This window comes from Sphaeramia orbicularis, chromosome 16 (assembly GCF_902148855.1).
Source record: "Sphaeramia orbicularis chromosome 16, fSphaOr1.1, whole genome shotgun sequence".
Lineage (NCBI taxonomy): Eukaryota > Metazoa > Chordata > Actinopteri > Kurtiformes > Apogonidae > Sphaeramia > Sphaeramia orbicularis.
The window spans coordinates 25964225-26108403 of NC_043972.1; the positions used below are offsets into that span (position 1 = coordinate 25964225).

General features: G+C 38.0%; 2 protein-coding genes across 3 annotated transcripts; both read right to left on the reverse strand.

The window, feature by feature from the left end:
• Nucleotides 1-4310: 4310 nt before the first annotated feature.
• Nucleotides 4311-89450, reverse strand: adamts16 (ADAM metallopeptidase with thrombospondin type 1 motif, 16). Its single transcript, XM_030156990.1, has 24 exons — nt 89127-89450; nt 88877-88967; nt 84877-85232; nt 60906-61263; nt 56963-57165; nt 53969-54052; nt 52925-53084; nt 46943-47048; nt 45909-46046; nt 41733-41886; nt 37534-37629; nt 33285-33433; nt 29920-30092; nt 29637-29767; nt 29199-29322; nt 27868-28112; nt 26960-27095; nt 24464-24590; nt 9487-9691; nt 7858-8052; nt 7673-7729; nt 6474-6689; nt 5799-5946; nt 4311-5596 (listed from the first exon to the last, which is right to left on the reverse strand). The coding sequence occupies exons 1-24, from the start codon at nt 89211-89213 to the stop codon at nt 5481-5483; spliced, it is 3855 nt and encodes a 1284-aa protein (XP_030012850.1). The 5' UTR covers nt 89214-89450; the 3' UTR covers nt 4311-5480.
• On the reverse strand, nt 48045-49662 carry LOC115434867 (piggyBac transposable element-derived protein 3-like). Of its 2 annotated transcripts, none has more exons than XM_030156989.1 (2): nt 49478-49662; nt 48045-49135 (listed from the first exon to the last, which is right to left on the reverse strand). In XM_030156989.1, exons 1-2 carry the CDS (start codon nt 49649-49651, stop codon nt 48458-48460), a joined length of 852 nt encoding a protein of 283 aa, XP_030012849.1. In that variant the 5' UTR covers nt 49652-49662; the 3' UTR covers nt 48045-48457. The 2 variants fall into 2 exon arrangements, with proteins under 2 accessions (XP_030012849.1, XP_030012848.1); XM_030156988.1 differs by having other exon boundaries at nt 48045-49185; nt 49360-49662.
• Nucleotides 89451-144179: the final 54729 nt, after the last annotated feature.

The following is a 144179-nucleotide window of genomic DNA, read 5'->3' on the forward strand; positions in this document are numbered from 1 at the left end:
CTCTAGAACGGGAGTCTGCAACCTGTGGCTCCTGGGCCAAATGTGGCTCTCTCTATGGCTCACCTTGTCAAAAAACAAAAGGAGCATTTTGAAATGAACTGAACAAACCATTACTTTTTAACACTGTTATAGGCTTAAATCAATTCTAACATTGTCCATCTGAAAAAATGTGCAGGCTATACACAGAATAAAATAATTTTTTTTCACAGCAAATAAACCAAAATCTATGTCATACTACATTATTTTCTTGCCAAATATAATACAAGATACTAAATTCACATTTGTTAGTAGTTTGGCTGTTTAAAAGTCAGCCCAGGTACATGAAAGTTGAGCTTTTTATCCATTACACAATGTCATTTTGCTTTGGAAATAGTGTGCATCATTTAAAAAATTGTACAAATCTTGAATGTTTTCTTTATTGTAGTTGTATAATTTCATAAATGCACCAAACATTGCATTATTGTAGTGGAAATACAAAGTTAAATAAACTAATCACAAATAGGCCACAGAAGAACAGCCACCTCATGGTAAAAAATTTTTGATGGCTCTGGTCACATTTTTTTTTCTTTTTTGAGTCAAAAATGGCTCTTTAGATTGTAAAGCTTGCAGATCCATGCTCTAGAACAGGGGTGTCAAACTCATTTTAGTTCAGGGGCCACATTCAGCTAAATTTGATCTGAAGTGGGCCGAACCAGTAAAAAAATAACATAATAATATATAAATAATGACAACTCCAAATTTTTGTCTTTGTTTTAGTGCAAAAAAACCCCATTAAATTATGAAAATACTTACTTTTATAAACTATCCCAAAAAAAAACCCTGAAAAAACCCTGAAAAAACTGAAATTTAAATTAAAAAACGTAAGAAAATTTAGTGCAATTTTAACAATATTAGGCCTCAACTTCTCATTTCTACATGTGCATTATGGATCAGATCTACAAAGACACTAAACACTGAGGAACAGGCAGAAATATTGCTAAAATTGTGCTTAATATTCTTTAGACATTTCAGGTTGTTCATATTTGTTCAAGTTATTCACATTTTAGTGTTACAGGATAGTTTGTAAATGTAAATATTTTCATAATTTAATGTAATTTTTTGCATTAAAACAAAGAAAAAAATTAAGTTGTTAATTCTAGATTTTTTTTTTGCTTAATTCAAGATTTTTTTTTACTTAATTGAAGATTTTTTTGGCTTAATTAAAGATATATTTTTTTTTTAAACTTAATTGAAATTTTTTTTTGGCTTAATTCAAGATTTTTTGCTAAATTTGAGATTTTTTTTTCTTAATTCAAGATTTTTTTGGGTTTAATTGAAGATTTTTTTTTAACTTAATTGAAGATTTTTTTTTTTTTTAGCTTAATTCAAGATTTTTTTCCTTAATTCAAGCTAATTTTTTATTTATTTTTTTTGCTTAATTCAATTCAAGACTGTGGAATTTTTGACTTTGCAAAACATCCCAAGGACCCTTTGGTGGGCCACATTTGGCCCCCGGGCCGCATGTTTGACACCCCTGCTCTAGAAGATTAAGTTTTAAAGTGACTGGGGTGCAAAGTGGCTGATGACAGTACATTCCAGAAACTGGGGGGGACTGAAGTAATCTGACTCTGTGTGTGCATGTGTGCATGTGTGCATGTGTGGTGGTGTTGCTTTTGTCAGCAGACTGGCAATAATTATTCAAAGAGTTTTGTCTCTGAAAAAGCTTACAGGCATTTACTTGCGAACAAAACATGCTTATCCTGACCTACATTTTTATTCAATAAAATACTGTGTCTACACATACCAGGGTACACACAAGCACACTCAGACTCAGACTAACGCAGTGCCACAGCTGACCACTTATAAATCAACTTCAGAGAGGTGCTTGACAGGGAGGAAAACCCCTTTTTTTCTCTCCGTGCCCACCTCTCCCTCTGGCTCACTCTGTCTCTTTCTCACAGCATTTTTCTATGACAGCACCCAATCCATAGATGACCTCCCTCCTCCTTTTTCATTCTAGTCTCTTTCTATCCAACTTCTCACACTCTACCTCCCTCTTCCCCCGCTTTCTCCATAGCCAGTGGGCCTGTGCCGGAGGGATTATGACAATGGTGATTTTGTTTTGGGCATCTGTGTCTCCTTGACTTGTTGAGAAATGACTTAAGAGTAAAGCCCAGACACAATATGTCATAGGTGTTGAAATGGCTAATACCTCATTGGCATTACTTTTAGCCAGGGTGCTGGCTTATGTTGTGCACTTCACACAGCAGACTAAAGATCAGGAATAAGAACTGGCCTACAGGCTGGGTTCTTGCATGCCTTGTCATATTTCTTAGTACTTTCGCAATGTTATGATATGACATTTAATGCTGATTTGTAGTGCGGACAGATTAACATTACATGCGTAGCACTGGACTGCTGACGATACATCAGATTTACAAACTAAATGTCATAGCAGTCAGTAGAAATGCATGTGCTATTTTAGCAAAGAAGTTTAGTGATGTAGTGTAACTACACATTACACAAAGTGTTTTGATGCTGAGTTTCAGGGGATAGTGCAGGTGGTTTGGTGTATGTTAGGAAAAAGATGACCTTATCAGCAGGAGGTGTGCTCTGTCCACTAATCTTAAAAGCTGCACTAATCAGTGTTAACAAAGGGGAAATGATGTGTAATGTGAAAGGGGTCAGTCCAAGTGATCAACCCACTGAGTTATACCCTGAATATACTGCACCCCTTCTGCTGTGTTGTCTGTTTCCATTACTATCAACAAATGCTGTACTAGGCTGAAACCTTTTCTGGTGAATTCTTGCAAAGTATGCATAAGGAGTTTTAGGGTAAACTAGTTCTGCACAGCTATAATAAACAGTACACACCAGTGGCAGCTGCTCGTCTTTCAGACAGGGGAAGCTCATTGTCAGCTTACATTAAAAAAAAGTCAAGTTATTTAAACATAAATTCAGCATCTGTTCCTTTTTTAAGAAAATGGTCAGTGACCTTATCGTACCAAGTAAACAAGAAAACATTGAAATTATGTTAAATTGAAACAAGGAAGTACAATGAGTGTGTTTTATTTACAGTGCAAGAAATGAACAAGTAATTTCATAGTGGTTTCTCTCTCGATTTCACAGCAGAATGTGCGACGGTATTAAACTGAACTGTGTCAGTGAAGGAGTAGATCTCAAAATAGCTGTCAATCAAACAGGATTCAGCCTTTGGACTGATCCTCCAATCAGCACATGGAAGGCCAGCATCCAGCCCGGCCGAGCTCCGCCCACAGCTCCATTTACCCCCAGAGACGCCGAGTGTCCAGGGGCGGGACAACATCGTGGCATTTATCCAATTACCGTCCAGTTTTGAGGCAATGAAAAAAACTGTTCCACTCAGTCCCATTGAAGTGCATGGACGCTGAGCGTCTACGGGCAAATGCACTGAGCAGAGATCGAATGAGAAAACAGCGCAACGGGAATGTATGAAAAGTGAACAACATCGAGTCTGTTGATTTGTGATGAAGCTGATTCTGAACGAACTCGTCTTTGAGATGAACATGTTCTAACACATTTGGAATCAATGAAATGTCAACACAACTGTACATATTTAACCATTTAATTTTTGTAATTTTAGGGGAAGCCGAGCTTCCCTTGCAGTCTATGAGAAATCACCAGTGGTAAACACCATGCCAGATTTTATGAAATGTACCACAGAGGCAATGACAATATAGGAGGCAATACCTGACTTAAAATGTACAGAATTTTAATCGACTATAGAAAATGAAAAGACTAGTCAGGGACCTTTGTGTGTGGAGTTTACATGTTCTCTCTGTGTTTGTGTGGCTTCCTCCCACCATCCACAGACATGCATTGATAGGTTAATTGGTCAACCTAAAATTGCCCATAGGTGTGAATGTGAGAGTAACTGATTGTTCATCTGCCCTGCGATGAACTGGCAACTTGTCCATAGTGTACCCCGCCTTCGCCCATAGGTAGCTGGGATAGGCTCCAGCACCCCCTGTGACCCTAGTGAGGATAAAGCAGGTTCAGCAGATAAATGAATGAAGGAAAAGACTGTCATGTAAATGTACTCTTTCTGATTCATATTATAGTAAAGACACTAATGATAATGGGTCTGTATGTCCTTTGTCTGGGCATGATGACAACGCTGAAGCCAAGCAAAGACTTAAAAACAAAGGGATGAAGTTACTGCTTAAGCCTTTCCTGCTTTTGCAAGAGGTGCTACACTTCACACTTTTAAAGTTACACAATCCCCAAGTAAGATCAAATTCTCTCAAACCAACAGCTAAAAAGAACAGTCGGGACTCATGCTACAGCTGAGCTGCTGACGGACACACATTTGTTTATTGTTATTTCAGTAACATTGTCAAAATCGCCTTGAAATGGCGTTCACTGTAAGCTTGCTTACCATTGCTTTTACCCATAACCCATACATTATGCGTTTTTATGCCATATAAATGCATGCAATATATGACTGCCTCAGGTATTATTGCAGGATTTGAAGTAGCATTTGGATGACAAAAAGAAAGCTATGATTTATTTTGTATGTTTTATATAAAAAGGTGTAAGTTGTCAGCATGAATTACTATGAAACAATACAAAATATAAGGGTAGAGTAATAAAAGGACACATTTATACTGCTTATTATTACAGTCTTGCAGCAATGCTGTATTGTAAAGCCAATAAATAAAACAAAAATACTGTACATAGGTCACACAATTCATTTGTTACTGCATTTCCTGAAACTTAAGGATTTCACATTGATTTGGTGACAACATTATAGCACCACTGAGGATGAAGAACAGTTAACAAAACATTGGCTTCATCTCATATATTTTTTTCATGTGTTGTTGGATTTTCTTTGTGATGTCAAAACAGTGCATCCTGCTAATGTCCAACTATTGAGGAAGTCCAATCTGTTTCCTATCAAGCTTTATAGTAAAATTCCTTTACTATGTTACTTGCTTCTTTGTAAAATCCCTTTTCATTATCAGACGCCACATTTGCATCTGATCTGCAGTGCAGATGAGGGTATATCACATGTTTCTGCATGGCACTTTACACAGTCGGCCTGCCTGCCGTCATTGGCCTTCAGTTGTCTGGGAGATGCTGGGTGTCCTGGGTACAGATCTGTTCAGTTACATATAGTATAGAAACAAAGCTGGGGTTTTTCAGGTTTTCAGTTTCTCTTGGACATGTCAGTTTTATTCTCTTTAATCAAGATTCCCATTTTGCTGGTTCCTCCTCATCATTCTTTCCTTTATTTGTACTGTCCTGATCTCATTCCTGTGTAGTGCTGTCAGTAGACAAGTTCTTGTATCCAGATGTCCGGCATCGCAGGGAGAAGAAAGGGCACTTCCATTGAACTGTCCTTTTCAGTGCTGGCCACACGCTTAAAGCAAAAACATTGTCTTTTTAAGCATGGACTTCAAATAGAATCTTTTGACTATCTACCTTTCTGTCGCTGTCTCCGACAGAGTCATTTGGACCGTTTATAGGTTTGAATTGGAGCAGGACTGGCAGCACTGCTTGCCATAGAACTTGTGATTGCAGACTCCATGTTGAGGCACCAGGTAACACCAGCTGAAGTAATCCCTGCAAACCAGGTCTGTGGAAACAAAGAACAGAAGATATAAGGTATGTATGTGAGTTTACATTTTGTCAGTATTAAACCCATGATTCAAAAATACTGTGAAACTGGTCTGGAATTGTGTTCAAAATGGTCGAAGAAAGGTCTTAAAAGTCTTGAACTTGTTGAAACCTGCAGAAAACCTATCCCTTACAGTTTACATCAGTCAAAGCTTCGTTACCTTTCTTCTCAGGTTGCGGGCAGAAGTTCGTATTGCAGGCCTGGGACATCAAAGGTTTCAGATGAAGGAGACAACCAGGAGAGGGCTTCCCCTGGACCAGACACTGAACCGTCCTGAGCTGCACTCCTCCTCCACATGTCACTGTGCACTGCAGAGGAAAAACATATATACATGACTTATATATGTACCGTCACGGAAAGAATTCTTAGACCATCAAAAATGATCAAAAACAGTAGTTATGCAATCAATACTAACTCCTGTGTTTGTATGTGACTAAAACAGACAGAAAAGAAAACATGGAATGCCTAAAAGCACTGTTTTTGTCAGTACAGTGCCATAGATACTGATGTAAGAACTGAAGGGATTTTGGTTATTATCAAGAAAACATGGAAAATGGATAGATATCAGCTCTGAAATTAAACTACTATAAGCTATTTTTTGTTATCATTATTTTTGTCCAAACTAGTTGTACCAGGCATTAAAATGAACAAGAAATTGGAGAAAACAAGGGTGGTCTAATCATTTTTTTCCACAACTGTATATCAGTATATCAAATGAAATCCCCCACACTCATGTCAATCATGAAGACTTGACGGAATAAACAAACAGATGTTACCAAAGCAGGAATCACTCTTTGTGTTGCTGAGTTTTGTGACTTAAGCTGATGTTACTTACCTGAGACCAAGGGGATGAGTACCATTCTGGTCTAGGGGGTTGATGCAGTACAGGTGGAGGCGGTATGGTGCGCTGGTGTGTGCTCCATCGGTGCACTGATGGAGTTGTACGGACAGGACATTCAGTCAGGACACAGGGTCTCTGGAGGTCTACTGTTGGTTTGGGGACATGATGGCACTTCTTGGCAGCAAGTTCTCTGTATTTTCCTGCCGTGTCCTATTTTATGGTTAAAAATAAAAAAAACGAGCACTTAATATAGAGACATGTTACCCTCAAGAAACTTCCCAGAGTGGGATGGATGCAAAACGAAACTTAGAAATCAGCTTTCTCAGCAAACATTTAAACAATGCTTAAGTTCAATTCTATCTGTTTCATCAGATTCAATTCGACTGAGTTTTCTTCACGGTCACCATAATCTGAAACACAGGTGTCAAACAGGTGGCCCGTGTGCCAAAGTAGGCCCTCCAAAGGTTCCAATTTGGCCTGTGGCATGAATTTGCAAAGTGCAAAAATTATACTGATATTAAAAATCACAGATGTTGAACTCCTTTTAGTTCAGGTTCCACATACAGACCAATATGAAAGTAAAATAATAACCCTTTAACAATAAAATGAGGACAAAATGAAAATTAAGTGTAATATTAACAATATTCTTCCTGTTACTAAATATTTTCTGCATTTGTAGATCCACTCTGATCTGTAAGTTTTGTTAATAATGAGCTGACATATAATATTCTAGAAACTGATCATAGTTTAGTTCCGAATTCCAAACTTAAATGTTAATATTATGCCTGTTACCAAATGTTTGTGTAACATTATGTGTAATATGTGTACATGTATAAATGATAAGCTGAGGAAAAAGACAGTTAAAATTGCACAAATTGTAGTTTTTTTCCCAGGTTATTTACATCTTTTTTGTTTGGAAAGTTTGTAAATGTAAATACTTTCATAATTTAATGTTTTTTTATTGCAATAAAACAGAGAAAAACTTGGAGTTGTCATTATTTCTAGGTTATTATGCTGTTATTCTAATGGTTTGGCCCATTGGAGTTCAAATTGGGTTGAAAGGAGTTTGACACCCCTAATCTAAAACATAAATCACATCACTGCACAATGAATTTAATGAATTTTTAGTTAATAGTAAGTAATATGGGGAATTTAAAGAGCTGGTAATATTTAACTACATATACAATACATACCTTTTCTGCACACTTAATGAAACGTGACTGATATCCACGACCACATGTTACTGAACACTGGAAAAAAGAAAAAAGACAACATTAGAAAAAGAAAACTATTCACCACCACCATCCTATGAAATGCGTTCATTTGAACGTCACATTTTTACGCTCTAAGTGTAATCTTCTCTCCCTTCTAGAATTACCTCTTGCCACGTGGAGACAAACCACTGGACTTTGCGTTGTTTCTGGCAGCGTTTGATGAAGCAGGTTTCTTGGCTGGCAGGTTTAGTCAGACCTGCACACAGACTGTCTGGTAGTGTACGAGTTTGGGATCCTGGGTTGGTGTTTGTGCACAGAACCGTCCTCTTCCTTAAGCCATTTCCACATTTACGAGAACACTGTCAAACAGGAATATGAGGATGAGTTTATGCCATTTAATACTTCAAGTTATCTGCATCTATAAATTGTAGATCATTAACATATTATTTTGCTTCCAAGAAAGGTATACATCAGTGTTTTTCAACCTTGGGGTTGCCTGGAATTCAAATGGAGTTGCCTGAAATTTCTAGTAATTGATAAAAAAATAAATAAAAAAAAACAAAAAACTTACTAATAAAAAATATATGGTGAGTTGACAGAGACAATCCCAATCCATAAAAGACATGACAAACTGTGAAGCTGAAACTGAAGCACTGTGGTTCTGTTTATCTGTCAAATGTTCATTGTGGTCGGTTTCAGATGCTGCAGCTCTTTCATAATTCATAGTTTGAGTTATTGTTTATTCAGTAATTGTCAGCCTTGTAAATCCAGGCTAAATGACTGTACATATCCTGAGCAAGGAAAATAAAATTCTCACTTTGTGCAGTAATCTACACCTGGCTTTTCTGCCTCCGTCCATAATAATATACATTATATAGACTAAATGTCCTCTAAAATTAACAGCTATTTGCAACATAGTATAGCAAACTATTACATGATCAAAACCAAATTAATTTTAGCAAAAAAACAGTCTCCATTTTGAATGTCTGGGGTCGCCAGATATTTGTGATGTTAAAATGGGGTCATGAGCCAAAAAAGTTTGGGAACCACTGGTATACATCCTTGTATATAAATTGAATCAATAATTTACTTTACTAAGTGTTATAATCATCTAGGATTATGACATTGAAAGAAATGTTAAACAAAAAGGAAAATTATTTCATGCAAATGCAATTCAGTATAATGACTATATATCCACATTCTCCACACAGTAACTTATTGTTTCTTAATAATTCCATGGACATAGCACAACAAGTCCCTCAACATGAATTCAGACCTTGTGCATACAGTCTATGGCACAGCCTAAATCAAAATCTTCAAAGTAGTTTACAGCATCCAAGAAAGTGCAGGCTGTAGGGTGAAGGAAATAGCAGAGTGACGTATTGCACTGTACCACAGAGAACCTGAGAGGAAGTAAAGTGGACACCAATTGTGGCAGGCTGTTAAGGATATTTGGGGTAAAATGGGAGGTAAAAAAAAGAAACAGTTTAACAGTGGTACGAGTCACCACACACAATGTAAAGGAGCTGGATGGAGACCAAGATAATGTCTCAGTGGGCACATTCACGGTTTAAAGCCACTGAGATCACTGTCATAAAATGTGGTGAGGCCATCAAGACCAAGAACTGAGGGTCCACTTTACAATACAATATGTAAAGCTCCAAAGGCTCATGTGCAGCTTTGAAGTGTTACTTCCTGCTGTGGATCCAATTTGGCACGACTACTGCAGAAGTATAAGCAGAGTGACATGTCTGATACATGTAGCAGATCTCTCTAATGCTTCAGAGGCTCACCTGTGACCAGGGCCCTGGGGTCCACATAGGCGGACAGCTGTGTGTGTTGCAGATCTGCCTCCTGCTCGGGGTGGGCTGAGAACAGTGAGAGTCAGCCAGGGTGTCCACGTTGGTTTGGCTGGTTCTCTGCAGACACTGGACCTGACGAGTCTGCTCCCCTCCTCCACAGCTCCGACTGCACACCCCCCACTCTCCGACAGACCAGCTGGAACAACACAACACAGGCCTGCTGAGTCAACAAGACCATCTCCTCAATCACTTACAGACACGAGGCCTGCGGGAGATCGCAAATGACGCCATGATAAATGTACAATGGTAGTAACAGTAGAGCACTTCCTGTGGCGCATGTACACTTCTCTTGTCTGTTGGTAGTCGAGTAAGTTACTGAACAATAGCTTTTCATACATGCGGGTACATTTTTTATCAAGAGTAAATGAGAAACATCACTTCCTGAAAGAGAAAATAGTGACGACTTAAATGCCAACATGATTTAGAGAACTTAACCCCATAACACCAAACGTATCATATTTAATACATGAGTTTTGAAGCCCTCTATATGATCAGTGTGATATTTTTTTTCTTGAAAAACCTGATGTATACAATTAGATACATGCAATACACAGATAATCCACCCGGGGGGAGGAATTCATTCACCAGAGGCCTTTCCAGTGACACTACAAGAGGAGCATTGAGACCTGATGTGTCAAATATGATACAAAATTGAGACTCATACATGGAAATTGATATTAGAAAATTCCAGTTCTTTGAAATAAATAAAACTAAGTTTACGGTGTTCACAAATAGAAAAAAGGAAGAACATGTTTCATTGTCTATTAATGGTATTATGATTGAGAAGGTTTCAGAAATTAGTTTTTTGGTGTAATAGTGGACAATAAATTAACATGGAAGCCACATATTGCTTATGTGAAAAAAAGGTGTCTAAAAATACTTCTGTATTGAGTAAAGCAAAATATGTGTTGGATTATAAACCAATCAGAATTTTACATTATTCACTTATTCTGCCATATTTGAGTTATTGTATTGAAGTATGGGCCAACACATATATGAGTAACACAAAGCTATTGTTTTTATTACAGAAAAGAGCAATAAGAATCATGTACAATGTTAATTTCAGGGAACATACAAATGAGTTGTTTATTAAATCAGGATTGTTTAAATTTACAGAGTTAGCTGAATTAAGGACATTGTTGATTGTGTTTACAGCGAGAAACAGACTTTTGCAAATTTGCAAAGATTATTTGTTTTAGCATCACAGGATGAAGAACATAGAAGGAGGTTTAATTTTAAACAGCAAAGGGTTCGAACTAATGTAAAGCAAATGTGTGTTTCTGTTGTGGGTGTCAGAATGTGGAATTCTTCTATGGAAGAGAAGAGCTGTACAAATATTTTTCAGTTGAAGAGGTTGTACAAGGAAAGAATAGAGAAGCTTTATAAAAGCATGAAATGAAATAATTTCACTTATGGATTTTGAATTTGTTGTATTTACATTTACAATCATGTAAACTGTTTACTGTAATAGCTGTAATGGCACCTTATCTGATGTAAGCAGATGTTTGAAGAAAGGGGCAGGTATTATAAGTTGTCTTCATCCTGCTCCTTTCCAATAATTTAGATTGGAATGAATAAATAAATGAAATGAATAAAAAAAAAAACTGGAGCCTTTACTGGTTCTTCTGATCGACCCCTAAATTTTTTTTTCAGTCAATGATTTAATGGTTCAGACTTTACAGGGTTAATGTTTCACTGACAGCAGAAACAAAGTGCTTCTTGCCAACACTATAGGGTGTCGGACATTTGTTCATGGCTGAGTGTGTTTCATCAAACTTAACCCATAAAGACCCAAAGAGCCACCAGTGACCTAAAGCATCCATTGATACAAAATATTTAATACCTGTTGATCGACTACATCTATCGATACATGTAAATAATTGGTGTAAAATACAGTTTGTCATCTTTTCATGGTCATCAGACATGACCCATTTGGACGTTCAGAGGCTGTTTAGTTACCGTGGAAACACCGTTATCTTCTACAACATTGATTCACAAGTAAAACCCATGGAGTTGGATCAGTGTCACTTGTGATGTCCAAATCACTTTTTTTCAGTTTTCTGTGTTTCCGATTCAATAACCTTGGGATTTACTCTGAGCTTTTATGAACATCTGCATGATCAGTAAATTAAATGTCAGAAAATAAATGATTTACACTGAAAAAATGCAAAATACAGGGGATAATATTATAATAAATGGTGATAAATCGCTTGAGAAAGGTTAACTCATTTTAACTCAGTCACAAACATAGCACTGGGTCTTTATGGGTTAAACTGTAACTTAACCTTCCCTCCACAAAATTAAACCCTTTGCTTACTTCACCTCACCCCACCTTAGGAGTAAAACCACATTAACATTTTTCCCTCATCAAGTTACTCTGTATGGCAATGCAAACATCGCTTTTTCAGGAAATATACAAAGCATGTTAACCCATATGAGTCCGTAACTGTGGAGAGTAGAGTTTATGTTACTTTACTGAACACTGCGTGCTGGCAGTTTGTATTCCTAAAATGCCTAATCCCTGAGCCCCCTATTCCCTCTTTCCTCCATGAAATTTTGTTACATCTTTTCCAAGCGACCCCAAACTCAATCCCTCATCATACACTCTGTCATCCTCTCCCAAACTTCTCCTCAGCACTTATTCCACCTCTTAAGATCTACCGCAAACAACTAAAAATGTTGCTGTCAGCTTGCAGAATTGTATACATTAATAGTATAAACTTTATTAGCGGTAATTTGTGTATCACTTGCTTGGAATGTTGTATAAGGTGGAAGAGAGGTATAGTTCTAAAGGGCATTATACATGCACTAGTGAATCCAAATAAATATAGACAGAGGAATTCCATCTGGTCTTATATATGTTATGGCTTGTCAGGACGAAGATACGCACTCTTGTATCATAAAAGGGTTATTTGAGGGAGGCTGAACATTTCTATTGAGCTGTTTATTTTACACATCCAACATAGCGGTCAACACATACAGGTCACATAATTAATCTAGTAACATATTTATTGGCGCATGGTGCTGAAGTAGGAGCCAAACCTCTGTGGTCCATAAATAAATGTAAGCAAAGAACACTTTTAACAGAACTGAACACCAGCTAATGTCAAAGCAATTTTTACAGCGACATCATGTCTTTCATGAGTCAGGGCATTGTATTTTTATACTGCTTGCTTACGTCTTGAATGTGTTGTTTTCCATGCAATTTTCAGAACATAAACTTTACAGGAATTATATGATGCATGGCATAAATTTGGAATGGTTAGTGATATTTTGGAACAGTTAGAAAACCAGATTACAGTATGACATCATACTGGCACACTACTTATTATGTCGACCTATCATTATTATTATTATTGACTCCGACTATTCTTTTTTTTTTTTTTGGTTTAGTTTATGTCGAATATGCAACAAAACAAAAGTAACCTTACTTAGTCCTTAGAAATAAAACAGATAGTAAGAAATCATGGAGAAAAAAGTTATACATATACATGAAAACAAAGTATGACTTCATTTGCACATTCGAAAAGGAGTGGGAGGAAGTATAATTTATTTAATTTCACCCCTTCTCCACACGACAGTCTGGATTATACTACTGACTATCATGGCTATTTTTGACATGACTTTTATATCGTTAATTAGAAGATGAAAAACTCATGCATACAGATATATGAATGAAAACTTATACATTATGACAAATATGTGTATGTGTATGTATATGTATGCACAGGTGTGTATGTGTATATGTATGTATGTATGTATGTATGTATATGCATATATCTGTATATGAATATGTATTTACATATAAGTGTTACTGTATTATGTGTTTATGTAAATCATATCATATTTGTTCATAGTAAAATAAAGCCAGAAACCAAATTATTTAATAATAAGTATCAGTCATATTACAGTATATAGTATAGATATGCTTAGATTAGGAAGATTATTACAGTTATTAATTATTTAAGGTGACGGGATGGGAGTTTATAAGTTATGCTTCTTCTCACTCCTTTTCAAATATGTATTACATGTCTTATGTTTAAGTGTTTTGTTTATTTATTTTCTTCTGTTTTGACATTCATATTCAAAATAAATACATCAATCAATCAATCAATCAATCAATCAATCAATCAATCAATCAATCAATCAATCAGTCAATCAAATCAGCTGGATTTTGATGTGAAATGTGGCTTAAATTACTATAAAAGTATATTTACTTATGCTTTGGCACTGTGTTACACATCTGTCAACTTAGTCACCCAACTGACACGGACAATGAACTAATACATACCATGATTAATAGTGTATCAAATTATAGAGCGGCTTATGATTACAGCCTCGACTGTTATCTGCGAGTGTGGTTAGAGGATGAGTAAGCATCGCACTCTGAACACAAGTACCACAGATCTGATATCCTGTGGCGAGAGTGTCTGATAGCCTCTGTGGTCTGAATGACCCTGTCTAGATGCTCACCAGACGCATTAAATAACCCCTGACCAGTGTTTATGTGAGGGCCACTGTGTGTAAATCAGTGTGTGTGTATTTCTAAATTCACGTCTCTATGTCAGTGTGTGGGTGTTCCTCTGCTTATATCAGTGTATGTGCACACTTTAGAGACAGAATGATATCATGCTCTAAATGTGTGTGGGCATCAGAAACCTTTTTCCATGATGTAATGCCAGTTCAGTCCAACTCACTGGCTGCAGACACAGCAAAATGAAATAACTGCAGGGCCTCAGAATAGTATGACCTGCAGAGATGGACTGATAAACACAGTCAGTCAGTCTAGTCTTGCATGCATGTTCAAGTCTGTCCAACACATATTATAGCCCAGCGCATAGTTTGCACATGAGGAGGGTCTGCAAACTGCAAGATATACACACTATGATGCACGGAAAAAAGAAACATACAGTATGAATGTTTACAGTGGCAGTATATTTCAGTTTGGTTCAGCAAAAACACTCTATATCATGTATTTGAGCACGGTGTAGTTGTCACAGTTCTGATTGATTAAACCATGAACGTGAACACTGATACAGCAGGATACATAATATATGTCATTATCAGCCACACAAGCAATCCAATACTGTAACTTCATTATATGCGTGTTATAAACATGAAATCTGAGATGTGTCTGAACCGCACAACAATAGTGTAAATTGCTATAATGAGAAAGTAAATGCATAGAAACTCACCCTAAAGGCTTAAAGCATAACCAATATGAACTAAAAGGGCAGATTGGAAACCTCTGCTATTTCACCACTGTCCTGTAATTTAATCAAATTTCCTAAAGCGTAATGCTAGAGAAAAATTCCCCTTTTCGTGGATCTGTTCCAAAATTGGACAGCCCCATCCTTATCCCATGCCCTAACGAAATATGGTTCAATAAACAAAGAAGTCATTTCCTATTTGTGTATCACATGGGTTTCTCTGCACCCCTTTAGGAGACTAACAGCAGATCTGGTCACATTGATTCCTAAAGAAGAAATGGAACATGATCAAAGGTTATGATGAATCCCTTCACTCCATAGTCACCCAAATCAATACTGGACATATCTTTCACAAGCCACACATCTTCAGAAAATTTAATTAAAATAGCATTTGTAAGACAGAGATTAGAAGAAAATGGAATCAAACCTGTCTGAGAAAAACACTCTGAAATCCAGTAACATGAGCCTCTTCTAAAGGAGGAAAAAATGAACGGTAATTATGATGAAACAAAATAATTACAGACATCAGTAAAAAAAAACCAAAAAAAAAAAAAACCAACATATTTGATTATTGTTTAATTCATTTAATCATTTTCAGAATTGCTTAATCCTCATGGGGAATCTGGAGCCTAGCCCAGCTACCAACGGGTGGGGTACAAAAAATATACAAATAAACAAACATTCGCTCTCACATTCGCACCTATTTGTGATTAATTAACCCATAAAGACCCAGTGTGACTTTTGTGGGAGTTCGCAAATGAATTTTCCTTTATTTTTGCCCTTTCTTAAGTGATTTATCAGTTTATTGTAATATTATCCTCTTTATTTTGCATTTCTTCAGTAAAAATCAGGTATTTTTCTATATTTAATTTACTAATCATGTAGATGGTCATAAAATCTCAGAGTAAATTCAAAGGTTATTATGTCAGAAACAGAGAAAACTTTTACTTTTTCCAGCAAAATATGTTATTACCTGAACATAAACCAAGTGTTTTCATCCATTGTCATTTATCAAACTCCGTGGGTTTTACTGGTAAATCAATGTTTCCATGGTAACTACGGAGCCTCTGAGCGTCCAAATGGGTCATATCTGATGACCATGAAAAGATGACAATCTGCTTTTTAAACCTATTATTTACACGTATTGATGGGATTAATGGATTAACAGGTATTAAACATTTTAGATCAGTACATACTGTAGTTCTGGACAATTATGGATGTTTGGGTCTTTATGGGTTAAAATTAACCAATTCATTTAACTCTTATTCAACTACTTCCATCCATCCACACAGCAACGGCACCCCTTCTGACCACAAGACAGGAAATGTACCATTTTATACCTCTGGTGCATCTTACGGTGCACCGTATTTGTTGTGAATCTTTGCCCTTCCCTTCCTCCTGCTGACAGCAAAACAAACCATCACACACAGGAGCATCCATTATCTCCTTAGTAGAGGTAAAAACACTAATTCACAATTCTACTAGGGTAAATGTTTTCTACTGTCACATACGTATTGAGCTCACCTTGAATGCCAGGGACATTAATCCCTTCCCTTCTTCTATTGTTTATTTGAATGTTGTTTGTTTTCATATCCAACAAATTCTGTAAAGCCCTATGTGTCTTTTTTTTTTAATGTTTTTAATGTTTTTATGTTATACACCTATTGTGAAGCACATTGAGTCTGCCTTGTGCTTGAAATGTGCTCTATAAATAAGCTTAATTGAATTGAATGTATTAAATCTAAGTAGGTGTCATAATTTGATAGGTAATTTGTCTAACTATCTAAACTTTTAATTTTTTAAATTTGAATTTTATCTTGTTTGGTTCTTAATTTATATTCTCATACATGATGTTGTTTTATTTCATTCCTTCATTTTTGCATTGATTTGACAGCATCATGTTATGTTATCCCTGCCCTCTTTACTCCGATTCACTTAATTTACTCAAAGTGTCATGTTATTGTGTTTGCTGTACATATCTCTTTTATTGTGTTGCTTCTGTTTTAGTGTCTTCACTTTCATCTTGTGTCCTGTTGTGCCCTTCTGCTTTGTCTGTCAAAGCACTTTGTAAACTTCATTTTTAAAGGTGCTATATAAGTAAAGCTATTATTATTATTACTATTACATTGTTCCCGTGGTGCCCTTGTACAATAGCATGAGAGGCTAAAATCACCCAGCATACCTCACAACATTTGAATACAGACATAAAATCGTGTGTAGTAGATAGTCAGGTAATGTTTCAATTCATTTGGCGAGTTTGGTGGCGATCGGGCCTGTGAAGGCTGAGGAAAATCTGTACAAACACCCTCCTGTGCTGCAACATCGATTGGACAGACACAGATAGACAGATTAATAGATTAATCCCGAGGGAAATTCAAGTATTCAGCAGCTTTACATACAGCACAAGAAGACAAAAAACAGACAGACCAAAAAGACAACACAACAGTGGGTGAGTAGCCAGGTTGACATTAAGGTTAGTATATATACTCTAAAAGACACTTGCTAAATAACTAAAGAACTACCTCTAAAAGAGCTTCCTGTACAATACTATAAATAAAGAATGTGCATTATATAGTAGGATTAATGATCAATTTCAGTAAACTGTGTTGGCTGTTGTATGATATTCTAACCTTATTCTTAACTTTGTATAAAAGCACAATGCAATGCAAAATCCAGAAGTGTAAATGGGACACACAAACACACACACACACACATAAATGGGACACACACACACACACACACACACACATTTTTAAATTTTTTGCCTCAAGATACACTCACACACTGCCAGCTGTTGATACTGAGGTAAAGAGGCCAAAGAGATAAGTGTAAACAGCTTTGAGATTATTTTACAGCTATTATTATCACTGCTTCTACAACTCAGTGTAAACACATAAATCCATTAGTGAGTAAATACTGAGAGGGCAGTGTGTGTGTGTGTGTGTGTGTGTGTGTGTGTGTGTGTGTGTGTGTGTGTGTGTGTGACTTTGTAAGAGTTGCAGTGTGTATACTTGTGTCTGGTTCTAGGTGTGAAAGAAGGTAAGAGAGAGAGAGAAAGAGACTGAAAAAACAAACACAAAAAGAGAGAAGCATAAACAGTGCCTCAAGGGAGCATGGGAGTTGAGGGGAGTAGATGTGTTGGTGTATAGAGAAATTTGACCATATTTATAAATGGCTGTTAGTTAGACAGACAGACGGATGGACAGACAGACAGACAGACAGACAGACAGACAGAGCAGATAGAGTGCACATCATTGTCATAAAACTACAGACCCACAAATCCTAGTTGAGTGATTGGAGTGCCACAATGTGAGTTCATCTATAAGAATGACAGCTATCCCTGATTGGCTGTCTGGTGGTCTGGAGTGTGTCTGGGTGTGTATGTGTGGGTTTGGACGAGGACAGATAGATCACAGAGAAAAAGACATCACATGATTAGTGTCTAAGCCATTAGGGTTCTGTTTACAGCCCAGCCTGAAGCCATCCAGGTAATGGACACCGGAGTGGACGTCTTAACATCCAAGCCTGCTGGCTGTTGTTGTTGTTTACAGCGAGAGGTGAAACAGGAACGTCCCACAGCTGACCCCGAAGGCTTTAGCTACGCCTTTGTGTTTGTTTTTGTGTGTGTATGTGAGAGAGACAGAGGAAGAGGCAGAGAGAAGACACACTCTTAGCAAAAATGCATGCCAGTGTTGCAGACAAGAAGTGTGTGTTGTGTTTGGTGGGAAGAGATGTATCTGTTATATCTATCCTTAAAGATGAGTAAGCAGATAACTACTGACTGGGTTCTACAGAAAAATACTGTACAGTCACTGTCTGTGGATACCAGATAATGACAATGTAATCACACCATGTAAAAGTCTACATAAAAGATGAACTGTTTGACTTGTTGGTATAAACCCACTTATACTGTGAGTAAGAGTTTCCTCCTCTGGAAGTGTCGTCCTTTGTCTCCTCTCCTCTCCTCTCCTCTCCTCTCCTCTCCTCTCCTCTCCTCTCCTCTCCTCTCCTCTCCTCTCCTCTCCTCTCCTCTCCTCTCCTTCTCCTCTCCTTCTCCTCCCCTCCCCCCTCTCCTCTCCTCCCCTCCTCCCCTCTCTTCCTCTCCTCCCCTGTCCTCTCCTCCCCTCCCCCTCTCCTCTCCCCCCCCCCTCCCCTCCTCCTCTCCTTCTCCTCCCCTCCTCCTCTCCTTCTCCTCCCCTCTTCCTCTCCTCCCCTGTCCTCCTCTCCTCTCTCCACTATAATCCATTACCTATTCAAAGTGTGATTAAATTTTCCACCGTGAGCAAGACACAGAAACATAATACAGTATAGAAATGTGGTTCATGTTAAAGATACGTAGGATTATTGTATGATAATCAACCACAGCCTATAGTGATTTTTTTCAATATCTGTTAGGACTATGATAAATAAAATTTAAAAAAAACAAAAACTGTTTTAGCTAGATTTAAGCACCTTCTTGCACATTCAACTGTGTAAACTAGAAGCACTCGGAGAGCACAGACCTCCACCAAGGCAGATCAGTGCTCCCCCCCAATGTTTGTCTGTTTGTTTGTTTGTCTGTCTGTCTATCCGTGTGCAAGATAACTCAAAAAGTTACGGACGGATTTGGATGAAAATTTCAGGAAATGTTGACACTGGCACAAGGAACAAATGATTAAATTTTGGTGGTCATTGGGGGTGGGGGGTGGGGGCCCACTGATCTCCTTGGGTGCATTTCTCCGAGAAAAAAAGCACTGAATGGTTTAGGCCCAAAATACATCAAAGACCTTCTAGTCCAGTATGAACCATCCAGACCACTCAGGTTGTCTGGTGCAGGTCTGCTCTGTGTTCCAAAAGTCAGAACTAAACATGGAGAATCAGTGTTCAGTTTCTACGCTCCGTATATCTGGAACAAACTACCGGAAAATATCAGGTCTGCTGAGAGTCTGAGTTCTTTTAGGTCAAGGTTAAAGACTCACCTGTTCACTGCTGCATTTGACTAAAAGGCTTTTGACTTTTTAAATTTTATATTCTCTTTCGAAACTCTGCACTGCAACTCTTACTTTATTACGTGTATGTTTTTATATCTTTGGATTTTATGTGTTGTTTTAAACACCTTTTACATGTTTCTTTTATGTTTTAAATGTGTTTCTTTTTCCCTGTCGTTGTATTTCAATGTCCTGTGTGAAGCATCCTTGAATTGCCTTGTTGCTGAAATGTGCTATACAAATAAACTTGCCTTGCCTTACAACATAATTGTCAGCAGCAGTGGTTGTAGTCCATACTGAAAATATGTCCAAACTTCCAGTCGATTACCTAAAATGTTCAGTTGTGGGTTTTTTGTATTAACGAACACAAGTGGCTGAACGGGACAGTGCGCAGAGTCAACAACCTGGAAGGGGGTGGGGTCATGTGCATTTAAAGGGCCAGTGCTCAAAAGGACCTTTCTGGTGTCATTACTCAGAAATAGGGTTGAAGATGGACCTGTGGAGTTGAATTAATGAAGAATTCAGACCTAAGCATAGCATTTACAGTTTATGTAGACCACAGGGAAATATTTTGAAATGCATAATTCCATTTAAAAAAGCAAAATATCACTCCTTTAAGATAACTAAATAATGTCAAGAACAATTCTCTTATCATTACGTTACAAAAATCTGCTTGATATTTAAGTAAATGTTGCTGATCTATTTCAGTCGTATTATGATTAGGGTTCTTGTTCTGTCATAGTTGGACTACCACAGGTGGATGATGACAACTACATGTGACTCCACGTTTTACTGTAAAGTTCCAATTGTGTCATCTTATGAAGTTAATTTGGTGGTTTGGAAAAGTTCAAGATGTATTTTCTTCACCAAGCTTTAACTTAATTTAACAAAACTGCTAATAATGTTGTGTTGTGTGAATATCACTTAGCAGCAGTCACTTGCCCAATATATAATTCTACAGTTAATAATGTAGACTGTAGGTGGAGTTCAATGGTAGCCATCCTAACACAACATTTGGTAGATTTTCATCCAAAAGGCTCAAAACTCTATGAGACATTTTTAGCCTGGGTGGGAATCATCTGTAATGCTGGCAATAGTGAAATGTGCTCTCAGTACCACTTTTTCTTGAATACAACAGTGAAAACAAAGCAGGAATAACTACATATAGCATCACTGCACATAATGACACAATGAACCACAAACATGTCAGAATTACTTAAATAGGTCGACCTAACAGAGAATTGAACATGTGCCTTCCTCTTTTACTTCATTCCGTGTATGTTTTTTTTGTTATTTAATAGCAGTACCACTTTAGGCCAGTGAATATGAGACAGCTCTGTGGTCATCATGCAGGATTTTCCTAGGATGCCTGTTCCAGAGCGAAGACATACACAAACTGAGCGAGAAGGAAAAATTCAGGAAAAATCCCCTTTAGAACAGCTGCTAGTTCCTATAAAACATGAGATAAATGGTAATATAAGCAGGATTCCATGATTTCAGTTCTGATTACATAACATTAATGCCCCATATAATACCATAATCCAGAGAAAACCTTTCTGAAACAGCACATTGTACTTTTTATGTACCTGTGCCCAGTGTATTATTCTCTTGCTTTTTTTCATATATGGAAAATTAATCCTGCATGACTTAATAATATATTTCTAAGGCCAAAGTGACTCATAACATTAGAAGAACCAGTGTCCAGGATTGAAGATGCAACGAGTCCTTCCTGTGCCAGTGTCTAATAAGCAATTTAAATCACTTGAAATTGCTAGTCTATTGCATGACATTCAGAATCAAAGTCACATTTGGACATTAAACAACATATTTTTTTCTGGATAATAACACAGATGACCAAGATGAGGTCAGTGTTGCAGCTTAAACCTCTCTGCTCATAAATCAAGGCAGTTGTCAGCAGCGTCCACTTCATTTGCAAGAATTTGGCTGATACTTCAGACCATGTACGAAGCATGTATATGTGAATACTCGAAGGAACTGACACCTCAGTGGCAGCTGCCTAACGCCTCCACATAAAAGCTCTATGCCTTGAAAAACATAATCTACTATGCTATATGCTCTGCATGACCAATGTGATGGTGACCCCGGTACAGCTGGTAGGTAGAGGTAATGAACTGGACATACTGAGTAAGAAGGGTTTTCAATCAAAGCTAGCACATTTTGAATTGTAGTCCATAATCTCTATGACTATAAAAGTCACAAGTAATATTTCTCTTCATTTCTTCATTCATTTTCCAAACAGCTTAATCCTCCAGAGGGTTGTGGGGATGTTGGAACCTATCCTGGCTACCATCGGGCAAAGGCGGGGTACACCCTGGATGCGTCGCCAGTTCATCACAGGGCCGACATATACAGACAAACAACCATTCATTCTCACATTTACAACTACTGGTGATTTAGATTCACTAACTAACCTATTAAGCTGTATGTTCAGATTCAGATTCAGAAAAATTTATTTATCCCATACGGGCAATTAATTTGCAGCTTACCACAGACATCAGCCCACATCCAAAGTGCAATGTGACAAACGTAAATAAATAAGTCAGTGCACAAATACAAGATCATTGAAAGCAACTACGAATAATGCTTTTAAATAATCAACAATAAATAATCAATAAATACCAATGCAGACTAGAAGATCCTATTGGTTCTACAAACAAACAAACAAAAAATCTCATCTAAAATGACTAAAATGGCTGCTGTCAGAGTTTAAAAGTGTGATAGCTGAAGGAATAATGTATGTCTTTGAAACAGTGGGAGGGAACTTGAGTATCCAAAGGGAAAATCCACACACACACATACCAGGAGAACATGCAAACTCACAGAAAAACCCATGCAAACTCAGAACGATTTTGCTGTGAGACGATAGTGCTGACCTGCACCACCAAACAACATTGAGCCAGCTTCTATTCCCGTCAAACACTGCATCTCTGCATCTTTCTGGCAGCCATGCAGATTTATCTGGTACTAAAATCACTCAGTGACCACTGAGTGGAGAAAGGGAGTTCATATATTTTATAAAACTGGCTGAAACTTACTGCATATACTGTTTTTGTTTCTATGAAAAGAAGATCACCATTTCAAGTTCTCATGTCATTAAAAACGCTTCCCAAGAAGGTCACTCACTTTCGTTTTGGCCTTAACATTACCCTTAAAGACAGTGTCCAGAGCAGCACAGAGAAGGGAGGGACATTTCCCTTGTGTGTCTATTTTGTGTGTGTTTATACGTGTTCTGACTGTCAACGAGTGCACCACTCCCTATGATGTCTGCAGCATCAGACCACGTTGACTGATCTTTGATCCTCTGCCTTGGCTTAAAGTGTCAGGGATATAGACAGTGACCGAACCAACTGAGGTAAGCCAAGCTCCGACAGAACCACACCCAGAAACCACAGAACTATTGGTGGGTCTCACTTCCACTCTCCCTTTCTGTCTGGTATGGTCATACATCATGCAGTAATATTAGTGTCATTCCAAGTGAGTGCAGTGACATTATGAGTTGTCCACTGCAACAGTGATGAGAACCTCAGTAAAACACAGTAATCTGTAATTTTCGGTGTCCAATTGCAAATTGATTAGGGACTTTTTGCCGCTGCAGCCTTGTGGGAAAATTGTGGTGATCATCAGAACTAGGAAACAAACCAACAAGGCACGCATCACATTCATGCGGCGCTGTTTCTTAAAGTGAAGTACACACTTAAAACTGATATGTCCGGTGGGTTGTGATTTTGGCCAGAGGAGTAGTGTTTATTAGGAGCCTGTGTTCTACAACGATGCTACATGTGAAAAGGTTTACAAGTCCTTGGCCTGCTATATTAAACAAACACAGAAGCTAACAAGTCCTGACAGTCAGTGAAGTATCGAGCTGAACTGGATGAAGACACAAACAGAATATCCACTGGAACTTCCCCTTTTTTCTCTTGTGTCTCACACACATGATTTGGCCAAAGTGTAAGTTATTTTTCATTACTTGAGAGGAAAATGCTGTCATCGTAGAACAGGTGCTCGACTGGGCTTTGGGAAGGGTGGAGAATACTGTCAGTCCTGCTTGACACCCTTCATTCGCTTTATTACGAGGAGATAGTGTGGGAAGTTTGGAAGAGTTGACTCAACCAATAAACAGTCATTTTTTTAGTGCTGCATGTCAAAAAATTACAGCACAGATGTGTAGGTGTTGTCGACCAATAACACATGGCAGTCAGAAGGTGTTAGAGAGGGGGAAGGTGAAAAGGACAGCATGAAGCAGGGCAAAACCTAAAGCTGGTATTGGTAAAGACAGTGGGATTAGAAACACATAATGCAGGAAAAAATGGAAGTGAAAGAGACAGGTAGCGAGTTGCAAAGGCTATGACAAACATACAGAAACCATTCCTGGAACAAATAACACTCATCATTTAAATCATTTTTGGAGAAAGTCAACATTTTAGTCGTTTCCATCCTAAGGCATGTCTCGGGGAAAAAAATGAGGAAATGATTGCATGGCTGAAATACCATTGATCTAATGACCTCCAGATTGAGAGAGTAAAAAAAGAGCATGCATCACATCCATGAGGTCATTTCAGTATTATTAACCTTACTTAGCTTTGGGTTGTGTGAAGTGAGACATTTAATCACATAAAGTATTCCTGACAAACAGAATCCAAAAATCCCTCATTTAGCAGCGAATCAACAGTATCAGTAATGCAAACACACAGAAATAATAAATAAACTGACCTGGCAGGACATGGTTGGGTGTTGCAGGGCATCAGTCCAGTAGCAGGTCTGGATCTGGGATTGCAGTAGGACATGTTCACCTGCACTCTCAAGTCTTTGTAACATGCTGACTTGGTGTTCATCTGGCCTGGATGGGCATATATATATATATAGTATTAAGGTCAAAATTCCTTCCCTTCAGCCTTGAGCTAAACAGAGAAATGAGCTAATCTTTGTGGTTTCATGCACTGCAATGCTAACTAGATGCTAACTTATTCAGTTTGCCAACTGGTGCCTGGCAGCTGGCAAATAGCTGGTTTATTATAGTTTTTTTATTCTTTTCACGGAAAACAAATTTCCTGCTGCATCTGGAAATTAAGTACAGTGTGATGAGTGTAAATGTGTAAAGCAGTGAATTTGCAGCTTGTAAAACCAAACCAATGAGCGTAGAAATGCTAAAAGCCTCTAGAGAGATAAGGGCATAAAACTTTTGGAGAGTTCAGTGTTTTAAAGGAGTGAGGGACATTGCAGACTCTAAGCTCATATGTATAAAACACCAACGCCACCATTAATGTGTATAACTGTTTAATTCACGATTTGGACTTAATAAGCAGAGTTAAAGTAGTCACTTTTCCATTGACCCTCAAATTGCGCAAATATAGCTTGTGCATAAAAATTTACCTAATGGAAAAACAACAATTTCACCAAAAGTCTCATTTTTCTATAAAAAGTTTTTGCGCTGGCAAGAGGTGGTTTTTCGGAAGTAGCGCAAATGGTATATCATGCAAAACTGCAATGGAAAGACCTTTTTTTCGCAACTAGAATCAGGTGAATTAAAAAAAACGGATGCTGACTTAAGTTACAAGTGAAGAAGTAGAAGAAACATGTGTCGGTATGTGTGGACACACCAGGAAACCCAATCATTTTTTAATTTAGTACGAGATAAAGTGGTAATATATAATAATAATGAATATATCTGTAAATCAACACCATATTTACATTCGTCGTCATGTTTATGGGATGACGTCTCGTGTCATCTCGCGATAATAAATAAACAAATCATCGTATTTGTGATTTAATGGACAAACTGACATTACGCACTTCTGTTTTTTCAACATTTAGTAAATATCTGTAAAGTTTTGTGCAGATGTCCAATGGAAAAGCGACTAGTGATTACAATATAATGATACATGGTTTGCACTGACACTGGCTGATGATTTCTAATGCAAATTTGTGTCTGAAAAGAATTAAAGGGAATTTGTTTATGTGAAACATGAATCCGAGGTTCCCAGATTCCTAGTTGGTATTTGGCCTGAGGCAAGGTCAATCTGCACATCTTAACTCAGTAACACTCTTTAATAAAGTAAATGACCCACCGACCCATCATGCCCTACAATCACAACGAGAAGAGGAGGAGGTGGAGGTGGTTAGGGTGGACAGGGACAGACCAGAGTGGGGAACTTTAACCTTCATGGTCAATCAATAGGAACTCTACACTGGGGGCTTTGTTCACACTCATGAAAGCAACCAAGTGCACACACATGCACACACAAACCGAAGCCATGCACATTCAGTCGCTCTATCAGAGAAACATGTGTGACAACTCCCACATGGACACATACACCTTTGTCTCTTTGTCCACTGACCTCCGGCCTCAAATCACCACGCAAGGTACTGCCCAGGTCATTACAGCAGTTTGTGTGTGTGCATGTGAGTGTGTGCTACTTTAATGTTAGCCCTCTGGCGGGACAAAGGCCACTAGTTGCGGCCGTGCATGTGTGTGCTTGCCCACTCAAACAAATCTGTGAGTCTGTGTGTGTGGAGTGTGACCATGTATGTGTGTGTGTGTGTGTGTGTGTGTAATAGTAGACCAGCTGTATAAAGAGAGGTCCCTCTACTCCTCAACTAAACCTGATGTCCTCTCAGTAATGATGGGAAGGCTCACCTCACCATTTAACCTGCGGCTAAAAGCCTTATTATAGATCAGAGAGACTGGACTGGGCTTTAGATGGTCTTCCATTGATCTACACACTGTCTTCTTAATCTGAGGGCTAGAATACAAAAGGCAGTTTGTAGGTTAACTTGGCTCTGATTGAAAAATTGAGCTAATCTGTCTAATTCTTTGTCATAAATGCAACAGACTAAATTTTCTTTAATAACCACAAAATAATCTTACAATATGTGCTTTAAAAACAAGTAAATAATTCAGCCGTGATTGTCCTGCATTATTAGATCATAATAGTCACGTTTTTGTTAGAAGTGCATAAGGAAATTATTATTAATGATTTTGTGCTCTATGAAATATGAATGAATATAGGAAATGCTACAGGTGTTCCGTAAACTCATATGTTTTATATTTTAGTGCTGTACATGCGAAACAAAAAAAACACCAAACTGCACTTTGAACGTTGATCGCTGATAGCAGTTTGGGAAAACACATCTTGGGTTAATTTTCATAGCTGTAGTAACATGATAATGCAACATAAAAATATTTTGTCATTCACGTTTTTTACTCACCCCCGGCACAAGTTGCAGAGCACTGGGAACGTATGATGGCCCATGTATAATTGTGCTTGATGTGAACCTTTTTTTCATCGGCTTTCTTCAGTGTGTATTCCCAGCGTACACCTGGGTTCCAGCCCTGTAACAATATCTAACAGGAAAACAATATGATGAGGGGGAAGAAATGAAAGGCAGGGGAACAATATATTTAGGCAGGCAATTGTGGAAGCAAAGAAGAAATTAATAATGTTTTTTTTTAGTAATGTAAGAAGCATATTACTCACTTTTCAGTCATCTTACCTCTAGGGGTGTTAGGAAATATTGGTTCTGCAATATATCACAATATTTCATTTCACAATACTGTATCAATACTAAAAAGTACTGTATCGATATTTTTAGGTATTTATTCAAATGCAGATATGGCGAAGGTTCATTTTTGTTTTTTGGTTTTCTTTATTGTTTATATCTTATTTATTATTATTACTATTATTTAACACTGTTTTTGTAAATAATGGTTATTTGAAGCATCCTAAAAGCACTTTTTACTGAGAGGCAGATGTTAGTTCCTTTGTTGGGATTGCACAAAAATAATGTTATGATGTTAGTTATGAACTAATAGAATATGAACATTTGAGCAGGATCTTAATCCGTAATGTCTGTGAAACATAATTTAAGTTTTAACACAGGAACATTTTGTGATATAGCATTAAATCCTGTTGTGATCAAATAAAATGTGTTTAGTATTTGTGCATATTTCTAGTGTAATTCAATTCTTCCAGGAAATAATCATTTTAAAAAAAGAAACAAACAAAAAATTGCCTTTTTAACAGTATCATGATATATCATGATATATCGTATCGTGATCCTAGACTTGTGATTTGCATCGTATCGCCAGATTCTTGCCAATACACGCCCCTACTTACCTCTATAATTAGTGTCTCATTGGTGGGTCCAGTTGATATGAGGCTTTCTGGTCTGTTATAGGGTCTCTTGTACTCAAAAATGGCTCCTGCGATGGGGTGTCTGCCAGGCCAGTCCACCGTCCAGTGTCCATTCAGGTGGTAGTGTCTCTGGGTGTCCCTCACAGCCAGATAAGAGCTAGACGTATTCAGTTCCATCACACGGATACTCCGAGCCCCTGCTGGGATGGTTACCACCCCATAATACTCTGTACAAAGGATGCACAAATTTGATCCAAGTGGGAAACAAACTGGAAAATGCTGGTAACTCTTTGCATGCACTGGTTAATAGTTTAAAGCAGGAGTGTCAAACATACGGCCCCTGGGCCAAACCCGTGTCAAATGCCGATAAATTTGCAATACTAATACAAAAAATATTATATTTTTCCGTTCCAGATGCCTGTCACTAAATACTGTGTGCCTTTGCAGATCCACTACAATCCCTAAACTGTAATACTCGTGTAAATAATAAGTGAGGCATAACATTTTTTAAATTTTGTTAATTTTCAATAAAATTTCAGGTTTTTCATGGATGTTCAGGTTATTTACATTTTTTTGGACAAGAATAGTTTGTAAATGCTAATTAATTAATTAATTAGTAGTTAATTAATTAATTAATTAGTTACACACATCTGAGCCTTTGTGCTTTTTTTTGTTTTTTTGTGTGTGTTCTACATAACTGAAAACTGCTAAATAAAATATTCAATTTGTTGTACAACAACAAAGGGAAATATTTGGAGTATTCATTATTTTTGAAGTTACACTGCAAAAATCAAAATCTTACCAAGTGTATTTTTCTCATTTCTAGTCAAAATATCTCATCACACTTAAAATAAGACATAATCACCTAAAGAGTAACTTTTCAGAGAGATATAAGAACTGATTTATAGACAACAGATCTTGAAAATCTTATTTCAAGAAATCTTACCAAGATAATTTTCACTTGTTCCATTGGCAGATTTTTTTTTCTTGAATTAAGCAAAAAAATCTTGAAAGAAGCAAAAAAATCTGCGAATAAGAAAAAAGATTTTTAAGATCTATTGTCTAAAAATAAGTTTGTATATCTCACTGGAAAGTTACTCTTTAGGGGATTATGTCTTATTTTAAGTGTGATGAGATAGTTTGACTACAAATGAGAAAAATACACTTTGTAAGATTTTGATTTTTGCTGTGTATTATGCTAGCATTTCACTGGTCCAGCCAGTTTGAGCTCCAACTGGGCTGTATGTCGCCCCACAACTAAAATGAGTTTGACACCCCTGGTTTAAAAAATAATATTTTAGATGAAAACCCACGGTTTGTATAATGCTGTTTGGTATATTGTCCTTTGTATATCTTGCAGGTGGAGTTGTCGCCTTTACACACCCCACAGGCATCTGGCACAGCTGTGGAGCCCAACACACGATCACAGCCCACTTTCTGTTTGAGGAAAACACAGCTTTTGAAGGAAGGAGACTCCACTCTGTATGTACAATTCAACATTACATCATGTTATGTATTTGATTACAACAGCTGAGGAGTAAAGGAGAAAAAAAATGTGGTGAAATATCACAATAAGGGTGTCTACCGATGTACTCTACTGCTAAATCCATTCTGAGAATTTATAGCTCATCTTCAAAGACCTCACAGATGATATCATCTTTCAAAACTTTAGTTCTGAATCCAAACACTTGGAAATCCTTCTTAAATCACTCCGTGTTACTGTGTCAGTGTTTGACTTTTAGAAGTATTACCTCACAAAGTCCATCAATACAGACATTGGAGCTGTCCTGTGAGCAAAGTGTACCATCCTTAACTTTGCTGGCCAGCGCAAAAAAGAAATCATAGCCTTCAGCAAAGCAGTAGAGCTTGCATACATCTTGATCTGTCAAAGAATAAGCAGTTTTCAGAAAATGGAAAAAAGACAGAGAGGAAAGTGTTCGCTGAAACAGATAGCTGGTTTCAAAAGCATTCCTAGCATCACACTTGATTTATCATTTTTCCGGATTAATTAATGGAAATGTACTGCAGCCTCACCGTCCACTCTTGTGTATGGCCTCCAGGTGTAGAACCATCCTCTAAACTGTTTGCTGTTGAACTCGGCACACTGCTGTGCTCTGTAGTCAATGGTGTTGGCGGGACACTCCTCAGTGTTACAAAGTTTATACGACCTGGAGGACCCCTCACAGTACTTCCCTCCATATGCGGGCCTGCAAGGTTGGGAACGTTTACCATAAAAATTAATTTGTTTCATCAGACTTAACCCATAAAGACCCAAATATCCACCAGTGACCAAAAGCATCTGCTGATGTAAAAGGTTTAATAATAATAATAATAATAATAATCTTTATTTATATAGCACTTTTCATACATAGAGACTGTAGCACAAAGTGCTTTACATATCAGTTTAAAAATCAGTACCACCCCCCACCCACGCACCCACCCACACACACATATGCAAACCCACAAGCTCACACATACTTAAAAAGACTGACTGTTTAATAACCTTAGATCCACTAATCTTATTAATGCATGTAAATAATGGGTGTAAAATACAGTTTGTCATCTTTTCATGGTCATCAAATATGACCCGTTTGGATGTTCAGAGGCTCCATGGTGAACGTGGAAACACCATCATCTTCTTCAACACTGATTCACCAGTAAAACCCATCTAGTTTGATCAATGACAATGGATGGACGCACTTTGTTTACGTTCAGTTAATGATAGATTTTACTGAAAAAGTCAGTTTTTCTCAAGTTTTCTCTGTTTTTGATATGATTACCCTCAAATGTAATCTCAGCATGAGGATGAAAGTACATAATCATTAAAATAAATACTGGAAAATACCTGATTTTCACAGAAAAAATGCAAAATATAGTGGATAACATTATGATAAATTGTGATAATCACTTAAGAGAGGTTAAATAGAGAGAAAAATAATTTGGGAACTACCACAAAAGTAGCACTGGGTCTTTATGGGTTAATGTTCAGGTTAATATTCATATGTGATAGCTAATCTGTTTTCTGTCGGTTCTTTACATTATTAGGACTCTAAACAGATGTAACTATATCATTAAGGAAGCAGAAGTAACGTGTTATGTTGTATAAATGTGAAATGGGGTGGGAAAGTTTTCTTCTTCCCATTCCTTTTTGAGCAGTACATATTGAATTTATTTTGTTATTACTAGTGGACATGGCAATTCCTATTTTGTCTTGATCATCTTTATTTATTAATGCATTTGCTCTGATATTAGTTCCTTGTACACAAAAAATGTTAAAATTTTTTCGTCTGCTCAAAACAAATAAATGAATGAAAATGAATGAATGAATATTTCCACGTGTCAGGACAGTCTCTTGCCCATGTGTCCTGCCAGACCAGCCCCTTTGCCTTGTTCCACATATCGAAAAATTATCTGTACATGTATGTATGTCGTTCTGTGTGCACAAGTATGTGTGTGATGGGGGTTTTTTTCAATCACAGGTGTATATCCCCAGGCTGTGTTCCTAAAAATCCCCTCCCCATTACTATTGCACTGTCTTTAACCTCCCCCCCAATCACACTGTCGCTTATCTCTCTCATGGTCTCAGATTCTCTACCACATTCTTTGCCTTTATGTTGCTGCATTTCATCTTTCCCCTTCTTAATCCCTTCTCTGTTATCTCTCATAGCCCCTTCCCCTCCCCCCTTTTTCTTTTTTGTATCTCTCACCTTTTGCTTTCCTTTGTCTTTCTTTGCCTCTGACAAAAATCTTCCCTTCTTTCTTTCTTTCTCTCTCTCTTTTCTTCCTCATCACTCTCTGTCTAATTTAACCAACAACTTGTCAGGATCTTGGCATGACATGATAAACAGGAGGGCCGGCATTCGGTACAGGGCCCCCTGACTGGCAGTGCAAATAATCCTGAGTGACTGATGAGTAAAGGACTAAGTGAACAGATAAGGGATGAAGCGTCGGACACATGTGAATGATCTTCACTATTTTAATCACGTCTTAATATCCTCTCAGCCGTGTTCAAAGCAGCAACAAAAAGGTCTGTACTTAAAGGGGCTATATGTACTATCTCTACTTGTCATGTAGATGTTCATAAAAGCTCAGACTGAATTCATAGGTTATGATATCAAAACAGAAAACTAAAGAAAAGTGACTTTTTTTCTGGCAAAATATATAATTGACTGAACATAAAAACAAGCTTCTGCAACCACTGTTTGTCAAAATACATGTATTTTATTGGTGAATCAGTGTTGCAGAAGATGATAGTGTTTTCAGGTTCACTATGGAGCCTCTGAACGTCCAAAAAAAGACACATCAGAAGCTACTGAAAGGCTGAGAAACTGCAGTTATTTCATAGTATTGATAGGATTAGAGATTCAGAAATTATTAAACCTTTTCAGTAGGTGCTTTTAACTTTATAGAGTTAAAGCACACAGGAGAGTCCTGAGACCCAGGAAAGTAAAAGTTTTCTTTTTTTTGCATTAAATTACTGCCTTCATTGGAAATAGCATGATGCAACACGTTTATGAAGCGTCCTTTGCAGTGGATAGCACGCATTGTTGTATCTTTAGGTAAAGCTGTGAAACTATTGTTCCCTACAGAAGACAAAAATGCATTGCTGGGTCTCAGGACTATATAATAATAATGAATAGTGTTTCTTGTAGCTGCTAATATTCAAAAGTCTGTGCTTTAATTAACCCATAAAGACCCAAACAACCACTGGCAACCAAAATCATCTACCAATATAACATGTTTAATAACTTTGGAACCATTAATCCTATCAATTCATCTAAATAATTGGTGTAAAATACAGTTTGTCATCTTTTCATGGCCATCAGATATGATCCATTTGGACGTTCAGAGGCTCCGTAGTTACTGTGGAAGCACTGTCATCTTCTACAACATTGACTCACCAGTAAAACCCATGGAGTTGGATCAATGACAGTGGATGGAGACACGTCTTTTACGTTCAGTTAATGATAAATTTTGTTGAAAATGTCACATTTTCCTCATTCTTCTCTATTTCAGATATTATGACAATTAATTTTAATCTGAGCTTATTATGAACATCTAAGTGGTCACTAAATTAAACATGGGAAAATACCTGATTTTTATTGAAGAAATGCAAAATACAGAGGATAATATTATAATAAATGGTGATAAAAAATTTAAGAAAGGTTAAATAGAGAGAAAAATTTATTTGGGAACTGCCACAAAAGTAGCCCTGGGTCTTTTTGGGTTAAGCAGAACAATCTACCACTGTTTTACCATTTATCCTCAAATTCAGAATGCAGCCTTTATTAACCTCAATAACAGAAAGTAACAGGTCTTTATTAATCATTCTGTCTATTAATATAAGCGTAATGTACTTCAGTAAAACCTTTAATTTTGAAATCTTTTTGTGTCTTCACCTCGGGCTGTTGCACTGCCTCTCTCGATAGGTGACACCGCTCTCGCAGCTTCGCGAACAGGAAGACCATGATGACCATTCTGACCACTGTCCATGCTGAGGCCGTGGACCCTCATCACCCTGTTTCACGCACTGACCCCTACGACACCACTGCAGAGAGACAAAGAAGAAGAGCGAGTGTGAAAAAGAGGAAGGAAAAAAGGGGAGACAAAGTGCAACACACAGGCGTAGGAGAAAGTGTCGTAAAAGTGTCAGAAATACACCGACTTTCCAAGTGACCCGCCCCTTTATCTTCTTTATGATGTCTGCCTGCTAAACTGTAGAAGAGATCTGTATGACTTTAAAGTTTAACTGCTGTCAAAGAGGTTAGGGTCCAGTCCTGGTTAGATACTCACAATCTTTCAGTGAATCTCCAGTTGTGCTGCTTTTGGGACAGTCTCTACCTTGAGCTGTCATCAGCTAGAATTAATAGAGCACAGCCAAATACAATGGAAAAGTGGAAAAACTGATTCATACTTGACAAGGATATGCTCTTAAAATAAGACTTCCCATTGTTTTGCAGTGTCATATTTAAATTTTATGCGGCACAACGTTATATTCTAGAGTTTGTTTCTGAAAAATATCAAACAGATTTTCATGTTGTTGCCAATAATGCACAAACTTGACCTCACAATGCTTCTTTGCTGCAAAAAAGCATCTATTAAGCTATTATAGGGCTGAGACATAAAACAATGAGTAACTGTCTGCCAAACACAGAGCTGTTTATCTTTTTTTATCATGCATTTTCTAATAGTTTCCTCATGTTGTCCCAGTACAAACATGGCCAGATGCCCGTGCACTCTGATCCCTGATGCCTGCCACTTATTGTCACTCTGCATTAGAAGCTTCTCTTCAGTTCACAATCACCTCCTCAGCTCCTCGCCTAAACCAAACTGCTTTCTGTCACTTATGTTTCATAAGGCAACCATCCAAAGCAAGAAAGGAATATTACACTCCCTGACTGTTATTTAAATACAGTCTGTAGAATACTCTGCATGAGATGATGGAGGTTACACACAGGATACACATATTTCATACTCCCAAAGTATATTTACAGTCGCCACTTCAAAAAGGCTGAGTCATTAACTGAGCACAAATCACGTGTTCAAAAATGAACAGCGCTCCGCTAAAAATCCCTAAATGTAATGTGAGATGGGTTTACCAAATCTGGAGTCACCTAAAGCAACATTATGTCACAAGCTGTTTCCTGGCACAGTCTTTGAATTGGATTTGTCCAGATTACATCAGTCACAATATACCCCACAGCTCATTTTGCACTGATCTGAAAACACACACGGTGCAACCACAACCCACCCATGCATCAGCAGTGATGGGGGGCATATGTTCAGCTGTTCCTGTTAACTCTGTCTTGTCATGCACACAAGCCCTCAGACACACACACACACACACACACACACACACTTCCCTCTAACTAATCTCATGGTCCTTGACTAAGAACTAGAACAGCTGATTTCCCCTCAGTTTTCCCCCTGCGGCCGAGTGCCACAGATTCCTAAGTGAGCCTGTCATTGTTTGTGTTCAGTTAATTGTCCCATGGAGGGAGAGGGCGGGATTAAACCATCAAGTTCAATATATTGAGAGGCAAACGTCGATGAGTAGCTGTCAGGGGAGAGAGGGTAACAGAGTGAGCAAGCCTTGGGGGAGAATCATCCTGAAAAAGGGAAGGAAAAGAAACAAAGAACAAATAAAGAGCACAGATTGCTTTTTGGCTTGAACCCCAACGGCATATTTTTTGCCACGTCAGCAACAAACCAATTACAGCTGCTCCCAGAGGTAAAATAAAGCAGGGAGAGCATGGTACCTCTATCAAAGTGGGGAAGTTTATTGATACTGTACTCAAATGAACTCAAATCTATTATGTTTTCAGGCTTAAATGAACCTCTTACAGCTTACAAGTGAATTTATTAGTCTGACTGTGGTGTGAAATAAAACACTGTCAAACAGAAATATTTTCCAGTCTCGACATGTGATGCATAAGAATAGAAAAAGCAATATATAACACTAATTAACACAATAAAATAGTGCTTGTAGTGCATCGATTTAGCTGGTTCGTCTTCTAAAATCCTTCCAAGTAACATCAGACAAAGAAGGTCAACAAGGAAACTCAGACGTCTGTGTATCCCTTTATGTGGGTGATGTTTAGTGACAACTAGCAGTAAAGTTGTCAACTGCAACCAAATGAATTGCTCCTATGCCCTCTGAAAACAACACACATGTCCCTTATTACAGCAGTTTTTGCTCCATTTGTTCTATTTCTCTGTTCCACTCTCAGATGTACATAGGTGATGGTAGTGGGGAAGTGGTCCCTGGCGAAGTAGGTATTCTCTGAATTTTTGCCTTTTTTTTTTTTTTGAGTGGTCTAGAAAAACGCAATTTTAGAAGCATTGACATGTCAGACTACTCTATTTAGTTTATGCAAAAATCCATCAGTAGTATTTGCTCACTATTAAAAAATTATCATGACCTAATCAGGAGCAGTTTGTAGGTTTTACTGGTCACACAAGCAGCTGCATGAAAGGAAATGTATTCAACATGAGGCAAACATAGGATAATGTGAGCCTTTCATAACATTAGCCTTTCATAACATGAGCCATTTATAACATTAGCCTTTCATAATAATAGCCTTTCATAACATGAGCTATTTATAACATTAGCCTTTCATAACAACAGCCTTTCATACCATTAGCCATTTCTAGCATTAGCCTTTCATAACAATAGCCTTTCATAACATTAGCCATTTATAACATTAGCCTTTCATAACAATAGCCTTTCATAACATTAGCCATTTATAACATTAGCTTTTCATAACATTAGCCATTTATAACATTAGTTTTTCATAACGTTAGCCTACTCGCAGAGTTGAACTATTGGTGACACCATCTCTTCTCCTCTAAATGTGCAGTCATATGTCCAGTAGTTTAAAACAGTGACTCATTCTGAAACCACCTTAAAATTTACCTCAGAATTATGTATTCCAGGAAAGCAGGTTCTCTTCATATGTGTCACTTACCTGAAAGACGTTTATTCTGCCTGTCTCATTAATGTGTCCAATAATCTTTCACGTGCAGTGACCTGACAATCAACTGGGGTGGAACTGGCACCTGAGGTGTCCAATCAGGTTCCAGAGGTGGCCGGCGCTAGTTAGCAACATTTTCCTTAGCATGACCAACCCTACTCTGCCTCTGATTGGCTCATCAGTCCTAATGCCTAAAGTTAACCAATCGAAACAGTGAAGGCAATGGGTACTAGCCAATTAGGGGCAGAGTAGGACGGGTCATGGCTTCACCATCCTAGGGGAAAAACTGGGCAATTTGGCTGCAGATACTACTGAATGTTGGACATTTGGGGGATTTAGAAGTGGGTATACCCACTGATGACTGAAAAATAAGTGGGTATACTCCATATACCCCGTACACCCTGGACTACACCACTGGGTGATGGTAATAAACCTTAATCCTGGAAATAAAATAAGTAAATTCCAAGCTACTGTTGACACATGGTGGCTCAACATGGCCGACTCAGTGAACAGCAACCTGTTCCCCCTCCCTCGACATAAATGAGTCATTCTAAGGTAAATGAAAACACAATGATTCTCATCTCCATGTGATTTACGACTCTAAAAAGTTTAAAAGTTTTATTATGAATTGTGTTGTTTTGAATGATGGCATATGTTTACCAAAAACTGCAGAATAATATTTGAGAACTGTTCTTGTTTGGTGCCTATAATTTGTGGTTTTATTTGGTTGGATGTTACTATGGAGAAAACACCACCAACAAAAAAACATGCTGTTCTCATTTGACAAAAAGACAAGTTTTTCTCAAGGGCGTATCAACTGTAAGATCATATTCACTGCTTTGGTTGAAAATTGAACAATAGGTAAATTTTGTGATATTATAATGAAATCGTCAAGGGTGTCTTTGTTTTGTGTTTTTGTTGTTTCCTTTTTTTTTTTTTTTTCCAGAAACATGTTCAATCACATCTTGAAGAAATCAGTATCTAGCTGCATGTCACTGCTAGCTGCTGGAAATGTCTTTGCCATGGCCACTCAGATTGCCTCAAAGGCAACAGATAAAAAACAGCCCTGTGCCAGTCATGCGATGCCACTCATGAGGTGATAAAGCTCGTGAGCGTACCCCCCCCATCCTTCCACTTCATGCAAACACACACATGAAAACACGTGTTAAATCACCATATCAGGACCGCAGGCGGAGCCCTCAGCAGCTGGCATAAACTTGGTCTCACACTTTCTTCCAACACGGTGGCACCACAGAGCCTTGCAGATGTCCTGGACCGACATGAGAGGAAGCGAGAGAGAGAGAAGAGAGAGACGGTTTCAGTTACATGGCACTGTTAACATGTTTTCTTGTTCTAAGTGGGATCATGATGGTCTTCTCACAACAGATGTAAACAAAGCTAGCACTGGGAGGAAAAATAAATCATGCTAACTCTATTTTGTCTCTGGAGAACAATTAAAAGACATAGATGGAAACTTGCTGAAACAGAGGTTATCTGGTGTGCTGTTACTGTGCAACAACTTGGTATCAAAAATATTTATGCTTCAGTAGGTCAGAGAGAGAGAGTGGAAAAAATACAGAACATGTATAGATATCTGGTGTTGCAATACGTCATGACACAAGCAAAGCAATGCATCGATGACAAACAGAAATGCAGATTCAATTATTCTCCAGCAGAATGAAAAATCCATTAAAAATATCAAATTTTCAAAATGTATTCTGTCCATCAACTAGTTCATCTTAATGTCAGATGAAATAAACCTACCCATCCATAAAAATAAAAAAATAAGGTACACATTTGTAGGATATAAGTACCTTAAATTAACATGATGTCATGACTTTATTTCCTTGCAGTGGATGTAAAGACTCAGATGGGAGCTCCGGGTAGTTTCCCTCCTCACATTGCCTGAGAAACACGGCCTGCTACTTTTTAACATGTCTACTCTATTACTGTCTGAATGACTATATCAGATTTTGACAACTCAGTGCAGATGCTGACAAGCACCACAGCCTCAGCTTGTTGCTGCCAAAAGCCACCATGGAATTCATCCCAAGGCCTATTTGTCCAGCTGTAACGCTTGCTCAGACCTTTTTTACAGCAAAAATGGAGTAAGTGAGAGATGGAAAGAGAAAACGGAAAGCATCACAGAGAGATGATGGACAGTTTAAGAAAATGACTCTTAAAGAATGATATATAACAAAGGATAAATATTATTTTGTTTTTTGCTAGGGTAACCTATTGCTATCTAACCTCACACACCACAGAGAGTATCATTTGGCCCCTCTAGTGGTACCTTATCTCGATAACGCCTGCCAAAAGGTTTAGTGAAATATGATCATTATACAACGAATTGCACCCCAGAGGCCAGTTGTAGTGGTGGTTTTTTTATGAGTAACAAGTGTCTGTAAAGACAGTGAGCATGAGTGCTGCTTTGAGACTTAGGGGTTTCGTGCACCTTGCTGCTACCAGGTGCATGACAGGAGAAAGTGGATGGAAAGAACTTGATGCACACAAAAACCCAAAAGGGAGAGATTCTCAAATATCTCCTAGTTTAAATATGTCATGGATGTTTAATAGTTTGCATACTGTGTGCTGATATAATGAGCACGAATGCAACTGAGAACCTCTGTCCCACACTGAAACTTCTATACAAAATATAAAGAAAAACATATCACTTGAATACAGAGTGAGTGCTTTTTTAGAGAAACACTGCTTCTAAACTTTTAATTGAACAAAGGCTAATATAATTTAGAACATGCACCAAGTATTTAGGTTTAAAGAACATTAAAATTCTTTTCTGTGTCGATGTTATAGTGTAAATTGAGAGTGATCTCATGAAATCACATTGTATGTCACGTCAGTTCTTATAGTATTTGGTGTGCTATACGTATGCATTTTCATCCTTTCACATGTTATTCAACGCCATTTGATCGCGTGTCAATTTACACCAAGATCTGCAGTTCACATAACCCTAAACCCTAACCCGAACTCTCAGTGTGCGGAATTTGACACGGCATAAACATACATGCGGAAAGCTTATAATGCATACAGATAACACAGCAATTAAAAGTGACATGTATATTAATGCGATTTCATGATATCATGTTGTGTAAATTAATGAATCAAATGGCAGCAAGTTAAAAACCATACATTAAACAAGGGGCCTCTTACGATTCATGTGGATCTTTGACCCCACATTCTCCAAAATTGTCTTCTGAGGGCTCTTCTGAGGGCAAGTTAAAGGTAAAAGGTTAACTCACTTTATTATCCCCATAAAGAAATTCAGTGTCTTCATTTAACCCATTCTGATACACACACAGGACCCTGCATTTGCATTAGCAGTTAGCATTTAGCCCATTATAAGAAGTGAACGGTTCGAATCCTGCTTTGTCCTAGTCATGTGCTGTTGTGTCCTTGCTTCCAGTGCTGCTACTCACACTGGTATATGAATGCTGATGAATGTGTGGTGATGGTTGGAGGGGCCATAGGTGCAAATTGGCAGCTACGCTTCCGTCAGTCTGCCCTAGGGCAGCTGTGGCTCCAAATGTAGTTTACCACCACCAGAAGGAGAATGTGTGAGTGAATGAATAATGGATCCACTGTACGCACTTTGAGTATGCATTCAGAGAAAAGTACTGTATAAATCTAATCCATTATTATTATTATTATTATTATTATTATTATTATTATTATTATTATTATTATTATTATTATTACTTCCGCCAAGGAGGTGATGTTTTTGTCAGCGTTGGTTTGTCGGTTTGTCTGTCTGTCTGTGTGCAAGATAACTCAAAAAATTATGGATGGATTTGGATGAAAATTTCAGGAAATGTTGATACTGGCACAAGGAACAAATTATTAAATTTTGGTGGTGATCGGGGGTGGGATGGGGGGGGGCGTTGTTGGTGATGGTGGTGGTGGTGGGGGCACTGATCTGCCTTGGCGGAGGTCTGCGCTCTCTGAGTGCTTTTCTAGAAAAGACAGCGCAGACCTCCGCCAAGGCGGATCAGTGGGCCCCCGTGGCACCCCCACCACCCCACCCCCGATCACCACCAAAATTTAATCATTTATTCCTTGTGCCAGTATCAACATTTCCTGAAATTTTCATCCAAATCCAGGGCACTGATCTGCCTTGGCGGAGGTCTGCACTCTCCAAGTGCTTTAAGTTATTATTATCATTATTATTATTATTATTATTATTATTATTGTTATTATTATTATTATTATTGTTATTACTAGCGGCATTGTACCCGTGGAGCCATTGTACGATAGCGCCCTCCCATGGTGCAACAGCAGCATTGCACCCATATGCCCTACCGTACTGCAACATCGGGACACGCGTCAGACAAAGACGCGCCAGACACAGAACGTCTATTATAGTAGGATTATTATTATTATTATTATTATTATTATTATTATTATTATTAGAATTATTATTATCATTGTTATTATTGTTATTATTATTATTAAAGATGGTGGGTCCAGAAGTCCAGATCTTCATCAGTATCATGGTCAAAGGCACTGACAGTAGACTTGACCTATATATAACTTTTATATACTTGTTGTTAATGACAGAGGTGCAGACAGGCTCCAGACGTAATAACTGCTCCTGTCTTTAGACTGAGCCATCTATTATTTTCTTTTTTTACATTTGAATTGGGTCTATCCGTTCAGCTCATGTAATGTTCTGAGTCCAGTTATTGCACCCAAATGTCCTCTAATCAAGATGCAAAAAGACTACAGAACATTGTATCACTAAACATTGTAATCTAAATCCTATCTAGACACTGGCAGGGGTATCTCCAAAAGCAACATCAGCAGTAATGAGACAATGGGAGAGCGACAAGGAGAGATTCCCATTGGCAATGATCCAGTGTATATTTAGTCATTTATCCCAATGAGTATTTCATGGGCAGCATTTGAACTCTCAGTGTTTGTTTTTCTGTGTGCGAGAAAGAGACAGAGAGCAAATCAGAACGCAAGAGATGCCCATGTGGACAGGCGAAACCTGATGTCCATCAGTTGGTTTTTCCTTCCCTTTTTTCCTATTTTCCTCAACCTCATTCCCTCCATCCACCTCTCGATTCCTCTCACTGTTTTTCCTAGGAAACAATTGCCACCAGATTTAAAAAAAAAAAAAAAAAAAAAAAATATTAAGCACTCAAGTTTCACAGGGTGTTTTCAGAAAAGTCCTAGAGAATCATAGCATGGCATGATTTTTAAGCTATTCTTAAATCAGCATGAGATGGCATAATTAAGCCAAATCTGTGCACGCTATCCCTGATACAGTATATCTTTTGGTTTTCAAAATACAGAAATGCTTTTAAAAATACATCCGCACATTGTCTCAGTTTCTGCTTTTTTTTTTTTTACCTTCTTAAAATCAAGGGTACATAGCTTGGCTTTCTCCCCAAACTGCCATTTGCACTGTGTGTCTGCGTCGTACAGCTCTCCGGGCAGCTTTTCAGGGTACCGATACTCCTTCACGGCTTTGGGTTCATCTGATAGGCACAACGCCTGGGCAGAGCTGATGACGAAGAGAGGGAAAAAAAAAAAAAAGTTTGTGGAATAGTAAGACAAGAGAAAGAAAGATAAGAGGAAAATGAAGACATGAGACGAGGGAAATAAGAAGATAAACAAAAGTAAGAGGAAAATCAAGGCAAAGAGGTCAGCAGAGGACAAAAGAAGAAAGAAGAAAAGTGCAATTAATTCTCCATTTTCAAACATTATTTTTTTCCTTCGCTATAAAAAAAATTCATGCCGACATAAACAGTCAAACAGATGTGATTTAGTGCCACAATTTATGAATATTCAGACAAATAAAACTTAGCCAGGCCACATAGCGCACACAGAAATTCCACAACAAAGAGCATCAGTCCGTGATGTTCTATTATTTCCCGCTTTGGAGAGTACCGTAAAGTGTTGCCATGGTAACAAAACAGTTTGCCAAACTCCAACCCTTAGAGTAATGGTTTTAATGCATCAGACACTCAATTATGACAGACATAAAAAACCCTTGCCCATATCACTCATATCCTTACACCAGTGGGGGGGAGGGGGAGGGGGGTTTCCAATGTTAACCGATATCACTGGTTACTATACAGAGATGTTTTACAGCTTAAACACTGCAGTCAGGGGAATATAATACAAAATATGGAAAGAGCATGAAAAAGCAAACTATGTTGGAGTGGTTCATTGTACTAGTGAGTGGTCCTGATTGCTTTAGCAGAGTCGATGTGAGATTCTCCTTTGTTTTTATGGGTCCTATGTGTCTGCAAAGAACAATAGCCATTCTGCATATGTGGTCATTTTGGCTTGATAGTCTACAATATACACATAATAAAGTATGAGGAGAACAGAGTAGGTTTTCTTGTGTTCACACATCTGCACGGACACGGACAAATGTGCATCAGTCACACATAGCATGCAGTTCATTGTATCGACTGATTGCAAGGGCTTTAGACGCAATCTTTTTTCCCTAAAGTATGCAAAAAATGCTGCTGGATACCACAAGATCATCATCACCTGGAGCCACGAAAAGGGCTTTTTTTTTTTTTTTTTTTTTAAGATTTCCCTGTATTCTCCCATAGCCATATTAATTTCAGTTCATTCATATAAACTCAAAACGGATAGTAACTGATACAAATACATTATTACAAATATTAAATTATTTAACTCGTTGTATTGTGGCTGCCTCCACTGCTAGCACTGCCACAATAATACTAGTAAATCAGACTACTGGTATTATTATTATATATTTTTGTATTATTACAACAATTATTATTTTCCCCCTCTGTCTTTTTCACTTTCATTCGCATTTCCCTTTTTCCCCTTTTCCCTATCACCCCTAATCAATCTATATTGTTTAGTTGCTTTTTACATTCATGATATTTTTCATTGTAATATGATGTTGTCATTGTTGTTGTTTGTCGTTACTCTGTTGTTACCTCCGCCAAGGAGGTTATGTTTTGTCGGCGCTGGTTTGTCTGTCTGTCTCTTTGTGTGCAAGATAACTCAAAAAGTTACGGACGGATTTGGATGAAAATTTCAGGAAATGTTGATACTGGCACAAGGAACAAATGATTAAATTTTGGTGGTGATCGGGGATGGTGGGGGGCCCACTGATCTGCCTTGGCGGAGGTCTGCGCTCTCCAAGTGCTTTTCTAGAAAAGACAGTGCAGACCTCCGCCAAGGCAGATCAGTGGGCCCCCGTGCCCCCCCCCCACCCCTGATCATCACCAAAATTTCATCGTTTGTTCCTTGTGCCAGTATCAACATTTCCTGAAATTTTCATCCAAATCCGGGGCACTGATCTGCCTTGGCGGAAGTCTGCGCTCTCCGAGTGCTTCTAGTTTTATATTGGGATCAATATCATTGCATTGGTTAGTTTGGTTTAAATTGTTATCTTTGCTTCCAAAATGCCTCAGAGATGGTTTTTATTTAATTTCTTTCCACACTGATTTTTTTGTTATCCATGACTATGATTTTAAATGTTCAACCTCTACATTTCTAAACTATTTTTCATGCTCTGACTGTAAATAATAATTTTCTACCACAACTAACCATCTACTTTCTTCTCATCTCCCATTAAACTTAAAGGAAATATTGATGTTTATAAACTATATGGACAAAAATATTGGGACACATCATGTCTACAGCTGTAAGATGTCCTGTTAATGATGATTTTACATAGAAACATCTATATTTCCTTAAAGTTTAATGTAAGATTTTTCTTCCTAAGTGAGATGTGAAGAAAGTAGATGGTTAGTTGTGGTAGAAAATTATTATATACAGTCGGCGCATGAAAAATGTTTTGAAATTTAGAGGTAGAACATTTAAAATCAGTCAAGGATTAAAAAAAAAAGTCCTCTGTCCTCATTATCAGTTACTTAACTGTTGTTGTTGTTGTTGTTGTTTTTGGTTTGTTTATTTGTTTGATTTTCCCTTTGTTAATGTGTTGTTGTTGTTTTTCTGTCCACAATGTCTTGTTAACTATCACTAATAAAAAAAAAATAAAAAAAATAAAAAATAAAAAAAGAGATTTCCCTGCAGGTATTCTGACTCATCTCTACCAGTCATAAAATATTCTATTCATCAAAGCTCTGTGCAAAAACAAATGTGAATCATGCATCGAGCAGAAAAGTCTCAAAAGTCTTAATTACATTTGGCAATTACAGGAAAAATACATAAGCAAGCGGATCGGTTACCGACAGATCCTCATAAAAGCTCACAGGAGGACACTTACATGCTTGTACCGTGATAGCTGCTTATAAATACACATTAACAACAGTTTCCAAAATAAGCACTGATGTTGTCCTAATCTATGATGCTGACGTCTCCTCAGATCACGGGTTTAAGTTGACTCAGAAGTCTTTGCAAACCTTTGGGATGCAACCAATTCAGTGAGAAGAAACAGTAACAGAAAAGATTTACTTATACACGCCACCGACTTTTTGATGGATTTGATGGTGCTCATGCAAACAAAAACATTCACAAGTGGTTTGAAGGAGGATTTGGCTTCTCCCTGTCGTTTAAGTTGCACATCCTCTTTAGGCATGATCAAGTGCACTACTAACAAAGCATTTGACTATACGTACAGCGCTGGCACAAACCTCTTTGTCGAGGCTGAACGAGAAGAGGCAGCTTGGAGTGAGCGTGATGTGAAATCAAAGCAACTCTCCATAAGACATGAAGGTAGAGAACTCTTGGTTTGGCCCAATCAAACACACTGATCCAAAAATACTCTTAAGATCCTCACATTCTGTTGATTGCAATTAGGAAAACATACAACATTTCAGCATTTTATCGTGCATTCATTGTACAGAAAGACAAGCCCTGGTTCACGCAGTGTTGCAGAGATCCCCTCCACATGGCCTCAGGGGGTGATGGGAGTTTAATATAAAGCTGACAGGCCTAACAAGGGTGAGGTCACCCCGGCTCTAATAACTCAGCGAGGAAATACACTGTCCGTCTCCACCACTCTGAGAGGAGAGACCTGACAGTTCAGTTAACATGCTGGTAAATTTAGTGGAGGGCACTAGCTTAGGACTATCTGGTTTCATACATACACATACATGCACAGACACACAGACAGACACACGGACGCTATGTCTTGTTTTCTCACTCGGGTGAGCGTCGTGCATACATAAAAAACAATTATAGCGCACACTCTTGTGCACTTTAACTCATATGGGCCTTAAAATGTTTACTCTATAACATGTGTTCATCAGCAGTGCGCGCATTAAAATAAACACACATGCATCGTATAAAGACAGTGCATGCTAAGTGAGGCCATAACCTGCTTTTGCTCCTATAGAAAACTGATATACTGCTTCATTTCTTTGTCGTAAAAACACAAAACCAAAGCTTGCATCAGGATTCGGTTATTGCTCATTGATACACCATATGGATGTAATGCTGCTCCAAAGTCCTGAAAACTTAATTAGTCTTCAAACAGTGTTACTCGTAAATATCAGAATGAAGTGCTTCTTAAATCACTTTCACATTGTATTCTGCAACAAAAGCAAAACACAGAAAAACAAAACTTACTTGAGGAAGCGACTGAGATACTGGCGGCTGCAGGAAGACCAGGAGAAGATGCCATTGTGACCGGCTAATGTAGGAGACATGATGTTTCCCTCTGACTTCTTACAGACATTCCCCTCTCCATCGTGGACCATTCCAAAACTGGGAAGTGACATAAGATGTGAATGATATGTTTGCAGATGGGTGCATCTATGAAACTGGGTTCATTTTGGTATCTGGCACTTTGCGAGCTTTATAAGACCCAATAATAAAAGAGAAATTTAGACATATTTTCTCCCTGGATGTACCTAATGATGACCTCAGATAAATGCCAAAAAAAATTATACTCTTACTCTGAGCCATCCCAAAATTAATATATTTTTGATAAAATATTAGGACCAAAATTGGGACAGGAAAAGCTACCTAGATGTCAGTGCATTTGATCTGGAAAACATGGCTGTAAATGGTCATATATATCGCTATAGATAAAGACACTGTGTTAAATTTGTCAATCCTAGTGGTTTTTCTAATCCAGACACATGGGTTTTTCATCAATCTCAGTCTTATTCCAGGTTTTGTGTGTAACCCATCATGTCCACTGGTGTTACATGCGGAACCTGCCCATTTAAACACATATAAATCATGAGCGATCTTGCAACAGCGGCCATTTTTGTGAAACACTCTGCCTTGCATAATTATTTCAGTTCCCAAAATGCACCTGTGAGAGACTAAAAAGATATTCAAAAAATACTAGTGTGTAATTTTCATTTCCTTTTTACCATTTTACACATGGATTTTTGTATATAAAATAATATAAAAACATAAAAATGTGCTTTATCTGAAAAATAGTTTCTCTTTCATCTCAGTAAATATTTGTTTTTAAAATAGACCCAAAGTGTTTCCAAACTTGCTTCATAACATTAGTCTACATCTGGTTTGAATTTTTAGCCCCTCTGTCCTGTTTTTAGGGACCAGTTTCATAGAAGCACCCAGATACAAAAGTAACAAATGACTTCCATGCAAAAGACAATGGGTTGTATTGTGATGGAAACCCTTACTTGTGTCCAGATTCATGGGCGATGGTGAACGCTAAACCCAGGCCTGTATCTTCGTTGACGGTACAACTCCGGTATTTACTGCACATCCCACTTATTGGAGCAAAACCTGGCAAACCGGTGAGTTTTACAATCATTTGCAAACACTACATCATATTTAATACCTTGCAGTATAGAAGTATTACAAGTACTAAAAATTCACTTAACTTGAATTCGAATGAGTAATATTCAACACATCATAGTTAGATTATAGTCCCTTCTTGTATATAAACATAGCACTTTGAGGGAACGTGCCCATAGCTCAGTTCACTGTGAAACAATCCATTCCACACCTTCACTTCTATTTCTCATATGTCTTATTCTCTATAAAATAAAGTGGACATTACAGCTGCCTTTAAGCCTCTTTCTGTCCATTTTCCCTCTGCGTCTTTTCCTTATGCACGTACACACAACAGTCCTGGCTGTGAATCAAAAAGCACAGAACCCATGAGGGCCTCCCGTCGTGTTTTCGTTTCTCAGGGAGAATTGAGCCATGTGCTGCTATTTCACGGTCCTAAGTTATTTGCTGCAGAGGTATGTTCTTATGTACATAACTAATGTGAATAATGATATTAAGCATGAGCAGGGGAGCGGCAGATTGACTGTGAGAACATATTTTTAGTTTCTACTTTTTGTCAGAAGATTATTGATGTTACACAGTTTTGGTTTATGGAAGGAAACATTAAGGGATAGGTCTGTAACAGTTATGTAATCCTTTCATGCATAGTGGTCACTACAGTGGACAGCTGTTCAAAGCCGTTCTCTTATATATTCATGGGTTTTGTTGTTTTAGGTCCATATCATCCCATACACTGACATTCATACCATTACTGTAACTTTGCTGTTTTTGATCAACCTGATCTACACTAGCATGTCTGAGTGTAAATCAATTGTTTGTTATTGTTATTAGACTGTAATTAACAGGTTTGGTTTTTTTTTTTTAAACAAAAAGGTTTTTTTTTTCATATTATCTCCATGAAGTGAGTAGTGACTTGTATTAGAGTATGTTAAAATGTGAGAAAACATCAGATTAGCTGCCTTAACCCATAAAGACCCGGACCCATTTCTACTTCAAGGAAAATTAAGGGGGGCACAACACAGGTTAAATAGAGCACATAGAACACATTTCTAAAAAAAAATGTTTGATTCCACCACTAGGTGGCAGAGATCTCAAAAGTGACTTATTTGTCACTTTGGGCCTTCAAGAGTTAAATTATTTGTTAAACCTTAATCTTGAATTTCTAAAAATAAATCAGCATGAGAATGTGTTTCTTTGTTTTTTTATTTGTATATCATCAGATCAACATCCAATATCATTAATACTCCCCCTACCTTCCTCTTCACACCACCAATCACATTCATTTCTACTCTCAAAGAAAGATCCTACCAGAACATAACATTTTTAACTCCACAACAAATAACCTAGGATCTCAACAACTACTAGGTGATTGCCAGTGTAGCAGAGAGGTTTATGTGTGCTTAGGCAAAATGGTGTGCTTTAAAACAGTTTCTCTCTTCAGTGAAGCAGAGACGCACGTCACACTTCTGACAGAGGGTGGTGGTTGCATTCTGTTTGCAGACTGTACAGCGGCCACGCTTGGCGCATTTCACAGGCCAGTGTGCAACCTGGTCCAGACGAACATCATTAGGAACTCTAACACGGACTCTCTTGGGAGTTGCTGGTTGAGGTGTGGTGTTGCTGTCGAGTGATGGGCGCCCCCTTTTTGCCTGGATGAGGATGAGGCTAGTTGCCACCTCTGCCTGGAATCTTCTTTGATTCAGTGGCCTCTCACCAAGCAGCTTGCAGTCACGGCGGTAGGTCAGCCATGCGTTGACCAAGGCTAGCATGATGCTGTGCCAGAAGAGGTAGATGTACCACCGCCGTGATCTCATGTTGTACTTGTACCTGGCAATACATCCATCATTGAGGTCAACCCCCCCCATGAAGGTGTTGTACTCTTTGACGACGTGTGGCTGGTTGACGTCAAGGAATGCCTTCTCTTGTTTGCTCCAGCGGCGAGCTTTGTCTTGTGGTTCCACTGCAGCGTGAGAGGAGATCAAGGTGACTGACCTGTTGTCATGCCACTTTACAATAGCCATGGACCCCCCTTTCTCCACCCTGGCATCAAAAGATCCTCTGCCTCTCTTGGCAAGACTCTTGTCATCCTCAAGCAGACATCCAGACAAGCGATTGCTGCGGAGTGTTCCTGTAATACATAAACAATAAGATAAGATGAGTGACAAAACTACAAACAAAAACAAGAGAGGCTAATGGAGAATATTATGCAGAGCGTAAAATGTTTATGTTGTTATTGCCTGTGTGTGTGTGTCAGTAAGTGTCAGTGTGCGTGTTAGTATGTGTGTGTGTTTGCATCTGTTACCTGTGTAGAAGATCTGCCGCTGAAGAAGCTGATGCACCAGTGCTGCTGAAGAGAACAGGTTGTCGGCGAACACTTTGTAGTTCTGGCCTGGTGGAAGAGTTTCACACAGCTTGAGCACCACGTCGCCTCCCATGCCAAGTGTGGTTCTTTTCCCAGTGCCACCTTCATACACCTGAAAATCACAGAGGATTCCTGTGGAAGTGCAACGGGCCCAGATCTTGAATCCCCAGGGGTGGGGCTTGCTCTTGACATACTGCCTTATTGGGCTGCGCGTTCCTCTGAAAGACACCATTTGCTCATCAATTGAGTTGTACTCTTCTGGAGTGATATCAAGACATTGTTTGCGGAACCTATCAAGCCATGGACGGATCTTCCAGCACTTGTCCCCTTCTTGCCTGTTTGACAAATCCGTATTGTCAGTGAAGTGAAGAGATGTGAGCAGAGTCTGAAACCGATTGCGTGACATGTTATCAGCTACCATGGCACATCTTGTGTCGTTTTCCCAGTAGGCACGGTTTCCCGGAAGCTGGCAAAGACCCATGCGTAGATACATGCCAATTAGGATTTCCAGCTCCTTGACTGTGGTGGACACATTCTTGAGTGTGCCAGAGGTTTGGACACTGTACAGATTGGTTTGCACCAACATTGATTCAATCATCTCCTCTGTGATAAACCTCCTGAAGTACTGCAGGGGAGTGGGGAGCACATCTGGAGGTATGACACTCTCTCCTTTGAAGGTGCAGTCAGGGGCTTCAAAAGGTTTCTTTCTCCATGTGAACTTTTCTTGGCCAAGAGGGTGTTTGTTGGTTGAGGTACTTGGCTGAGGTGCTTCTCCTGGTTGAGACACTTCCCCTTCTGGTTGAGATATTTCCCCCACTGGTTGTGGCACTTCCCTATCTGACTCACATTCAGACTCACTTGACTCCTGATTCAAGGGAGTGTAATCGGGATCTCCAACAGGATCGTCTTCATCTGAGCTGGTATCACCAAATCCCTCAATCTCACTTTCATCTCCATTCTGAATCATGTCCAAAATCAACTGTCTGTGCTTATTCCAATCCCATCTCTTTTTCCTATCCATCTAGAGAAAAAAAAAGTTAGCTATTCATGTCTTGCAGCTGATGTCATGTCATGACAGAGTCCTAGACCTGCCATGTTGTTAATAGCTAGCTAATTGGTGCCAAACAGGTCTTATTGCAACCCATGAATAAAATTATATAACTAATATTGGTTCCATAAAGATAGAATAAACCATTTATACAATATATAACTAAATATTATTGAATCAGCAAAATAAACTGATCAGATCATGATTAGTTTTCTTATTGTGACACATATGTCACAACAATTTTTTTCAACAGTTTTTAGGCTAATTGCCCGATGTGACATCTGTGTCACACCAATATTTACGTGATAATTTTATACAAAGTTCTTCAAGAGATGTGTGAACAATAGCTTATTTTTGACAAACAGCATGATATTTAAACATTGCAATCCTTTAATTAGAAAAATCTTACCTTTTAGACTCAGAACAACCTATGTTAAAATTAGCTGGCTAGCTGGATTTTCCACATGCAACTTTTGGTCAAGTTCTGTTGTTTGGTATGGGATCAAATGATCACCCCACTGGTCACATGACCTATCATAAATGCGCTATAGGTGTCACTCTGGGACTTCATGAGTAAAAAATCAAGGAATTAGCTTAACATAGAACCATCCAGAATGTTTATAAGGTGTGAGACACCCGTGTCACCATGGGTCCTTTCGGGTTAAGAATGTTTTTTTTTTTTTTTTTTCCCCAGAGTTTTCATACAGTATATCAGTAAATACATGTTTCTTTGCTTCTAAAATTAAACGCATGGTGTCCTGCTGAGTGGACATTTTTGGAACTTCATGAAAAATAGGTTCATAAGATAATTTTCAGTCATATTGTTTTTGTCATTCTTAAAGAGGAATAAAAACACTCAGGGAAAAAATATCTTGATTTCAGTTCTCACAATTCATGCATGAAAGGGTTAAATAACCTGTTTCATACTGACTGGTAGTGCTAGTTAGTACTAACTAGTGATAGTACTAAGCCTTTTTAAGCTCCACACACAGAGAAACAGAGAGAGACCTTTGAACTGAGCTTTCATAGCCACGATTAGGGCTAATACTAGCCTCAACACTTTGAAGTCAACTTAAGTCAGGGGGTTGAAGGTAGTGTGTGTTTGTGTGTGCATGTCTGTCACTCTGTGTCTCTCTAGGACACAGTTTTCTGTTTCTCACAGTGTGGAAGACAGCAATGTGTTGGCATAGTCATTACGACAAACAAGCAGTTGTTAGTTTGTTAGATGGTGTACACTCACACTCACTGAGTTTGTTTGTGTGTGAGACAGACACAAAACAGCTGAATTTAGCCTGTACAGAAATATTCCGGGATTTTAAGTGAAAACACAATGGAGTTTGAACTATGGGATGTGTTTCTCGTGTTGTACCTACAGTATAATAATATCCCCTGTAGGAATATACAAGTAGTTTTCCTAGAAGATATGTTCCAGATTCAATCAAGCTAAACTTCTGATCATGTTTGTCTTTGCTCATAACTGTAATGATTTTACTCTAAACTTTATATTTTCTTCATGATATGTGATACTGTGGGGCTGAAAAGATCTGAAAGAAGCAGATTTTTCCAACATCTGGTTTGGCCGATGTGAACCTGTGTGACACCGTGTGACAGATGACAAGGGCACCTTCCCAAAGAAGAGAGTGAAAGACAGACAGGAAGAGGGACATATTGTATCTCTATTAAGGATAAGAGACAAACAGGGACATATCAGTGATCTCATGCTGCTTCTCTTCTTCTTCCCATCTTGAAGAGAGTGTGTTGATAATGTCCTACATGTCATTTTAAGCCAGTGGTTCCCAACCTTTTTTGGCTTGTGACCCCATTTTAACATCACAAATTTCTGGCGACCCCACACATTCAAAACAGAGACCTTTTTTTTTTTTTTGCTAAAATGAATTTGTTTTTGATCTTGTAATAGTTTGCTATACTATGTTACAAATAAAGGTTAATTTTAGATGACATTTAATCTATATAATGTGTATTATTATGGACAGAGGCAGAAAAGCCAGGTGTAGATTACTGCACAAAGGGAGAATTTTATTTTCCTTGGTCAGGATATGTACAGTCAGTCCAGCTTGGATTTACAAGGCTGACAATTAATACTGAACAAACAATAACTCAAACTATGAATTATGAAAGAGCTGCAGCATCTGAAACTGACCACAATGAACATTTGACAGATAAACAGTACCACAGTGCTTCGGTTTCACAACCGCAGTTTGTCATGTCTTTTATGGATTGGGACTGTCTTTGTCAACTCACGACATATTTTTTATTATTAAGTTTTAATTTTTATCAATTACTATAAATTTCAGGCGACCCCATTTGAATTCCAGGCGACCCCACATGGGGTCCGGACCCCAAGGTTGAAAAGCACTGTTTTAAGCATTTACTCAATACATGAACACATTTGCAGTGTTTCTTTGTCAAGGGAAAAGCAGTAGCTGGAAAACTCACCCAGGGTGTCACAGGGTTCATTCTTCCAAGAGCAGATGTCAAGTCCCGTGAGGAGGATGGCATGATCGTGGCGGCGGCCCTCTCGGCCTCCTAAAGTTGACTGCCAGTGGCAGAAACTGTTCAGTGTGTGGTCTGCATGGTGGCTGATCACTAAGCCATCCTGTTTGATAAAGGAGATAAAAGTAGAAGGACACCGTGAGTAAGAAACCGGAAAGAGCATTCAAGCAACCATTTTAATCCTGATAAGCGAAAGTATGCTGGCATGAAATTCTTTCCATATTATACTCCATATGGTATTCTGGGTTTTTACAAATAAAATATTTGGCTGAATGCATTTAATAAAAATGAATTAAGTTAACAAAAGTTCAACGTATACATGTGATGTGAGTATTGAAGCAGACAAAATAAATGACCACAACATAGACCATTTTGGCATTTTTGGCATTCCTGCCACAGATAATTGCCTCTTAAGGAAGACTGAAATCTATTAACATCACAGGTGGATGGAAACCAGACTCCGTTCCCCTCAGTCTGCTTACTTTATTCTGACATTGCCCCACCTGTTTCTCTCTCGGTTCTTTTTTTCCCCCTTTTTGTCTTCTGCTCTCCACAAGAATTTCCCTCCTGAATCTGGCAAACATCCAAGGAGATGCATAGCCTATAATTAACCACTGTAAAAGTCCTTAGTAGTTAGCAAGAACACGGGAATCTCTTGGAGAGACCAAGGAGTTCTGAGCCCTCAGGCACAGAAACAAATAAACAAACAAAAGATCCTTTATTGCACTTCTGGTGCATCTGAAGCTCCGTGGTGTGTACTGCTGACAGAATCAGTGTGTAAAATGAGGACACTGTTCTTGCTGTTCTTCATCATCTGAAAACCCTTTTTCTGTGAACATTTGGAACAATATTTCCCCAGAGATACATTTACAAGTTACCTTAAAAAACCTTTTTGCCACAGGTCATATTGAAAGTTATTTCATGTTGGAAGATGTTTTAAAGCATATGACTTCACCCAACACAGCTCACAGGCTTTGGAATTCTTACCTGCTCTTCATCCAGGAGCACCAGACCCACAATGACAATATTGATGTTCCCTCCTATTGTCCCATCTTTGAAGAGACTGGAGACCTTAAGAGCAGAAAAAAATGAATTGTTATTGTCATTTTAAATTATTTTACTTGATAGTCAAAACTATTTCTCTGCCTATAGAAGCTAGACTGAAATAAAGATTTTTTGTATAGTCTCTTCATGAACCCTTAGATGTCTAATGAAAGTCTTTGAATCTTCTAATCCCACTTTTTCTGCATGGCTTTATTGTAAACACGTGTCTACAAGTTCCTGACGACTGTCTTGTGAGTGTACTCACTTTAAACTGGGTGACTGTAAAATGCATTATAATCAAGAATCATGTTTCAACTACGTTTAACTCCACTGATATGTACTTAAATTGTGAATATTACATTCATGTAATTTTATTTTATGAAATATATTGGATGGATGGAGCCACTTGTCAATCCCTGGAGGGTTTTAGGCGATTCTTCTTCATATTCACTTGTAAATTTTATAATGCAGTTTTAGTATCTATTTTATAGGTCTAAATAATCCAATTCAGTTTCATTGATTTCAGTTCAATTCAGTTCAGTTCAATTCAGTTCAGTTCAATTCAATTCACTTAAGTTCAGTTCAATTCATTTCAGTTCACTTAATTTCATTTCAGTTCAATTCAATTCAATTCAATTCAGTTCAATGTCACCATCAAACATCATGTTAGTAGCTACTGTCTTATGTTTTATGTTAACACTGCCATCTTTTAGGTACAGATTCTTCCACCTTTAAGTCTATTATAGAGAAATGTGTGTCAAATGTGTAAGACACTACACCTTGACAGTCCCATATGTAACACACAAACCCCTTTTGATCGCCGGACTCGGGTATGACAGCCACAACTGCTGTTTCTAATTCAGCATCTTGTACTCACACGGATATCTGAGCATCAATCATAACAGCTGGGAGCTTTGAAAGTGGACTCCTGATCTTTTGCTCTTGATCGCGCCGACTATCTCACCGGCCTCGTGAATACCTCAGACGACACTCGCTAAGCCTTCCTTTTCTTCTGGAACACCCTCATTCATTCCTTATGTTCCTTATGTTTGGGTCCTCTACTACACTGACTCATGAATCAACACACGGCTGTGGTTTGTTACTGAACTCAAGCGAAAATTCTGAGGTCAAACAGGCAATCAGAGCCACTTACTTTCAATAAAAATGTTTAGATCTCCGATGTTTGACAGAGTTTCCGACTTGAACAATTAGACACATATAGAGGAATCACAGTGTTTTAACTGCCACATAAAGAACAGTGACATTTGTTTCTATAGTATTTCAATGTTTTGTGTGTGTATACAAGGTGTGTAAAAAAAAAAAAAAAAACTATACATTTTGAAAAATTACCCCCAGTTCCACATTTGATAATTTTTGGAATTTTCTTTTATGGACGTTGGTAGGTAGGGGATTGGTGGATATTTGTCCAAATTTACAGATCCAGGTTTAGGGTTAACCTTAACCCTAACTTGGCCTGTCCTCAGTGACATTTTCAGGCCTAAACAAGTTGAATTAAATTTGAAAGGCAGGAACAGCTGCCATGGGTAAAGAAATGAAACTGACATGGTGGCCAAAGTGTTAATGCTGTAACTTGGCAATTTTGTGGAAAACAAGATGGATGCCCATTGTCCCCTCCCATGACCTTTGATTGGATTTAAATCCCACCACTACTTTGCGTAAACCAGTTTTAACTTGGATTTGCCCCTGCTCACTCATGCATGAAAACCTGGGTCTGTAAATTTGAACAAATATCCACCGATCCCCTACCTACCGACATCCATAAAAGAAAATTCCAAAAATTATCAAATGTGGAACTGGGGGTAATTTTTCCAAAATGCATAGTTTTTTTGATACACCCCAGATAGCAAAGAGATACTGGGATGGATCTGGAACAGAATCACACCCCAACTCTGCCTGAAACTGTTTGGCAGATCCATCCCGGTGTCCAAACGCACATCGACCCAAAACAGGTACTGCTCTGCGAAACGGATCTTCTACAGAAATGGTCCAGCTCTGGCCCAGCTCCATTCAATCACATCTAGAATATACACAAGAATTATGTTGGCCCAGATTTGTATTACGACTCTGGTCCAGATTCATATTACAATTCTGGTCCAGATCAGCATTACAACTTTGAAAATCAGTCTTGGTTGTGTGATGGGAGACTGTTCTGGGCCGAATCCGTAAACCAGCACAACTCTGGAACTGCTAGAGAGAGCTGAAAGACGGATCAGATGCAGATTTGGTCCAAAGTCAGAAAACGAATGTAAGCTATAAACGGATGTAAAGGCTTTCATGTGGATCCGGCCCTAAGGTAATTGCTATCTGGGACCCTGTATAGTTATATCAGTAATTATAAAATGCATCTGATTTCTGATTTGTTTCCACTTAGCTGTAAAAAAACATAATTCCAAAGACAAGTATCAGATTGAATTTTTTAGCAAATCTTAAATAACCGTCTTCGAGCCCATGGGAACTGGCAGGTGGGGTAGGGGTTGTGTGTTTTCTGTGAAACTCCATACTGTATTTAGGTGACTCCTCTGAGGCGGGCCGACTGCTCCGACTTGGTTTCTACTAGAGGGAACTATGTTTTCAAAATAGACAGATTATCTTTGGATTTGTCAGTCAGTCATTAAGTAGCAAAACGAGCGTGACGGAATTTGCTTGCAGATCAGATACAGGGACGGGGGGACACTGTGAGTGTTGCCGCAATGATCTCACACAGATATCAGTTTCATGTTTTTAGATTTGGTCTTTCTGATAAGGAAGAGTGGAAAAGAAGGATATCAAGTCTCTGAACCTTAAACCATACCAAACCATAAAACTTAATAAATGTGTGTGTTTTAAATGAATTATCACTGATGCTTTCTTTTAACACCGTCTATCACCATATACTTAATCTTAACATTGTATTTAACAAATGATCTATCCCTTTACCATATTAAGCACTGTGAGAACGTATGTTGTAATATTCTCATGGCCATGGTTGTCCATCATTTTCCTGTCCACCACCACCAGCGTCTCCACATTCAGCTTCTGATTGGCCTGGTTCTTTAGCAGCACTGCCCGTTTATTCCTTGGGATGTATTTGTACTCATCTGGAAGAATAAGAAGATCCTCTTCTGGTGGTTTGGGCATGTCTGGGGGGAAAAAACCAAGAGTGTTATAATATGAATTAAGTCAGAAAAATAAAGTGGCATTTAATGAACAAGTGTTGAGGCACGTTGGATGAAATGACTGTTGAAAGAAAGAAGCAACTGTGTGTTTAATAGCAATTTAATAGCAGTTAGAAAGGCCATTGCAAATACACAGCCTGTCCTTCCCTTTACTGTTTATACTGAATGTTGCACAATTTAGAATTAACTTATAACTGTTAGCTAAATAGCAATCTCTGTCTGTGTTTGTATATTAACCAATGACTCCAGCCAGATGCTGACATTCATTCCAGATGATTAAGTATAGTCCTTCATTAATAACCTGATGTCATGGATAACTGGCAAACTATTTTTTTTTCTGTTGTTGATTCTGGCAATTTTATTATTATGCTACAATTACAGCATGAGATGTACTGTGCATTTGCAAGCACTACGGCAGGTAAAATTTTCTTTAAATGTGAATACATGGTAAAAGTAAATCCATTTTGCTGTGGAGTACTCATGTAGGATACATTGTTGACATAATACAGTATAAAATATGATGACGAACAAAGTCCATCTGAGGTATTCACGTACTGGGTCATGTCTTGATCCAATATAACATGTAAAAGAAATCATTTACAAACTTATCTCTTTTTAAATCCACTTAAACTTTTAAAATAAGATCTCTGAATCATATCAGGGTGCCATAGATAAGCTAAGGGGAAGCTGTACAATAAAGCTATGACGTAAATTGATAAATTCACAATACAAGCTTATTGTGAAGACTTATCAGCGATTTGCCAAATGTATTTGTGACTCATATCCAGTTGCCTTTTAAAGCTAGGTCACCTCTTGGAAAAAAAAAAACAAAAAACGTTTTCATTCTTAAGTCCACTCCTGGGGTCAGTACTGCCCATCACTCGATGCAAAATGTGATCGTAAACATCTGAAGATTTGGACATCATCACATCAAATCTGCAGCCCAGAGTTTGTTTTTTTTTGTGCTATCTTTACTTTCACCTATCACTGTCTGGCCACTATAAACTATAAAGTAAAGTTTGCTCATGTCGGCGGAAAGCAGGTGAGCGACCAAAAGTATCTTTTTGACTAAAACATGGCACAGGTGTTCAGTGATGTCATCCCATGGGAATGTAAACATTAATGTGTTTTCACAGGGGACAGACAGCTGGGGTTCCACAGGGTAATGGCTGTGGTACCAGTCCAATCCCTGTTCTCTTTAAAATGACCCCTGCTGCACCGGCAATGTTAACTGATCTTGAGGTCATTTCTGGAGAGCAAACATTAGTCACAGAGTGGAGTGAATATAAAACATGTCCCTTAACCTTTCATATTTTAACTCACTAATGAAGTCAAACCAAAAGTGTCAGGGTAAATGATATTATTCAGAGCAAACACTTGTCACGTGAGATACAGTCCAAAACTCTCCTAAAAGCTCCCTCAGGGAAATCAATCAAAACAAACAATGTGTAATTTGTTTTAAGAACATGGGAATAAGATGACTGGGGTTGTAAAATCTGAAATTAAAAATGAACTATTCTTGTTCTCTTAAATGCTGCAAAAAACATATACATATATAAGTTTCTCTTTAATATGCATATGTCTTAATACACATTAACACATTGTTTTAGACATTATTTTTTGTTGAATGTCTATTTGAACATGAGGAATCACTGTTGTTCTTTCTAAAACATTACTTGAGTGTTTAAACCAATAATGCGTTTAACCCTCCGGTATCCGGGTGTGTCTTTTAGGCACACTTTGCACTTCATTTTAAAAAACTTCATATTATTTTTCACAATTTAAATAAGGTTAGAATTCAAAAGTTGTTCATTTTTGCATAATCTTTAAAATTCTGGCCACCAACTAAAATTTACACATTGTATACAAAAGAAAATTACAAGACTAGCATCTGTCTCCCAAGTGTGCCAAAAACGCACTATTTCTTCCATTTGATATGTATGACTAGGGCTGACCTTGATTTACACAAATAAAATCAAATTAGAGCAGAAAAATAAATCAATATATAATATTTAATAGTTTGATTTATAGGTGTGCATTTTATGCACACTTGGTGACAGATGCTAGTATTTTTGTACATTTGACCTAGTGCCAAAAATAATGATGCAAATTAATCAGTGTTGGAATTAATCATTGACCTATGCCAGGCTACAAAAATCGAATAACATGTAATCCACTTTTTATGTAGTATATTGAAAAAAATAAAAAAAAAATTTTGTTTTTTTTGCATCCAAAAAAATGGTTTGTTTACATTACAAACACGGCATTTAAAGGGTTAAAAAATGTGACAATTATTGAGTATTTGGTATTTTTATTTAGGGCTCAAGTTGATGAAATAGAAAAAAAGTGTAAAAGAATTACAAACAAACTGTATTAATTTTTTTTGACATTATTCCACAAGTGTGCGAAAAAGGCACACTTGGTGCTTAGTAAGGGCCTTGCTGGACGGGATACCAGAGGGTTAAACAGTGAACATTGACTTTCAGCTGGATTCTGTTGCTGTGGCGTCTGTGTTCCCATTACACCAACCAGCCATAACCTTTGGAGGTCAGCGGCTAAAAGAGTTAACAAAAAATGTCAACAAAGAGAACTACAATAATATGTCAAGTTCATATTCCTGTATGACACTATGATTCACCAAGAATGGATGAGTTCAAAACATTAATTTAACTATATTGGATCATTTGGGGTTATGTTATTATAAGACCTTGTATGTGAAATGTGAGGTATGTATCTGGGTGATTTAAATGTCAAACGTTAAATGTCAACATGAGTTTTTTCTTTTAGAACAAATGTATAGAAAAAAACAACAACTGCTCAACATACATTTGTACTATTTAAATCAGGGGTCTCAAACTCATTTTCTGTCAGGGGCCACTTTCAGCCCGATTTGATCTCAAGTGGGCCGGACCAGTAAAATAATAACATAATAACCTATAAATAATGACAACTCCATATTTGTGTCTTGGTTTTAGTGCAAAAAAAAAAACTCATTAAATTATGAAAATACTTACTTTTATAAAGTATCCAAACAAAAAACATGTGAATAGCCTGAAAAAACTGAAATTTCTTAAGAAAAATAAGTGCAATTTTAACAATATCATGCCTCAACTTATCATTTATACATGTGCATTATGGATTAAAATTGTTAAAATTGTGCTTAATTTTCTTTAGACATTTCAGGTTGTTCATATTTGTTGAGGTTATTCATATTTTACTGTTACAGGATAGTTTGTAAATGTGAATATTTTCATAATTTAATGCTATTTTTTGCACTGAAACAAAGACAAAAATTTGAAGTTGTCATTTTTCATAGGCATAGTGTAATATTAATTTTTTACATCAAACTGAAAAGAAAATATGGAGTCTTTTTTTTGGTAGGTTATTATGATATTATTTGATTGTAGATCATATTGGTCTGTATGTGGAACCTGAACTAAAATGAGTTCCACAGCCTTGATTGTGGAATTTTTGCACTCCGCAAATTCCTCCTACGGGCCGGATTGGAACCTATGGCGGGCCGCATTTGGCCCCTGGGCCGCATGTTTGAGACCCCTGATTTAACTGCATGTCTTCAGCTCATGTTTGCATGGAGAACATCAGAAATGATTACTACATTTCAGAAGGAATAGGTAGTATGTCATTGCACAGTTTTAATACCACATGCATCAGGGAACTTAGATGGAGAAATTGCCCTTACATACATTTCTTCCGTCTCCCACAGAAGTGCTGCCTTTGCTTCTCCCCGTGTCTGTAGTCACTGTCATGGTGATGGCTCTTGTGATGATGGTCGCTGCTGTAATCCTCCGTCAGGTTACGACTCGGCTGTTTTTGCTGGTCCTTCTGTTGATCTACATGAGCTGAGGATCTTTTGGTAATAGAATGTCTCTGCGATGTTTCTTGATGCTGCTGATGTCTCCGCTCTGTCTGAGAACCCCTGTCACTTTTGTAGAGGATGTGTGGTTGGTGTCCAGGAGGTGATGTGAAATTCTCTGTCTGTGCGAGGCTATGTGACACAGGTCTGAGGAAGTAGTCCGCATCCTGTGTTCGGATCAAACCTGACTAGAGACAAAACAGAAAGACTCATTAGCTTCGCAGTAGCAACTTGTGACCTATATGTATGGAAGTAAATCTGGGTCATCAGATTTTGAATTATAAAAGACATTGAATTTCTAGCACTGAATTTTTTTGCATTGAAATTAAGTATCTGAATTTTTTGCTTCTGAATTTTTGTACCTGAATTTTTTTAATTCTAAATTTATGAACATAGTTGAATTCGGAGACTAATTCAGATACTTAATTTCAGTGCAAAAAAAAAGTTCAGACACTTAATTTCAGTGCAAAAAAAAAGTTTAGACACTTAATTTCAGTGCAAAAAAATTTCAGATACTTAATTTCAGTGCAAAAAATAATTCATATACTTAATTTCAGTGCAAAAACAAATTCAGATACTCAATTTCAGTGCAAAAAAAAAAAAAGTTCAGACACTTAATTTCAGTGCAAAAAAAATTCAGATACTTAATTTCAGTGCAAAAACAAATTTAGATACTTAATTTCAGTGCAAAAACAAATTTAGATACTTAATTTCAGTGCAAAAAAAAAAAATTCAGATGCTTAATTTCAGTGCAAAAAAAAATAAAAATTCAGTGCTACAAATTCAATGTTTTTTATAATTCAAAATCTGATGTGACAGATTTACTTCCATATATATCTCATTATCTGAAAACTGACATGAAATTTTGTATATAACCAGGTATTGTCCCCTCTCATTTCAGTTCAGATTTCCATGGGGTGTTAAATATTTTGTTGACAGAAAATTAAAAGACACCATGGACAATGAACATGACATTATCCACTGGTTTCTGATCAGCAGTTTTGCAGTAGTTTACAGTTTGGTTCGTTAAAGCTAAACACTAGCTTAGTGGTTTTGTGAAACAATAACTTCATGAAGTGTTGTGAAACAAGTCATAACAAGTTGTAAGTAATTTCACAGTCATTAGTGGACCATATTAACTTCAACTACAGTCAAGCTGTGCATCAGGGAAAAAAATGTATTTCATTAATTGAACAGAAACTGTAGAAGTCCAACTTGGCAGGTGAGTGAGCTGTCACACTGACCTATATACCAGAGCCAGACACAGCAATTATTCTATTTAATATGCAGTTTAATTAACAGATTAAATTGCAGATCACTTATTACAGGTTCCAAATAAAACAGATGAGACCACAACGAGTCCTGGAAAAAATTACTGGGGTAGTATTTTTAGAGAGAAGTCCAAGGTAAGTGTATGAGAGTTAGGGTTTTTCAGAGTTATGCGCCCCCAGTGGAAGTTGGTGGTATTACAACTTTAAGTTGGGTCCTAGTTGCAAAGTGGGGCCAGAGAAGTACCCTGACCTCACCTCGAACTACAATGTGATGTCAACACAACAATGGCGGCGTACAGTGCACAAGTTCACAATGAAAAAAAACTTCACAATGCATAATTAGCTCATCCGTCATTTCACCTTATCCATTTCATTTGCGTATATGAGAACACTGTACTGTTGACAGTCAAAATGCCTCTTCAGTAGCAAAGCAAATAGGAGCTTTGATCTGTGGTCCTATTTTTTGTTTATGTCCAACATGGATCGTCTGGAATACTTTGAGGTGCAATGTAGTTAACTCCAAGTGAGCTATATTGTACCTCCCAGCACTTTAGAATGCAGCATAATGCTAATGCTAAGTACTATGTATGAGAATGGGTAAAATGCATGGCAGAGGCAGAGCCTTGTCATCATGAAAAAAAAGCCTAATGATAACATTAAATAAATGTTAATATTTGTCCACTGATCTGTACTATAAACTTATTTCCCATATGTGAGTTCAATAATATTGATTAGACAAGAGACATGTGGGGTGGCAGCAGTGAGCTCTGCCTCACTTGGATCACTTAATCCTTCATAAACTTTTCTTGGCATCCCATGCAATTAGAGTGTGTGTTTGTCTCTCTGCATATCGTCATTAAAATGGTTTCAAACACTTGGATTATATGCCCTGACTTCTGGGTAATGTATAACATGTATGTGTATTACATGGTCAATCAGCAGTCAATCATAAAACCAGATTAAAGGCAGAGGGCGCTGCTGAGCCCACAGGTTGTTGCTAAGTGCGTGAGCTACAAGTAAAGTGCAGTGATTCATTTATTTTTCCTTCTTGCCCCACCTTAACCTTAAAATGGAAGATTATATATTCAACATAATTTGATTGAAAATTAAATTCCGACCTTAAAATAAATATGCGTAAAGAATGCTGATATGAGATATGAAACATAACCTGTTTACTGTTGCTAATCAACTGGTGAATAAGATACACTTTCGGGTTCATATATTTGTAGATCTAAACTCTGAAAATCAGTGCCTCACCAGCCATGAACCTCACCGCGCGTAACTTGTAAAATGCAGCCTGAATTTCCCTACAGGGATAATAAATTAAGTTAGCCTTTAACCTTTAACCATATCAGATAAATGGTTCTACCCTATTTCAGCTCAGTGGAAAGCAGGTTGGTTCTCAGGCTACTACATGTCTATATTGTTAATAACAGAACTGAGTAGAACATTGTTAAAAACATGCATCCACTTAACAGGTCCTCTATTTTAAGCAGCCTTAGGGCCAGCAAACATACTTAACAAATGAGTGAAACAATAACCTTTTCTTTAGCTTCCCAATCAGTCTTTGTCAGTAAAAAGTCAAGTCCTGACTCACGGGTCACCGTGAACTTGCCCCTCCAAAACCTCTGAGCAGCTCAATTACTCGCCGTGTTTATTCATGTTCGACATCTGTTATGCTGTTCAGGGTCAGACGTTATCTCAGAAAAATCTAAATAGGTCTCTGTCAGATAAGGAGAGTTTGAGTTGTTTGAAACAAAGCCAGTGTGAGGATGAAAAGACATATCATATCTATAAACAACGAATGGACATAATTTAAAATTTACTTTGATCAAATATTCACTTATATATTCTATTTGAAATCTAGCATGAATATAATACAGCCTTAAGTATGAGGAGAATGTAACCTTTTCTAGCAGTACATTTGAAGAAAGTGTAGTCTACTGGTCTTTATAATGGTGGCCTACATTAAAAGAGTTATATGTTGTATAAATATCTGAAGAAATTACCTAAAAGTATCATTAGAGTTTAGAATAAAGAGCTTTGAAGTTATGCCAAAGATGCCAATATATTGTATTTTAGAGATATGACTTGGATTTATTACCCTGCCCTCCGAAAGGGGAGGCAAGAGGTATTGTTTTTGGTTCGATTTGTTTGTTTGTTTGTTAACACTCTAGCAGCAAAACTATTGGTTGAATTCATACCAAATGGGGTTTATAGATTGCCAGTGACCCAGAATAGACCTCATTACATTTTGGGAAAAGTAGGTCAAAGTTTCCATTTTTTATGAATTTTTAAAATCTTTTTTTTTTTTGTCTCTCATTTACTTATAATGGATGGAATTTCAAATGTCTGTAGCAGCAAAACTATTGGTTAAATTCATAACAAATTGGGTTTATAGATTTCTAATGACCCAGAATATATGTCAATGCATTTTGGGAAAAGTAGGTCAAAGTTCAAATTTTCATCAAGGTCAAGGTCAAGGTTATTTTATACCCGTAGGTAGATTTGTTTTGCAGTCTAGGTGATTGCCTTGGCATTACAACAACACATACATTGAACATGCAAGACAGGCACTTGATCACGCTTACAGACAGGACAAAAAGACAGGACAAAAAGTGCTCAGTGTTCCACCATTCATCGTTATAGCAGATGGATATGATTTTTTAAAATCTTTTTTTCCCCCGTTGACTTATAATGGACAAAAGTTCACATCTGTATCAGCAAAACTAGTGGTTGAATTCATACCAAATTAGGTTTATAGATTGCCAGTGACCCAGAATAGATGTAATTACATTTTGGGAAAAGTAGGTCAAAGTTCAAATTTTTAATGAATTTTTTAAAATCTTTTATTTTTCTCCCATTACTTGTAATGGGTGAAATTTCACACATCTATAAAAACATAAATTTTGTTTCAAATTACTTCAAACTTAGCGGCATATAGAGGCAATTGATATGCTGACATCACCACACGCATAGACATGATGACATCTGCTGGATCGATGCCAGAATAAGCTACAATATGTGCAAGGGGTGGGGCTTGTTGTGCCTGGCACTACTTGTTCATATTGATGGTACGATGGATTTATGTGACCACTAGAGGGAGTAGTGAGTCACTCTGCTAATCTCCCATGGTGAGCAAAACTACTATTACAGGACCACTGAGCTAAACACTGTAAAGTGGCAAGACCAGATCAGAACCACTAACAAGCAACTTTTAGAGTCAAAGAAAGTGACCTAGTGCTAAAAGTTGATGCACTGTTTTCTCCACTGGACTCAGCTCTAAATGAAAAGAATAGTTTGATGATGAAATTGCAGTGTTTCATCTACTGAGGTGAGTTTGATGATGAAGCTTATGAAGACATGAAGTTATTATGTGACGTTATTATCTTTGCTAAGGTCACCATTTGCTGATCCATGGTTTAGACTGACCGACTGTAAAAATAACATAATAATAATAACTAGAAGCACTCGGAGAGCGCAGACCTCCGCCAAGGCTGATCAGTGGCCCCCCCCGTGGGCCCCCCCACGCCAAGGAGGTTATGTTTTTGCCAGGGTTTGTTTGTTTGTTTGTCTGTCTGTTTGTCTGTCCGTTAGTGTGCAACATAACTCAAAAAGTTATGGACAGATTTTGATGAAATTTTGTGGTCTGCCCCCCCCCCCCGTGGGCCCCCCCCACCCCCGATCACCACCAAAATTTAATCATTTCTTCCTTATCCCATTTCCAACAAACCCTGAAAATTTCATCCAAATCTGTCCATAACTTTTTGAGTTATGTTGCACACTAACGGACAGACAAACAGACAAACAAACAAACCCTGGCAAAAACATAACCTCCTTGGCGGAGGTAATGATCATAATCATAATCATAATCATAATCATAATCATAATAATGGATTGGATTTATATAGCGCCTTTCTAGACACCCAAAGCGCTTTACATTATTGACCCATTATTCATGCTAAGGATGTTTATTTGAAGACGAAAATTTGATGATACCATGTGTAAACAATTAACTTTACGCTTTATTCAGTCTGTGCGATATAGTCAGTCTGATAGTGTTCGCTTGGTTTTGGTAGTATTTGTTTGGTAGTTTTGGTAGTTGTAAGTGTCTTCTGGTGTATGACTTCCCCTGCTATTGGGAGTTTGGAATAGCAATACTATAAGCCCTTTAAGGTGCAAAGCCATCTTGGATCCTCTGTTTTTTACCTGAAGAGTTAAAGGGATCATATTTTGCTAAACCCACTTTTATTAGTCTTTGGTTCATTTATTTGTGTATTTGGACCCTAATAGTTCAAAAAGTTTGAATTTGAACCCTCCAGGTGCTGTAGTGCTATCTTTATATTAATTCCGGCAAAAATCGAGTGGATTTCTACTACCCCTATTACTTCCTGCTTAATTTGTTAGGTTTTATAATTAGTTACGTCATGACATTTGCACATATAAGGTCAAGACTTCTGACGAACATTTCTCAGAGTACACCATAATTGTTTGTCAGCAGCAACGGTTGTAGTCCATACTGAAAATATGTCCAAACTTCGAGCCTGTTACCTAAAATGTTCAGTTGTTGGTTGTATTAACGAACACAAGTGGGTGAACCGGACAGAGCAGCACAGCCAACAACCAGGAGGGGGCGGGGCATGATGTGGCTCATTTGCATTTAAAAGGCCAGCGCTCAAAACGACCTTTCTGGTGTCATTACTCAGAAATAGGGTTGAAGATGGACCTGTGGAGTTGAATTAATGAAGAATTCAGACCCAACCATAGCATTTACAGTTTATGTAGGCCACAGGGAAATGTTCTAAAATGTATAATTCCATTTAAAAAAAAGCAAAATATCACTCCTTTAAAGGAAAACCCATTTTTAATATATCAACAAAGGACTCCTTTTGCTCACAGTATTCTTTATCTCAGTTTTCATATTCAATTTTCATTGACTTCCATTAATTTACAAGGTTCAGACACTCAAATATTACTTGCTCTTGCTCTCTGTGTTTGTCATGGTCTTTGTCAGTTCCTCCAAACATGCATCACATCTGTGATGACAGTTAACTGGCGCATATTGTTCAGAGTGTAACTACTCTTGGCAGTAACAGTGGTTTCCCTAAAAGATACTTAATTGACCACAGTCTCCTTTTTCTTCCCTGTGACTGGAGTGTGAGGTCCTCATCACCACAGCCAGAGTGTGGATACAGTACCAGTACAACAACAACAGGTTTATGTGTATAGATATAAATGTGCTATAAATTGAAAGTGTCCTCACTTTCCATTGCAAGGGCTAGCTCCTGATCTTTTATGGTTTGTCATCCCATTGAGATCATGCAGGTCAGTTGACCAGTTTCTTTGACTTTCGGACTTGATGCCACCAAACTGTGGAAAAAGTTGCCTCTGCATGTTAGGCTGCCGAAAAACATTTATATTTCTTGGCTTTTAAATCAATATGAGCATTGTCTCTCTTTGTTACTGTCCTTTTGACTAGTCCTTGTGTTTTTATTGTAATGTTTTTATGTCTTTTTGGTCTTTGTGCTTTTATTACACTATTTTATGGTTTTTAATTTGACTATACAGCACTTTGGTCAACTGTTATTGTTCTAAAACGTACTTTATGAATAGATCTGGATTAAATTGGACTGGAATTGCAAAAAGTCTTGCCAAATCCGTTCTATATTGGTCAAAGTGTTGATCGGTGTTGCTATAATGATCCTCAGTACTGATTTTTCCAGTTTCATCATCATTTACTAACCCGTGCTGTTGGCCTCTGTCAGCCACTCAACCACAAGTAATGGAAATGATAGAATAAAGCCTATGGAAAACACCGAGATGATATTAAAAGCTAGATTTAGAAATAATAAGTTATAAGAGCGGCCTGTAAAAAATCTGTTAAGATATGATAACACTGGCTGTGCAGTTTTCAAATGTCAGCACGTATTGTGGCACGCAAAAGTCAGCAGGCTCTTTTATATGGTATTGACAGCAACAAAATTGGTAAAAGCTGTAAAAATATGAATACTGAAACTTAATTAGTGACAATAATGACAGCATGACAATGAGGGCTGTTTGTTTATGGATGATGTATTGAGAAATATGCTGTAATTACTGAAGAAAATTATTGAATTGTTGAGTCTATTTGTATGACTATACTGCCATGAACATATTGTTGTTTATAATTCAGTTACTGCATTATGTATTTGTTGTGGTTCGATGCTAAAATTAAGAAAAATGTATTATTTGATTGTTGTATTAAATTAGTGATAAAGGTGAAAAGCACTTGAGGGGTTGGATTAAATAAGTTTATACTTCTTCCTACTCCTTTTCAGCCATGCAAAATTCAGACTTACACGTACTTGAAGATAGATTCTGTTCATTTAAATGTTATTTTGTTTTTGTCTTAATTTGCTTCATTTTGTTTTATTTTGTTTCTTTGCATGTCCTAAATAAAGAAATAAATTCATCTATAAGTAAAAAAGACACAAGATGGGATAAACTGTGGCGCCTCAATTCATCTGTGTTGCTCTTTAACGTGACAGTTTACAGTCACATATACCATCAGTAGAAATGCTTCTTCAACTCCCACTGTTAAGTTTTGCACCTTTACCACGAGCCAGTGGTGAGCAGTTGTTTGTTAACAGGTGTCTCTGCATCAGATAATGATCATTTCTCACCGTACAGTAACTGGTGCTTCACAGACAAAAGATAACCACAAACATACCTTACAAAAACATATATGCTTGCAGATTTACAGCCGGAAACACAGTTTTAGGCCCAGTACTTATCGAGAAGATTACAATCTTTTAGCACCTTTAAAAAAATAAACAAAAAGAGGAAAAACAATACATGCTTTGTAAAATCCTTAACTCTCGGTGCGCATGTATTGCTACATCTCCAAGTCCCCAGTATTGCCATTTCCTTCTAAATACTACAGCTGTGAGTTTGCTCCGCATCCAACATAGTATGACTCTCACTTCAATAGCTATAAATGATGGCACCGATTCACTTCAGGAATTGATTACATGGGTTATTAATTACTGACAAAAAGGAAATGTGTAAAATATAGAGGGGGAGTAAGAGACAGAAAGAGGAGCTTCCAAATGCATGACCACCTTGTTCTGTAGCTCGCCTGCCAGCGGTCAAGAAATAATCCTCTCTGGGGATCCCAGCCAGAATCGTTGCTTACAATCACATGTGACAACCAGTGCGTGATCCTGTCATCCACATGGCACCCGCCCCGGCGCTGTGTAATCAGAGACGATTGTCATAATTTGGTTCTATGTCACGGTGAGGCCCCCTGACCTGAACTGTGTGGCTGTCAACCTTCAAAAGTGTTTATTCTATTTGGGCGGGTGGACGTTGGGGCATTACTGAGAGACTAAAGCCACACTGCAGGGAAAACGAAGGCCATGTGATGGTTAAAAAGATTTCTGTTGATCTGAACCCGCCCTTTCAGGTTTACAGCTTAAAGGTTCACAGGTTTTGGAAGATGGGAATCAAAATGATGATTTTCCCCTTTGATTTTTATCAGGCTGCTTTTGGAAGGCACATTTATGAGATATTAAAAGGAAAAAACAGTAATAATTGCATGTATAACCTGTAAACTGCTTAGTCAGAAACTGTCAAGATTTGAAATATGTTTCTATAAAAGAGTAGTGCAGAAGTTCACTGATGCATCTAACATTCGGTCTAATAAAGCTGTGTATTTACTGTAACATGCACAGAGCTACACAGCCAAGTGTTAGATTGAACTACGTACTTGTATGCGAGAGATTGTGTTAAATACATCCAAGCATGGCTATATTACTACTCCAGAAGTTTATATGCAGAGCAGTTGAAAAAGAATCATGAAAACAGAGTCAAACCTATTACTATGACTAAATTATTGCCTATTTTTTAAAAGTTTGTTGTTATCGCTGATCTTTTAACCTGCTTTTTCATTATGATTTGGTGTATGCTGCTAGACCTCTTGGCTAAGTCGCACTTGAAAAAGAGATCTCAATCTTAATGGGGTTTTATCTGGTTAAATGAAGGTCAAATAAAAAATTTTAATCAAAAATAAAAATCAAAAAGTGTTGCATCAATGGCAAAACCAAAATCTTACTCTTCTCTCTCAACACTATTAAACATATATCACAGTCTACAGGTTCTCTATTCACATTGGTTTGGTTTTCATAGTTTGTGCTACATTGGGTACGGTTACATGATGTTTTTTAAATCCAATTTATTTTTCCAGAAGAAATGAATTCGGAACTAAAGTATTTTCTATTCTGTTTACATGGAAATGTTAAACCTGAATAAAGGTTTATATGAGAAACGTTTATTCGGTTCTCGCAGCCCTTCTGTTAGCTTAGCTTAGCATAGTCACTGTATTTCCATGGTCACACGTAGCCAGTTTTTTTAAAGGTGATTTGTTGTCTTTTGTAAGTGATTTTCTGAAATCTGATTCTCCCTAATTATTTCTTTAGATCTGCGACTTACTGCACTCATACAATCTTGGGACTGTTGTGTTGACGGAAGTTGGAAAATCTTTTTGTTGGAAGGGATGCATGCGCTAAATTAGCTTTGCTTTACTGTTTTAGCTTTGCATTAGTGTTTATTTCCCAAGATTTTTATAACTGCAGTAAGTCACACTGCCATGATCTGAGCCTCAATTTGTGATCGTATTGACCCCACCGGACTAAAGTAATGATTAGGGAGAACTGAATTTCACAAAATCACTCATAAAATACTACAAATCACCTGTACAAGCCTGGCTATGTCTGACCATAGGAATGAAGATATTATGCTAAACTAGGCAAAGCTAAGCTAACGGAAGGGCTGCGCGAACAAGGCAGTCGGTGCACTGCAGTGCAAACTGATTTACCCACTTATCGAACTCATTAGTGCATGACAAATGAATGAGTAAAAAAACAGGTGATGAACTCTTCCTTCAGGGTTTTCCAGGCTGGTAGATCCCATCAGAATAGCCCACTGGAACGGTTTGGGTTGACTAGACTGCATTGCATATTCTTCCGCCAGCGCAGAATGTGTGCGTCATCACGACAGGACAAGACAACGAGCATGTGCAGAATGGCAGGAATAAAGTCCAAACGGAATAAAGGGTTTACATGTCTGAGGAAGAATTTAGGTCGGAATTAAAAGTGGATTAAACCAGTGACTTTAATCGGGTTTAAATTTAATTCAAACTTTTCTTTTTCAACTGGAATGAGGTGTTTACATGGTCATCTGAAATAGGATCTAACCTTTAATCAGTTTAAACCAGGAATAAACGTTGTCATGGAAACGCACAGATTTTTTTGGTTGTTCTCTAGTGACACAACCTATACCCTCTGACCACCATAATGAATTGTGTGACATGCCACAGGTTGTTTCCAAATCTGATCCTGGGGTTTCGATTCCAGAGTACCCCAGAAAACCACATAGACATAGCTCTCATACACACAACAATACAGCTAACACAGCCTACAAATGACCTTTTCATCATGCACTTAGTCTGTCAACATTTGTCTGGCTAAAAACAAAATGTATTTGTTACTTCCTCCAAATGTGTGTCTGTATGTGTGTATGTAAACCACTATGTTAAGAGATTAGGTCACTCTAGTGCCTTTCCTAAATAGCCACAGTCATCAGATTACACACTGCTCTCTACGAGGTGCAAATAGCAGTCATAAAATGCTGAAACACTACTTGGGAGGGCGCAAACAGCTGGACTCTGTGGAGTCAGACGCATCCAGACAAGCAGCGACAGGAATGAAAGGGCGCGGGGGCGGGAAAAATGGCAAAAAAACGGAACTGAGGGAGGAAGCATTTAATGCATTACAAGGTGCACCTGACTGAGCGCTGGATTCGTTTCTTTTTTCTTTTTAGCTCTTTAACTTGCTCTACCAAATGGATAGAGACCGGAAGATTTACTTAAGTTTCGACTCCACGACTGTTCTATGACTTGATGAATGTGAAATACCGTAAAAACTCAAATTATTACTCAGTACTTTAAATAAAAATAAGACCTAATCTATTCCTATTTTTTTGGCATTGTACTTCATTTCTCAGTATCAACATTTTAATAGCTTAAATTTTCCAATTGCTCCTTTCGACCGACCAGATGGAAGTGATAATTTTTTTTTTTTTTTACTGTATTTGGTGCATGCAAACTAGTTTCCATGATGGCTCCATTTGAACAAGATGTAGGTAAACTTTGGCTCAACTTTGACAGAACTTTTTGGAGAAAAAAAAAGCAGCAAGAGAGAGACTGACAGTCTGACGTCGCAGTTCAGATTCTTAATCAATTAGTAATTTCTCTTCAAACTGTACCTTAGTCATGTCTTGGCTGGAAGTCTATAACACACTACACCGTCGATAATTTTAAAGCTGTAAATGTTCCAAACTGACCTCATTTCTGACTCTAATCTGCACTGTATGACTGAAAATACAGAAAAACTAAATTACGTTAGCAAATGACCAAAAACAGCAACAATCCTTTAAGACTATTTGGTTAATTCTATGTTTTGAAGATTTATGACAGTAATCTGCCAAGACCACACTGCATGCTTTTCAAAGCATTCACATCAAGCAATGATGTCTCATATATTGTCGGAAATCCCAAAGGTGGGATGAGTGCGCTGTATTCTATTATTACTTCTACTACTACTAGTCCTAAGGCAACAAACACACCCGTCCTTTTACAAGAGGAAAACACATGACCTCTGAGTGATTTGTAGTGGGAGGACATTAAGTATTTCCCTATGGTACAAGGGAAAACTGTGCATTAAAAGTAAGTGTAATATTTTACAGGTACATACAAATACATGCAAAAATCAGGGATAATGAGGTCTGGAAAAAGTAGATACACGTACCCTACTATTTCAACAGATGGATGGCTATGTGATATTTATAGAGGTAAATATATGACCGGGGATGTAACGATATGAAAATTTCATATCACGGTTACTGTGAGCAAAATTATCATGGTTATCATTATTATCGCAGTATTGTTGAAATTGTGCTCAAAATGTCCAAAAAGTACTAAAACACACACTGAAATAATTTAACCAAGTTGTATTTAAAAAAAATAAAAATAAAAACAAACAAATAAAATAATAGGCACAATGTACCTTCTGTTGCAGAAACGTTCAAATATTAACCCTTAGTGATCTGAGCCTATTTTGTCCATTTTTCAGTACTTTTGATTTTGCCTTTATATACTATATAAACAAATGTTTACTATACCCATGTTTGGTATCTTTTTTTTCAGCACAACTTCATTTATATCATCTGTCTATTATTTTTTCACTTTAACCTACTATAAAAACATAGAAGGCCAGAAAACGCAAAAAAATATATAAAATCCAATTTGAAAAATATATATACTTTATTTGCTAAATAACACAAAGATGCTTAACGAACCTTTTCAAAGACTTTAAAAGTGAATATTGGTTCCAGATATTAGGTATATAAAATCAAAATTGTAATAAATTAAAACTATACTCAAATATTTGACATAAAAGCAGATCTTTACATAGGCGTTTTTTCCCCTAAAAGTGCGGTAATCAAACACGGTTATCATGATAATTAGAATGTAAACGGTAATACTAACCGTCTGCAATTTTACCGCCGTTTATCATTATACCAGTAATTGTTACATCCCTATATATGACACATTCAATGACTGTAGAACACTGTCGAAGAGATGTGGAACTCTCACAATGCTTGAGAACCAAACAATTGTATTCTAACACTCACATGATACATTTACACCCATCATCACACCCTCCTACCAGCTAAAAGTTCCCGCATAGCAACAATAAAAAGTGTCTAGGATTACCCAACAACTCTACATACTTAAATGACAGAACAGGTTGATTGCCACTGACTCCCATAACAACATACATGAGTGTTTGTTGAATTGTTAATCCCCTGCCCCTATGGGATATTGGGTAAATGCCCAAATAGGCAGCAGGAAATATTTACAGCATGGTGGGTTCTGACAGTAGAGCAAATTATAACATTAAAATGCACAAAATCAGACACTCATTGCATTCAGGCTGTGATACTGTGATGGTAAAGAGTTGGTTAAAGTGTAATTTTAACTGTGTTCTGAGTCAAACTCCAGCCACTTCATGATTTTAAAAATGGGAAAATGCCTAAAAATCAATATCCATACATTATTTCAGATTGAAACCATAAAATTAACTGACTGAGGCAATGGTTTTTTGAGGCAAAGTCACTGTACTCATTTAAGTCTAGCACCTCCAAATAGATTAATGTAGCTTCAGTTTGACCCATCGGAAAAAAATGAACAAGGTTTAGCACAGTGGTTCCCAACCTTTTTTGGCTCGTGACCCCATTTTAACATCACAAATTTCAGGCGACCCCAGACATTCAAAACAGCGACTTTTTTTTTTTTTTGCTAAAATGAATTTGTTTTTGATCATGTAATAGTTTGCTATACTATGTTGCAAATGAATGTTAATTTTAGACAACATTTAGACTACATAATGTAAATTTTTATTAGTAAATTTGAAATTTTTTTTTTTTTTTTTTTTTTTTTTTTATAAATTACTAGAAATTTCAGGCAACCCCAGACATTCAAAACAGCGACTTTTTTTTTTTTTTGCTAAAATTAATTTGTTTTTGATCGTGTAATAGTTTGCTACAATATGTTGCAAATAAACATTGATTTTAGGCAACATTTAGGCTATATAATGTAAATTTTTATAGTAAGTTTTAGTTTTTTATCAATTGCTATAAATTTCAGGCGACCCCATTTGAATTCCAGGGGACCCCACGTGGGGTCCCGACCCCAAGGTTGAAAATCTCTGGTTTAGCAGATTCAACATCTTGAATGGAAATGAGCTGCAGATAGTGCAATTTTTTTTACATATTTGTCCATTTTTATGTGCATCATCACTGGCACCGATGCGTTTTTCTTCACTTTTTACAAGTGCTAATATTTATATGTGACAAACAAGCTGTCAATACATTCACAGATGCCCGTTACCTGGAACATATGAGGGTGGGGGAAGATCCTGGCATTGCTGAGCCCATGTTAAACTACCCTGGATGGTTGTATGAGGTTCTTATCTGGGAGTGTGTGTGTGTACATGTATTGGAGCAATGAAAACAACAAACATAACAACACCAATAATAATATAGTAGTTATCAATATAACTATCATCATCATCATCACCCTAGAAATACTAACGACAATAGTCAAAAAAATTATTGAAGCTTCACAATACAGATTTGAGTCATATGAGTGTGAATATTCGCCGTGCTTCCCCCAGTTCCAGAACGGGCCACAGTAGAGTTGCAGGGCCCTTAGGAACCCCACACACCCACCCCTAAAGGCACACCACCACCCCTAGATGGACCCACCACCACCTGCCTCACTTATCCTGTTGTTTTGTGAATTTTCTTTTCATGTCATTAGGTTGTATTTAGTGCATTTTACTACACTTGAGTCATATGATTCTCTTAACAGCTCACAAAACACATTGCAGTATTTAGTATTACTTTGTGGTCATTAGAAAAAGATGGGGTAAGGGGGAGGGAGTATTTAAATTGCACTTCATCCCGCTCCTTTTTGAAAATGTTTTTCTTTGCTTTTCTTTGTTCTTTTTGGTTTTCAACACTGATATTTGACATAAAAAACTAGAACCACTCGGAGAGCGCAGACCTCCACCAAGGCAGATCAGTGCCACCTCCCCCCCACAATCACCACCAAAATTTAATCATTTGTTCCTTGTGCCAGTATCAACATTTCCTGAAATTTTCATCCAAATCCGTCCATAACTTTTTGAGTTATCTTGCACACGGACAGACAGACAGACAAACCAACGCTGGCAAAAACATAACCTCCTTGGCGGAGGTAACAAACAAACAAACAATTTTAGGCAAAAAACCCTAACTTGGCTAAAGTTAGTCCTTTAGGAAAAGTCCTTACACGATAACTGTCATGTCTTTCTTTTCTCAAGAGGAATTAACATATCCACAGTTTATGCATGCTAGTAAAAATTCATAAATGTATTTTCATTATCCTATAATGAAAAAGCCTAAAAAGCCTTTGTAAAGCCTATGCACTGGAAAAAATCTAAATCTTACCAAGTGTATTTTTCTCATTTCTAGTCAAATATCTCATCACACTTAAAATAAGACATACTCACCTAAAGAGTAACTTTAGGTGAGATATAAGAACTTATTTTTAGAGAATAGATCTTGAAAATCTTATTTCAAGAATCTTACCAAGATAATTTTCACTTGTTCCATTGTGTTTTTTTTTTTTTTTTTTGCTTGAATTAAGCAAAAAAATCTTGAATTAAACAAAAAAAATCTGACAATGGAACAAGTGAAAATTATCTTGGTAAATTTTTTGTCACTTAAGATTTTTAAGATCTATTGTCTAAAAATAAGTTCTGTACATCTCACGGAAAAGTTACTCTTTAGGTGATTATGTCTTATTTTAAGTGTGATGAGATATTTTGACTACAAATGAGAAAAATACACTTGGTAAGATTTTGATTTCTTCCAGCGTGTCCTGCAAAGTAGTCAAATAAAACAGTTGTAATACTGATGCTAAAGGATGTAAGGATTCAACATGTCTCCCTACCAACAGTCTTTAAAAGAGTGAATTGAACAGCGAATTAAAATGGGAAAGAAATGTTACGAAGCCAACTTGAAATGAAAGCCCGCACTATGTTTTAGGCCGTGGATGGACTCCTTTATTTGCATATCGACTCTGCAAGTGGAAAGACGTAAATAGATGAGCTTGCAACTGGCCACTTGAGTTTGCGTGTTAACGGAAGGTCCGAACAGGGCCTTACTCACACAACTACGGGAGGTCACTTACGTAAACGGTCATCTTATCACCCTCAAACAATCGATTGTATTGTTGCGTTTCTGGAGTGGCCGTGCTGTTCTTTCCCAGTATTTCATAGAAGGACACACTACTCTCCAAAATTCTGTATTGAACACTTAATTTACTCCAGATATTGGCATGTAACGCATAAACACAGCAAAGAGAGGGTTTTCGTAACATTTTATCTAATTAACTTTACTATAGAGATGCAGAAAAAGCAATATAGTGTAAGGGAGGGGCATGACATCCAATAAATATGCCTGGCCAGATTGGGTCCATGGATATTTTGGAGACATGCATGAACTGTTTTTGTTCTGCCGTTTTTTGTATGATCTCTGTACGGCGTTTGAGCGAGTTGACACGGAGAAGAACCTGCTTTATGATCTCTCCCTCCACATGTGCGTCGCTGCGCAGAGTCTGCAACCATTTGGCAGGTGAACAGTGGAGTCAGTGGGATTGGCCTGCTTCTTTTATTCCACCAATTGCTTGTTTGTAAGAATGAGATTTTTATGGTTGCACTCCCTGCTGTCATCAGTGTGAGGCTAACCACTATACGGGCCGCCAGAGGAGGGGAGAGTTGAAAAGACATTTTATACATAGACTTTACAACGTAGCACTTGTTCGTAAAGGGGATTTTCAGCACTTCAAAATGCCACGGAGGGAACAATGACCCCTACAGACTCCATCTTTACAGAATCCCCCTCTTTTTCCCTTTTCTCCCTTCTTTTTTTTTTGCCGTCTTCTTCAGCCTGCTTGAGAAAATGCCAGCACATTGACATGGCAAGATACTAATACCAGATGAATAAAGGCAGTAAAAAAGAAAAAGAGTTATGTGATAATTATGACACTCTATTAACTTTTTATGCCTCAAATATTTATGTTGGCGAAATATGCAATACATAACAGTATTTTTTTTTTTTTTTTTTACATGGTGTGCATCTGATGTGTTGGTCAGATTAAATTATAAAGCTTACTGTATGTCCTGTTCACAGTGACATAGATACATATAGTTCTAAATGTTTTTGTTCTTGTTTTTACAATTTTTTTTTTGTTCATATGACCTTTTTTTTGGTTAGATGTCAAAGTGTGGACACCATGGATAAAATACTGTAAGTAGCAGATACAGGGGCTTTAATCTGTCAGCAACAAGGTCAACAGCAACTCCAAGTTAAGTTACAAACCTGAGTTTTAGTAAGTGTTGGTTCAGAGTGGTGAAGTGTATTCTTTACATTATGTGGATTTGTCCATAACGCTGTTTCCAAAGGTATCCATGACGACGTCTATCTATCTATCTATCTATCTATCTATCTATCTATCTATCTATCTATCTATCTATCTATCTATCTATCTATCTATCTATCTATCTATCTATCTATCTATCTATCTATCTATCTATCTATCTATCTATCTATCCATCCATCCATCCATCTCTCTCTCTCTCTCTTTATCCATCCATCCACCCCCCCTATCTATCTATCTATCTATCTATCTATCTATCTATCTATCTATCTATCTATCTATCTATCTATCTATCTATCTATCTATCTATCTATCTATCTATCTATCTATCTATCTATCCATCTATCTATCTATCTATCTATCTATCAGACATGTGCAAAATGGGGTATGACCCCACATTTTCCAGTCTCTCCATTTTCCCTGACTGCACTTACAGAGAATCATCCTTTTTATAAAATATCCACATGGCAGAGCAAATAAGGGTGATATTTGCCATATAAATGTCATACCTGCAGCCAGACGTTAGTCTGGTTTTGTCTGTCTTTTATGTTTTGTTTGTCACTTCCTGTTTTATTTTGTTAAGTTTTCCCTCATGTGTCTTGTCTGTCGTCTTTACTTCCTGTTCCTTGATCATCCTCACCTCTGACCTGATTACCTGTCTCCGCCCTGATTTGCTCCACCTGTGTCTAGTTGTCTTCCCTCCCTTTTGTGTATTTAAACCCTGTCTCTTCCCCCTGTCAGTTGCCAGTTTGTAACTCCTGTAGTTCTTACCAGCGTTTTGACCTCGTCTGTTCGTTTGTCTGCCTGTTGTGACCCGTTTTTGGATTCCTCGGTTTTTTGCCTTCTGCCTGCTCCCTGTCGGTTTTTGTCTGCCTCGTCTGATACCCTGGTTCTGACCTTCTCGCCCTGACTACTGGTACGTGAGTTTTGCCTTGTCCTTATGTCCTGTCGCCTGAATTTTTGCCTACCTGTGTATGACCTGTTTCCGTCCCTGACCTCCCTTTGCTTTTCCCTAGTCGGGAAAAATACCCCAAAGGCTGCTCGGGGAGACGGGCTGTCGCCCTCGCTCCGGAGGACGAATCTGAGGAGGAAATCTCCAACCATTATCCTCAAGATTCTGTCACTGATATTATTAATACACCTGTGTGTAATTAATAAATCTTTTGAACCTTATTTTTTGTGTCCGAGTTCTGCATTTGGATTCAGTGCCTGTACTAACGTCATCACAGTACGCACTGGCCATAAAATGAATCCAGCAGAACTCACTCAGGTCAAGGAGGCTATTCAGTCACAGGGGCACAGGCTGGGTGGACATGATCAGGCTCTCCACACCCTCCTCGATAAAATGACTCTGTTAGCCACTCAGGTCTCCCAGCTCACCCGTACCCAGGCCACCGTCTCCTCCCGGTCGGCCGAGTCTGTTACTTCTGTGAGGGGTTTGGATGAACCGAACATTCCACCCCCATCCAAATATTCAGGTAATCCCGACACATGTTGTGATTTTTTTCACTCAGCTCCAGCTCATTTTTGATTCTCAGCCCGTTCGTTTTTCCAAAGACTCTGTTAAAATAGCCTATGTGGCCAGTCTGTTAGAGGGACCCCCTCTAAGTTATTTCAACGCACTTTTTGAGCAAGATTCCCCTGCTGTTCAGTCTTTTTCGGCCCTAGTATCAGAACTTAAGAGGGTATATGACCACCCGGTTCGTAGCCAATTCGCTGGTCATCAGCTTATGAGGCTAAGACAGGGAGATCAATCCATCAGGCAGTATGTGAGCGCCTTTCGATCCCTAGCGGTGGAATCAGGGTGGAACAACCAGGCCCTGATCACTGCCTTTTTAACCGGGCTTAGTCGCTCTGTGGGCCGTGAGATGGCGCTCCGTCAACAGCTCCACTCCCTAGATGACGTCATCGCCGAGGCCATTCGGGTCGCTGATCAGGAGTTAGTGTGGCAGACAGATGAGTCTGTGGTTCGCTCTTCGTCTGGTAAGGGCCCTGCTCAAGAGATGGTTCAACTCCCGGTTACCGAAGCTGGCGGAGATATTAAGGAAGAACCCATGCAACTGGGCCGGACCCATATCTCAGCAGAAGAACGCCGACGTCGCCTGACCGAGGGGCTTTGTCTGTACTGTGGACAAGGGGGTCATAGAGTATACAACTGTCCACTAAAGCCTGAAGGCAAGACAGGTGAGGGGTCGCTGTTGAGTAGAACTGTGTGTTTATCTACTGTCACCCGTCCGTTTCCTGTGGTTCTCCTCTGTTCTAGTTCTCTGTCTCTCCAGCACCCCGTACTGATCGATTCTGGGTCCGACGCTAATTTGATGGACCTGAGCCTGGTACAGAAGTTGGGACTCGAGTCCATTCCTATTCAGCATCCGTTGGAGGCCCGGGCACTGGATGACCATGTGATTTGCCGTGTAACCCATTGTACCGAGCCTGTCTCCGTTCAGTTCACTGATGGTCACACTGAGAGCCTTAGTTTTCACATTTATAAATCAGAGTCCCAGCCACTAATTCTGGGTTATCCGTGGCTACAAATACACGAGCCATTTATTGACTGGGGCACCGGGGAGGTTCAATCCTGGGGGAAGAAATGAGAGACTCGTTGTAAATATATTAAACTACCTGTATACTCACCCAAGGCTCCACAGATCTCCGTGGCCCCGGTTAGTGTTCCGGTGGAGGAGGATAAGGACTTTCCTGCGCTGGAGAAGGTTCCTCCTTGTTACCATGATTTAAAGGAGGTTTTCAGCAAATCCAAGGCTACTGCCTTACCTCCTCACCGTTCGTATGACTGCGCCATTGAGCTACGTCCTGGTACGTCTCCACCTAAGGGGAGGTTATATTCTCTATCTGGTCCAGAAAATCTGGCTATGAAAAAATACATTGACGAGTCCCTGGCAGCTGGTTTGATCAGACCCTCTTCGTCGCCTGCAGGGGCAGGTTTCTTTTTTGTTGACAAAAAGGATAAGTCATTAAGGCCGTGCATTGATTATCGGGGACTCAATGACATTACTATCCGCAACCGGTATCCGTTACCGCTGATGTCTTCAGCTTTTGAACCTTTTGCACGGGGCTAAGGTGTTTACTAAGTTGGATCTTCGTAATGCTTATCATTTGGTGAGAATTAGAGAGGGAGATGAATGGAAGACAGCGTTCAATACACCCAGTGGACATTACGAGTATCTGGTGATGCCTTTTGGTCTGACCAATGCCCCTGCTGTATTCCAAGCCCTCGTCAATGATGTTCTCAGGGACATGTTAAATGTGTTTGTGTTTGTCTATCTGGACGATATTCTAATTTTTTCCTCAGATGAGAACTCGCATGTCCAGCATGTGCGTCAGGTGCTCCAGAGGCTCCTCTCCAACCAACTGTATGTCAAAGCTGAAAAGTGCGAATTCCATCAGCCTACGGTCTCATTTTTGGGAGTCATCATCTCTGAGGGTGGAAAGTCGTAAGCTGGCACCCAGGTTTGTAGGCCCATTCCCTATCTCGAAGGTTATTAATCCTGTCTCTGTACGTTTGAAATTACCAAAGTCTATGAGGATTCACCCCACATTTCATGTGAGCCAAGTTAAACCAGCTAAGGAGTCGGCTGGTCCCACCTACCCAACCTCCACCACCACCACGCCTTATCGAGGGTGACCCAGCCTACACGGTCCGGCGGCTGATGGCAGCTCGTCGCCAGGGAAGGGGCTTCCAGTATCTTGTGGATTGGGAGGGTTACGGGCCTGAAGAACGTTCCTGGGTGCCGGCCTCCTTCATTTTGGACAAGGACCTGATCCGGGAGTTCCATCAACACCATCCTGAGGTCCCTGGTCCGTCTGGTGCCGTCCCTAGGAGGGGGGGTACTGTCATACCTGCAGCCAGACGTTAGTCTGGTTTTGTCTGTCTTTTATGTTTTGTTTGTCACTTCCTGTTTTATTAAGTTTTCCCTCATGTGTCTTGTCTGTCGTCTTTACTTCCTGTTCCTTGATCATCCTCACCTCTGACCTGATTACCTGTCTCCGCCCTGATTTGCTCCACCTGTGTCTAGTTGTCTTCCCTCCCTTTTGTGTATTTAAACCCTGTCTCTTCCCCCTGTCAGTTGCCAGTTTGTAACTCCTGTAGTTCTTACCAGCGTTTTGACCTCGTCTGTTCGTTTGTCTGCCTGTTGTGACCCGTTTTTGGATTCCTCGGTTTTTTGCCTTCTGCCTGCTCCCTGTCGGTTTTTGTCTGCCTCGTCTGATACCCTGGTTCTGACCTTCTCGCCCTGACTACTGGTACGTGAGTTTTGCCTTGTCCTTATGTCCTGTCGCCTGAATTTTTGCCTACCTGTGTATGACCTGTTTCCGTCCCTGACCTCCCTTTGCTTTTCCCTAGTCGGGGAAAAATACCCCAAAGGCTGCTCGGGGAGACGGGCTGTCGCCCTCGCTCCGGAGGACGAATCTGAGGAGGAAATCTCCAACCATTATCCTCAAGATTCTGTCACTGATATTATTAATACACCTGTGTGTAATTAATAAATCTTTTGAACCTTATTTTTTGTGTCCGAGTTCTGCATTTGGATTCAGTGCCTGTACTAACGTCATCACAATAAAGGGCTATCAGGATGCAGTTGGAAGCCAGGTGCTTGCACTGATACAGCTATTGATCTGAAGGGTCCCGGTCAATATTTACCTGTTGCCTTCCAAATACTAGAATGACCAAAGTGCAAGGTCTCTGAAGAGCTCTAATGTGTCCTAGTGAATTATGTCAGGTCATATATGCCACACTGGAACCACAGTGATGTGAATTGGAAACTTTAAATGCAGAATATGGGTTGAAGTTGAGGATACATGCTGGATATGTTTTCAAAAACATGCTGTTCAGTGCATTATAAGATGCATCTTGGCCCTTTGGAAAAATGTTAAGTTATCTTTAGCTTTCCCTCATGAATCTGAATGCCTTTGACCTGCTGGTATAGTTTTGCTGCTCCTCAATTCACATCAGAAAAAAAGTCTGATTCCCATTGATGCACTGACCCAGTCTGTCCTGGCCAGATACAGTCGTGAGAACCACATTTACAGTCTCTGCAACCCTGGACCTTTTGGCTGAATCTTTTATTGGGATCTGGTCTGAACTGCACACACACACAGAAAAAGAGGCATCCCTGGAGATTTGCCATTCTGTCTGTAGTTACAGAGGGTAATTCTCAGACACAGCAGTGGTCTTCCACAATGAAAATACAAACAGTAAACAGGCAAAGACAGAGCAGTAATTTATTATAATTGGAAACATCATAAAGCCTCGTTCATGCCGAATGCGCTCGAGGTTCTTAAGGCATTGTCTTTGTTAAAACTGTTAAAAGAAAATGATGTGACTGCAGTTGATTTTGTCGCCGGTTGTTTTTAAGGTCAAGTGTAAGCTTAAGTTTACGTCTAACCACTGAACCATTTTCAAGACACATTTTTCTCTAAAATTAAGAACTGTATAATTGTACTGACATTTAAATCCAAGCAATACTTTAAAGTACATTTTCTACCTCCAGCCAAGTTGCTGCACTCTGTCTCCATTAATTGTTGAGTTCAAAATGAATTTGAGTGTAAGTGAGTTCAAGAATGAGGGGATTATGTGTAGATTCATAAAGCCTTTTGTTCTAGTCCAGACTACTTAGAGGGCTGGTATAACACTGGGGTCTTACTGGGTGGAGCTGGCTCACTTTGGCTTACTTAATGTCACTATTAAAGTAATGTTTCCTTTATATTCATAAAACAGGACGGGAGGACCACCATGGCAAAAATGCAGGTTTTGCCAACTTTCCCAACAAAACACAAGTATCCCGATGTAGTCATTTGAATACGTCCATTTAACTCTGTTAACACATGCATTTCAGTAATGTTTGACAGTTAAATGTATAGCCACGGGCTGCACCAAAAAGACCACCAACATATACATTTGATTTTGTGTGCATCTGACATTAAACTATGTTAAATTCAATACCAAATACATAATTTGGCTTCTCTTTGGGGGATTTTCCCACATTATAGACCAAACACTGTGGTTAATTAGCTGATTTAGGCAAAATGCAATAGAACTAAAGATAAAAGACACATAGAGATAAGAAACCACTAACATAACCAGCCAGTAGGTTGTATTTCAGCTCAAGTCAAGTACAAGCCTGATGAGACCAGCCACACAATGCACTGACTGCATTTCTACAGCGCATTAAATAGAATACTTGATAGTGGTGATTAGATCATTTCGATCAGATAAAACGATAGACAATGGAGACACTGTGAGTCTAAATAAGTCTAATAGCTGTAATCAGACTTTTCAGTCAAATAAAACCTCATTTTTTTCTTGTTTCTGCTTCTGTTATTGTCCTGTCAATCACTATGTATGGTCAGTATTGTTTTCTAGCCTTTCTAATCTTTCAGTTAAAATCCAAACCCTTATGCAACCTAACTCCGGACGCGTTCAGACTCACCATCCCCGTGCATGTGGACAGTGCCACAGAGGAGTTAACCCTTGACCTCAGTGACCCCTGGTAAAAGCAAAGGTTGTCCTGGTGGTAGGCCCTCAGGCTCTTGGTGCCATTCTTTCCCAGGACCTGGATGATGAAGCCAGGTGCAATCAACTTCTCTGAAGCTTCCCTCAGCTCCATATGGAAGTCCTGCCCCAAGCCACTTAGTCGGAAATGGACCATTTCACCGCTATCAGTATTTGATGAGCCTGCATCTAGGGTCAGGGATCTGCGTCGCCTTCTTCTTTGGTGGTGGGCAATTTCATGAGAGATGTAAAAGCCTTGGTGGTTGACCTCATATGGTGATACAATCTCATATTCTGGACACAAAATAGAGAAAATGAAGTCAGTAAAACCAACAGAAAGATAAGAGATTATTTCAAAAGATCTACAAAAGCTGTGCAAAGTTAATTGAAGTTTTGTCTGGTCTGCAAAAAGAAGAAAGTGAGAGAGAAAAATAAAAACGATAAAAAGAATCTGCCTCAAAGATTGATGTTAATGCTTAAAGAGCTTCAACAAAGAGTCTATTGAATATCTATAGATGTCATAGATTTTTGTAGAGGCAAAAAAACAAAAAAGCTCCTTGTGGTCATTTTGGTCAGTTCGTATTTGACCCGTCAACAACGACTACATAAAAACTACAATCTTTTCCCTTCCTTTGTAAATTATCCTTGACCTCCCTCATATACATTTGTTGTCAGGGTCAAGGAAAAGTTACAAGAAAAGGAAGGGTTTTAGACAATTCCAACACAGCCCCTTCGGTGGAGAGTGAATCATGTTTGCCCGAGTGTTTTACTACAGATTTTACTACGGCTCAGGCTGGATAACTGCTGGTCATAAATAGAGTTCTGGCAGGTCACAGGCCTCGTCTCTTAGGCCAGTTGAACAGCGCTGCGACCGCAGAAAATAACGGTCTTTTCTCCAAAGGTCAAAGCAAAAGAGTAGCTAACATCTTGAGCTGCACTAGAATTAGTTTAGCAGGGGAATTCACTGCAATAGATAGCATTTCTTTCCACTCTCTGTGAAAGAAAAGGCAAGTCTGCTATGTAGGAGAGCCTGCACATAGGTAAAGTATGTCATTACCTGAATATAAAGCTTGTCTATCTAAGATTTAAGCTCGTGCTTATGGGTAGTTTGTATTGGACTCTGTATCCTGCTGGAAGTTGGACATCTGTTGACATTAGCTAACAGTTGCTCACAGTTGCAGTGTTAGAAGAGAGGTATTGAAGAAGTGAAGAGTGAGCAATGGAATTTTCACTAAAATCCTGACCTGAAACCTCTATTGCACAGGTGTCAAACATGCAGCCCGGGGGCCAAATCCGGCCCGCCAAAGGGTCCAGTCTGGCCCCTGGGATGAATTGGTGAAATGCAAAAATTAGACTAAGATATTAATCATTTTAGTTCAGGTTCCACATTTAATCTCAAGTGGGTCAGATCAGTAAAATACTATCAGAATAACCTGTAAATACTCACAACTCCAAATTTTTGTCTTTGTAAATGTAAAAATTTTCATGTCATTTTACTGTATTTACACTGAAACAAACTTCCATTTCACAAAAACGTGAATAACGTGAACAAACATGAACATTTTGAAATGTCTGAAGTGCAGGTTGACCAATGTTCTGCCTGTTATTAAATGTTTTGTGTATTTGTTGATCCACTGTGATCTGTAAGTTGTAATTTACATGTGTAAATGATAAACTCGGACATAATATCATTAAAATTGCACTTAGTTTTCTTAAGATATTTCAGTTTGTTCATGATATTCACATTATTTTAAAGGATAGTTGATAGATGTAAACATTTTGATCGCATAGTTTTACTTTTTTTGCTCTAAAACATAGAGGAAAGTTTGGAGTTGACATCATTTATATATTATTATGTTATTATTTTACTGGTCCGGCCCACTGCAGATCAAATTTGGCTTAATGTGGCCCCTGAACTAACACGAGTTTGACACCCCTGCTCTATAGAAACCACCATATTGTGGCTGTTAACTTAGAAATAGAGCACAAAACAGACTCCAACATAAACCTCATAAGAGCTCAGACGCATGTGCACATTTTCCAACTTTAAGGCTTGGAGTGCATTGCATAAATCTGACAATTATGACTCAAATGTGGACTCAGAATTCAGTCATTCATTCATTTTCTGCAACGCTTAGTCCTCAGGAGGGCTGCAGGGATGAACGGGAGAAGGCGGTGTACACCCTGGCTCATCACAGGCCATGCACTCAGTGTTTTAACTGATGCTAAATTACAGAAAGTTTCTGCTTTTACAAACTAATACATACTCTGGATATGAGCTGCTTTTGCTGACTAACCAGTAAGAAAACAAAAGAGTTTCAGTACTGGTTTTGATACATTGTTGTAAATGTATTTGTCAAGCCACTGTGGAATGATATGTGGTCACTTTATTAGCTGAAACGGCACCAAAATAACAGCAACCTTGGAGTTACAGTCAGCAAGAGCCAGTGTCAGTTACTGTACAGTATGCCCTGCTTTAGTGAACCTAAATAATGGGTAAATATAGCACAGAGACAGACATGTTTTGGCAGTGGGTGAAATATGCAGGGTGACAGACAGTGTGTCATCACTGGCAGTGTGAATGCTTGAGGTTTGAAGTTGGGTATTAAAGCCCCCCCCCCCACCTACAGCATGACATATGCTTATTAGTGGAAGCATTATTTAAAGCACGTTGCATTATAAAGACTCCATATGTTTAACATGAGTGGTCACTATAGAGAAGTGTTTGCGCTGTGGTCATTCCAAAGACCCCCATCCTTAAAGGCAGACACCAAAGCACTTTAAGTAAAAGCTTAAAATGGTCTTCTGTAGTCTTTACCCCCTTGTCTAACTTATTGAAACACACAAAGATGTACACTTATCCGACTCTGTTTGTCCGTCTCTAAGTCAAAAACCAGCTGCAATGACCCATGTCTGACAGTATACAAACAAAGAGTCCACGGGAACAGAGTAGCCCTACACACACACACACACACACACACACACACACACACACACACGCACACACACACATATGCTTATCTTGTCTGATGGACCGAGACGAGATCCTGCAGTGGTTAGTTTGTTAGTTTAGTGGCTCCTGAGTGCCATTAGTACAGACAGGGGGTCTAAAACCAGTGGGCAGCCCTGGCTTAAACTTAACAAGACTATGAACATGTGAACTCTGTCCTAACCCACTTTACCAAAGCTACACGAATGCAAAACACATTAACACTGTGCAATAGTGGTTAAATTACAAGCTGTGGGATGATCAGAAACAGGTGAGAGAATCCGTCTGTTTCTGATCATCTCCATATGCACAGTGAAACGAGCTCTGGTGTTTGTTTATTTGTTTATCTGCTTTTCATTGGTACTTAAAAGACGTGCATATGAGGCCAAGGCAGATGCTGATTCAGCAGACCCATAAATGTGGATCTACACAGCCCTGACAATAATCACTGTATTTACTACGCAGTGAAGCAGACACCAGGACATCCTCCTTTGGAGCTCTTACATCATAGTGAACTTAAATAAAACTGTCTTATTTATATATTAGATTAACATTATAGTCAATATTAGACCTGGAAATGTTATTAAAGCTTTATTGATAGATTTATTTTAACATCTTTAAGTGCCTTAAAGCTCTGCACATCAAAAGATTCTTTCAATAAATGAGAAAATCCAAAATTAAAGGTGAACCCCACTGTGCAGCTGATACCTATTACTTTGTGTTAGGGTGCAGGGCGCCCCCCAGCGGTGAAGAGAGGAAACACATAGAGCGCAGGTGAGCTCTGTCTGATCAAGTGTTTATTTTATTTTCTTCATTTTGGTGCAACATAAGAAATGCATCAACCTGCTATTCATAATGAACTCCTGTTTTACAGCTTTAATCATCGCTATCATTACACATGCTGAAAAACCCATGACATTTAAAATGATGTTGCTGGCACTTAACATACCTGTATGTTGAGGTAAATTGAGAGATTGGAGGAGCGTCGATGCGCCCCGGTGATGTTCAGCACTGTCAGCACCATTACTCAAATGCACCCTCTGCAAAGTATGGAAATGGAAACGTGACTTAGTGTGTGTGCAGCCTGCACAATTGTAACGGAAAGTCTTATCCTACCTCGGCACTTGTGTGAAGTGTTGACAACTTTATGAGCTCTGCGTGTGCGTACAGGCGCAACGGAGATAAGACAAATGACTTACTTGGAGTGTTAATAGGCAAAGGAGTTGGAAAAAGAGCAGGAATCGGGCACGGGTTCTCCATTCTGCAGAAATCCGTAAAAAAGCCATGCCTCTGGATCACCTTTACCAAAAAATTTCAAGTCCGGATCACACTTGCAAGAGGTCCAAATAGTATTAATATTATTAATAATAATAAAGTAGTCCAGCAGCAGCAGCAGAAACAGCAGCAGCAGTTCTGCAAGACTTGAGATGAATGAAGCATCAATAGTTTTCAGATGCTGGCTTCTTTCCTTGGGTTATTTTGGTCTCCATTCATTCCGAAGCCGGTGCAGTAAATCGCTTAAACTGCATTTGTTTCCCCCGGCAAGACATTGTCCTTTTTCCCACCAGAGTCGATCGACCACGATGTAGTCTCTCTCTCTCTCTCTCTCTCTCTCTCTCTCTCTCTCTCTCTCTCTCTCTCTCTCTCTCTCTCTCTCTCTCTCTCTCTCTCTCTCTCTACCCAGTGACCCCCGTGCACCGTTTTGACTCCCAGTTAAATCATGTGATTGTCTTAAATAGGCTGCGTTTCGTCTTGGCAATAGCAGACTTCTATGAAAGTCGCACTGGAGTGTATGCCTGAGTGTGTATGTGTGTATGTGTGTGTGTGTGAGAGCCTATATTCCCCAGGAGCCTTTGCAGAAGGGGGGAAGGCTGCAGTGTGCAGTGTGCGCCCTGTGGAAGGCTGTATGGGGTGGTAGATACAGCCTGTAGCCAATCACATTTGACACCTGTGCTGAGAGACAAGGTGTGTATCCATCTCTCAGGTTGCAAGAAATGTGTGTGTTAAGTTTTTTTTTTAAATATATGTTTATGTTTATGTTTATACATTTGGCAGACGCTTTTTTCCAAAGCGACTTACAGGGGAAAACCAATTAAATCATTCAATTAATCAAATTTTATTTATATAATGCCAGATCACAAAAAAAGTTATCTCATGACACTTTACACTCTTACTTATGTAAATAAGTAAAGAAAAAATCAAAAATAATTTGTCTTATCCTATTAATATGGGTAACAGGGTTGCGTGAGGTAGAGTGAGACATTCAATCAAGGCTCACAATCTAATGAAAATATGAAAAATAGAAGAGAGGACATACCTTTGCTCTACCCATTCTTTTGGAAAACTGTTTGATGATGCCAATTCCAGCATATCATGTGATTCACTGCTTTCTTCTTCTTCTACCATGCTAAAAGGTTATGGGTAACAGGGTTGCGTGCATGTTGTGGGACACAGGTTCCATGCATAATAATTATTATTTAAAATATTATGTTTATTAAAAAAAATGTTCCCGCAATTACAAGAGACACCAATGAAACTAGTCATACCAAAAAAAAAAAAGAGATTTAAATTTCATTTTAACTGTTTTATTTGAGATTCAATTTGGTCATCAGGGGGTTGGGACAAGTGAAAAATGGCATTATAGGGGGTATTCCAGACTTATTTGGTATTTTTCAAACTATTTACAAACATTCTTTTCTCCCAGTTTTTTTAGATTTGGTCTCAGGACGAGTAAATTTACACAGAAACTCCATGTTTTAGTATTTTGTACATGGATTATTTAAAATTTGATGGGTGGGACGTCAAATGTCCTCCAATTCTGGAATGACCCATATATAGAGTTGGTCAAAAACCAGACTCTAAGCCAATTTACAGAAACCCAACAGAATCCATATATATCCAATGGTATATATATCCAAATATATATATACCAGGGGTGTCAAACTCATTTTAGTTCCGTTCTACATTCAGCCCAATTTGATCTCAAATGGGCCGGACCAGTAAAATAATAACAGTGAAAAAAGTACAATAATATTAATATAGAGTTAAAGCAATGTCCAAGCATGAAAGAATTTAAAAGGCGGTACACAGCTAAAGGTCTAAAAATTCTCAATCAGTTATTTGAAGAAACGCGCCTAAAGTCCTTTTCACAACTTCAAGAACAGTTTGATCTCCCCACAAAAGAATTTTAATAGATACCTACAAATCAGACACTATATTACAAATCATAAAGAGAATGAGAGAATTAGGAGAACACCAAATGCTATAGAACAATATTTTATCGCAATTTCAGAAAAAGGATTTCTAGCGGGCAAACATACTGTATCTCTCATCTCTATGAAAGACTCTCACCAGACACCTTTCAAAATACCTATGATATCAAAGAAAAATGGGAATTGGAATCAAATACTGTTATAGAAGACGAATTGTGGGACATATTATGTAATATTAGTCATAAAGGCATCAATAGTCAGCAGTGGAGGGAATTTGATTGGAAACTCAAGACCAGATTTTTTCATACTCCTTTGGTTATATCTTATTTTGTCAAGGATCCATTTATAGCTTTATGCTGGAGAAATTGTGGTAAAACAGGTGACCATACACACGTATTTTGGCACTGTCCGAGCTTGTTTATATTCTGGAAAAAAAATCAAAGAAGAACTTGAAAGAATTGTAAAAAGAGAAGTCCCTTCAAATGTTTTGTTCTATTTACTTGGAGTCATACTGGTCAATGATTTTAATGCAGAGCAGAGATATATTTTACATATTTTACTATTGATTTGCTAAAAAAAATAGTAACAGTAAATTGGAAGAGTGTCAAATCACCAACGGTAATAGAATGGAAACAAAGACTGAAACAAGTGTACACTATGGAAAGAATGACCGCATCATTACAAATGAAAATGGATCTTTTTAAGCGGAGATGGCACTTGGTCGAAGACTATTTGTGTAATTAAACTTTTTGGGTTGTTGATGAGAATTGCTCTTATAAGCCCTGACATAAGGTGTTTTGTATTTATATAGATGTGTGCATATGTATACAAATATGTGAATATTTCGATATTTGGCAATGTATCTATAGATGTAGTATAATATTTGTAACAATAATAATACTATGTGGTGTAATTTATTTTTTAATTTATGTCTTGTCTCAGATGTTTTGTTCTGTTTTATATTGTGCAAAAATCTAAATAAAAAGTTTAAAAAAAAAAAAAAAAAGGAGGTACAAAGACAATTTTTTCCAGAGGTACAGGGATGAGGGAGGTGTTGGGGATCACTGGGTGTTCTAAAGATGTACAAGTATGTGGTAAGTGTGTGTAAATGTATGTATAGGTGTGTATGTGTGTGTATATATGTAGGTATATATGTGTGTATAGATCTGTGTATGAATATGTATTTACATATATGTGTTATTGTATTATGTGTTTATGTAAATCATTATATTTGTTCGTAATAATATAAAGCCAGAAACCTAATAATTTACTAGTAAGTATCAGTCATATTATGGCATAGTGTATAGATATGATTAGACTAGGCAGGAATTATTTAAGGAGAAGGGGTGGGAGTTTATAAGTTATGCTTCTTCTCACTCCTTTTCGAATATGTATTATATGTCTTATGTTTAAGTGTTTTGTTTATTTATTTTCTTCAGTTTGACATTCATGTTCGAAAATAAATACATCAATCAATCAATCAATCAACCAATCAATCAGTCAATCTTCTGATCAGGTTTACATCTACAAAGTTTCCTTAAAAATCTGAATAACATGAACAACTTGAATTGTCTTAAGAAAAACAAGTGCAATTTTAACAATATTCTGTCTCGGTTTATCAGTTTATTGTTTACACGTGCATTAAAATCGCACAAAACATTTAGTAACAGGCAGAATATTGGTAAAATTGCATTTACTTTTCTTAAAACATTTCCATTTGTTCATGTTATTCACATTTTTTGTAAAAGTATAGTTTGGTAATGTAAACATTTTCATTTACACCACCAGTCAAAAGTTTTGACTCACCTTCTCATTTAAATGGCATGAGATGGACCACAGATGGCCAACAAGTGTTCAGGATCACTGGGAACTCCTTTAAGACTTTTGGAAAACATTTCAGGTGACTACCTCATGAAGCTTATTGAGAGAATGCCAAGAATGTGCAAATCAGTAATAAAAGCAAAATGTGGCTATTTTGAAGAATCTAAAATATAAAACATCCTTTGAGTTATATCACACTTTTTTAAACTACATAATTCCATCTGTGTTCATTCATAGTTTTGATGCCTTCAGCGAGACTCTACAGTGCAAATAGTCATGAAAATAAAGAAAAAACAGGCGAGTCCAGACTTTTGACTGGTAGTGTAATTTTACTTTTTTACACCAAAAAAACAAAGAGAAAATTTGGGGTTGTCATTATTTATAGGTTATAATGATAATATTTTACTGGTTCTGACCCACTTGAAATCTAATTGGACTGTATGTGTCTGTATGTGGAACCTGAAATAAAATGATTTGGACACCACTGATTGTTAATATCTTCAGTGTAATTTTTGCATTTCACAAATTCATCCCACAGTCCAGATTGGACCCTTTGGTGGGCCGGATTTAGCCCCCTGGCCGCATGTTTGACACCTGTGATATATACAGAGTAAAAGTTGAGAAGGTTAGACTGTCTACTGTGGGTTCTAGTAATGTCTTTAACAAAACCTGGCAGCCCTTCTTAGAGTATTTAGACAGAATTACTATATTCACCCAGAGTGACTAGATGCCCCCCCCCCCATCCCTTGGTTGGTTTTTTGATTATCTGTTTTAATCTTATTTATTTTATTGCAAATCCAGCAGTGTTTTTGTTTATTTGTTTGTTTTTGGGGTTTTCTGTTTCTTCTGCTTCTGTGTTTGCGTTTTGTTCTGTCTTTTCTTTCGGGGTGGGTGGGAAGGGCTCATTATGGTTCATTCATAGAAGCCATTTGGGTTAGACTGAAATTGTTGCTCTCAGGCTACATTGTATAGAGACAACTGTCTATTACCTTTAACTAGAACACATGGAAATATTGTACATGTTAGATATAGCCATGTGTGTATGAAAATCCACTAAAAAGATTTATATAAAAAAGAAAAAAAAAAGAAAGAAACAAGACATTTTAACCCACAGGTGTCAAACATGTGGCCCGGGGGCCAAATCTGGCCCGCCAAAGGGTCAAATCCGGTCCTTGGGATGAAATTGTAAAATGCAAAAATTACACTGAAGATATTAACAATCCTTTTAGTTCAGGTTCCACATTCAGACCAATTAAATCTCAAGTCGGCAGGACCAGTAAAATACTATCATAATAACATTAATAATGACAACTCCAATTTTTTCTCTTTGTAAATGTAAATATTTTCATGTATTTACACTAAAAAAAAGTATATTTTTGCCAAAAAAAGGTGAATAACCTGAACAAATATGAACAACCTGAAATGTCTGAAGAGAAGTAAGTACAATTTTAACAAGATACGGCCTGTTATGAAATGTTTTGTGTATTTGTAGATCCACTGTGATCTGTAAGTTATAATATACATGTGTAAATGATAAACTGAGGCAGAATATTGTTAGAATTACACTTATTTTTTCATTTTTTTCATGTTATTCACATCTTTTGAAAAGATAGTTTGCAGATGTAAACCTTTTCATAATGTAAAATTTACTTGTTTCACTCCAAAACATAGAGAAAAGTTTGGAGTTGGCATTATTTCTATATTATTATGTTATTATTTTACTGGTTCAGCCCACTACAGATCAAATTTAGTTCAATGTGGCCCCTGAACTAAAATAAGTTTGACACCCCTGTTTTAACCCAGTAATTAGTTGAATTTTCTTATTTTTGTACAGGTCTGTTTTGCAGTGTATTTCTACCTGAAGATGCTTGAACGTCAATCTCCCTGTGTATATATATACAGAGCTAATCTGTAAAAAGAAGAAATGCAAGATGTTGTGCTAGCTTGTAAAGTCATGAAATGGTAAATTACATCTCCTTACATGCCCTCTAAAACACATAAGTCACTTGAACATTAGGTATGCAGATAATGCACAAATTTAAGTGTTTATTTGACTTCAGTAGTCTGGATTTTGTAACCCAAAAGTGATCTGGAGATTACTCCCCAAAGCAGATAATCAGTAATTTGTGATCGATTTCGGTGTGAAATTTAACCTCTGACCCTGTTTAATCCGCTCGTCAGTCTCCCATTTCTCCCGTATTCTGCAGCTGCACTGATAGGCAGCGTGCCAACATTTCTAAACTCCCCACAATCATTCATGGAAGTGCTTCAGACTGTGGGAGCCAAAGGACTGTGAACGCTTGTTCCATATTCTGGAGCATTTCATCCTCCCCAAAAGAAAACCAGATGAGTTTTTTGCTGGTGTGCGACAGAAAAAAAAAAATTAATGTGTGACAGTTTATGTTATGTTGTGATCTTTTTGGCACAAGTTCAGCATATGAGGATCAGAGAGAATAAGGAATCAGAGGTGGTTGTGCAGTATATGAGCTGGTCTATAAAGTTCCAGCCTCTTTTTTTTTTTTTTTTTAAGTTGAAGCTATATTTTCCATTCCACAAATGCGTACACTTGCAATGTATTTTTCATGGATTTTGTTGAAGTTTTTACAAATCTGAACATAAAAAACTCCTTGTATGATAAAAATCAAAGGTCAGGAATGTACAATTATTAAAATTACATATTTTTTTGTAAGCTTTCAACAGACTCTCATTGTGGATGGAATGCAAACACAAACATTTTGTGATTTTGTTGTGTGTTTACAAGTAAGCACGATAGGAGACAGCATTCTAATTCACAGTACTGAAGTAAAACCCCTGTATCAGTTTTCAAAATTCCAATAAGAGCCATGAAAGAAGCTCTTTATGACAAATTACAGTGAGTGATGATGGATAGAACAACAGAAAAACACCCAAAAATGGAGCAGGATTTTTGTCTCTCTGACTTTTTGCCCCTTATTCTGAAAATCTACCATAGTGCAAGGTGTTTGATGCATTTATTAAATCGTCTGTTTTGAATCTGTTGGTGCAATTGACTGATTTATTTGTTTTGAATGATGAGGGTGAATAAATTTTACTGAAAGTATCAAAACCAAATGCCCAACTTAAAGAACTTTCCTCTAAATAAAATTCCACAACGAGGCAAAGTAAAACTAAGAACATTGTCAGCCTGAGAGCAATATTCTCCATGCCTATAAAACTGTAACATATACAAAACTTACTTCCAGATTTCTGCCTAACTCTTCTAATCCTGGATTTAATCAGTGATAAAACGGCATCATAGAGACAATTCCTACCATATGCTTGGAGGCTCAGGAAATCTTTATAGTGTCAGCTGCTGCTGAGGTTATATTGCTCCTCCTCCTACATTAATGGACTCACCCTTTACTCTCAGACACATACACACATGTGTGCACACAAACTGCCATATAATACTCAGTATGCACCTACTCTGTGGGACTGCTATCGTGGAAATGAATGGAAAATATACAGCACGCATATTTCAGTGGGGATCCAAATCTTTATATTTGTTTTGCTAATGCATGTGTACACAACTGATTTTGTTTCTCTTAGGATGGGGATCTGCCAAACCTTTGAACTATAAAAGTGTCCAACAGTGTTGTTGTGATCTACAGTAATGTGCTATATTGTGGTGCAGCCAAATGAAGAGCTGGACTTGCACGCCCAGCATGTTGTGTTGAAAGATCTGAGCATGAAGAAACCCCCTGTGGTCTGAACTGAGCTGGGTGCCGAGAGTGATTTGACCTCTGAACTCCCAAGCTCCTGTATGCCTCTAAGTCTGCCTGCCTGACCTGTCTGACTGCTTTATGTCTGCCTTCCTGACTCTTCTGTCAGCTCCAGTATTTGTCCATTTGCCTATCTTTAATATCATCTGGCTGTGTGCGAAGGCAATGAGCTGGATACAAAGGAAACTCAGTCAGTCAGTGATGATTCACTACACAGTCCCAATGATATCAATCCATCACAGAAAAGATGCAAATACTGATAAATAGGTTAAAATACTTAATATGCAAGGAAGGAAGTTAGTGTGTTTTCTTTTTAACCCTTTCATGCATGAATTACGAGAACCTTAGTAAAGATTTTTTTCTTGAGTGTGTTTATTCCTCCATACACATGAAAAAAACAAAACAAAAAAACAATGTGATCAATTTGTTTTTTTCAAAAGAGTTACAAAAATGTCCATGCATTTAATTTTTGAAGTAAAGAAACGAGTGTTTAAAACCCAATACCAGAAAATACGGAAGAGGATTAGGTCCACTGGAAAAAAATACAATCAACTTAAGTCCAATATGTATTTCTTATTATTATTATGAGAAAAAAAAGTCAGAATTCTGGGATTAAAGTCAGAATTCTGAGAAAAAAGTCAGAATTCAGAGAAAAAAGTTAGAATTCTGAGATTAATGTCAAAATTCTTAGTTTAAAGTTAGAATTCTGAGGAAAAAAAGGCAGAATTCGGAGTTTAAAGTCAGAATTCTGAGTTAAAGTCAGAATTCTGGGGAAAAAAAGTCAGAATTCTAAGTTAAAGTCAGAATTCTGAGGAAAAAAAGACAGAATTCTGAGTTTAAAGTCAGAATTCTTAGGGGAAAAAAAAGTCAAAATTCCGAGTTTAAAGTCAGAATTCTGAGGGAAAAAAAGTCAGAATTCTGAGTTTAAAGTCAGAATTCTGAGTTAAAGTCAGAATTCTGAGGAAAAAAAGTCAGAATTCTGAGTTTAAAGTCCAGTGGCCCTAATCCTGTTCCGTATGAAAGTAATATGAAAACTAGAAGCACTCGGAGAGCGCAGACCTCCGCCAAGGCTGATCAGTGGTCCCCCCCCGTGGGCCCCCCCACCCCCGATCACCACCAAAATTTAATCATTTCTTCCTTATCCCATTTCCAACAAACCCTGAAAATGTCATCCAAATCTGTCCATAACTTTTTGAGTTATGTTGCACACTAACGGACAGACAAACAAACAAACAAACAAACAAACAGACAGACAAACAAACAAACCCTGGCAAAAACATAACCTCCTTGGCGGAGGTAACAATGAAATAAAAACATTTTTAATGCTGCAAATCTGATGTTTTCTCACGTTTTAACATATTCTAGTCCTAGTTATTACTCACGTCATGGAAATAACATGCAAAAAAAAAAAAAAAAACAACTTTATGTCTAACAAATTACAGGTGATTTACGGTCAAACATGTTAGTGCAGATCAGGTTTATGAAGAACAGCAAAGTGACAGTAATGATCTGAATATCAGTGAATGGGATGGTGCGTAAACAGCCACTGTGTTGGCTGACATGGAACTAAAACAACAAAACCCATGAATATACAAGAGAACAGCTGGAGAATAACTGTCCACTGGAGTGACCACTATGCATGAAAGGGTTAATGTAACAGTAGCATTGCACAGTGTTGCAGCCAGGAGAAGACAGACAAAAGAGAACTCTGCAGGAAAAATGAGTAGAATCCTCTTCATACAAATCAGTGTATGGGTCGTTATCATGGACGTAGACAACTGTAGTCACTTTTCCACTGACTCTCAAATTGCGTAAATTTAACTTCCGCATAAAAATTTACCAATGGACAAACAACAATTTCGTCAAAGCTCTTGTTTTTAAGAGAAATTTAACCCTAAAAGTTAAATGAAAAATGAAAACAAAATCACAAGTAATCAAATTAGCACCCTTTAATGAGTAAAATAACCATATGTATTCAATGCACATATACAGCATTAAGTTCATGCATATCTATAATCAGTTTCATGTAACAAAGTTCCTCTGTAGACCCATAGTCACTAGTCGCTTTTCCATTGACCCTCAAATTGCGGAAATATAACTTGCGCGTAAAAATTTACCTAATGGAAAAACGGCAATTTCGCCAGAACTCTCATTTTTTGATTCAAAGTTTTTTGTGCTGGCAAGAGGTGGGTTTTCAGGCGTAACGCAAATGGTATATCATGCAAAACTGCAATGGAAAGACCTTTTTCCGCAACTAGAGTCACGTGAATAAAAACAAAATGGATGTTGTCGGATGTTACAACAAGCGAAGAAGAAGAGTTTTAAAAGAAACATGGCGCGGTATGTGTGGACACACCAGGAAACTGAATCATTTTTAAATTTAGTACGAGATAGAGGTGGTAATATGAAATAATAATGAATATATCTGTACTTCAACACAATATTTACGTTCATCGACATGTTTTTGGAATGACTCTCAACAAATAATGATAATCAATAATAATAATAATAATAATAATAATAATAATAATGACAATCAATAAATAAACAAATCATCGCATTTGTGATTTAATGGAAAAACGGACATTACACGCTTCTGTTTTTTCAACTTTTAGTAAATATTTGTAAAGTTTTGTGCATATGTCCAATGGAAAATCCTGTTGTTTTTACAGAAAAAAAACTGGCAGCTGTGGTTACCAGAACAATATTGTAAAAAAACACATCAAACTAAAAACACATATACAGAGAAACATGTACATTTAACATTAGATTTTGGTGATATTTACATGTTTAAAATGTTAATAATTACTTTTTTATTAGTTTTTCTTCAAAAAAAACTATGAGAATAGGCTGTTATTTCAACATTATGGTCTTTCAATTTAAACGGCACCACATTGTTTTTCAATTTACAGTTTATTTTCTCAAAACAATAGAAATACATAATTTCGACATACAAATTTGGTTTTGTTAACATACTCTTCCTGTAAAAACTCCAACTATATATGATTTAATCATTAACACAAAAATCTTTTCAAGCAACTTTACATTATATTTTCACTTACAGGTTTTTTGTGTTCCAGTTTTACAACTTTTTGGTGTTAATTTTCATTTTAAAAAATTTTTTTAATTGTCATTTTTTACAGTGTATGACTAATACTTTGACTGAATGGTAGACTCCGACACAGTCTCCACCTGAGCACACACATGCATGTACAAATCTTACATATTGAACCTTTAATGCCTACGGAGGAGCTTGATCTGAAATAAGGAACAATTATCTTTTTTCATAGACATCTGCTGGATTTTAAAATCATTGTGGAAATTTCTGCCAGCTGTTCAGAGATGAAAGCAGTTTTACACCACACAATATGGGTCTTAAAGTTTCTCTTTGCTTCACTTCTCTCCAGGTAGAGTTCACAGTCTTATTTAATTAGCTGTCTGAAACTGTCATCAAGGCAATGTGTGTGTGTGTGTGTGTGTGTGTGTGTGTTGTGTATGTGCTTGTTGGTGTGCATGCCCTCTTTTGGGATTTATGTGTTAGTGTGTCCTCGTGTGCAGGTTTTTAGTGAGAACCTAATACACGCGAGTGCCGGTGTGTTTTGATGCTCGTGTGTGTGTGTCTATGTGCGCGCACAGTAAGCCGACAGCAGCTGTAAAATTCCTCTCGGAGCATCACAGAGGGGAGGCTGATGGGAGCTGACAGGGAGCGAGACTGAGGGGAGGTGGGAGAGGAAGGTAGAGGTGAGAGTGGAGCAAAGGGAGATGGTGGTTGCCAGCTTGTTTGATGATTGAAGATTTGGTTGGCCTTTGCAGAACTTCTGTATTGCTGTCGAAGAATACTGATGCTTTTACTGTTATTGTCTTGAACCTTACCCATACACCTTGGATATATCAGCCCACAGTCAAACAACTGTTTCCCTTAAATCTTTGCAGATGGTGCAGAAGTCTGGCTTTTGGCCTCCACTGGGCCTAATCCCATTTATCAATTCATGAACCACACTTTTTACCTTACAGGGTTAACGTGCATTTTGTTTAAATGAGTGATATTTTGATTTTTTTTAAATGGAATTATGCATTTTAAAACATTTCCCTGTGGACTACATAAACTGTAAATGCTATGCTTGGGTCTGAATTCTTCATTAATGCCAAACGTATCATATATGATTTTTTTTCTTGAAAAACCTGATATATACAATTAGATACATGCAATACACAGATAGTCCACCAGGGGGAGGAATTCATTCACCAGAGGCCTTTCCAGTGACACTACAATGCCGCGTTTCCACTACATGGCATCGGTTCGACTCGACTCGACTCGGCCTTTTTGCGTTTCCATTACGAAAAAGGACCTGGAATCTGGTACCCGGTACTAGTTTTTTGGTATCACCTCCGCCGAGGATCCAGGACTGGGGACCAGATACTAAAACATGATGTGTAAACACTGCAGACCACTGATTGGTCAGAGAGTTGTCTTACAAAAAACAGATGCAGAAGTTTACAGTAAATATAGCAGAAGGTTAATCCACATGATGACAGCCCGCAAACTACACCATGGTTTGTCGAGGAGGTTCAGACATAAAAATTCTGATACTGGTACCCGAGTCAAGTCAAGCCAGTTCCATGTAGTGGAAATGCAGCAAGACTGTCATTAATGAGGAAGGAGGCAGAACTTTGCCAATTTTGAGAAAGAATTACCAATTTGTTAGACATGTCTGTGTTATATTATATTTTTGTTTGTTCAAAAATAATGATATTTGAGCATTGAGCCCTAATGTATCAAATATGATACAAAATTGAAACTCATACATGAAAATTGATATTTGAAAATTTTTTCTTTGGGTTGTTCAGAAGGACCAATAAAGGCTCCAGTTTCAAAGAACTGGAATTTTCTGTCTATGATTTAATGGTTCAGGCTTTATAGGGTTAATTCAACTCCACAGGTCCATCTTCAACCCTATTTCTGAGTAATGACGCCAGAAAGGTCGTTTTGAGCAGTGGCCCTTTAAATACAAATGAGTCACTTCATGCCCCACCCCCTCCTGGTTGTTGGCTATGTTGCTCTGTCCTGTTCAACCACTTGTGTTTGTTCACAACTGAACATTTTAGGTAAACGGCTCAAAGTTTGGACATATTTTCAGTATGGACTACAACCGCTGCTGCTGACAAACAGTTATGGTGTATTTGAAGAAATGTTCGTCAGAAGTCTTGACCTTATATGTGCAAATGTTGTGATGTAACTAGTTATAAAACGTAACATATTAATCAGGAATTAAAACGGGTTGTAGAAATCCACTTGATTTTTGCCTGAATGAATATAAAGATAGCTTTGTAGCACCCGGAAGGTTCAAATTCACACTTTATGAACTATTAGGGTCCAAATACACAAATAAATGTACCAAAGACTAATAAAAGTGCAAAATATGACTTCTTTAAGTTACAACAAAAGTAACTAAATTCCATAAATGCTGTATACTGCATTATGGAAGGAAACTCACTTTACACAGGTGTACTGTAGGTAAAGTTTGCCCATGAACAATAGTGCTTAGGGAAACTCTCACAAATTTTTGATTTTGGACAAAACTGTGTAGATGAAATTATGCTGATTCTTTGTTTGAGTTGGAGGAGAAGACAGACATGAAATATTGTTTTCATAATTTTTTACAGGATATTAACTCACAGAGACCCAAACAGTCACCAGCAACCAAAACCATCTACTGATGTAAAATGTTTAACACTTGCTGATCCAATAATTCTATCAATACATGTAAATAATTGGTGTAAAATACAGTTTTTCATCTTTTCATGGTCATCAGATATGACCCATTTGGACGTTCAGAGGCTCCGTAGTCACCGTGGAAACACCGTCATCTTCTACAACATTGATTCACCAGTAAAATCCAGGGAGTTGGATCAATGACAGTTTTATTCTCGGTTATTGATATATTTGTTGAAAATGTCACTTTTTCTTCAGTTTTCTCTGTTTCTGATTCAATAATCTTTAAATTTACTCTGAAGTTTAATGAACATCAACATGATCAACGAATTAAATATAAGAAAATCCTAATTTACACTGAAAAAACACTAAATACAGAGGATAATATTATAATAAATGGTGATAAATCACTTGAGAAAAGTTTAACAGAGTGAAAAATTGCCACAAAAGTAGCACTGGGTTTTTATGGGTTAACAAAGAAAACAATCGCATGAGTAGCCTGTTAGAAAAATGAGAAAAGCAAAGAAAAAAAGAGAAGAAAGTCTATAGATGTATGGTATCATGAACTACTGATAATATAGGTTTTTACTTAAGCTACAATTGGAATTCATTTGTAAAATCAAACTAAAACTTAAGAGTTGCAGTGATTTAGCAGCAAAAAGTAGGTTACATTCAGCAGCAAAAACACTTGGAACATGTTACTCCTGCTGTGCTTCAGGCCTCCCTTTAAAAAGCTTTATCTAAATAATGCACTGGATACGGCTGAATGACTCAGACATTGATCTTCATAATAACCACTGATTACCAAGGTTATTGTGCTGATGTCAGTGCTCTTCGTCAGCTGGCTGGAGAAGTGTTACAGTGTGGGAGGTCTTCGTCTGGCTCCGTTTGATCATGTGAGCGGTTATAGTTCACGTTGGGACGCAGCGCTGAACGAAGCAGACATATTCCTGATTATTCTGATTTATTGAGGCAATCATCGTGTTGATCTATCGCTATTCAAGTAATAGTTTAGGCTATTAATCCAATCAGTTGCACGTTATTGTGTCCCATCAAAACATTAGTTATGTATTGACTGAGTGAAGTTGTTTAATTAAAACAGTAAGTAGAGTTATTAGTCTGGGTCACAGACTCTGATGAGAGGTTGCAAATATTGGTATGTCACTATGATTTTGATTTATTCTTCAGTTTTTTTCTCGTTTGTTGATATTTCTGTAATTTTTAAAGGTGTTTTCACACTTAAACTGAAACATGATTGTTAACCTCACAAATGTAACAACTCCCACAAATTTAATACACTGCAAATGTAATAAAAACATTGCAGTTTTTAACCCTTTCATGCATGAATTATGAGAACCTTAATTAAGATTTTTTTTTCTTGAGTGTTTTTATTCCTCTTTAAGCATGAAAATTATCTTATGAAGCTATTTTTCATGGAGTTCCAAAAATGTCCACTCAGCCTGATCCCATGTGTTTAATTTTTGAAGCAAAGACACATGAATTTAGTGATGTACTGTGTGAAAACAATGAAAAATCAACATTTTTAATGCTGCCAATCTGATGTTTTCTCACATTTGAACATACTCTAATACTAGTCACTACTCACTTCATGGAGATAATATGCAAAAACAAAACAAAACAAAACTTTTTGTTTAAAAAAACAAAACAAAACAAAAACTGTTTATTACAGTCTAATAACAATAACAAGCAATTGAGCTACACTCATACATATTACTGCAGATCAGGTTTATCAAGAACAGCAAAGTTACAGTAATGGTATGAATTATAATTAGGATAAACCAGGGGTGTCAAACATGCAGCCCGGGGGCCAAATGTGGCCCGCCAAAGGGTCCAGTTTGGCCCCTGAGATGTTTTTGCCAAGTGCAAAAATTCCACAGTCTTGAATTGAATTAAGCAAAAAAATTTTAAAGCTGGAATTAAGGAAAAAATCTTCAATTAAGCAAAAAAAAAATTAAATAAATAAATCTTCAATTAAGTAAAAAAAATAATCTTCAATTAAGCCCAAATTATCTTCAATTAAGTAAAAAAAATCTTCAATGAAGCAAAAAAAAAAAAAACTCAAATGTAGCAAAAAATCTTGAATTAAGCAAAAAAAAAAAAAACAACCTTCAATTAAGTAAAAAAAAAAAAAAAATCTTCAATTAAGCCCAAAAAAATCTTCAATTAAGTAAAAAAAAAAATCTTCAATTAAGTAAAAAAAATCTGGAATTAAGACAAAAAAAAAAAAATCTTCAATTAAGTTAAAAAGAATCTTGAATTAAGCAAAAAATAAATAAATAAATAAATAAAAAATAAAAATCTAGAATTAACCACTTTTTTTTCTCTTTGTTTTAGTGCAAAAAAAACCCCCATTAAATTATGAAAATATCTACATTTGTAAACTATCCTGTAACAATAAAATGTGAATAACCCGAACAAATATGAACAACCTGAAATGTCTAAAGAAAATTAAGCACAATTTTAACCATTTTTCTGCCTGTTATTAAGTGTTTAGTGTCTTTGTAGATCTGATCCACAATGCACATGTAGAAATGATATGTTGAGGCAAAATATTGTTAAAATTACACTAAATTTTCTTACATTTTTTAAATTTAAATTTCAGTTTTTTCAGGGTTTTTTGTTTTTTTTGGGATAGTGTCATGTCGGCTTCTGGACTTTGTCTGTCTTTTCTGTTTTGTTTGTCATTTCCTGTTTTATTTTGTTAAGTTTCCCTCATGTGTCTTGTCTGTTGTCTTTACTTCCTTTTGTGTTCACCTTTCACCTGATTACCTTGCTCCTCCCTGATTATCTCCACCTGTGTCTCATTGTCTTCCCGCCCTCTTGTGTATTTAAACCCTGTGTCTTCCCCTGTTCCTTTGCCAGTTTGTGCTCTGCAACTCGTTGTATTCACTTACCAGCGTTTCTTGGATCCTGTTTGTTCGTCTGCCGTGTTTGACCTGTTTTCGTCCCTCGACCTTCGATTCAGCCTGACCTCTTCCTGCCTGCCTGTTCCCGACCTGGTTCGTACCCGACTTCGTCTCTGCCTGCTCCCTTTATTACCTCAGCCTCCAACGTTAACCTGTGCTTCGACCTCCGCCTGGATTACTACCGTGAGTTTGCTCGTCCCCTATGTACCGTTGCTCGATTGTTTTCCCGTGTATGACCTGGCTTGTCTATTGACCACCCTCTGTCTGTCCCTAGTGGGGATTCCGTGGGGGTTTTCCCGACTCGGCCGAGTCGGCCGTCTGTCTATCCCACCCGCAGCCCAGACGTTTACCCCCGGAACCGGAGGCCTCTCAGAAGACAAATATTCTCTGTGTAGAGTTTTTTCTTCTGTAAAAGTGTTTAATAAAAACACTAAATCTTATTCAGTATTTGTGGTCTTGCTTTTGGGTTCTGCCTCTGTACTCAGTCTATTACAGATAGTTTATAAAAGTAAGTATTGTCATAATTTAATGTTTTTTTTTGTTTTTTTTTTTTTACACTAAATTATTCTACTACTATCAGTACTACTAGGCCTAGTACTACTGATGATAAAAGGATAAACAAATAAAATTATTGTTGTTATTATTATTATTATGCCTATTTATTATATAATAATTTGCAATTAGTACTGATTGTGATAACTACCATCAGCTTGTGAGGAGGTGGCATTGTCACTATCAACTGGCGCTGACAGAAATTTAAGCGAAGCACCTAAAAAAGCAAAAAAAAGAAAGGCATTTGGTGAGTAGGCTTACTTTTGTCTTTATTCTAGAAGTATATGATTAAAGTGCGGTGGATTTGATAGTAACTTTGCAGGAGAAGAACTTCACTTCCCATAATGCACCAAAATGTAACGTCAGATCTCATCGGCAAAACTACCTGAGCACATGGTGGAAAGTGTTGTGATGTGTTGATGGGCAAGTGTGGGAAATATAGATAATTAAAGAGTTTAAAATGTAGGATTGTGATTACGTGGTTCACAGACATGGTTCACAGACACCACCATTCATTTTTTTGATGTTGTATTTGAATATTCTGAATATTTGACGATTTTGAAAAGTGTTGTAATTTCCTAATTATTCTAATTGTTCCTGAACGCCTCATGTATTGTTTACGTGTGCCTCCTTGAACGTGAACAGAGTTCAGTTCCGCAGTGAGGGCACAGAGCTGACGTGAGGGACTGAACAAATGTTGGCTTGAAAATACAAACTTTTGCTGCAGTCCTACTCTAGTCCTCTTCTGTGCCTAAACCAGCTGACACACAAGGAACATGCGTATGGATGAGACGGACAAGCGCAATGGAAAAGGGACATTTTTCTCCTCATGGGATGGACAGATCACCAATGGAAATTGCTAGCTAACCGGAAATGTCCATTGAACTGGATGGATTATTTGTCCAAACTGGATGGGATTCATAGAAGCAGACGATTTAGTTTGGAATACAGTTGTGTGGGTGACCGCAGCAGGAGCAGACAACCGTCCAGAGTAAGTGAAAACACTTCAGTAGGCTTAGCTTTGGCTTTTCAGGACTAAATACTGTTAATGCTGTCATACTTCGGTCCTCCACATCCAAATTATTTAGGTCCAAAGAAGTTTTGGAACGCTGTACAACAGTAGAAAAGGGTGATGGAGAAGTTGTGTTTCTTCTCTCCTTAAGTTCTTCCAACAGAACACAGTTGTGTTGTGTGTATATGATTAGTTCTTGAACTGAATCCTCTCCCTCTCATGCTAACATCTATCTGTGTATTTGGTCACTGATGTGAGGGCTTTTGTTTGCACACTTTCAAACATATCACACAGTTGGAGCCTATTTGGAGAAAACAATGCTTTACTTAATACTTACCGCTGTGTCGTTGCCGTTTTTCCTCTTCTTTCTTTTTTTGTCTTTTTCAAACCCTTAAGGGTAGGAGCTTCATCATTGCTGTTCTTTTAAAATGGCCGCCGCTGTGCTCAGTGTGGACAGACCATTAGTTCCACTGACAGCAAGTGGGGGGTGTGATGGGGGGTGCGCGAGGGCGGAGGTCACTTCTACATGACCGTCATAGTGTTTGCCATTGCATACGGGGAATCCCTTTAGTTTGGGGGGCCCAGTCATAAAACAGTACAGGAGAGGGTTAGTGCTGCCTCACTGTGGTGGTTTGTTTACAATGGATGGTTTTTAATAAGTTGTACAGATAAATGACCATGCGGCCATCGGGGGCCCTCTTCAGGGAGGGGGCCCTAGACAGCTGCCTACCTTGCCTACGTCATCCCGGCGGCTCTGCCCTGGGGGCCAAATGCAGCCCGCTAAAGGGTCCAGTTTAGCCCCTGGGATGTTTTTGCCAAGTGCAAAAATTCCACAGTCTTGCATTGAATTAAGCAAAAAAAAAATTCTGCTTGAATTAAGGAAAAAATCTTGAATTAAGCAAAAAAAAAAAAAAAAAAAAAAAAAATCTTGAATTAATTAAAAAAAAAATCTTAAATTAAGCCCAAAAACTCCTCAAATAACTAAAAAAAATTTCAATTAAGCCAAAACCCCCCCACAAATTTAGCAAAAAATCTTGAATTAAGCCAAAAAAAATCTTCAGTTAAGTAAAAAAAAAAAAATCTTCAATTAAGCCAAAAAAGATCTTCAATTAAGTAAAAAAAAACATCTTCAATTAAGCAAAAAAAAAAAAAAAAATCTTCAATTAAGTAAAAAAAAATCTTGAATTAAGTAAAAAAAAAAAATGGAATTAAGCCAAAAAAAAAAAAAAAAAAAATCTTCAATTAAGTAAAAAAAAATCTTGAATTAACAACTTAAATTTTTTTCTTTGTTTTAGTGCAAAAAATAACATGAAATTATGAAAATATTTACATTTGCAAACTATCCTGTAACAATAAAATGTGAATAACCTGAACAAATGTGACCAACCTGAAACGTCTAAAGAAATTTAAGCACAATTTTAACAATTTTTCTGCCTATTATTAAGTGTTTAGTGTCTTTGTAGATCTGATCCACATTGCACATGTAGAAATGATAAATTGAGGCAGAATATTGTTAAAATTACACTAAATTTTCTTACATCTTTTAATTTAAATTTCATTTTTTTCAGGTTTTTTTTTTTTTTTTTTGGATAGTTCATAAAAGTAAGTATTTTCATAATTTTATGTTTTTTTTTTACACTAAAACAAAGACAAAAATTTGGAGTTGTCATTATTTCTAGGTTATTATGTTATTATTTTACTGGTCTGGCACATTTCAGATCAAATTTAGCTGAATATGGCCCCTGAACTAAAATGAGTTTGACACCCCTGGGATAAAGTGAGCCAATTATCAGCATAAATCTAAGATTTTGCTGAGATTATATTATTTGTTTTATTATATTATTGTTTAAAACTGTGCCATCTTGTTATCTTGTTTCTGCAAGTTTCCTTCTTGTAAATCGTTGAGGCATAAATAAGCTGCTGCTTCAGCCTACACCTTTTCGTCCATGTTTAATATAGAAATCCAAACTGTATGTATGTATATATCATGTTCTGCTAAATGGACGAATAATTTACTACTACTACTTCTACCACTATTAATTGCAGTGTATTGGATGGTGCATAAGCGTCCACTGTGTTGGCTGATATGGAACTAAAACAACAAAATCCATGTATATATAAGAGACCAGCTTTGAATAAATGTCCACTGTAGTGACCACTATGCATGAAAGGGTTAAGGTAATAATCCCACAAATGTAATAACAGTCACCTACTACAAATGTAACACCTCATTTTCCCACTTTGTGCTCCTACCCTCTCCATTGTTATCATAATCATATCCAGATATTTTATTTACATGGTTCAAACATAGGCTTCTTTATACTTAAGGGCCAAAACACGGTATTCGAAATCTCTCCAACGGGACATTTTAGAGACAATTTGACAGATTAGTGTTGCTAAAAGACCCACATTTTTACTTTTAAATTCATTTTTGCTTTAGTTGACCATAAGGGATTATCCAAAACAAGGAGCTACTTTTTATTGAAATAAATGTTGGCATGGCAATCAATTAAAGTTCGCTCTCTGACGGTACATTACTGTGTTTTGACCCCTAATGAGAATAAATAATATCAGGTTCATACTGAAGCATTTATAATAAAACCTTTACAACATTTTTGCCCATTCTGTTTTGTTCCTCCACTTTTATTTGTAATTAAACATTTATTAATCTGGAATTAGTGTCATGCAGTGGCGATTTCTCATAGACTGCAAGGGAAGCTCGGCTTCCCCTAAAATTCCGAAAATTAAATGGTTAAATATGTACGGTTGTGTTGACATTTCATTGACTACAAATGTGTTAGAACACGTTCACCTCACAGACAAGTTTGTTCAGAATCAGCTTTATCACAAATCAACAGACTCGATGTTGTTCACTTCTCATACATTCCCGTTGCGCTGTTTTCTCATTCGATCTCTGCTCAGTGCATTTGCCCGTAGACGCTCAGCATCCATGCACTTCAATGGGACTGAGTGGAACAGTTTTTTTCATTGCCTCAAAACTGGACGGTAATTGGATAAATCCCACCATGTTGTCCCGACCCCGGACGCCCGGCGTCTTTGGGGATGAATGGAGCTGGGGGCGGAGCTCGGCTGGGCTGGACACTGAGCTTCCACGTGCTGATTGGAGGATCAGTCGAAAGGCTGAATCCCGTTTGACTGACAGCTATTTTGAGATCTACTCCTTCACTTGACACAGTTCAGTTTAATACTGTCGCGCATTCTGCTGTGAAATTGAGAGAGAAACCACCACGAAATTACTTGTTCATTTCTTGCACTGTAAATAAAACACACTCATTGTATTTCCTTGTTTCAATTTAACATAATTTCAACGTTTTCTTGTTTACTTGGTACGATAAGGTCACTGACCATTTTCTTAAAAAGGAACGGAAGGATGTTCAAATAACTTGGATTTTTTTGATGTAAGCCGACAATGAGCTTCCCCTCTCTGAAAGACGAGCAGCCGCCACTGATACCATGTGGTGTAACTGCAACGTTTGATCATTCTAGAAAGGGAAGTATCCAAAGGACAAGAATGAATGGGAAGAAAAAGAAAGATGATTGGATATTCATGGATGCATTGCTTAAATGTATGTGATTCACTAATTTATTACATTTGTGGGAAGTTATTACAGTTTTTGAAACTGAATATTTTTACCGTCCCATAAACGTAATGATTACTACATATGTGGGAAATGAGGTATTACGATTGTGGTAGACAACTGTTATTGTGTTTGTGGGAAAGTTATTACATTTGTGGGATTATTATGTTAAAATTTGCAAATTTTTATCATGTTTTCAGTTTATTGCATTTGTGGGGAGTTATGACAAGTCCAAGTGTTTAAGTGTTCAAGTCCAGGTTAAAGACACACCTGTTTAGACTGGCTTTTAACCCTTAGCACTGAAACACTATTAGGTTTTGATCTGGGTTTTTTTTTTTTTTTTTTTCATCACTGCGTGTTGTGTCTGTGTGTGATTAAACCGTGCTATCTAATAATTTAATCATGCTTTTACATGTAAAGCACTTTGGTCTTCGTTATGTTGTTGTAAAGTGCTATATAGATAAACTTAGACTGATTGTTTATTACATTTGTGGGGTTAACACGTGATTATCAAATAATTCTCAATTATGCAGTGACAAAAACATAGTCTAGTTTGTAGTATGAATCAGTTATTTAGACAAGGGCTAAAAATGTGCACATATCAGGGATTCAGGATATTTATTTAGTCATATTTGCCTATGATATTACATTTTTTAATTTTTGATAACTGCCTTATGTGCTTCTAACCTACATTTTCTTTGTGGAAAAAAACCCCAAAAAACCTCAGTGTAAACATGCTACTCTACAGTACACCTCTCGCTCCAGTTTGAGAGCTCAGGATGAAAATGAAAGGGCTGAAAAATTGCGCTAATTATTAGTAGTCTGTATTTGATCACTGGGGCAGAAAGAGCATCTTTGAAGGGGTGAAACTTAAAAACAAAGTGGCTAGTCTTATGACACTCTGCAGGGGTGAGAGCCTGTTAAAGTTCACCACCTCTGTATTGTGTAAGCAGCCCTGTTGTAATAACTACATTCATTTTATCCAGAAATAACCTTGGGAAGGTTTATTTGTTTATATATATTAATTAAACATAACTAATTACAAGTTAATACAAGATAATACATCTTGTAGCAGATCTTAATGGTTAAAATGGACAGTATTTTCTTTGTTTGACCGTTGCTTAATTGGATAACTCTGATTCCCCTTTTACTTAACTTGTACAGTGACTCTCTTTTCAGGTGCTTAGGGAAAAAAAAAAAAATCTCTCTCAGCAAATCAAACATTTGCATGTCTGCATACCCTGTGGTAACCCATGTCTCGCCAAGTCTGACCCACACAACCCACCAGTGTCCATAGTATGGTGTGGACTCTAGTGGAATAACACTCCTCCTGGTGCTGTAGCCCAGTGTTTCCCAACCTTTTTGAGCCACGGCACATATTTTACATTAGAAAAATCATGAGGCACACCACCAAACAAAAATGTCACAAAATGTATATTTATTGAAATATAATGCAAATCAAGTCTCAGTTTACTCAGTGTGAAACCTGGGCCTGTTTAGTTGAACACAAAGCTGATATTCTTGCAGGAATTGAAGAAAGACACAAATGAATCTTCTTCAACAGCTCTGAGTCTCTCTCTTTTTGCGGGGGGGTCTCATTGGGGGTGCACAGGTGACATTGTCACGGGGCGTTTGGAACAAGAAACCTGAGAGGGTACGTCAGCGACCCCTCGGAAAGACCCTCAGATTGAGGTTTGTTGTATAATAGTATGGGAGGTACATCCCCCCTACCCCAACCCGATACCCGGGGTTTGTGGGTAATTCGCTGATCTGCACGTCACTAGTGAGTGGGGTTTTATCAACAGAACACACCGCATTGGGGCTGATTCACTTTCACTTTTATTTTGCAAAGGGAAACAGGAGACTGTTGTTGTAGAGTGGATCATGCAGTCGTATGTATCTATATCACGCTGCTCACTTACAGTACCAGCCAGGTGAAATTGGATAATTTTCAACGGCACAACTGATGATTTCTCATGGCACACTAATGTGCCACAGCACAGTGGCTGGGAAACACTGCTGTAGACCATGTTCACACTGCCTCACTCCTAAGCCTGCAGTCCATAAAACACCTTGTAAATGTACCAGTTTCTCTAGTTAAGATAATAAGATGCAACACATGGGGTTCCATTTGTAACAGTAGATATTTGTAAACTGAGTGTGGCTTGAAGTAAGAAATCTAACCTGACCTCTAACCTCTGTCTTTGGATAAGAGAATGGAAAGTCAACAGCTTTCAATAAATCAGTAAGTCAGCAAAGAGATACTGCATTCCTGTACTCCCTGACTCTTATACCTCCCAGAGAAAGTATGTTGAATATCTTGTTCCAAAGAACATGCACGGTGTGTGGGCTTTCACACTGGTCACCACACTTACTAAAGCCTGGAGGTTTCCACGTGCCACTGTGGGCCAGTCACTATGAATAGGAGCCATAATAAGTAGTCAGTTGTAATCCATTAGAAGAGAGTATGAATCCTTCTTATGTGTTGGAGGATTACAGAAAATGTGCCGATAACACATTTCTAAACGCAACAATTAACTTTTGGATTTAATCAGTAACTATTGTGCACCTGCCACTGTTAGTTTCACATGTGCACTGTTCAAATCAATAGATTTCTTCAGTTAACAAAGTTGCTCTTATGGATTAAAATGGAAAATTTCTTCACTGACCCATAATACTGACAAACATTAATTCACTACCAGTCACCATTCACACACACACACACACACACACACACACACACACACACACACCCGTCAGTGCTTAGGATAATCAAACCATGGAAAGCTCAACAGACCACCCAGGAACGCACAAACCCGCACATGCATGCAGATGAGCGCTCCGTGGTGCAGAAGTCGAACGCGCTACTGTAAGTGCAGTTGTAATTTTCCACCAGGCGATGTAAAATTAGTGCAAGCTACTAATAGGGGGGAAATTATCAAAGTTTGATCACATTTTACACATGCAAGCATTTTGGACACACACAGACCCTATCATGTGAGCTGGGTGGTTTGTTGATAGTGAAACAAGAATTATCAATTTGCAGCCAGGGAATTGCATAAAGTGCAATTTTGGGTGAAATGAAAGTTATCGCTTTAGTGATGAATGATTCCAGTGATTAATTTCCAGTGATAAACTTGCTATTTATCTACTTTATTAGTGTGTAGGATCATGGAGAGAAACAACAGAAAACACAAATTCCTTTTATGTGTTCATATTTGCTCACATTTGTTCACATTCATTGCACTACCGCACCAGTTTTTTATAACTTAGTTTATCTCAGGTGTTTTTAACTATGTGTGTTTTTATTGCTGACCCTGCATCATCCTTTCGTTCTGCAGTGCATCCCTAGTGTAATTTGCCTGAATGACAATAAAAGTGATCAGAATCATACAGTTGTATCAGTGACTGGAGATAATTACTAAGATTCTTTATTTGTCAGTATACAGTAGACATGCACCACACACTCAAATGGACTTGCTTTTAACCCAGCACTAATAACTGCAGAGAAGGAGCAGTGGGCTTGCCGGTCCGGGGAATCGAACCAGCAACCCTTCAGTCACAAGTTGACTCCAGCATTCCAGGCTACAGCTGCCCTTGCTTCAAAAATGGATGTTTGTTTTATTTGGAATATTAACATTTAAAACCAAAAACAACAAGGTAAAATGTAAAAAAGGAAAAAAAAAACATTCAAAATGAATAAAGTTCAACTTATATATTCCCGCCCCCTTTCCCCATCCTTTGTCACTGACCATGAAGTCCTGTGTTAGTTCCTTAAAGTAACTAAACAAATCTTACACATGTCAAAATTCCTGCCAATCCTGCACAAAACGTAAAAATATTATACATATCGAAAAAAAAAAACACATCAAAATAAACACATCAAAAATAAACTCCGTCCATTTCATAGCAGTAATATACACATCAAAATAAACACATCAAAAATAAACTCTGTCCATTTCATAGCAGTAATATACACATCAAAATAAACACATCAAAAATAAACTCCGTCCATTTCATAGCAGTAATATACACATCAAAATAAACACATCAAAAATAAACTCCGTCCATTTCATAGCAGTAATATACACATCAAAATAAACACATCAAAAATAAACTCCGTCCATTTCATAGCAGTAATATACACATCAAAATAAACACATCAAAAATAAACTCCGTCCATTTCATAGCAGTAATATACACATCAAAATAAACACATCAAAAATAAACTCTGTCCATTTCATAACAGTACTCATCACAAAAAACTGCATTTCATTTCTTCAAAGACACTACAAGTTCTTAAATGTGCACACAAGCAGCTCAAGATGTTTTTATTTAGGAAAGCTTTTGGTTAATGGATTTATCTTTTTTATTTATTTTATGAAATTGTTATTATGTTGTTTGATTGCACCCATTTTATGTACAGCACTTTGTGATTTTTATCTGTGAAGAGCGCTTAATAGATAAACTTTACTTACTCACTTACTTACTTTAAGTATACATTCATTTGACCTAAACAGTCACCACAGTTTCAAAGATTAGTGTTACAGCTTCATTTTCACCAAATATACTGTATTATTCTTCTATTCCTGAGTTGTGGTGTTGAATAATGTGTTATCTGAAAAGCATTACCTCACAGTGACGTTGACCCTTGACCACCAAATTCTAATCTGTTCATTTAAAAGTACAAGTGGATACGTTGGTGACATTCCCTCAAGCTGTTCCTGAGATATTACATTTGAGACATTAATATGCATGTCATTTTTGAACTGATTAATCTAGATGTGGATGTGAAAGTGAATGTTTGCTTGTATATGTCCTGCCCTACAATGTACTGGTGATACGTGCAGGCTGTACCCTGACTTCACCTGTTGGTAGGTGGGATAGGATCTGACACCCCCATGACCCTCTGGAGGATAAAGCAGTTTGGAAACTAAATGAATGACTCAATGACGATAGATATGGATGAACATCACAAAAACATAGCACCTCTGGCTGCAGGCCTGTTAGTGGTATAAGGTAGTTTAAGGCTATGTCGCCATTCAAGTACAGAAATGTTTTGCAGTTCATTTCTCTTCAGCCGCACGTCTCATTCTTACATTCTTTTTTACAGAATTGAGTGTTTTTTCCAATATCTTTTATCAGACTCCTTGAATGAGTGCACAAAAGTTCTTATGTATAACATTTTTGAATCTTTGGATCTTTGAATTTTGATGATTTTTCAGCAATGATTGAAGTGATTATTTCCTGTATTTGCATCTTACTTGAGATCTCTTCTACACTTTGCCCTTTGAAGATTCTGCTTTGCTCTAAAAACATGGATGTCAAACTCATTTTAGTTCAGCAGACACATGCAGCCCAAATTATCCTTAAGTAGGCTTAATTAATAAAATAATATTAAAATTACTTCTAAATAATGACAAGTCTAAATTTTTCTCTTTGTTTTAGTGTAAAAAAAGTACATTTACAAACATTCTTCTCACCAAAAATGTGAATAACAGAAACAAGGATAAGTGCAATTGTAACAATATTATCATTATTATCATTTACATATTGCATTACAACTTGTAGATCCAAAACATTTAGTAACAGGCATCTGGAACTGAAATATATTGCATTTAACTTGTCAAGACTCAATGGCACCCTTGACTATCAGTGTCTTCTTTGTAATTTTTACGCTTTGCAAATTCATCATGTGGACCAGATTGAATGACTAATCAGTTTTAAAAAGCAAAGGTGGTAATATCTATGATTTACTATATACAATGTTTCCCATAAATTTGGAATAATTTTGTTTTCAGACACATTCCTCTTTTTATTCAGAATTCTACACATTGGTAACCACCTTTGACCAGATGCAATGATCACATACTGAGTCCAAGTTACAGTTTACATATCAAGAATAAACCACTGTCACAATCATTTCATGCCTGTTTTTGAAGAAAAATGGGTAAATGGGATCTTGGCTTAACTGAAGCTGTGGACATACTGTACATTCAGCTGAAAAATACATATAAAACAGAGTTTTACATCAATGCAAACTTGACCAGGAACCGAAGGTCCTCTTCCCTTGGTCTTAGAAACTGGGAGATTTACCCAAATCCCAGAAGAAAACAGACTTTGTGGACTGTGTGATTTGGGAGAAGTGGAAAATGAATCATATTTTCTTTTGTATTGTCTTCTATATGATGAACTGAGAGCCTCTTTGTTTAATGAGATGTTTATCCGAAATCCTGATATGTTCTGAAACACTGATGATGACAAGATAAAATGGTCGTTTAGTTCAAATGTATATGAATTAGCATTATTTGTTTGTAAAGGCTGGAAAAAGCGGCAGATGTGTTTGTTTAAATAGGTCAGCATATTGTCTTGTTTATATGTATTGTACCTATTGTCTGGTATTTGGCCTTTGGTTTCTATTTTTAAGCACATGTAAGGGCTGGAAATATTCTTATGAAGGACACAATGATACAAATTCATTCATTCATTCTTCAGATGAAGGAAAAATATATTATTCCAAATTTTTGGCCGACAGCATAAAACACAAGGCAGGTGATGTATCAGACAATGAGAGGCATCATCAGACTAACAGGGAAGTTGGAACAAGGTTCTAGTGAGTTAATGACTGAATATGAAGGATTATTTTAAAGCAAGTAATAGACATAACCCAATCCTGTCCAGGTAAATACACTGATTAATGCATATGTGCTCAAACCCGTGCACATCCTTGAATTAAAGCGATGACAGGAAGTGCTCAAAGCGAACCTGTTCTCAGTGGTAAAATGCCCTTTGGTTCCCATAGTGAAGACACACACACACATGCACACACACACATAAAGACAAAACAACAACAACCGTCAAAATTCATTACAGGTCACTACTTCTGTCAGCATGTGTCGCCATCAGTGATGGAGTAGGTGACCATCTGTGGCGCGAGCAAAGCTTTATTTTGGTTGTGAGGTTCAAAGGTCCTGAGATTCAAGTTGGCAGAAGCTGTCATGTCTGCCTGAATGTCTGTGTCAGTGAACTTGAAAAGATCTATGTGGAAGCACCAAACACTCCAGAGGGAAAGCAATGGAAAAGATTTGGTTGCACATCAAAACAATACATGTCTTCCTCCTCCTTTTATTAGTAAGTGTTGAACCATCAGGCCTTTTGTATTTGCACATACAACAGATTCTTTTGTTGTTTTCTCCTCTACATTTGATGTCCATGTATTTGCATTTGGTGATTGGGCTCAGTCAGATTTTAATTCAGTCATACCACCTTGACAGAAGAAATAACAGCATAGTTTTAAAACCCTTCAGTTTAACCCTTAAAGACCCAGTGTTACTTTTGTGGTAGTTCCCAAATGATTTTTTCCTCTGTTTCTACCTTTCTTAACTGATTTATCACAATTTTTTTCATAATATTATCCACTGTATTTTGCATATTTTGGTGTAAATCATGTAATTTCCTATATTTAATTCTCAGATCATGTAGATGTTCATGAAACCTCAGAGTAAATTCCAAGTTAATTATATCAAAACAGAGAAAAATGACAAAAAAGTGACTTTTTCAGCAAAGATTTTGATAACTGAATGAAAAAGCGATATTTGCGTTGCCAAATGACGTAAATTTGATGAAGATAAAATGTTCATGTGGTTTTACTCATAAGCTGGGGTGAGGTAAGGTAAGCAAGAGGTTTAATTTTGAGCAGGGAAGGTTAAGTTACAGTTTAACCCATAAAGACCCAGTGTTATGTTAGTGACTGTTCCCAAATGAGTTCACCTTTCGTAAACAATTTATCACCATTTGTTATATATTGTTCTCTGCATTTTGCATTTTTTCAGTGTAAATCATTTATTCTCTGACATTTAATTTACTGATCATCTGAATGTTCATAGTAAATTCAAAGGTTATTAAATCAGAAACATAGAAAACTGAGAAAAAAAAGATAATTTTTCAGCATCTCCATCCACTGTCATTGATCCAACTCCATGGGTTTTACTGGTGAATAAATGTTGTAGAAGATGACTGTGTTTCCACAGTAACTACGGAGCCTCTGAACGTCCAAATGGATCATATCTGATGACCATGAAAAGATCAATAACTGTATTTTACACTAATTATTTATATGTATTGATAGAATTAGTGGATCAACATGTATTAAACAGTTTAGATCAGTAGATGGTTTTGGTCGTCGGTGGCTGTTTGGGTCGACATGGGTTAAAAACAAAATCTACACAGAGAGGGCACAGAGACATTTGATCCTTGTCAGAAAAGGATAATGTTTGCTTTTAAGTCAACCGAGTTTAAGACAAATAATCTGAAGGTGATAGAATTTGAGCTGAACTAAAAACCATTAATACTTAACTAAAGAAAGACCATAGCTGAACTGGTATAAAATGAGAATAATAACATGGATGTAGAGCTATAGACTACTTTGGAGAAAAAAAAAAAAGTAAAATACTTGCAATATTGAGGTTAAAAGATTTACAATGTAAGAAAGAAAGAAAGAGAGAAAGAAAGACAGGACAGAGCTTGTACCTTTTTACACAAAATGAATAAAAGAGGGAAAAACATAAATATACTGATCTGCAGCTGAACTGATGGAAAACAGACCTTTTTCATTTAGTGACTAGTCAGTCCCTCCAGGATTTTGCGGGATTTTTTTTTGATTGTTGCAGCCTAAAATGCCTGATTTTGTGGAAGCTTTTCCAAAAAATTGCGGTGAAAGTTGCGAGGATTTGAGGCTTCTTTTATTAAAGTCACAGGAACATGGGCATTTACAAATTACCTAGAACAGTCTTTTTTGAGTTTTTAGCCTTAAAAAGCACCAGGAAGCCATGATTTTAAACAAAACAGGCTTTTTTTCAGTCATTCATTTATTTGTTTTGAGCAGCCAATGAGAGGGGAGCGTCACAGAACGTCAGCCAATCAGAGCACAGCGTCACAAAAACCTCAGCCAATGAGAGTGCAGCGTCACAGAACGTCAGCCAATCAGAGCGCAGCATCACAGAACCTCAGCCAATGAGAGTGGAGCGTCACAGAACCTCAGCCAATCAGAGCACAGCGTCACAGAACGGCAGCCAATCAGAGCGCAGCGTCACAGAACGTCAGCTAATCAGAGCGCAGCATCACAGAACGTCAGCCAATGAGAGCAGAGCGTCACAGAACGTCAGCCAATCAGAGCACAGCGTCACAGAACGTCAGCCAATCAGAGCGCAGCGTCACGAAACCTCAGCCAATCAGAGCGCAGCGTCACAAAAACCTCAACCAATCAGAGCGCAGCGTCACAGAACGGCAGCCAATGAGAGCGGAGCGTCACAGAATGGCAGCCAATCAGAGCGCAGCGTCACAGAACCTCAGCCAATGAGAGCGCAGCGTCACGAAACCTCAGCCAATGAGAGCGCAGCATCACAGAACGTCAGCCAATCAGAGCGTAGCGTCACAAAAACCTCAGCCAATCAGAGCGCAGAGTCACAAAACCTCAGCCAATGAGAGAGCAGCGTCACAGAACGTCAGCCAATGAGAGCGCAGCGTCACAGAACGTCAGCCAATCAGAGCGCAGCATCACAGATCGTCAGCCAATCAGAGCGCAGCGTCACAGAACGTCAGCCAATCAGAGCGCAGCATCACAGAACGTCAGCCGATGAGAGCGCAGCGTCACAGAACCTCAGCCAATGAGAGCGGAGCGTCACAGAACCTCAGCCAATCAGAACGCAGCGTCACAGAACGGCAGCCAATCAGAGCGCAGCATCACAGAACGGCAGCTAATCAGAGCGCAGCGTCACAGAACATCAGCCAATGAGAGCAGAGCGTCACAGAACGTCAGCCAATCAGAGCGCAGCGTCACAGAACGTCAGCCAATCAGAGCGCAGCGTCACGAAACCTCAGCCAATCAGAGCGCAGCGTCACAAAAACCTCAGCCAATCAGAGCGCAGCATCACAAAAACCTCAGCCAATCAGAGCGCAGAGTCACAAAACCTCAGCCAATGAGAGAGCAGCGTCACAGAACGTCAGCCAATGAGAGCGCAGCGTCACAGAACGTCAGCCAATCAGAGCGCAGCATCACAGATCGTCAGCCAATCAGAGCGCAGCGTCACAGAACGTCAGCCAATCAGAGCGCAGCGTCACAGAACGTCAGCCGATGAGAGCGCAGCGTCACAGAACCTCAGCCAATGAGAGCGGAGCGTCACAGAACCTCAGCCAATCAGAGCGCAGCGTCACAGAACGGCAGCCAATCAGAGCGCAGCATCACAGAACGTCAGCTAATCAGAGCGCAGCGTCACAGAACATCAGCCAATGAGAGCAGAGCGTCACAGAACGTCAGCCAATCAGAGCACAGCGTCACAGAACGTCAGCCAATCAGAGCGCAGCGTCACGAAACCTCAGCCAATCAGAGCGCAGCGTCACAAAAACCTCAACCAATCAGAGCGCAGCGTCACAGAACGGCAGCCAATGAGAGCGGAGCGTCACAGAATGGCAGCCAATCAGAGCGCATAGTCACAGAACCTCAGCCAGTCAGAGCGCAGCGTCACAGAACCTCTGCCAATGAGAGCGCAGCGTCACGAAACCTCAGCCAATGAGAGCGCAGCGTCACAGAACGTCAGCCAATCAGAGCGCAGCGTCACAAAAACCTCAGCCAATCAGAGCGCAGAGTCACAAAACCTCAGCCAATGAGAGAGCAGCATCACAGAACGTCAGCCAATGAGAGCGCAGCGTCACAGAACGTCAGCCAATCAGAGCGCAGCATCACAGATCGTCAGCCAATCAGAGCGCAGCGTCACAGAACGTCAGCCAATCAGAGCGCAGCATCACAGAACGTCAGCCGATGAGAGCGCAGCGTCACAGAACCTCAGCCGATGAGAGCGGAGCGTCACAGAACCTCAGCCAATCAGAGCGCAGCGTCACAGAACGGCAGCCAATCAGAGCGCAGCATCACAGAACGGCAGCTAATCAGAGCGCAGCGTCACAGAACATCAGCCAATGAGAGCAGAGCGTCACAGAACGTCAGCCAATCAGAGCGCAGCGTCACAGAACGTCAGCCAATCAGAGCGCAGCGTCACGAAACCTCAGCCAATCAGAGCGCAGCGTCACAAAAACCTCAGCCAATCAGAGCGCAGCGTCACAAAAACCTCAGCCAATCAGAGCGCAGAGTCACAAAACCTCAGCCAATGAGAGAGCAGCGTCACAGAACGTCAGCCAATGAGAGCGCAGCGTCACAGAACGTCAGCCAATCAGAGCGCAGCATCACAGATCGTCAGCCAATCAGAGCGCAGCATCACAGAACGTCAGCCGATGAGAGCGCAGCGTCACAGAACCTCAGCCAATGAGAGCGGAGCGTCACAGAACCTCAGCCAATCAGAGCGCAGCGTCACAGAACGGCAGCCAATCAGAGCGCAGCATCACAGAACGTCAGCTAATCAGAGCGCAGCGTCACAGAACATCAGCCAATGAGAGCAGAGCGTCACAGAACATCAGCCAATCAGAGCACAGCGTCACAGAACGTCAGCCAATCAGAGCGCAGCGTCACGAAACCTCAGCCAATCAGAGCGCAGCGTCACAAAAACCTCAACCAATCAGAGCGCAGCGTCACAGAACGGCAGCCAATGAGAGCGGAGCGTCACAGAATGGCAGCCAATCAGAGCGCAGCGTCACAGAACCTCAGCCAGTCAGAGCGCAGCGTCACAGAACCTCTGCCAATGAGAGCGCAGCGTCACGAAACCTCAGCCAATGAGAGCGCAGCGTCACAGAACGTCAGCCAATCAGAGCACAGCGTCACAAAAACCTCAGCCAATCAGAGCGCAGAGTCACAAAACCTCAGCCAATGAGAGAGCAGCATCACAGAACGTCAGCCAATGAGAGCGCAGCGTCACAGAACGTCAGCCAATCAGAGCGCAGCATCACAGATCGTCAGCCAATCAGAGCGCAGCGTCACAGAACGTCAGCCAATCAGAGCGCAGCATCACAGAACCTCAGCCAATGAGAGCGCAGCGTCACAGAACCTCAGCCAATGAGAGCGGAGCGTCACAGAACCTCAGCCAATCAGAGCGCAGCGTCACAGAACGGCAGCCAATCAGAGCGCAGCATCACAGAACGTCAGCTAATCAGAGCGCAGCGTCACAGAACATCAGCCAATGAGAGCAGAGCGTCACAGAACGTCAGCCAATCAGAGCACAGCGTCACATAACGTCAGCCAATCAGAGCGCAGCGTCACGAAACCTCAGCCAATGAGAGCGCAGTGTCACAGAACGTCAGCCAATCAAAGCGCAGCGTCACAAAAACCACAGCCAATGAGAGCAGAACGTCACAGAATGGCAGCCAATCAGAGCACAGCGTCACAGAACCTCAGCCAGTCAGAGCGCAGCGTCACAGAACCTCTGCCAATGAGAGCGCAGTGTCACGAAACCTCAGCCAATGAGAGCGCAGCATCACAGAACGTCAGCCAATCAGAGCGCAGCGTCACAAAAACCTCAGCCAATCAGAGCGCAGCGTCACAGAATGGCAGCCAATGAGAGCGGAGCGTCACAGAACAGCAGCCAATCAGAGCGCAGCGTCACTGAACCTCAGCCAATCAGAGCGCAGTGTCACAGAACGTCAGCCAATGAGAGCGCAGCGTCACAGAATCTCTGCCAATGAGAGCGCAGCATCACAGAACGGCAGCCAATGAGAGCTCAGCGTCACAGAACGTCAGCCAATCAGAGCACAGCGTCACAAAACCTCAGCCAATGAGAGCGCAGCGTCACAGCACGCCAGCCAATGAGAGAGCAGCGTCACAGAACGTCAGCCAATCAGAGCGCAGCATCACAGAACGACAGCCAATCAGAGCGCAGCTTCACAGAACGGCAGCCAATCAGAGCAGAGCGTCACAGAACGTCAGCCAATCAGAGCGCAGCGTCACAAAAGCTCAGCCAATGTGAGCGCAGTGTCACAGAACGTCAGCCAATCAGAGCGCAGCGTCACAAAAACCTCAGCCAATGAGAGCGCAGCGTCACAGAATGTCAGCCAATCAGAGCGGGGCGTAACAAAACCTCTGCCAATCAGAGCGCAGCGTCACAGAACCTCAGCCAATCAGAGCGTAGCGTCACAGAACGGCAGCCAATGACAACGCAGCGTCACAGAACGTCAGCCAATGAGAGTGCAGTGTCACAGAACGTCAGCCAAACAGAGCACAGCGTCACAGAATGTCAGCCAGTGAGAGCGGAGCGTCACAGAACGTCAGCCAATCAGAGCGCAGCATCACAAAACCTCAGCCAATCAGAGCGCAGCGTCACAGAACGTCAGCCAATCAGAGCGCAGCGTCACAAAACCTCAGCCAATCAGAGCGCAGTGTCACAGAACGTCAGCCAATTAGAGCGCAGTGTCACAAAACCTCAGCCAATCAGAGCGTAGTGTCACAGAACCTCAGCCAATGTGAGCGTAGCGTCACAGAACCTCAGCCAATCAGAGCGCTCAGAGCGGAGCGTCACAGAACGTCAGCCAATCAGAGCGCAGCGTCACAGAACGTCAGTCAATGAGAGCGCAGCGTCACAGAACGTCAGCCAGTGAGAGCGGAGCGTCACAGAACGTCAGTCAATGAGAGCGCAGCGTCACAGAATGTCAGCCAATGAGAGCGCAGCGTCACAGAATGTCAGCCAATCAGAGTGCAGCGTCACAGAACGTCAGCCAATCAGAGCGCAGCGTCACAGAACCGCAGCCAATCAGAGCGCAGCGTCACAAAACCTCAGCCAATCAGAGCGCAGTGTCACAGAACGTCAGCCAATTAGAGCGCAGTGTCACAAAACCTCAGCCAATCAGAGCGCAGTGTCACAGAACCTCAGCCAATGTGAGTGTAGCGTCACAGAACCTCAGCCAATCAGAGCGCTCAGAGCGGAGCGTCACAGAACGTCAGCCAATCAGAGCGCAGCGTCACAGAACGTCAGTCAATGAGAGCGCAGCGTCACAGTACGTCAGCCAGTGAGAGCGGAGCGTCACAGAACGGTAGCCAATCAGAGCGCAGCGTCACAGAATGTCAGCCAATGAGAGTGCAGCGTCACAGAATGTCAGCCAATGAGAGTGCAGCGTCACAGAACGTCAGCCAATCAGAGCGCAGCGTCACAGAACTGCAGCCAATCAGAGCGCAGCGTCACAGAACGTCAGCCAATGAGAGCGGAGCGTCACAGAACGTCAGCCAATAAGAGCGCAGCGTCACAGAATGTCAGCCAATGAGAGCGCAGCGTCACAGAACGTCAGCCAATCAGAGCGCAGCGTCACAAAACCTCAGCCAATCAGAGCGCAGCGTCACAGAACGTCAGCCAATCAGAGCGCAGCGTCACAGAACCTCAGCCAATGTGAGCGTAGCGTCACAGAACCTCAGCCAATCAGAGCGCTCAGAGCAGAGCGTCACAGAACGTCAGCCAATGACAGCGCAGTGTCACAGAACGTCAGTCAATGAGAGCGCAGCGTCACAGAACGTCAGCCGATGAGAGTGCAGCGTCACAAAACCTCAGCCAATGAGAGCGCAGCGTCATAGAACATCAGCCGATGAGAGCCCAGCGTCACAGAACGTCAGCCAATCAGAGCACAGCGTCACAGAACGTCAGCCAATGACAGCACAGCGTCACAGAACCTCAGCCAATGAGAGCGCAGCGTCACAGAATGTCAGCCAATGAGAGTGAATGAATATTATTTTCACTTCCTTCTTGTGATGCAGACTCTGTGAACAGGACATCCAAGGTTAGACAGATCAACACCACCACTGGCTTTATATATAATTGGTGGCAGCAGTGGTATTGGTTTGTCCTTTTTTGCCCCGCCCACTTGTGGAGCATTTAACCAATGATGCGTTTTCCAGGAAGTAATAAGTGATTATTTTGATGTTCTGCCCTGAGGACTTTCTTGTAGACCACAGAGGAGCAGCATAAAGACAATTAGAAAACATAATGAGTCAACCTCACAAGGAGTTAATCTATATGATGAATTTACAAAGCTTTTGCTGATAAAATTGTAAGAGTACACATTTAAAGGAAGTCAGTCATGAAGCTGGAGGAGAAGGATGGGACTACATCATGTAACTGCAGGAAGTAAGTATTTGTTTTTGGTGTTTTGTATGTGTTTTTAGTGTCATCACCTCTTGAATTACAAGTCTTCAAGTCATGACTGCCTCTTTTGTTTGATGTAAATATATCAATAGTTTTGGATGTAATTTACTTGTGTGAAGTTTGTGGGTTGGAGCCTGTAGCTGGTCCTTTGTTGGCATTAGGTAACAAACTCACTTTCTAAAGTCAGCCATAACTAGAGGAGCAGAAAAGGCATTCAAGTGAGCTTCAATGTCATGTTGGGTCTTCATGAAAAAGTGGCCTAAGTGCAGTAGAATCTGTCTGTAGGCAGTTATTATGAATGTTGTCAACTGAGAAAAACAGAGTGTCCTCAGTGGCCATTCTAGTTAAAACAGATTTTGACACTTCTACACTGGCTTCACTTTTCACACCTGGAGGTTGTCACTTGCTCAGCACACAGTATATTATTAGGAACCAAGCTCCTGGAAAGATCTATGCTTACCAGTAGCCTTTTTTTTTTTCTTGGGTGCTGTTGCAATGGCGGCCTGGTAAATCACCTCTAACTGCAGTTTTCTGAGTTTCGGCTCTCTTGGAGTACTTGGTCAGGTGCAGGAAAGACAGTAGATGCTTTTCCATTGGACATCTGCGCAAAACTTTACTGATATTTACTAAATGTCGAAAAAACAGAAGTGTGTAGTGTTGGTTTTTCTATGAAATCACATAAAATTAGCGTGAGATGACATGAGAAGTCATTCCATAAACATGGTGACGAATGTAAATATGGTGTTGATTTACAGATATATTCATTATTATTATTCAAAGAAATTGTGAAATGGTTAGATTAGGGAATCAAATTATTAACATGCCAGATAATCAAATAACCAAAAAAAGTATTTGGCTGGGGTAAGACAAGGTCCCCTTGAGCGGCAGAGGTCAGAGCTGTCTTTGCGGAAGCACAACTTCAATATATATTTCACAACAACCTTTCATGTAGTATTAACAAGATCAGAGCTAACCTAATGTCTGCTTTTGAAGAAAAATGGGTGAATGGGATCCTGACTAAACTGAAGCTGCAGACATACATTCAACTAAAAAACACATCTAAAACAGAGTTTTATGTCAACGCAAATTTGACCAGGAACCAAAGGTCCCAAATTGCTCAGTTGCGTACAGGAATCCTTCCCTTGGCTTTAGAAACTGGGTGATTTACCCAAATCCCAGAAGAAAACAGACTCTGTGGACTGTGTGATTTGGGGGAAGTGGAAAATGAATCATATTTTCTTTTGTATTGTCCTCTATATGATGAACTGAGAGCCTCTTTGTTTGATGACATTTTTATCCGAAATCCTGATATGTTCTGAAACACTGATGATGACAAGATGAAATGGTTGTTTAGTTCAAATGTATATAAATTAGCATTATTTGTTTGTATAGCCTGGAAAAAGCGGCAGATGTGTTTGTTTAAATAGGTCAGTACTTTGGTTTGTTTATATCTATTGTGCCTGTTGTCTGGTGTTTAGTTTTTGGTTTGTATTTTTGGTGTCTTATAAGCACATGTAAGGGCTGGGCATGTTCTTATGCAGGACACAATAATAAAAAAAAAAACATTCATTCATTCATTCATTTATAGTACCCCTCTATCTCATACTAAATTAAAGAATGATTCAGTTTCCTGGTGTGTCCACACATACCGCGCCATGTTTCTTTTAAAAATCTTCTTCTTCACTTCTTGTAACATCCATCAACATCCATTTTTTTTATTCACCTGACTCTAGTTGTGGAAAAAGGTCTTTCCATTGCAGTTTTGTGTGATATACCCTTTGCACTATGCCCAAAAAAAACATCTCTTGCCAGCGCAAAAACCTTTAATCGAAAAAGGAGAGTTTTTGGCGAAATTGTCGTTTTTCCATTAGGTAAAGTTTTATGTGCAGGTTATATTTGTGCAATTTGAGGGTCAATGGAAAAGCGACAAGTGACTATGGTACTACAGAGGAACTTTGTTACATGAAACTGATTATAGATATGCATGAACTTAATGATGTACGTATATGTGCACTGAATACATATGGTTATTTTAGTCATTAAAGGGTGCTAATTTGATTACTTGTGATTTTGTTTTCATTTCTTCATTTAACGTTTAGGGTTAAATTCCTTTTAGAACTCCTCAAATCTTTCAGAATACATCATGGTATATGCTAGCCCAAGACATCCTTTGCAGTTAAATCCATTGTTCACTTTATTCAAAGAGAAAAAACTAGCTCAAAAATCTATCTACATGCTATAGACAGAGTGAAGTTAAACTAGAGTGAAAGAACCACATTTCATGCTTCTCATTCTGCAGCAAATAACCTCTGCATAATGAGTGGAAACCTTTACGTGCTAATCCAAGGGTTCTTTTCAATCAACCCAATTAGGACGGCAACATATCTAAAGTCTGTGCCAAATGTTTGAAGACACGCAGGCTCTCTGACTGTGCTTAAAAATATAAAGCATGGATACTTGTTCATCTTCTCTCATGCATATAGTTCCATGTGTTCATATATACATGCAGGCATGCAAAAATGCGTAAACACACACAGACATACAAGCAGCCAAGAAGGCTTCATTCCTTAATGACTGAAAAATAAAGAGGGGCTGTAGTTCTGTTTTGAAAGAAGAAAAAAATATTTGATTGTAGAGTAATTAGTGGCGCAGTATTTTTAAAACACTGGCAAGATGAATGACCAACATATGTTTAGATGTTAAGCATGCAAGCAGAGTTTATGCATATTATTTGCATGTGCAATTTAGAGATTTCTGATAAAACATGATATATGCCTTTGTTGTAAACTTATCAGTTAAACAGTATTTCGTCTTGGTCATGCAGTATTGATGAGGTTTTGTTATTTGAGCCAAACTGAGGGCAAGTCAACACCTGCTTCTGACTACTGATTATGACTCAGTTTACATGCGTCTGCTGTATTTTTTTATGCATGTGTTCAGGCTTATTTTTGAGAGATTCTGCATGGTCTTGTTAACGTGGTAACTGTACACCCTTTGGCCACCAGAGGGGACCCCGCAGTTATACAATTGTACATCAGTGACGGTTCATTCTTGTTGTTTGACAGTTTATTTGTGAATTGTAAATACACTGGAAAAAATCAAAATCTTACCAAGTGTATTTTTCTCATTTCTTGTCAAAATATCTCATCACACTTAAAATAAGAAATAATCACCTAAAGAGTAACTTTTCAGTGAGATATAAAGAACTTATGTTTACACAATAGATCTAAAAACGCTTATTTTAAGAAATCTTATCAAGATAACTTTCCCCTTTTTTCTTTTCTTTTTTTTTTTTTGCTTAATTCAAGATTTTTTTTGCTTAATTCAAGCTAAAAATCTATCAATGGAACAAGTGAAAATTATCTTGGTAAGATTTCTTGAAATAAGATTTTCAAGATCTATTGTCTAAAAATAAGTTCTTATGTCTCACTGAAAAGTTACTCTTTATGTGATTATGTCTTATCTTAAGTGTGATGAAATATTTCGACTAGAAATGAGAAAAATACACTTAGTAAGATTTTCATTTTTGCTGTGTAGTGTTCTCATATCATTCTGTTTCTTTCAAACAGCTGAAAGAAAGTAATTGTTGCAGCAGTTGTCATGGTCAAACAATATATAACTTAAGAATTGGTGGTTTTGTTGGAATTGATTTACCCTCAGTGCAGTCCATCGCAGTAAAACTATATTCACTGTTTACATTCAGGGGGACGTGGAGGTTAATAACCAGTGTAATATCAAACTTCCCTAAGGAAGTTGATGAAATCCGGAAAACAGTTTGAGCTGGATGGGGGAAATCCCTGCCCTACTCTCATTGCTTCATTGCATGTGACACATGCTTCGGCCGTGAGGTGAAAATTGCAACGAAAGATGCCTTCCATCTCTGCTATAAAACCTGTGAACAGCTGGTCAGGGCTGTTCTTTCAGTACAGAGTCCCCACGATCCGCATAAGGTTCCCTGTGGATGCACATAAAGCTGCACCCACAGAAATATTATACTAGGATGGATATTAACACAGTGTTTCTCAGGTCAAGTTGGAAATATGTACTCAGTTGCCATCTTTGCGTGACGGGACAACTCCTTCTGGGTAGAGGTGTCAGAAACCTAAATGTCGTAAAAGATCTTGTCAGAGTTTAGATTTGGTTGTATTACATATGAAGAATAAATCACATTTTCGCAATCATTTCACCAGACGAGGTAAAAATATTGGTTGTGATTTTATTTTGTGCTCTCTTTTCCTTTAGAGGAGCTGGGATCATGGGGTGGGGGTGGAGGTGGGGCAAGTGGGGGTGAGGGGATCTACTGTATACATTTACTGAATTTGTGATTTGTATGTGTTCAACAAAAATGTCAATAAACAGATAAAAAAAAATTGGATACTGCAAATACAATGGTGGAAAAAAAGTTTTTGGATACCCCATGCATTTGTGATATATTGCATCATATATTGCATATCTATCAAGAATTGTTTTTCTTTTCTGCACGTGCCCTGTTCCGTCGAGGTCAAAACTGGCTGTTTCAGCAAGAGAATGAAACACATGTAGGGCATGATGTTAATACTGTCAAGAATTTAGTTTTCAATATTTTTTCTCATTAATAAAAAAATTCTAATAATAATTAGCTTTTTTTGTGTCTGTCTGATTCAGCCACCCCTTTGGGAACACAAAAAAGATTTCTGCAAATATTTCTCAATAATATTTGAGATGCAAAATTTTAAGGGTGTCCACTACTGTACTTATTTTATAATTTTACTCAAGATTAATGATCTTTATGCTATATTTATATTTTATACTAGAGCAAAACTTAGCTTTACATAACAGCTTTGTTTTCCTTTTGATCTCCCCTGACATGAAGCAAACAATGTATAACTTAAGTATTTATTATCCATTATGCTAATGGATAAGGTCTTGGTTTCCTTCATCTATACTGACAGTCAATAGAAACTTTGAGGTAGAAATGTCTGCATATTTCAACTTGTAGGGGGGTTGCAATTATTCATTGTGGATTTATTGATGACTTAGTGCTTGGGTAGTTGAGATAATGATGAGTTGTCATGTTGTCACGGTTCATTGCACGTGAGTTGGTCTCTTTGCAAAAATGGACCAAATACACACTGAGCAATACTCAGTGGGTATCTGCACACTTTGAGGATTGGTTTCTGAAGGCCTATATAAAGGCCCAAAAAAGGCCACCATTGTTAGTCCAGTGAACGGCATCATGCCACATCTATCATGTGAACGTCTCCGGGCGCTGGGTATGGTGGAGGCCGGTTTGAGCTACAGTGATATAGCCAGGCCTATGTACGGGCTGTTCCCAACCCACAATCAGAAACATGGTTGAACGCCACAACACCACAGGCTCTGTTGACGATAGAGCGTGTCCAGGGCGAGAGAGAGTGACAAGCAAACAGAGGCCATACCCAGTATTGACTGTTGTGACTTTGTGTTTGGCAGGTGCCATTTTCTTTTGTTAAGTTTTTTGTTTTGAAATTTTTCTTGAAACTTTATATTTTTGTTTCTGTATGCCAATATCCTAAACAAATGATTCATATGAAAAAATTCCAGTTCAGGGTTTCAAAATAAAAATTATGTCGAAAAATATGGTCTCAAAGTTTTCATTGACTGAGTGTGTAATAAAATCCTGTAGACTGACCTATGAACAACAGACTTCAAATGCACATACAAGAATGCTACATACTGCACCTTTAAGACCAAACTTAAAAACTAAACAGGGAGTTTGACCTATAGCTTTGTTTATGTTGTCAGGTGGAGTTACAGTCATGTTTTCCATAACACTTGACAGGAGTAAGGGCTGCAAAAGTTACCCAAGACCCCAAATGCTGTGTGTGAACTGTCACTGGACTCTACTTGACCCTGAGGCTAATGAGAATATGGGTCAATCCAAGTGGAAGGTAAGTCGCTCTTTTTTTAAAATATTTTCTCTGCATCACCTATTTTCTCTACACCCCTTTTACTTTGCAATCTGTTGACGAAACAACCAAAGCTGTGTATGTTATTGTAGTTAATTTAACACTGGGTCTTGCCACATTATTAACCGTGATGGTTCAGAGAATGACTAGTTCAGGTGTTCCTGGAAGTGTTTATGAATCTTGCAAGGCCATGCTTGGGTTAAGTAATCACCCAGCAGGGTCACAAGGCTCATTCTTTCAATTAACACTGATAATAACAAAGGAAGTTAGACCTCTGTGGGAGGATTTGTTTTTCTCAGTGTTCTTCTGCTTATGTTTGTGCATATTCATGCACATATATCTAAAATTGTGCAGCCTGTACAGTATGTGCATATGCCGTATGTTGGTGCCTTTAGTCCCAGTGTATACCTGTGCATGTGTGTGTATTGTGAAGTTGGATGTAAATATGCAGCTGTCTTAAATTCTTAGTATTCACATGGCCATGCACATGTGTGTGTACAATATACCCTTTTGTCCATACAGTACATGCAGTGACATGCACTACACGTGTGCACTGCATGTATGGCAGTTCATATATGTTTGAAAGAACAATCTGTGGGGCGGCTGGTACCACCTTTGATCAAGACATGCACCTAAAAGCGACACTTTGACAGTGGTGGTTCACTTTCCCCCTCAGAGTGAACAGTGCCAAAACTAACACAAAACATGACTCTGACCTGCCACACTACACTGAGCTTACAGCACTTCAGGCAGAAACATTTTTTTGTTAGTTATTCCATTCCTGCAGGCTTTCTGACAGGGAACAATTGATCTACGTTTGTTAGAAAAAGTAAGTGCCCCCAAACCTGACAAAGAAGGGTCACGGCATGACAGAATGAAACAAAAACAGCACAAGTGTGAACTGAAAACAGTATGACAGTGTTATTCACTGTGTGTTTTACTATTCTATTTGTAATATACTTGAGCATTTAGTTAGTTATAACATTTTAACAATGATTCATTCTGCTGATCACAGCAGTGTGGGTGTCTTTTAATGGTATCTATGCTCTGTAGTAAGTAAAGTGAGACAGGCTGCATTAGGAAAACAGTCCAATGTTTCCCTCTAGTGGATATTTCTTGTAAGTATCATTTTAACATTGTCATCAGCAGTCAATGAAATACAAACATGGAAAAAATTATTAGACCACCCCTTGTTTTCTTCAATTTCTTGTTCATTTTAATGCCTGGTACAACTAAAGGTGCATTTGTTTGGACAAATATAATGATAACAAAAATAGCTCATAATAGTTTAATTTCAGAGCTGATATCTATCCATTTTCCATGTTTTCTTGATAATAACCAAAATCCCTTCAGTTCTATGGCATTGTACTGCCAAAATCAGTGCTTTTCCATGTTTATTTTCTGTCTTTTTTAGTCACATGATACACACAGGCGTCAGTACTTGATTGCATAACCATTGTTTTTGATTACTTTTGATGGTTTAATAATTTTTTCCGTGACTGTATACTCATTGATGTTAAATAAGACGAAATATTTTACATACATAAAATTCCAGACTTTACACATATTTGAGATGAATATTTGACTTTTTCATTTAAAAGAAGTGTGATATAATATAACTTTGAAACAATGATGGGAGGCAGCATTTGTCTATAATGTTTGACAGTGGTGGTGAGATAGTAAGTGGCCCCTGTTGGAGAAAGTGATCCATATGAAGCATACAACACCATCCTGTAGGTCTAGTGGGAATCCATCCTCTTTGACTATGCTAGAGTTTCTCAATCAATTACCTCTGCTCCCTTTGACCTAGATCAATAGCCATCATTGGACAGGAAGAGATAAAAGAGACGAGTGAGATCATCTCCCATAAACTCACATGGGAAAATGGAGGAATTGTCTTTTTTTGGCTGCATGCCCTTTTTGCAAATGGTAGTCTTTTGGCTTTAAATAACGGAAAAATGAAACAACTGTACCTTTAACCCTTTCATGCATGATTTTTGAGAATGTTAATCAAGGTTTTTTCTTTATTCCTCCTTAGGCATTAAAAAACAATGCAATTAAATTTTTTTTATGAAGCTATTTTCCATGGAGTTGCAAAAGTATCCACTAGGCTGGACACCATGTGTTTAATTTTTGAAGCAACAAAACGTGTATTTACTGATATACTGTATGAAAACTATGAAATAAAAACATTTAATGCTGCTAATTTGATGTTTTCTCACATTTTAACATACACTACAAACAAAAAGTTATGGATATTTTAAGTTTTTGGGCTTTTTTTTTTCAGTTGGGATTTTTGCACAACGCTTTTTACTCTTTTTAGTGTGAACTGAATTGAAACACATTTTTTTAAATGAGCAGACATAGTTTTATTTACAAATGGCAAAAATGACAAAAAAAAAAAGAAATATCCTTAACTTTTTGTTTGTAGTGTACTCTAATACTAGTCATTACCCACTTCATGGAGATAATATGCCTAAATAAATAAATAAATAAAACCAATGACAAGGAATTGAATTACACTCCAACAAATAAGATCAGGTTTGTCAAGAACAGCAAAATTACAGTAATGTTATCAATTGCAGTGTATTGTGTTGGCTGATATGAAACTAAAATGACAAAATTCCATGAATATACAAGAGAACAGCAGTAAAATAGCTGTCCACTGTAGTGACCACTATGCATGAAAGGGTTAAATCTGAAAAATGAAGCTGCTTTTTTTCCACTCATACCCACATACTGTATTTGCATGCTTGCCCACCCAGACAACAAGGACAGTCCTATCTCTTCCCTTTTCAAACAAGAGAGAAAATCTGTCTATTCTCCGTTCAAATTTCTGTGCCTCTTTCAATAACAAACAGATGATTACTTTACCTCAAAATGAATATTTAATGGCACACGCATGCCCTAAAATATATTTAAAAAATGGAAACTGCAGGACAGGCAAAGACAGAGCATGGTAGAAGGGAGGATACAAAGCGCTTAAGCCTTATTGTCATTACGATGGCCCCTGGTACTCAGGGCCACCAAGGAATCCCTTAATTCCTCGAGCATTATGCGCTTCAGACTCTTTCATGTCCTCCGTATGGGAGATGGTGGATGGGGATGGGGGGTTGCTGGAAAAAAATTCTAATATGTCTCTTGCTATGAAAAAATATGCACATACATTTAGCATTTAGATTCTCCAAGGGCAGAACAGAGGAGATGGGCACATGTCAGCTCCCATATTGTGTGTGTGTGTGTTTTTGTGTCTGCATGTGCATACTTGTCCTCACGCATATGCCAATACACATATGTTGGTGTGAAAAGGCCACTCTTAAATGGTTCAGTCTTTATTTTTCTCCAGTTTTATGTCTTTGCCCTACAGTTACCATAGTGAAATTAATGATTTGGCTCCTCCACAGTGGAAGCGAGAGGTTGTGTGTACAACCCAAGCCCTAGTTAATATACTGTTCTGACGTGACAGGTAGGGTTATGGTTAAACTGATGGAGAGGTTGTTTCCTTGGCAGAGGTTAACTGGTTTCCTGTCCGACTCGAGGAGTGACTGACTGGTTATTTGAAGTTTCCACTGACTGCTGCTTCAATGGCTGTGAGGGAGCAAATTAAATGACTAGTAGACGTGTTGGGATGTTGAGTGGCTAACCCGATGAGTGGCAGGCTGGCTGGATACCTGACTGGCTTGTTGACTGACTAAAGGATTAGCCCAGGGTCTGATTGACTTGTTGGTGGAATGACTGTCACTCTGACTGACTGCTGAGATGTCTGTCTGGGTGGCTTGTTGGGCCAGTGTCTGACTGTATGATGGTTGTTTGTCTGACATACATGTTGGCATATACTGTCTCCACTGTCCTGCAAAAGCCTTAAAACAATGAAAACAAATTATACATTTTGTGTTTTCCATAAATACTGTAACTGAACTGTAATGATTTGTAAATTTCTATGCCATTATTTTGTGTTTTCTAATTAATCTTGCTGCAGATGGAGCATCTTTAACAGGGACTAGATAGTCTTTGCTTAATTGTGTTTCTGTTTGTTTAACAATCCTCAGAGGATTAGTTTGCCTTATATTTGCTGCAGTAATCGTGTGGTTGTGTACTGGAATTTATATAACACAAATTAGCACAGTGAATCATAAATCTTAAACTATTTTTTGTTTTTTTATACTTTATTTTTAACAGATTTTACATTTTTTAACAAACAGACAGTAAAACAAAAAAGTAAAGACATACAAAACAAGAGACGTCAACAAGCACAGACAGGGCAGTATCAAAAATTAAAGTACAACGATAAATATGTGGGTCAGTGAGTCACAGTGTTATCCCATCATAATAAGAGGGTTGAGTTAGTTTGGGTATTGTCCTGTTTCAGTCCATGTCAGATCATTCACATATATTCTCATATTGCATCCAATCATGTCCCGTAAACCTCCTGACATAGTTACATCCATCATTTTCATAAACATTTATGCACATTTTCCTGGAATGCATATTTACACATGTTGATAGTAAACCACACAGATGTTGACATATATGTGTATTTCTCATGAGAAAGACAAAGTGCTGTCCTATTGGGGCGTCACATCTTCTGGGATAGATTTTTTTTCCATTTTAGCCAATAATTAGTAAATTTGTCCAAATTATGGTTCAAGGAGAAAGTTAGTTTTTCCATATTGTATATTTTTTTTTAAATAATTCCAATCCATTCCTTCTTTGTTGGAGGTTCTTCGCTTTGCCATTTTCTTGTTCTGGCTTTTTTACAGGCTGCCATCATTATATTAAACTATTTTTGAATCTTAATTGTTTCATCCATCACGTTGCATCATTTCGTCAGGTATATATTTATCTATGTTTTGTTTGTTTTGTACTTCCTGGATATGCAGTTTTGCACTTGGTTTTGTATTCATTTTGTATTATCTTTGGATGTATTTGGTTTGGTTTGTCTGACTTTATAGCTAGTTGTGTATGTCTAACCATTAAGGCTATTATTATTTAGAAGGGGGCAGGAAATATAAGATTTTATTCATCCTGCTCCTTTTCGAGCATGGGTGTGTACATATTTGTTTACCTGATGATTATTGAATGTCTACTGATGAAGTGTGCGACCATGAACGAAATAAATGAAATGAAAAATGAAATGTATTAGTGTTTACTTTTTTAGTTACAGGACAGTGTGTATTTGTATTAGTTACAAAGAACAAGATGCATGCACCAGATTTAGCAGAGAAGCTAATTTCCATCTTTTGTCTTGGAAAACGACTAACATAACAAACATCACTTAGATTACAAAGTCATAATAATGTACTGGAAGAAAACCGTTAGACATGACAGATATAGGAAAGTCTGCTCAGACTGAATAGCTTCAGCCAAATACATAATATGGGGCTTACATTCTAAAAATACACTAACTTTCCTAGAGCAAGAATAAAATATAAAAGATAAAACAAGGAGAGAAGAAGAGAAGAAAAAAAAGAGAGCAAGATGAAAGATATCGGTTTGTTCTCCTTAACTGTGTTGTGTTTTTGTTCATATATGTGATATTTAGATTCAAGTAAGACTCCTTAAAAATGCAAGTAATAGAGTTTAAAGGACAGTAACATGGACAGAAATAGGAATTGAATGTTTCACTTGTGTGGCCACAGGAGGGCACAGCAGGCTCATCTCTCACCCTGCTGCTTTATGAAGACAGAAACAACTCAAAAGGAGATGTGATCTTTATATCTCATTCATCCTCCTCCTGTTCCCCCCCCTCCCCTTATTTTACATGTATCTGGAGCCTTTCTTCACATCTCCTCTCTATTCAGACACAATGATAATTAATTACGCCATATTTGGATCATTATTCTCAAAGATGCATACCCGATACATATGGGGCGCAGTTGTTGTCTTTAACCACAGCTGACGACTTTATTATCTGTGCAACCTGCCTCTCAGATTCTCCCCAGGCTCATCAGAAGTCTTTAAACATTCACTGTCAGTTTAGCGCTACCGACTGGTCTTTTCTCTCCAATTAATCACTGATGATTAGAGCGTCCACTTTAATCAACCGCATCAGGCCAATGTACTTTTGAACAGGATATGAAGAGATGTCTGATCAAACAATTAATAAATGTTGACCAGAGATAATAGATCCTTTCTATGATAATCTTTATCTTGTATTCCAAACATATTGTCAATTGTCATGAAAATTTAGATTTCAATGCATGATTATGGAAATGCACTCAGATTATACTTTTAATGAAGGATACATTTTTACATTTACGTCTTTACACTTATTTCAGTGTTTGAGAAATTTTAGCTTTAAGGAATGTCTATTCTAACTGACCTGGAAATGCCAGGGTTTGACATGTTTATTTATCAGTTAAAACTAATTATGTTTTGCTTTTTATGATTCTGATTGCATACTGACACTGAGAAATTAATTTGATATTTTCATGTAACTTAAGAAGAGAAAATAACAGGAAAATTATTTTGTGTTTAACCCACTTCCACAACTCTTGCCTTCTGCCATGACTTAATTATGATGTGATTAATTTTGTCAACAATAATTACATTTTTCATGTCAGAATTTTAAGTAAGCGAAGATGCAAAGCATTATCATAACACTCCCCATTAAGTTGTTTGTGTCTGTTTGTTTATTCAATTAAATATTTGCAGCCTGCAACTAAAACTGATTACCAATTAATTCTTTTTCACAAGTGGTCTTAGAGATCTGAAAGATACAACAAAACAGACACATCAGTTGAAGGAAAAACACCTGCATTGTGAAGTAAGGTACTTCTGGGCAAGTTTATCACTATAGGGATGTGTTTGCAATGACTTATTTATTTCAATTAAATTTGTTTTTTTTTTGTTGTTTTAGCAGGATGGTCCTCATCTGCAAGAGAATAATAGGCTTTCTAACAGCTACTGTTAAAAAAATGGCAGCCTTAATATGCTAACATACAGTCTGCTACTTGAAAATTCATGCTGCATATCATTATCCCTGGAAGTAAAGGTTGTATTATGAGATTATTCTCTCTATATAGTGCTCATAAACATCGGGAGCATGTATGATGCAATTTCATGATGCAATAACACTGCATAAAAACTACTTTGCATGAAACTATTGGAAGAGTAACTTGAAATCCAATGTAAATGAAGTCATGTGGCTTTCTCATGAAACTGGTGATGTATTGGTTTGACAGTCTAACAAACTGAACAAACTGGCCGTCATACGTTTAGTGTGTGTACTGAAATATGCAAACTGGCTGAGCTATAGTGAATACTGCTGTAAAGGTCCAGAAAGTTGTGTTCTGTGAATGTAAAATGAGCGTCTCTGATGGCCCCACTTTTACTTACTGACATCCATCTATCTTTCTTGCTGTGTAAGCTGGATTTAATGCGCAAGGTGTGGCTGAACATAGAAAACCTTTGCATACATACATTATTAGCCTGTCTCCATAAACCATCATAGCAAAGGTTTTTAGTCCTCATCTAGGTAAGCAGGTTTTTATTTATGTGTATGAATAATTGAGTATCTATTAGAATATCCCTCACTCATGCATTGATGGAGGTACACATGAATATTTTACAATATTAGTGAGACCTGGCTTTACAAGCCTTCTGTCTATATCATTTAAAAGTCCATTTTTCTTGACAGGTCAGCCTGATGTCACTTTAAAACATGCATTTGAATGACCATGGTGACAGGAACATTAGTTAAATCTGGCTTTACGTGCTCATCCATGTTATTTCCAAAAAAGGCATGCTAAACTAATTTTTGTGGAGAAAAGTGGTCCTTGTGACTTGTCATTTTTGATTTCTGAATATGTCAGATGTTGATGCTAATTGTGATATTAATGTAGAAATTTAACTCAACAAGAGCTGCCCTTCTAGATAAAGATCAAATAGAAAACACACAAGCGATGTATCAATAAATCACAAAAATGTATAATATTACACAACGCTTTACTTTTAAATCTTCAGTGTGCAATAGTTATTTGGAGTTACTGTGTAAAACTCCATAATTACCTTTCAGAATTTTTTTAAGTTAAGTTGTCAGAGAGGAAACACAACTTTTACACCTCCTCTTGGCTCTGTTTGTGTTGTTTTGACCTCAAAACAACATTAAGTGACATCAGATTGTCTGTCTTTATATTTAGCTTTTTGGTTTCACCTGTGAGGAGAGAGCTACAAGAAATATTTTGATGATTTTCCACCTCTTGCAGGTTTAAAGATAAACTATTTAACACTTCACTGGACTTCTTTTAAGACTTTGCCACTCCTTTCCACTTTATAAACACAAGAAAATGTAACAGCTCTTGAGTCTGTGGCTTTAGTGAGAAAAATATGTAAAAAAATAAAGCGTTATTTTCAGATTGTCAGACAGGCTACAGCAGTGTCTATGTGTGCTTTGTCCTGAGTTTTGTCTCCCAGACAGAACTGCACTGCACTTACAGGAGAGCACCAAGTGAGAAGAGCTGATTAAACCGGAGTTGTTTTTACATCATTTCACCTCAACTCTCTGCATCACAGGTGTCAAACATGCGGCTTGGGGGCCAAATCTGGCCCACCAAAGGGTCCAATCTGGCCCCTGGGATGAATTTATAAATGCAAAAATTATACTGAAGAAATTAACAATCAAGGATGTTAAAATTATTTTAGGTTAATTCAATCTAAAGTTGATCAGACCAGTAAAATACTATCATAATAACCTATAAATAATGAAAACTGTAAACTTGTCTCTTTGTTTTAGTGTAAAAAAAGTAAAATTACACAAAATGTTAACATTTACAGACTAGCCTTTTCCAAAAAATGTGAATATCTGAAATGTCTTAAGAGAAGTATGTGGAATTTAATAATATTCTCCCTGTTATTTAATGTTTTGTGTATTTATAGATCCACTGTGATCTCTAAGTTGTGATGCACATGTATAAATGATAAACTAAGGCTTAATATTGTTAACGTTGCCCTTATTTTACTGAAGAATTTTCAGGTTGTTCATATTTGTTCATGTTATGTTCAAAAACAGTTCGTAGATTTAAACATTTTCATTACGGAATTTACTTTTTTCACTCAAAAGTTCTTATCCTATTATTTATATTATTTTACTGGTTCGGCCCACTTTATATCATATTAGGTTGAATGTGGAACTGAACTAAATGAGTTTGACACCTATGCTCTTCATGATGCTGTTATAGACGGATAGTACATACTCACAACTCAAAGGTCAACACAGAAACTCCCTGAATAACAGCGAAAAAGGGGAAAAACAGAAAACGGGCAATGTCTCTCAATCCTAGAAGGTTAGAGTGAATATTATTGCATGAGTCTGTTTAGTGTTTTTTTTTTTTTTTTTAGGAAAATGCTAAATATTTTACCTCTAAGTAAGAAGTTTGTGCATAGAAATAGGCAAGTAAAAGAGTAAATATTTATTGTTTGATAAAGTAATTTAAAGCACTCCAAAAAAGTTGCTTAAGATTCCGATGACATCAAAGTTGCGAAAGTGCTTACTGTACTAAACTACATTAAAGCTATAGTTTTTTTTCCGTTCCCTCTTGAGTGATGTTATCAGGAGGTGAGTGGTTCTAAATCTTCTCCAAGTTTTAGACTTAACACACATTTCTCTTAATAGCGCAGATGAACTTGCTAACTATATACTCCCAGCACATTATCTGTTCTCCACTGCAAGATCAGTCAGTAGTTGGTTATAAAAGGGCTTTATTTGTAAGGTATATATGCTGTTTAGAACAAGAACTAATGATAGTGTCAAGAAAAACTCAAATTGTAGATGTGCATTTTATTCATTTACATTAGTTCGGTCAAGAATCTCCTCACTAGTCGGTACAACACCACCACCTGGTGTATAAGCTGTGCCCCACCCACCCCAAATGTAGACACACTAACATCGCTATAATTACCCATTTCACTGATGGCAGCAGCAGCGGTAGAATAAGTGTGGAAGTGGGATGGCATCCATCTTTGGATGATGCAATAGGCAGGCGAATCTTCAATGCATACCCTTTTCTCATCAGGGTACTTTGAAAACTAAACATTTTCTATTTAGAGTGTGCAAGAAGGAAAAAAAAAAAACTTCATGTGTGTTTTTACATGATATTTTAAGCTGTAAGGCCTATTGATACACACTGTGTTTTCTGTATTCTGCCACATAGCGCGACTGAATGGTGAATATAGGAATGATGGTAATATGGCTGATGAGATTTGCATTAATTTTTCCTATTATGCCAAGCTTATCATCAAATTTAATGAAATATACAATCAGTTGGTCAGTGTCATTTCATTACTTTACATCCTCCAAGTTGTAACTAACTGTTGACTGAAAGATTAGATAGGCTAATCACTGTCTTATTGCAAAATTCAGTGGTCCTATGAAAGCTTCTATGAAAAAATTATTAGACCACCCCTTGTTTTCTTCAGTTTCTTGAAGTGAAATGAGCTACAATTTCATTTCAGGAACAAATATTTGAAAGTCGTTAACAGGATTTATTTCACAGCCATTTGTCTCCAGAAAATGTTCCTCACTAGCTCTAATCTTTGCTATAAATGTAATGAACATTTACCTGCCTTCATTATCTGTTTTACTGATACAGATACAAAATCTCTGCTAAGGATTCTTTAATTTCTTGCTATAAAATGTATTTTGTGACAGATCTTGGATTTCACAGATCTCATCTCTCATTTTGGAGAAACTACCACAACTTTTATCATAAATTTCATACATTGTGTGTGAACTTCTACAGTGTTGTCTACAAAGGTTTTGAGTTTGATTCCAGGGGATAATTCTGCTTGATGAACTAGTTGGTTTCTATTGTGTGTATATATGTAGCATGTATTTAAATTAATACATGGTAATTACTATACTATTAAAGTAGAAAATGATAGTGGCTAGTATGAATATCAGAAGGTTAGGTATGGCTACTGGAGAGCAGGGGTAGTAAATTTTTATGTCAGCTATTTACAGTCGCGGAAATAATTATTAGACCACCCTTGTTTTCTTCAATTTCTTGTTCATTTTAATGCTTGGGACAACTAAAGGTACATTTGTTTAGACAAATATAATGATAACAACAAAAATAGCTCATAAGAGTTTAATTTCAGAGCTGATCTCTATCCATTTTCCATGTTTTCTTAATAATAACCAAAATCACTTCAGTTCTTCTATCACTATCTACGGCCAAAACAGTGCTTTTAGGCATTCCATGTTTTCTTTTCTGTCTGTTTTAGTCACATGATACACACAGGAGTTAGTACTTGATTGCATAACCATTGTTTTTGATGACTTTTGATGGTCTAATAATTTTTTTCCGCAACTGTATTACCCACAGAGCATCTGTAAAGCCTGTTTTATTACATACACAGAGAACCCACTGTACCCTGGTGCAGTAGAACATACTTGCTAAACTAACATTACTGTTGTTTTCTGATATCAGACTTGGAAAGCAGATAACACAAGTTAATCTAAAGAAGTCAGAGTAAAATATAGAAGCATCACTTGTTGAATATCTCTTCACTTCGACACCTCTTTGATTTAATTTCAATTACATGATAGTTGATTGATGTGACTGCATTAAATGACATTATTGTTAATGTTCTAAACAGTGGCAGCCGGAGCTAAACAAGATTGATGGATGCAAGAGACTATGAACACAGCAGCTATAAATTTGTGTGCAGAGCCATTTCTTATGCATCAGGTAACAGACACAATGTGTGGTAACGTGTCGTAAGCTTCTAATTGTAATGTTTGACTAAACTCTGCTGTGTTTTAGTGTTTTCTGCTACTGCAAACTGAAAATAATTAAGAAAAAAAAAAAGTCACTTACCTGATTTGGATCATGGTTTTCCAAGTAAAATCTCTACAAAAGCCCCTTTAACTATTGGTCTAACTGTATTATTTGTGGATGTCCTTTATAAAATGTTAAATATCAGTGTGGCTCTGTTAAAAACATAGAGGTGGAGGGGCCCAACTGAGGCGTAATGGACTGAGCAGGACAATATTTCTTTTTCATGTGACATTTGGTGCATTTTAATTGTCTGCTTTATGTTCACTCCTTATTAAAGTGTCTGTCTCTCATTAAAGGGGTCTTGTCAACCCAGTGGAAATTATCCAGTCACACCAAGGCAACTAAAAAAAAATTAAAATGACTCTGATATGACCAGTGAAAGTGGAAATAAACAGTCATTTAGCCGGTGTTGTGACTAGTAAGTGTACATATTAATGCTGAAATTTAAAAACCTTACAGATTGAATGTTGACATGATTACAGGGCATATGTTTAAAATTATGCTTAAACAGACTTTTTTTTCCTCCAAGTAATTTTAAGTTTAATCCTTTCATGCATAGTGGTCACTATACTGGACAGCTGTTCTCTTGTATATTCCAGGATTTTGTATTTTTAGTTCCATATCAGCCAACACAGTGGACACTCACACTGCAAATATCTAAATCTGACCAAGTGTATTTTTCTCATTTCTAGTCCAAATATCTCATCACTTCTAAAATCAGACAGAATCACCTACAAAGGAACTTTACAGTCAGATATAAGAACTGATTTATAGACAATAAATCTGCAAAATCTGATTTCAACTAATCTGACCAAGATCATGTTCACTTGTTCCATTAGCAGATTTTTTTGCTTGAATTCAACAAAAAAATGTTCTTCTTTAGGTGATTCTGTCTTATTTTAAG

Bases quoted from the DNA above. Each gene is read 5' to 3' on its own strand.
- LOC115434867 (XM_030156988.1), bottom strand. From the start codon at position 49,651: ATGGTGTCTTTCAGAGGAACGCGCAGCCCAATAAGGCAGTATGTCAAG. The intron at 49,186-49,359 runs GTAACAGATGCA...TATGTATTACAG, and splicing joins GCGGCAGATCTTCTACACAG to GAACACTCCGCAGCAATCGC.
- adamts16 (XM_030156990.1), bottom strand. From the start codon at position 89,213: ATGGCTTTTTTACGGATTTCTGCAGAATGGAGAACCCGTGCCCGATTC. The intron at 41,887-45,908 runs GTAAGTTTTGTT...CTTCGTCATCAG, and splicing joins TATCTCAGTCGCTTCCTCAA to CTCTGCCCAGGCGTTGTGCC. The intron at 8,053-9,486 runs GTGAGCCTCTGA...CCTGTTTGACAG, and splicing joins CCCCAGGGCCCTGGTCACAG to TGTTCTCGTAAATGTGGAAA.